The 144,179-nt window shown below is 31.6% G+C and overlaps 1 long non-coding RNA gene across 1 annotated transcript; it reads right to left on the minus strand.

Annotated features, from left to right (window-relative positions):
• Positions 1–451: 451 nt before the first annotated feature.
• Positions 452–101,431, minus strand: LOC149412407 (uncharacterized). The gene is made up of 3 exons (XR_016304575.1): positions 101,233–101,431; positions 4,028–4,169; positions 452–1,160 (listed from the first exon to the last, which is right to left on the minus strand). It is a non-coding gene; the product is annotated as an uncharacterized LOC149412407 (long non-coding RNA).
• Between the last annotated feature and the right edge of the window lie 42,748 nt (positions 101,432–144,179).

Consider the following 144,179-nt stretch of genomic DNA (forward strand, 5'->3'; position numbering starts at 1 on the left):
TCGAATAAGAACTATCAACATTATCTTCATCAGCTCTACCAACTGAGAGAATGGAACCCTTTTGAACTATATCATACTTCAAAAAGGAACTATCAACAATATCTTCATTTTCTCAATGCACATTTTATAGTAATTCTTATTCGAAGTACGATACAGTTTAAATATGACCAAAACAAGAGAGTCCCATTAGGTCAGTTGGCTTAACAACGCCCCGGCAAGGCGAAGGTTCTGGTTTTAAGTATAAGTATCTTTGATTGAATTGTTTGTTTCGAATTTTCAACTTTTAACAACAAATTTAATTTTTAATATTTAAACGGAGGAATGTAAAGTAGAATTTAATCTATTTAAACCAAGAATCAAGCATTTTAAGTGTTTCTATCCTATAGTCTTCTATAAGTTATTAAAAATATTATGAGTAAAACTATGACTTTGACAATAAAACAATATGGGAATGCTATGAGTATTAGAAATAATAAAAAAATCAAAAACATTTTTCGAAATACGACAAACTTTATGAATATTATAAAATAATCACCAACCTTTTTTTAACAAATTAAAAATATATGATGAGTTCTAGTATTATATAAATAGTTCTAGTATTATATAATATAAATAAGATGAAACACGACAAATAAATTACACAGAGAAAATAATAACATCAATTATTTGTAACACGGTAAATCGTAAATAAGACAAAATTCTAAACTTCAAATTAATTTAATAATGGGGTAAACCTTTTGAAAACTATTAGGAATATTAAAACATAGCAAATACTCTACATCAATAACTAGTTAGGAAGTTTGTATGGGTATCACGCAATATGCAATGATAACGTGAACAAATTAACAAAATTTCGAAAGAATATTTTAAAAATACAATTTTAAAACCATAGATAGATTATTATTGAGTTAGTACGTACAAAAGTTAGATAAGCTCACTTATATAGACTAGGTTCTCAAAAAAGTAATTATTGCTATATTATTGAAGTTGATGGTCAATGAGTAAGCGCGAATTTAGCTAACTGGATAATAGGGGATGAGTGATCAGCCAACTAGTGGTGTGGATTTTCTTCGTTCTTGAAGATCTGCAGATCGGATTATTCGGGAGCTTCGTGTAGTTATTAAATGGGTGCGATGTTGGATAAATCGCCAGTCATCAGCCTTGAACAAAAAAAAATAGTTTATACATCATCATCAAACATCATTCTTTATGTGAGTATGCTTCACAAGAGTCCTAACTGCTCCCCACTGTCCGGAGCCGGTGGGATTATGGCATATCCAATATTTTGATGCTGGAGGGAGTGGACAAGGCAAGGAGGCGGAAAGAAGAAAGTTGGAATGTACCGATGTATGAATTTAGGGGAGTTTTGAGTTTCAGTTTTTACACCAAACGTTTCAGTCCTGAATGGTATTCTTTTGCCACAACGATAAAATAATAATCGCAGTATTTTTTGTTCATTTTTTGAGAAAAATGATCATGTTAAAAAAGTGACAGCATGCCAACTTCCTGATCAAATATTAGTCATTCAGAATATAAGGTTTTCTTTTCCTAATATATAACATGACGGAATGCGACAATATCAGTATGTCAATATGAATATCAGTATTTGTATAAACACGTGTTCCGCCGTCCTTATAAAACATTCGCTGTTGCTTTGTTAAGAACTCTTTCAATTCATAAGCCTGCAGTCCCATTTTAAACATGAAAACTATGAATTTGACCAGATTTTCAATAAATCAGTAAGTTTTCTCTGTGTTCAGTTAATGTATTATGATACTATTCATAAAATACAGCTTTATTCAGTTAATCAACATTAAAAAAGAAGTGTTTTTAGGTATTCTAGTCCAAATGAAGCAAGCCAGTTAAACTGGAAGTTTTTTTTAGTTTCGGCAGCTGGGAACTGTTGTGAAAACAGTATTCCTCACAGACTTTATGATAACTCGGGACCTTACTATTCCCGGAAGAATCCATTGTTCCACGATAAAAGAAGAATTTCTCGGAGTAAGAATTTCTTGTCCCGAATTTATTCAAGGCTTTTATTTGGCTCTAGATAGTCTTCCTGATTTTATCAAAGCTGTCTTCTTTGTGTAATGTTTCGCAGTCTTTACTTAGATTTAAAAAAGGTTAATTTATACGAAGCTACAAAATACAAGTGTACTATCAGCGAACGCAAAAGTAATTGACGGCACACGGTTTAAGTTAAACATTTTTATCCATTAATTTCTAAGTAGGTAGGTAGTATTTGTACGGATATTTGCAATGCAATAAATATTACAAAAAAAGTCAATAGTTTTCAATTCTCAATCGGTGCGCTGTTTTTGCACACAGCAACGTATACACCACGGTAATTTGTTGCAACCTTTATTGCATTGCATGTATGTTAAGGTATGAAAGCAGTTCTATACCGTCTATTTTTTTGCATCTAGTTTGCATGCCCAATCGGAGCGCAGCTCTTACATACAGCAACGAATAAACTATTTTAATTTGTTGCAACTTTTGTTGCATTGCATGTGCGTTGTTAAGGTATGCAAGTGGCTCAATACCGTCTAGTTTCAACTGTTCATAATTGAAGGGTTAACGGAAGAAACATGCGTAGTTCACATTTTATACATTTAAAATATTATGTAGTTTACTAGCAAAACATTGCAGAGTGAAAAAAATACTCTCAGTATTGCCCTGATGCATGACTACCATTCAGGATTGAAACGTTTGGTGGCCAGATCTGAATAGCCAGGTGCTTATTAGCCTTACCCTCCCAAATATTTTCAGCCTTACAACATACCCCAAATGGGATTCCATGGTCTAACTGGTTCCAGATTGTTGGAATGAGTTGGGACTCTTGTGCGGTATTAAATAAATAATTCCACCTACATAGGAACTCGTAAAATGAATTTTCACTCTGGTATTCCAAAACTATAAATAATACAACCTACATAGGAACTCGTAGAAAGCATTTTTACTCTGGTTTTACAAAACTATAAGTAATACTACCTACATAGGAACTCGTAGAAAGCATTTTTACTCTGGTTTTACAAAACTATAAATAATACTACCTACATAGGAACTCGTAGAAAGCATTTTTACTCTGGTTTTACAAAACTAGAAATTATTTTTATAAGCAATAATTATTAGCCTGAAACACTTATTCACATTGAAAAAATCTCCTGATAAAAGATTCATGACACCAACGGGACTTTCGATTTCCGGTCGACAGCTCTGACCACTGAGCTATGGCGGCTTATCTCTTATCCGCGAAATAATTCAATATATACTAGTGTTTCATTCAACAATTACTGCTTATTACATTTTTTCACCTGAAAACAACCAACTTTATTTTATATGAGAATGGCATTGTAAGTGCTAACTCTCTCACTAGATGGCGTCGAGACAAATTGTCTACATTTTTTGGTGAAGATACTTGAACTCAAACTCAAATATTAATTATTATTTTTTGGTAAACTAATGTTTAAGACAAGATTTTTTATGCATAGCACAAAGGGTAACAATTATTTTTATAAGCAATAATTATTAGCCTGAAACACTCATCCACATTTAGTTAGTTTACCAAAAAATAATAAAACTATAAATATTACTACCTACATAGGAACTCGTGCAAAGCATTTTTACTCTGGTTTTCAAAAACTATAAATAATACTACCTACATAGGAACTCGTAGAAAGCATTTTTACTCTGGTTTTACAAAACTATAAATATTACTACCTACATAGGAACTCGTGGAAAGCATTTTTACTCTGGTTTTCCAAAACTATAAATAATATTACCGACACAGGAACTCGTAGGAAGAATTATTACTCTGGTTTTACAAAACTATAAATAATATTATCTACGTAGGAACTCGTAGAAAGCATTTTTAATGTGGTTTTCCATAACTATAAATAATACTACCTACATAGGAACTCGTAGAAAGCATTTTACTCAGGTTTTACAAAACTATAATGTAATAATATAATATAGTTCGAATTTTCAGTTATATGACTTATAAATACGAATGCACGTAACTTGTTACCTTTAATTAGTCGCAAGCGAAGCATGTCAGGATACAGCGGTGTCCACTTTCAGGAAACAGCGGTGTCCACTTCTAGGAAACAGCAGTGTCCACTTCTAGAAAACTATATCGATGAAGACATGGAAGCAGGAACCAGCTTTAACTGAAACAAAAATAATAACTGTGTCATAATACGATTAAATAATAAACCACAAGGAAACGCTGAGATTTTTTTATTTCGTTTAATACGATAGAGATCATTTCAGGTCGGGATGTTTTTGTTTGCCATCGTGCAATAATGAAAAACATAGAAATTACAAATAGGCGTATTTCGTAATCCAAATACTTGACCAATCGAGGCTTCAATTTCTAATACAAAACTGTATTTACGAAATGCAAATGGGGTGGAGGAAAGTGTAGGTGAGACAGAATGCTAAACTTTTGCGTTAAATGTAACATTATTTGTTTCCAGTAAAATTAATTTGGAAAGCACTTTTAGTTTTCTTCTTTTTCTATGTTTACAATTGTATTATTAACGTCGAAAGATATGTACATTTTACTAATAATAATTTTTATAAAGAAAAATAAAAAGATATCTAGATTTCAAGTACACACGGTATTGCCGACAACTCAGTTTCATGAAATCTCCACAATACTGCGTATAAAAATTTGTCACATGAGAACGGGTCGCTTCTACGATTCGTTTTTAAGTTCAACAGCTCGGCTGTGGAACGAACTGCCGGCCTCTGTGTTTCCTCCCTCCTACAACATGGGACTCTTCAAGACCCATGTTCACTCCTTCCTCTCCACAAAAAGACCCTCCACACAGCATCCCCAAAGATGACATAGGCCCTGAGGGAAATTATTTTCTTCAGGGCCTCCTGTGTGGAATTAATATAAAAAAAAAAATTATGGTAGAATGAAATAATGGTTGTTGTTTAAATAAATAAATAAAATTTCCTATAAGGTAGATAGGCCAAAAAAAGATTTGATCGTTAAAAATATAGGTAATAAGACAAAAATGTTGTACTGTTGAATTATTTTATGCATTTAACCCCTTGAATCCCTTTGTGCTCTTTAATATACGGCCCATTAATAATACTTTTTTTTGTTCACTTAACGGCACAAACCATTGCGAATACATGAAAGTTGTTCTATTTCTTTACGTATTACTGTAAAATATTTGATGTAAGCAGTGTAATAAAATGGCAAAACAAAGCTTTATACATATTTGCATTGATTCTTCCACATAATTATACTATTTTCTAAAAAGATTTCAACCGCCATTGACCACGTATTTGCAAATGACTTGTTTGCTGTATTTAAATAATTATTTATGTGAGAAGAAACGAGGGAATTAACGGTAACTTTTATTACGCTTATGTAATGGATCGTTTAACGGTGTATTTTTACAGTTTACAAGAGAAAACAATCAATCGGAAAAACCACAACACAAACTTTAAAAAATTTTCACGTTCTGGAATAAAAAAAAAAATATTTGCAGTATATTTGTCCATTTATTATATATATATATATATATATATATATATATATAATACATCATACGTATTCATATATATATAATACATCATAGGTATTCAAATCTGAAAGAGTCCTTCATGTCCTTTCAAAAACAGTATTTTATTATGAGATATGTTCAAACATAGTGAATATATTAATGTCAACCAGGAGTTCATTTCTTAATTAATCATAAATATCACAGATCCTTAGAAGTAATTTGACTACAATATCTAACCACACACCACGAACTTAAGCATTTTTACATGATTTCGATGATCATAGTAAGACAGAACACACGTATGTACGGTTGACATTTTTTATGTGAAGTTTTAGAGATGTTACGCGTGCGCCCATTAACATATAACATATAATCCAAGATTTTGAGCTCCGACAAGATACTTCTTTCTGAACAGCTGAGGTTACGTAAAAATAACGTAGAGGATGACTACACTTCATTAACCTCGTCGGGCATAGGGAAAAAAATGTTTAAATTTTTTTTTTTTTTTGTGTATTACTATTTCAAAAAAATAACAGAAATGTATAAAATAAAAAAAAAATCAATGCATGGTTTCACCAAAATCGTATGTCTCATGTAGAAGACGCGGGATCTCTAGCATGTAAAATTTGTTTTATTTTTTTTATTTGATATTAGTTCACAAATCTAATAAATCAACATTATTGTGAATTTGCAAAACGTTTATTAAAGTTGAGGGACATATTATAAGTATGTTATATTTAAAAAAAGAGCTTTTAATTAGTTATTCTAGTGAATACCTACCATCTTAAGCAAAATAAAGTAATACATTTGAAGGGTGAAAATAATATAAATTTATTTAAATTTTATGGTACAGTTGGTAACAATTTCTTTTATCCTGCAAACATAAAAAACTTTGCATGTTGTACTGTACGCGGGCTGCATTAGAACTACACCCAGGGAAGCGACAACGATTTTTGGTTGGTGGATGCGGGAAAATTGACGTGTGAAGTACATTTTTCTTCCTTAGAGAATCTGGCGGGTGTGGAACAGCAGCTTTGGAATGCAAATGATTGTGGATAAGATGCTCTTCGATTTGAACTCCGAAATCTAAGTTATCAAAAATATCCTTCTTCGGGGTTTTCAATGCTATCTGATCTCGTCTGTATTCTATCCAAGATGCAGCTATGGAAAAATCAAATAAATGCATCAATAATCGGACTGTTCATTTTTTGGTTCGTGCATTTATTCTATACTACTATCCGATCTAACATGTCAACACCGCCCATGTTTGAGTTGTAGGCTTTCACGAGTGCTTGTCTATTAACCATTATATTATATCGACCGTCTTTTTTCGACCACCACCGACATAGATCGGTAAGAATTTTTCTACTCTTTACTAGAAATCAATGTAACTCGGCGCTTGTCAAACCATTTAATAATAGCTATTTGGCCATCATTTCTCACGGACTGGTCAATGGACCCTCGATTTTCTTTTTTCATTTCATTGTCTATTTTTAATTTGCAGTTTTTCGGAATTCCGTTCACCTGAATAGTACCAGTACCTTGACATTCAGCTTGAATGTGAAGTAATTCCAAAAGTCTGATGGAAGTAAAGTAACGGTCCATGTATATGGTAACTCCTGGTGGAATAGTCTCAGAAATGCGTCTTGCCTCCTATATCAAATTTCTTATATTCATCGCCGACAGTGATTGAATCTCTTTTATCTTGATAAAAAAATAAAAAAAACAAATGATAGACCATCAGGAGCAGTTATCACCATATTTTTCAAACCACATGGGTTCGGTTTATTTCTCACAAAGTTCCTTGCTGATGTGTACCTCCAAAACGGTATTATCTGTTCATCAATGGATACCGCTGATGAGCGTGGATTCAGTCTGCATCCATTTTGGATAGTATTAATTAATGGTTGAACTTTCCAAAATTTATTACTTTCCTTTTCTTTTGGTAACGCTAAAGCGTCATCACGTATTTTTAAATTATTTTGGATATTAAAATACCTATTCCTCGTCATGTTATCGGCTACAATTAGAACTCTAGTGTAAGCTGCCCAATATATTCTAATTTTGGGATATAAAGGTTAACACAAAAAATGTTTTCATTTCAGCCAGAGAACAATTCAATGGTCTCCCCCTTTCAGCCAAAAACCGTTGATTTGTATGTATTGTGGGGAATGTAATTATTGAAGTATTCGAATGTAGGCAAATTTACAGCATTGAAAGGCAATTTTTCGTACTCTGGTGCTAGAGGAAGCGGAAATTTTTTTTCAGATTTCTTCCAAAATTCACGCCTGCTGGGGGTCGTGGATTCCGTTATATTATTCCTCAATATTGTTGACTAACCCTTCATAATTAGATACCATCACGTCATCCACAGTAGTTTCATTGAAGTCAGGGTCGTTACTCTCATCATCACTGAGGTCACATTCAGAAATATTTCCATCCAACTCTTAGTTGACAAAATTAAAAAATGCATCAGAATCTAAAAATAGAAAACATCATATGAATAATCATACGAAAATGTGTTATTTGAATTGTTTTCTCAACTAACTTGTAGAAGTTATTATATATTTATGAAAGAAATGCATGAATAATACCAAATACATCTACATGGTTAAGGTCTGAAAAATTTTGACACTAAGACCCGATGTCTCCTCCTGGAGACATACAACTTTGGCCATTTTTCACAGACATAAATGACAAAACATTGAAAATCTATCAATTCGATGTTATAAAATGAACACAATAGAACACAAAAAAGTGCACATAGTAATAGTTGAGCGGCGAATATAGTTAATATAACAAACTTACCAATTTCTGAACCAGCAAAACGTCCTTTCCCCAGACCTGCCATTATTAAACTGTCAAAAAACAGTTGTGTAAACATTTTTTTGATAAATATGTCAATTTAAAACAGTAACTGAAATTTATTCAATATCTTTCAATTGATATTATCCTTGGAATCACACCACTTTTATGGACCTTTTTTATGTCGCCCCCAGGAGACGCGGGGCATGATGAGGTTAAAGAGGAGTAAACTCAACTCGTGACATAATCCACAAAACGGAGGCTGTAACGTGGAGTAACGAAGTTTATAAAGTTTATTCCATACTTTTTATGGAGTTTACACCAACCTTAATCTAAAATAACCTCACTTTACCGAACCTAACCTAAAAAATCCTTACTCAACGTAACCTAACCTAACCTAAACTAACCGAACCTATCCTAACCTAATCTAACCTAACCCAACCTAACCTAACCTAACCCAACCTAACCTGATCTAGCCTAACCTAACTACACTAACCTAACCGAATCTATACAACCTTACACATAACCTAACCTAATTTATACTAACCTAACCTATTCTAACCTTTAGTAATCGACCTTAAAATGCTTTTTTTAATTTTTAGGTATTCCTGATACTACACGAGGCGCTTGAAAAAAAATTAAGTACCATTTAATTCATGCATTTTGGGTAGGCACTATTTTGGTGGCAATTAAAGAAAATTAAATTAGTGTATTTAGGCAAGTTTTTTTTATCGTTTTATAATAATTTTCTAGGTATAAAAACATAACACACCCTTAGCAAACCTGACTTAATTTTCTTGACCTAACCAAACTAATGCTAAATTATACTAACCTAACCTAATCTTTACCAACCGTACCGAACCTGTTATAACTTAACCTAACCTATATTTACCTAACCTAATCTTGCCAAACCTAACCTTATCTAACCTCACCTTAACTAACCAAACCTAACCTTACCTAACCTAACTTAACCTATTCGAACTTAATTAATATAATCTAACCTATACTAACCTCAAACGTTTTATGTTAATAGATGATGACAAATGCCCGTGCGACAAAACATCAAAACATTACGAGTAGGTGCTCTGCCCTCAACCAAAAATAATTTTCGTCTCTAGAACAACCACGTTCTGCTAAAACAGGGGAAAACAAAGTTAATGAAGTATTTACTGTTCTTATTATCATTACAAGATCTGATCAAGTGAACAAGGAAACACACGAGAATTGCAGATAAACAACGTCACTGAATTCCATTATCATTGTGACTTCAATCAGCTGCAAATCATGCATTTGTTTTCATACACAAAATGTAGGAGAGTTAATTATGTTCACGTACAACAACAAAACATTGATAGGTGGAGAGATAAACGTTTAGATTTATATGTTTGGTTTAGATTGAATAGAATTATCTCTTTCTTCAATGATAGAGAAATAAATGCTTAAATGTATATTTTTCGTTTTTAATAACAACATCCTTGTTTGATGGTTTACAAACCAATTATTTACAAATAAATAATTGTTTCTACGTGCTCTTAAATAAAAGAAATAATAGTTATTAAGTGGTAGGTTATGGTTTTGGAAGTTTATAATATATTATATTATAACCGAACACCACGCTAATAATATTTTGAGTCATTTTTTGAGTTAGTATTTCTTGATGGAGATCTACAAAATAGATTTTAAAACAAACAAATATGGCGCCAGTTAGCGTTATCAAGGATATTGAAGTTTCTCCTGGTAAGGAAGAAACAGTTTTCATAAATGTGAGGTATAAAAGCAAAACCGTCAGTTTCCGCACATTGTCCCTTATGACTCGATGATTAACAGTTATTTATACATATTATGTCATACAGTACAACCTACAACCAAAGCAACTCAAAACAGCTTTAAAAACAGTTTCAATAAAAAGACAAATAACTTTGTTTACATCACTTTATTTGTACACAATCCACATGTTTCGTGAACATTGTTCACTTCTTCAGGATCAAACGTATCCTGAAGAAGTGAACAATGTTCACGAAACATGTTGATTGTGTACAAATGAAGTGATGTAAACAAAGTTATTTGTCTTTTTATTAAAATAAATAATGCCATCACAAAGTGAAAACTTTTCCGAAGAAGTTTTATTCGAAAAAAAATAAACTATAAAACAGTGTTCAAATGCATAACTGCCTCTCTTCCACATTCACTGAAGTTCAGAAATATCAATAACGAGTCAGAAAAAAGAAGTTATTCGCAAATCAAATGTGGCCACCGGTGCTGCGTTGTTATAAAAATAAATTCACATTAATGGCCCGGCAAATAATATCAATATTCCTTTTAAAATGTTTTTAAAGTGTCTCCTGTTCACAAAACAGTTCAAGAAAGCATATTGTAATGCTCATATATATGTAGAAACATATAATTCAAAAGAATTATAATACTTAATTAGCTAAGAAATATTCATTTAATGGAACAATTTGTGATTGTCAATTCTTACAACCAGGAGGACCATACGACTGGAATGATTATTAATAATGTGAAAATGAAGAAGTTATTTGAAATTTTAAAGACGATATAGGTATGTAAATATTAAATGCGATGAAAGTGGACGACTATATATTCGAAAATTTTAAAGAGCATTCTTCTTACTTCGCTTGAGGATAAATATTGTAATGCATTTATTATGAAATATTTAAAAGCAAACGAACCATTTTTGCCTATTTTTGCCTTTGCCTTTGATTTATGTAAATGTTTTAAATCGTTGTTTGACAATAGGCAAATTAAGGGTTTTCTTCAATTTTTGTTCGCCGATCTTTGGCGGCTGTAAAGATAAATGAAAATGGTTGACCGTTTTAATGTTAAGAGAAAGAGGAAAAATGGAGTTTAGACACATTTAGGAATACAAAGAGAAAAGCGTATATTAATAATTCATTAATAATATCTTCGAAGTATTCGTTATTCGGTTAAAACATGACTGCAGGCCAAACCAAATGAATTGCTAGGTTTTAAATACTATGTGTCAAACTGCTACCCCTTAATAACCCTCTGATTTTGGGTACGTAGTGACGTTTCTCATAATATTCGAATAACATAAAATTTAAAAGTCGAGTTAGTTAAGTTTGTCTCGGTGTAGATAGGTTGAAATTCGTAAATGAAGTTAGATAATATTATCTGGTCTTGGTGATCACTGTCCATCAAAATGTATCTTTTCAGGTACAGTGAATTGGTAAAATTGAGTGGGTGCAGTTTCTCAACTTGTGATTAGTGAAAATAAGTGTTTTCCAGACGGGTTTAAGACAAAAACAATATATTATGGCTATTAACTTGTTAATCGTCAACTCTTTTTCCTGAAGGTTCAGCGTGAAAATTATTTTTTTTATCTACAAATACATACCTATACCTACCACTACGAAAGCAAGAATCCAGTTTTTTTGATTTGTCTGTAGGTAAATGATGAATTTTATACACACTGAATCCTTCGGTGGTGATGAAAACCCAATATTTTTTACACCAGTATCGTGATAACATTAGAATTATGCCTTACACCTTATTACGCCAATCTGCTAACAAAATACGTTCAAATAATTCTATTTAGTATTCCAACAGGAGAATGAGGTTTGTGTTTATAAGCCATTTGTTGCAATGGTTACCTCTCTGATGAATTAAAACATGACAAAAACAACCAGCGCAGAACATGACCTATGGTGTGAATTAACACTTATTTCGGAAAAAGGTTAAGTTTTATGGAGCATAATTAATACACTCACTCAATTATTCTAACTGAATAGAATCTGTGATATTAATACACTCACTCAAGTAGCCTACCTAAATATAATCCGTTATATTAATAATAATAATAATAATAATTGTTTATTCCAGAATGTGGGGAGGTGAGTGCAATCCCACACATTCCATAAAATATAACTACAATGTTATGTACAGAGATAAGTAGGTACAAATAAAATAAAATATGAAATGTAAGTATGATAAAAAAAATAAAACATTAGAAAAAGTGAAAGGAAATATATAGAGTGAAGAGTGATATCATAGGAAGCTTATTGGTATATCGGAGCGATAATTATGGGGGCCAATATTTTTCTCCAATGTTTTTCGATGCTCGATCCTGAGGTCTGGCGGGTTTCGATGATGAGGACGTTTCTGGAGTTGTTGAGTTGGAGTTACGTCACTGAAGTATGTGATATGTACGTTCTTACTGGTAAATAAACATTTGAAAGTGCTAAAAATAATTTGTTTAACAAACAACACGCAGATTAGGTCAAAAATACATTTTAATGGAAATGTATTAAATGGTTATTGATGTGATAAGGATGTTTCTCGTAGGCCTTTCTACTCTCGAATAGAACTGTGACAAGAAACTCACAGTTAAGCTTAGAATAATCTGAATTGTGATAATATGAACGATGTCTGGTATTGAAGATGATTAAGAATAAGCAATTCAATTTATTATAGAGATACATACTCAGAGATGCATAGAAGGTTTCGTGGAACGTTTATTTGAATATTCCTTAAAAAATACCTGATGCTGCAATAATCCATTATACCGTACAAGCATAAAAACTATGTGAGACAGCGAGAATGTTTAAAACATTCCTACGAATTAATTTCCCAAGCCGCACATAACCAATAAATCAGGAGCCCCGATTTAATAATACTGTGCAGAAAACTGTGAATAAAGTTCGAAAGACCACAGACTAAGGCTGGAACAATGGAACTTCAAACAGTACAACTCCCTTTCACTCTCTAAAAGTAGATACTCAGTGGGATGGCTGGTATATAACTAATGAAAGAAATATCAAGTCCAATTTACTCAACGAACTGAAAGATAGCTGTGAAAATAAGAGGATAAAAAAATATATCTGAAATGCGTTTTTCGCCGACAGTTGTGTTTAGAATATTGATGAAAATTTTAAAACGTTGGTGAAAATGTCTACAATTCTTGTACAACTACACATATTTTTAACAATTATTAACACCATGTGAACTTATTTGTATAATGCACCTTTAATTTTATTTTTCATGCCTGAAAATACATACCAAGCTGTTTTTAACTCTTAAATAAAATAGTGATAGTGTTTTAAAAGTTTTTAATTTGAAAAGCTATTTTCCTGGGTGCGGTTATCAGAAAACGCATTTTTATGGATGAAGTCTGCCACTTAATAAAACATTAACAGTAACAAACAATAAACCATACGATGAAATTTTTTGTCATACTGCAGAGAAAGACTTGTTGACATCCATCCATCAGCTTTTTGTTTACCAAAAATATTTTGTATTGTAATTTAATTATTTTGATGTAATTATCTGTATATTACCAATTAAATGATAAAGGAAAGAAGACAGATGGATTTCAAACAAATATATGGAAAAACAAACATTGCTATTTGATTGAGAATATCTTCAAACGATTCATAATCCGGTAAAAGTCAGGATTTCGGGCCAAAACGAAAAAATTGATAGGTTTTTTGATAAACTTTTACGAATAAATCAAACGAATCAAATATTTTTTTCCCGACGAACTCTTAAAAAATCTACAGGCAAGATAGCAAAAAATTTTAACAGATTAAAAAGAATTTCCTTACAAAGCGCACTGATGAATTTTATAATATACCTCTTTGCTGAAGGCGTTCAGAAAAACGCATTATTTCGCATGAAGCTCGTAACTTAATAAAATGTTCACAGTTACGAACGACATACGAAACAATGCATTACCCTGTGGTTCTGTAAACAAAGACTTTATGATTTTTTCCCGGGTAATTTTAAATTTTAATCACGCCATTTGGATGTGATGTCGTGTTTCTTCAGTTTTAAATTTGAAAGGCTATTTTCCCAGGTGTGGTTATCAGAAAACGCATTTTTATATATACATTATATTTTAGTTAGATTAATTATTGATTAAAAATTATATTTTTTTGCCTATGATTGAATATGTGAATATTCTGATTCATCTGGCAATTAGAAACACATCATTATAAGAAATATGATTCCTTCTTCTGGTGAAGTAGATCAGTTATAAGTGCATCAGATGACAAAAAACCCGTGAAAATTGTCCATAAAACAAGTCTCATAAGTTGAAATCACTGAGACGTGTCACATGAACAAATTACACAAATTGTTAGTATGCAACATAACAATGATCTGCATTAGCAATAAACTCGTAGCACATAAACAATAATATTCAATATTATATATATTCACTTGCGTCTATCAACTAAGAAAATAGTGAATATTATGTTTTGAGTCGTAGCATTTCAGGTTTCATTGAGAACCATTGTAGAAATTCCATGTAAGTAAAATTGTTTTTTATTGAAAATAATACACCTGCACAGTTTTCTTCAAAAATTAATTTAAGGTATCGTGATACAGGCATATATCATTTTAAAGAGCGCACTGCGTGTTGGACTGGTTCTCTCTAGTATGAATCAGTTGCTTGCAGTCCCCTCTTTCCCCCAAGTAGCCCTACGATATTGTGTTCTTAGTGATATTCCTCTTAATACGTGGAACGTGATACAATCTGTATTTAGAACCTTGTGCTATTAACTTACGTTATTTTCATAAAGATTATATTTGCCAACCACCAAAACAAATACAGGAGGTCGGCCATATTATTTACATGATCGGGATTTGATTGATGAGTAAGGCATGTTAAAGCAAAAAAAAATCTAAGGAAATCTAATTTTGGAGATCTCGATATAAAGGGCTATACTAACAAGACTTGTCCACATCCATCCGTCAGTTATTTTGTGTGTAAGCTTTCCGACACCAGTAGTTATGATTTTTCAGTTAATATCTGTTTAAAAACAAATTTTATCCATCAGTACGTCCCTTTACTGTTCTACTATAAAAGCAAGAATCTAATTTAATTTAATTTGTTTGTACATAACCAATGATTTTTTATACAATGGATCCCTCGGTGGTGTCAAAAACCCAATATTTTTATAAGAATGTACACCAGTATCGTTATAAACTTTGTTTATATTATTATTTGTTTTTGAACTCACGACTTATGACTTATTACGCCAACCTGCTAACAATAGGCGTTCAAAGCAATTATTATTTTGTATTCCAGCAGGAGCATGTTTTTAGTGTTCATATGCCATATATTGCAATGCTTGCCTCTCTGATGAATTAAAACATTAGAGAAAAATCCAGCGCATCACATGACATATGGTCATGATTTGCACTTATTCCGGAAGGAGGTGAAGTTTTCTGGTATATAATTAAGACACTCAACCAAATATCATACCTGAATCGAGGCCGCGACATTATGTTACGCCACTGAAGAATGTTGTTCGTATTCATAATCCATGTGTTGCAATGATTGCCTCTCTAGTTAATAAAAAACACGAGAGAAACAGCCACCACAGCATACGACATATGGTGAATATTTTTCTCTTGTTTCGGAAACAGGTGAAGTTTTCTGGAACATAATTAACACACTCGCTCAATTTTCCTACCTGAATCGAATCCGTGACAGAATAGATTTCCTAACGGAATAGAATGGGATTTTCACATGCTATATCTGTACGTATTCAGATTTACACAGGCATTTGCATTCAAAACGAATTTTATAGTGTATTAAGCGTGGTGGCATTTAGGTCTCGTTGAGTAAATACCATTCTGCCTCAAATTAATTAATATAAAATGAAATCATTGCATTACATTACTTTACAGGACATACACCTAAAACATATGAATAATTTATTCAATAGAAGTACCTTGTGGCGTCATTCAAATTTAGTAAAAATTCATTATAAAATCCTGCAATTGTTATATTTACCCACTATGCCCTTCTTGAAATGTCACCATAAACGATATAGTTATTGCAAGATGTCAAAAAGTGACAGTATGCGAAAGTGGAGCTCTACAGAAGTCATTGTAAAATAAAACCTCTGACAGGGAGGATTGATGTATAGTATAACCACAACCGCGGAATACAATTTGTACAGTATATATACAGTTTAGATATTGCATCGTGGGGTAACTAACGCCGAGAATTTCATTGGAATGCAATTTTGCAAACTTTCCATTTCACTGTAGAAAGTTAAAAAACTTAATGACCATGTGAGATAGAAAGAATGATACCCATAAAAGTGTTATAATACACATAGGGTCCAAACCCGACACCGCACATCATCAATCAATCAGGAGCACCAAAGAATAAGTACAGCGAAGATGACTGTGAATTAATAACGAAATTATATTGCGTCATTTTTTTTTTATTAAAAACGTTTTAGTGGAAGTAGCTGGTTGCTGTTGTTAATCAATATTTCACACTTTTATGTATTAATATACATGTTTTTAACAAAAAGCAAATATATTTTTTGAAGAGACATTTCCAAAATAACAACAAAACCAAAATATATATGTAGAGACAATAAGCGTTACCAAGACTACCCAGGAAACACCATTAAGAAGTCGGCTCTATTGGTTTTTGTGTTTTAAATAGTAAATACTTTACATTATTAAATATTTCATTTTCAAAAATTCAAAAAATGCTTTCTTTTATTTCAACTTATAAAGCAGTAAAATATTTTTTTTACTGTAAACTTCTCGTGCCTGTTAAACTATAAAAAATAACCTCACGGCGCTCTATATTCACACGAGTCCCTTTTCATATTATGTATGATTCGTTATCCGGTATATTTAGGATTGCGGGCCAAAACGAATTAATTGATAGGATTTCTGATAGAATTTAACTAATAAATCAAACATATGAATTATTTTTTTCCCGACAAACTCAAAAAAAAGATCTACCAGCAAGATCGCAGAAAACCATAGCAGACCAAAAAGAATTTGGGAACATGGCGCACTGATGAATTTTATAACAAACCACTTTGCTGGACGTGTACAGAAAAACTCGATATTTGATAAAATATTCACAGCTACGAACAACATACGAAAAAATGCATTAACCTGGTTCTGTAAACAAAAACTTTTTGATTTTTTCCGGGTTAAATTAAAATTAATTTAAGTTAATTTAAATTGTTAAATTTTAATCACCATATTTGGATGTCATATAATTTTTCTTCAGTTTTCAATTCGACAAGCTAAAGTATTTTTTCAGTTATCAATTCCAAAAGCGATTTTCCCGGGTGTGGTTATCAGAAAACGCATTTGTACGGCATGAAGTCTGTTACTTAATAAAACATTCACAGTAACAAACAACATACCAAACGATGCAATTTTCTGTCATACTGCAGGGAAAATCTTGGCGACATCCATCCGTCAGTTCTTTTGTGTGTAAGTTGTCCTAAACCAGTAGTTATGAATTTTTATGTTAATAGGTATCAATAAATTACAAAATACGCACTCCTCAACGGAATGATAATTTATGTCAATCATTCTAAAAAAATCGTAAATTTTTTTTAAAATTTTGTCCATCCAAGAACATAATCATATTTTTAATCCTAAATAGTTTGATTAAAAAAAACACCATCACCCACGATGCTATTGCATTGACTTTATTGACTCTATGAAAAAAACATTGTAATATTTATTGACCTTAAAAAGAATTTGTTAGTATATAAAATAATTAGTTAATAAAAAATATGAAATAAATGGAATAATACTATCCTGTATTAACGATGTACTTATATTGAAATTAAAACACTCTGCACCAAACACTCAACACCACTGTAACTTATTATGTTCTTATATTGAAATCAAAACTTCAAAATCCAATATGGTATAATAGGATGGGGGGCGCCTATAAAACTCACACACAACCTCGTTACATTGCGCAAATACTAATAATTAAAATAATATTAAAGAAATCATTTTTGTATTCATCAGAACTCGCATTCAAAGAATTTAAAGTCAGAAAATTAAATACTCTATTCCTGTATCCCTCAACCTTGCAAGTTCACTAAGAGGATATCCTAAACAAAACCTTACCATTCAAAAACACAGCAAATCTAAAACAAAATACATGTTACCAATTTCGATTTGCAAAAAAACTTTAGGTCAACAAAATTACAAATATTAAGGAACAAATTTCTTCAGTAAGTTGTCAGAAAATAAAAGATCACTTAATGATAGATTCAAAAAATTAAAAACACAATTAAAAACATACACCGAAAACCCTATCTTTAAAAAAATAATAATAATAATAAATTAATAAAATCTAAACAAATAATACCTCATCCCATACACACAAGCAATTGCTTATTTTTTTTATTTTTTTTAAATTTTATTTTTTAAAAAAGACAAACATTCCCAGGTTACGAATAACCTGCCAATATTTGAAAATCTCCTACTACCACCACAGTAAGCTGAAAATGTTGGGAGAAAATTAAAAAAAATATATATATATAGGTATATATATATATATATTAATCAATTATTAATCATAATAAAAAAAATGGTATGAAATTGGCTAACTACCCAGTTAGACTCAAGAACAATTCCCCACTTACCAGGAATTGTTATTAGTAAATTGAGATTGTTATGTATTATTTAATTATATCTTATGTTCTATTGTTAAAATACACCGCAAATAACACATGGAATAAATAATGCAGTGAGATAACTAAATAAAGTTCAAAATGTCACAAACGCATGGTAGAAGTGCCGTGTCCATTTTTGAAACTATTGCGTTTCGTTATTTGGTAGAAAGGTAGAAAGTTATTGGCTAAGTGAGGTATTCGGAATAAGCCAAATGAAATAAACATTTGGCCCAAACCGAATCCCTTGCTTAATCAATATTGCTCGTTCACCGAAGAAAACTGCAAAAATACATATTATGAGCAAAATATCAATTTGCTTTAATGTTAATTGAAATTTTGGGCATAATTGGAAAGCTTTTATTGGCATATATTATAACAGGTTATATTTGCGAGCTCTGCTAATGTCTGGTGATCTTAATAATGTAAGATCACCAGACTCACGCCGGTAGGAGAGGAACTCTGCCCTCAAACAGAAATATTTTTCGTTTCTAGAACCATCACGTTATGTGAAAACAGGTGAAAAAAGGTAATGAAATATATACTATTATTATCATCATTACAAGATCGAATCTAATGAACAAGGAAACATTCAAAAATTGCAAGTTAACAATTTCACTGAATTCCAATAATAAATAGTTTCCCCTTATTCAATGATAAAGAGATGAACGTTTAAATTTGTTTTTATGTTTCAATAATAGCATTTTTGTTTGATGGTTTACAAACCATTCTTTTACAAATAAATAATTGTTATAGTAACTTACTTTTTATTGTAAAAAAAGTTATTTGCAATAAACTTAGTTTGAAGATAGTTAAATGCAGGTTTTTCTTTAATTTTTACATGTTTTTAAGAGAGCAGATAATTTACTTACCTGATAAACCATATTCCCTGGATGTGTTAATACGAAAAACGCATTTGTATGGAACGGAGTGACTGACTAAGTATAAAATCACAGTAAGTAACCACATACCACACGATGCATTTCTCTTTTATCCCGGATTAGTAGGCTTGACGGCTTCCGTCAGTCAATTCTGTGAGGAAGCGTTACTTTAAAAATCAGACTCCATAAACTTTTGTTATTTTATTTTATCGATAGGTAATGGCAAACAGAATTATTTATTTATTGGAATATTCCCTAAATGATCCATGAAGCTACAAAATTTCATTTAATTTTGAAAAAAAAATTAATGACTATGTGTGATGGCGAGAATGATTCCTATGAAAGGGTATATAAAACACATAGGACCGAAACCCGACACCGCACATAATCAATTATTCAGGAGCATAAAAAAACTAAGTACAGCGATATGACTGTGAATTATGAACAAAATTATGTTGCGACATATTTATTTGATTAAAAACATTCCAGTTAAAGTAGCTGATCATTGTTGTTAATCTATATCTCTATTATCATGTAGTTACAAACATGTTAATAACAAAAAGCAAATATATTTTTTTTGAAGAGACATTTCCAAAATAACAACAAAACCAAAATATATATGTATAGCCAGTTAGCATTACCAAGAAAACACCACGAAGAGATCGGCTCTATTTGTAACTGTGTTTTAAGGAAAGTATTAATTTGCGTTATTAAATATTTCATTTTCAATGTTGCAAAAAATACCTTCTGAAGCAACATATAAAGCAGTAAAATATTATTTTGTTGGAAACTCCTCGTGCCTGATAAAAATATTTATTTATTTTATTTATTTATTTATTTATATTTTACATGTATATTTACAGAATAAAAATATCCATTAACAAAGATACATTATACAATCATAATTGCCTAATTAGCAGTTTAAATTTAGTAATGCGCAGGTGGAAAATGTCGATGTCAGAGGCTAGTGAGTTAAGAAGGCCTATCATTCTTCCGAGAGGCATTGCTGATGGTAAGTTAGTCCTACATCTCGGAAGAATGAATGGTTTGTGTCTACGCGCTCTTGCGAAGTTATCAGGGACGTAAAATAAAATTTTATTCAAAATTTCTGGATTGTTGATGTGACCGTTCAACAAGTTATAGGCCATCATCAGCAACGTAGCTTTCTGCCTGTTGACAAGACTATCGATATCTAGCATTCCGGAAAGGAAGGCTGATGGGTATAAAATAGGGATAGTACCCGAAGTCTCTAAGATAAAGATAACGTAGAAACTTCTTTTGTACTTTCTCTACCATAGAAGTGTACGTTGCATCCCCTGGTCCCCATATTATTGAGCCACTTTCCAAAATACTACGTATTAGGCTAAAAAATAGCAAGCGAACCACGGCAGAGCTGCAGAAATGCCTGGAGTTACATAGCACAAATCCAAGCATTCTCAAAGCCCTGCTGCATATCGTTTCAATATGAACGTGAAATGTTAAGTGTGGGTCAAAGGTTATTCCCAAATCTTTCTGTTCAGAAATATGTTTAAGAGAACATTGGGACATCCTATAGTTGAAATAAATCACAGTGTTTGCTCTAGTATAGCACATTATGGCGCATTTCTTAAAATTAAAACCTAATTTGTTAATTTCACTCCATACCACGATAGCATTTATGTCTCTCTGGAGCTGTGCGCAGTTTTCTCAAGTCCGGATTCTAAAAAATAGCTTCAAGTCATCTGCAAATAACAAAAATTTCGCAAACTTTATAGCATGATGAATGTCATTAATAAAAAGGGAAAAAAGTAAAGGACCAAGATTAGACCCTTGAGGAACCCCAGAGTTTGTGGGAAAGTATGACGAGTTAGAAATATCATACGTTACGTATTGCTGTCTACTTGATAAATAGCTTACAAATAAATTTAAAAATTTTACCGAGAATCCAAAACGGTCTAATTTATTTAAGAGTATCAGCGGGTCTACGGTATCAAAAGCCTTTGCGGAGTCGTTGTATGAGACGTCAACTTGGTTGTTACCGTCAAGAGCTTGAGATAAATATTCCGTAAAGACCATCAGATTTGACACAGTCGATCTGCCAGATCTAAAACCGTGTTGTTCGTCTATTAAATAAGGTTCTACTTGGGCGTAGATATATTTATGAATTATTAGTTCGAACAATTTTGCCGGATAGGAGAGGATTGCTACTGGTCTGTAGTTAGAGACCAAATATTTATCCCCATCCTTATACAGTGGTGTAACTTTAGAGATCTTCCATAAATTAGGAAATGTTCCCGTGCTAAGTGAAAAATTAAAAATGTAAAGTAGGGGTATTAATAAAGGCTCTATACAACCCTTTAATAAAAATTACGGAATAAAATCAGGTCCAAATGACGTTTTCGCTTTGAGTTTTTTAACTGCAGCTAACATATCAGATTTTGTGATGTTAGGAATATCAACATTCTGCGCTGCTGATGATGTATAATTCTCCGGTTTAAATGAACTTAAATCCGTAACTTGCTGACTGTAAACCGATTTAAAATAGTCCGCAAATGCTTCGGGAATATCAATTCCCGAGTGTAATTGTCCATTCCAAGTGACATGGTCGACAAACCCACCATCACTTCTTTTGGATGAGACATATTTCCAGAACGACCTGGGATCAGATTTGATGTTTTTTTCAATGATATTAATGTAATTTGTATGGGCCAATTGCATACTGCGTTTAACTTTAGCTCTAAGACAACAAAACATTTCACGTTCTCTTACTAGTCCAGTTTTCTTCCATTTTCTAAAATGTCTGAACTTTCGCTTTATATCACTAATAATTTCATTGGAAAACCATTGAGGATACTTTCTTTCATTCTTCGGAATGCGTTTCCTTTTGAAGCACATATCGAAGTAATTATAAATAGTAGAATAGAAATAGTCTACGACTAAATTAACGTCATAAAAATTCATCAAAAGTTGCCAATCGTGCGATTGTAAGTGATTATAAATCTGTTTAAAATTGCCATTTTCGGATTTCCACCCGCGCATTTTACTCATAAATTTATTATTATCATTAACTGGTTCATTTTTACATTTTTTTTCATATATAGAAACTCTACGTCCAGTGATGGATGGTAAGGATTTTCGCTAACTAGCGAAGAAATAGACTTGCACACATTCAAATCAAAGTTACTCACAATTAAGTCTAATGAACGTCCTTTCGAATTTAACACAAAGTTTTTGTTTGACATTTGAAACAAATCCAATACATACGAAAATTCAGAAGTAGTGTTTTTGAAATTTAAACACGAGTAGAAATTAAAATCACCCATTAGCAGTATTTTTTTTGTTATTTAGTAATTTGTGATTTGAGATAATATTTTCAAATAGGCTTGTATACCTTTCAACAGGTGATGCCGGTGGAATGTAAACAATACATGTGTATATTTTCAATCCATTTAAATTAATTTTCAGCCAAATATTTTCTCCGTCAGTCTCGAGATGTTGAAGTCTCTCGGCACGAGGTCCATCGTTATTCCGCCGCAAGGCGACCAGTACTCCTCCTCCTCTTGTCTGTCCTGTGTGACGGTCTCTTCTGTGTACTTCATAGCGCTCATCAAAAAGCTGTGCATTATATACACTACTGTTCAGCCAGGTTTCTGTAATTACAATGATGTCGGTCTCTTGCCTTAGCACGCTCATTAGGAAGTCCTGCAATTTCGACCTGAGTCCACGGGCATTCTGGTAGTAGAGAGACGAATGGGTGACATCATCATCGCCATCTAGTCACTTTCGGGCGCTCGGTTCCTTATCTTGGTGAGATGCAGTTTGCGGCGTCGCAGTAGTTTCTCGCGGTTTAAAGTACCTGTAGTGTCGTACCGGCACTCCTCGGGGCCACAAGTCTTCCTGCAGGAGCTTTTCATACAATTCCTCCTTTATTCCGATTCGGAATGCAGCGTATTCCTGAGAGTGTGCGACGAATTTTTGAATTTAACAACCCGTAAATTTAAAATATTCACCTCTAAATGCTCACGTATGTGATCCACTGTAGTATCCTTTTCAATCCTAGATATAATTATATTCCTGATCCCTGGAACTACTTTCACATTGGAGGTAATCTGAGAGTTACCGACGATCAGGTTCCTCGCTGTCTGTTGACGTTTTTTGCGTTTGATAACCACCCATTCTTTTTTATTAGAAAGAGCTGATTCCGATTCGAGCTCTGTAGCTGGATTCAATTCTAATTCCGATAATTCCGTTTCCTTTGCGAGGGCGCCACTTGCAGAGGTAGCCGCGAGTTGGCTTTGAATTATTTTGGTAGCCGCTCTAGTCCGTATACGTTCTTTGGTCACTGCGTCGGTCGGCGGGTCAGCGGGAGCGTTGCGGGGGGCTGCGTGCGGCGGGGGGAATAACCTCACGAAGCTCTATATTCACACATGTTCTTTTTATATTATATATGATTCGTAATCTCGTAACTTCAGAATTAATGGCTTAAACGAATGAATTGATAGGATTTCTGATAAACTTTAAGTAATAAATAAATCGAATGAAATATTTTTTTTCCCGACAAACTATAAAAAAATATTTAACAGCAAGATCGCAGAAAATTTTACCAGACTAAAAAGAATTTCGTAACATGTCACACTGATGAATTTTATTAAATTCGACTTTGCCGAAGGAGTTCAGAAAAACGCATTCTTTTGCAAGAAGCTCGGAACTTAATAAAATGTTCACAGCACGAAAGACACACAAAAAATGCTTTACCCCGTGGTTCTGTATGCGAAGACTTAATGATTTTTTTCCGAGGGATTTTAAATTTTAATCATTTCTCTTGGATGTGACAGAGTATTTCTTCAGTTATTAATTCCAAAAGCGATTTTACCGGGTGTTGATATCAGAAAACGCATTTGTATGGCATGAAGTCTGTCACTTAATAAAACATTCACAGTAACAAACAACATACCATACGATGCAATTTTCTGTCATACTGCATGGAAAACCTTGTCAAAATATTTTGTTTGCCAGTTGTCAATGTATTATTAATTATAGAGGAATATCACGTTTATAATATTTTGTCATTTCTTTTAGTTAGTATTTTTTCATAGAGATCTAAAAAATATATTCTTAAACAAATGAGGGGAATTAAAACAAAACCGCTAGTTTCTGCACTTCTACCCTTTTGACTCGATGATTAACAGCTATGTACACATATTATTTTACTCCATACACAGTACAATCTACAACCAAAGCAAATAGCACTTAAGCAAGTTTGTCATTTATTTTTTTTCTCTGAAAAAATGCATTATTGTGGCATGGAGGTAAATGAATAGTACACAGTAAATAACCACCTACGAAATGGTGCTATTATCAATCATTCTGCAAACGAAGGCTTATCTGCTTCCTTCTGCTAGTTCTTGGCGGACTGATCTGATTTAATTCCTTAATAACGGAAAGTTCATAAATGTGAACTTGAGAAAAATAAATATTTTAACAAAACATATGCCGAAAAAATTTATAACACATAAATGTGTTGCAATGTAATTGAATATATGGAGTTATCGGGATGTTTCCCATATGCCGAAATTCCAACTCATCCATCCCGCGATTGACAAGTAGTTCACAAATAGTTGAATTATTAATCATTCACAATGATAACGTGATTGAAAAATCGCATTTTACGGCATGGGGTTGCCCCATGTACTTTAAAAAATCACAGTAAGTAACCACATACCGTATAATGCAATTCTCTTTCAAAATTAATTTGAATTTTCCAAGTCCATCTATCAGTTCTTGGTAGATATACATCATGATGAAACAGGTTTCGTAGCCCTTGTTTATTTAATTCGCCAACAGCTTTACTTTAAATCAATGTGGTAACTTGAATACTTCACACAATTTTGTTTATCTGAAAAAAATGCATTATTGTGGGATGGAGGTACTGACTTTATTAAAAAAATCACAGTTAGTACCCACATACCACATGATGCAATTCTCTGACACACTGCTTACAAAACTTTGTCACTCTTCATTTTTCAGTTCTTGGCGTACATGTTTAATATAACCACAACCGCCAAATACAATTTTTATAGTATATAAACAACTTACCCTCTGGGCGGCACTTGGTTGGGCTTCGCCCAGTTTAACTGATACTAACAACAGTTTCATTTAATGAGTAGATATTAGGTCATTCACAGAGAAAGGGTGAGTATATATTGTAAATAGATTATTACAATATAGCGCCCCTGAGGTGATATCTCACAAAAGCGGCGCTACACAAATAGTCCAATCAATAAATAAATATAATGTTTACATTTTTTTGATTACATTTGCATTGATATACAACGGAAATAGATAAAATAATGTAATCTTATTAAACTTTATTTCATTAAAACACAAATAACTTTGTTTAAATCACTTTATTATATACAACCACTACATGTTTCACCTCATCAGGAGTAAGTATACTCCGAAATAAAAAATTAAATATAGATTACAATTGGAAAGAGGGGGGAGGGGTTAGAATGGGCGGGGTTTATCAGAATTAGGAATTACAATATCTTTAGACGGGAAAGACCAGTTGAGTGGGAAAATATTTAAAAGAAGGTTTATTAGTTTTTTTCCTTATTTATTATATCTGATTTTATATTGAAATGTTTTTTTATTTCTAAAATTTCAAAATTATTAATTCTTACCCCTCTTCCGTACTTCCACTTCTTCTTTCCAATTGTAATCTATATTTAATTTTTGACTTCAATGTATACTTACTCCTGATGAGGTGAACTTCGTTCATTTAACATGTAGAGGTTGTATGTAATTAAGTGATGTAAACAAAGTTATTTATGTTTTAATAAAATAAATAATGCCAACACAAAGTGATAAGCTTCCAGAAGAAATATTGTTAAACGCTTGTTAAAGGTCAAGTAATTTTGCGTATTGTTAGCTGCATATTTAAATATTTGCGCCAGTCATTTGGTTTGTTCTTATACCGCCAGAGGGGCAGAGTGGTCGAATTTTGCCTAGAGACCCCCTACTCGGGATTTACCCGAAATATACGATTTGGATTCGACCAATCAGAGGGCCTAGACCGTCCAGACGCTAGCGTAATAATATTATAGATTCGACATACTAACTTGGAGGCTTCTAGGGAAGAGGAAGTAATATATTAACTGTTTCATGATTTCCGTACCTAGATGGCCAGTTAGCGTTACCCAGGAAACACCACGTGGAGGTCGGCCATATTATTTATATGTTAGGATGTGATTGTTAAGTAATGAATATTTAAGTGAAAACAAATTATATCAAATAGCATGGTTGCATTTTAGGTATTACTGAATACCTACAGCAGCAGCATTTTTACTTGCAAATAAACTAAACATATAAATAATTGTTTCCCACCTATCTAAAAAAATTATATTTCACAAACAAAAGAGGATTTCATAATATTGTGTTACAAGCTCATGAATTTTTATAACTTGCCACTTTTCTGGAGGCGTTTATGAAAAACACATTTGATAACAATACGGTTAAGTAAAAAAAAATCTATTTCGTGAGTTGAACGCAATATTTTGAAGATTTACAAATTATTAAAAAAATACATTCTCTAGAATTATACTCAACATCAACCGAATGATTACTTCTGTCAACGTGCTGAGGTTAAAGTTATAAACAATGTCCGGTGGGGTGAAGCATCCCAACAACGTAACACACTGAGATGCAATCACCCGACATAACTAACCAGGCTGCAGTCCAATAAGACCGTCATAAGAATTATTAACAAGAATTTAAGGCAATACATTGAGATAGAGAAACTATGGAAACCAAAATCATATCGCCGTCAAATTTGTTTGTTTACATGTTTTGCGGATTCTGTATTTACTTTGAGCATTCCATGAATAATACATATGAAAAACTGCAACATTCCAGTATATTGTGTTAGTTAGTTTGTGTTGCAGTCAAATCATTATTTATGATGGGATTATATTTAGATTTGAAATGATACATGTATACATTTGAGAAATTATTATAAGAATTAAGAAAGTAGGGACTTAGCAACTGATACTAATAGCTTATTAATTACAAAGTTACTTATTGACAATAAAATTAGGTCATTAATAATGCATATTACCTGTGAGGTTTTTCCCTAATAAATATTGAAATGAGCTACAAAACCAAGGTAATTAGCTTACTGGAATTACCAAATATTTAGAAATTCCACAATCTTAAACGACTTAGTAACAAATAAAATTATTTGTTCCCCCATATGTTGTGTATATAAACCGTAGACTAAGAATTTTGTGTACCAGTCTGAAGATGGCTTTGACGAGCTGAAACCGGTTACGGTCAAAATAAAATTAAGTGGAATAAAGTTTTTTTATTTGTTTTATTATAATAAGTTATTTTTTTATTCGTATGGTGGCGAGAATGTTTATAATGGGAATATATATAAATATACATACATACATTTCCGCTCCCGGTTGTGACAACATAGATGTGTACAATATCTGATTTAACCCTTAACTCATATAATAAATACAAGCCTTATAAAAATTGTATATCCTGATAATAAAAAAAGAACAATAATAACACCGATATATAAAGCAGACTGCCCAAAACACCCACAAAATTACCGCCCTATATCGCTTTTATCAAATTTATATAAAATATTCGAAAAAATTGTAAAAAATCTTGTCCTTCCTAGATCATCATAATATTATAAATCTTAAACAAATTGATTTATAAAAAAAACACCACCACCCACGATGCTATTGCAAAAATAACAAATTATCTAGACTCTATGAAAAATATATTGGAATATTTATTGACCTTAAAAAGCATTTGATAATATATAACATACTTATTTAGTAAAAAAAATAAAATCAACTGGAATAAATGGAATGATAATATCCTGGATTATAAGCTTTTTGGAAAAAAGACCACAACAATTAAAATTATTAAATGAACTAAGTGATTCCGAAAGTGATAACTTCTCGATACCACAAAGCACAGTTTTAAGACCACTATTGTTCATATTATATGTAAATGATATATTTGAAGTTGCTAAAAACTTAAAAATTGTCTCATATGCAGATGACACAATGCTTCTTCTAAAAGCAAACACATGGACTGAACAATTAAACAAAAAGCGTAACACCGACATCAATGAATTGAAAACATGGTTTGACAATAACCTTCTAACGTTAAACTGTAAAAAAACACACTACGTACAATTTTTCATAAAAAACCCAAAAAAGCCGCTTGAAATAAACACTAAGCTTCACTCTGCACCAGACACTCAACACCACTGTACTTTCTATGTACTAATATTGAAATTAAAACTTCAACATCCAATATGGTATAATAGGTTGGGGGGCGCCGGTAAAACTCACACACAACCTTGCGCAGTAACTTATAATTAAAATAATATTAAAGAAATCATTTTTATATTCATCTGAACTCATATTCAAGGAATTTAAAGACAGAAAATAAAATACTCTATTCCTGTATCACTCAACCTTACAAGTTCAAAAGAGGATATCCTAAGCAAAACTGTACCATTAAAAAACACATCAAATCTAAGACAAAATACATTTTACCAATTCTGATTTGTAATATAACTTTGTGTCAACAAAACTACAAATATTTAGAGTATTTTTTTTTAAATAAATTGTTAGAATATATAAGATCACTTAATGATAGATTCAGAAAATTAAAAACACAATTAAAAATATACTGAAAACCTTATCTTTAAACAAATAATAATAATGATATATAAAAAAATCTAAACAAATAGAACCTAATCCCATACACACAAGCAATTACTTACTATGGGAGAACATTAAAAAATATATAGAATAATAATAATAATTTTTTTAAATATTTATGTTGAGGTAAGAGTAGGATTTATAGGCCCTGTTAGGAGTTCTACCGAGCCGAACCCTCTGATATGAAAATATCTGGAGTCGGTGAATTATTTTCCCATTGGATCTCTGGTGATTTGAAGTGTTGTTCTTGTATTGTATTGTATTTATTTTGCTTAAATAATGCACATGCATAATTTTGATTGACAAGATGATCATTTGTAGAAAACTGTGTAAGGGTTTAGTTTTACCTATGGGGAAGATTTAACACGGACATAAATTCGGAAAAGAAAAAAAAAATATAATGAAATTGACTCGAGAATAATTCTTCACTAACCGCGAATTGTAACTAGGTAATTAAGATTTTTATGTGTTATTTTATTATATTGTACACAATAAAAAACCAATAAATCAGGAGCATAGAATAAATAATGCAGTGAAGGGAACTGAATAAAGTTCAAAATATAACAAACGCAAGATAGAACTGCCGCCCGTCTCCATTCTTGAAACTGTTGCGTTTCGTTAATTGGTAGAAAGGTAGAAAGTAATTGGCTAAGTGAGGTGGTTGGAATAAGCCAAATGAAATAAACATTTGGCCCAAACCGAACCCCTTGCCTAATCAATAATGCTCGTTCACCGAAGAAAACTGCAAAAATACATAGGATGAGCAAAATATCAAATTAATTTAACGTTAATTGAACTTGTTGGCATAACTCGGAAAGCTTTTATTGGCATAATTTAAAACAGGTTATTGTTAAGGACGCGAGCTCTGGTAAAGGAATTGATCTCCAGACTCACGCCAGTACGAGAGGTGCTCTGCCCTCAAACAGAAATATTGTTATGTGAAAACGGGTGAAAAAGGTAATGAAATATTTTCTATTATTATCCTCATTACAAGATCAGATCTAATGAACAAGGAAATACGCGAGTCTTGCAGGTGAACAATTTCACTGAATTCCAATTGAAAATAGTTTCTCCTTATTCAATGATAGACATATGAACGTTTAAATTTGTTTTTATGTTTCAAAAATACCAGCTTTGTTTAATGGTTTATAAACCATTCTTTGACAAATAAATAATTGTTATAGTAATTTATTGTTTCAAGTAAAAAAAAGTTATTTGCAATAAACGTAGTTTGAAGATAGTTAAATGCAGGTTTTCCTTTAATTTTTACATGTTTCTAAGACAGCAGATAAAGTACTTACCTCAATCAAAACTGTCAGATGAGTAAAAGATTTGATAATCCATGTTCCCATTTTGTGTTAATCCGAAAAACGCATTTGTATGGAACGGGGTGACTGACTAAGTATAAAATCACAGTAAGTAACCACATACCGTATGATGCAATTCTCTTTCACAATTAATTTGAGTTTTCGGAGTCCATCTATCAGTTCTTGGTGGATATACATCTTGATGGAACAGATTTCGTAGCCCTTGTATATTTAATTCGCCAACAGCTTTACTTTAAATCACAGTGGTAACTTGAATACAACACACGATTTTGTTTATCTGAAAAAAAAGCATTATTGTGAGATGGAGGTACTGACTTTATTAAAAAAAATCACAGTTAGTACCCACATACCACATGATGCAATTCTCTGTCACAGTGCATACAAAGCCTTGCCAAATTTCATCTGTCGGTTCTTGGCGTAAATGTTTCATGATGAAACAGATTTCGTAGCACTTTTTCAGTACAAATTAAATAATCACATGTTTTTAATTATGGACACATAAACTCAACACCAGACATCACCCACAATTAGGGATTGCAACGAAGAATAACGTACATAATATGCCGACATGTTCAAGGAATATTTATATGAATGTTCCCTGAATGATATATGGAGCTGCAAAATTCAAAAGGGAAAAGTGAAAAAAAACTTTATTACCATGTGAGATGGCGAGAATGATTCCTCTGAAATGGTATATAATACTCATAGGGCCCAAAACCGACACCCACATCATTAATAAATCAGAAGCACAGAAGAATAAATACAGCGAAGATGACTGTGAATTATGAACAAAATTAAGGTGCGACAATTTATTTAATTGAAAACGTAGCAGTAATAGTAAAAATTAACAATTGAGTTTGCAAATTTCTTCCAAATGTTCTGATTTATACCAATACGGCACAACTGAATACCTACAGCAGCAGAATTTTTACTTGCAAATAAACTAACCATATAAATTTTTGTTTCCCACCTTAGTAAAAAAAATATATTCTACAAGAAAATATAAACTATATTAATAAGAAAATATGAACGCAATATTTTGAACATGAAAACTTAAGTAACAAAACACACACTCTAAAATTATACGTAACATCACATTGAGATGCAATCACCGGACATAACTCATAAGACTGCAGTGAATTAGACAGTCATAATAATTATGAACTACAAAATTTAAGGCCAAAGATGTCTATAGAGAAACCCACAATTATTAAATATTTCCCTTGGAAACCTAAATCATATCGTCGTCAAATTTGTTTAGTTTCATAATTTACGGATTCTGTATTTATTTAGAGCATTCCTCGATTAATACCTTTGTGAAACTGAAACTTATTTTAAATATATACAAATATATGTTAAATATATTAAAGGCTTTCGATCCTGCACATAACCAATAAATCAGGAAAACAGAATAATTAATATTACAGTGATATTACAGGGAACTGAATAAACATTCAAAATGTCACAAAAGCAACATAGAGCTGCAATGACGGTTTTTGTAATTTTTATAGTGTAGAAAAGTAGAAACTTATTGGCTAAGTGAGGGGGTCGGAGTGAGTCAAATGAAATAAACATTTGGCTCAAACCGAACCCCGTACTTAATCAATAATGCTCGTTCACCGAAGAAAAATGCAAAAATACATACTATGAGCAGAACATCAATTTAATTTAATATTTATTGAACTTGTTGACAAAACTCATAAGCTAACATTGGCGTAATTTATAACAGGATATTGTTAAGGACGCGAGCTCTGCTAATGGAATTGATCTCCAGGCTCACGCCAGTACGAAAGGTGTTCTGCCCTCAATCAGAAATATTTTTCGTCACTAGAACCATCAAGTTATGTAAAACAAGTGAAGAAAAGGCAATCAAATATTTACTATTATTATCATCATTACAAAATCTGATCTTATGAACAAGAAAACACGCAAGAATTGAAGATGAACAACGACACCAAATTCCATACGGCATTTAATTTCATACACGAAATGCAAGAAAGTTAATTTTATAAACACAAAATAATTTGATAGGCGGAGAGATAATCGTTTAGTTTCACATGTTTGGCTTAGTTAAAAGTATTTTTAGAAATAGATATATAGAGAAATAAACATTGGAAAAAAAATCCTTTTTATTGTTTATATCTCAACTTATTTTACATATTTGTTTGATGGTTTACAAATCTTTTACAAATAAAATATTGTTATTATATGTTGTTAAAAAAAATGTTAACCAATGTCAAAAACATTTTCTACAATTAAAGTAGCCTGTTAGTTAAATATGGTTTTTTTTTAATTTTTAAAGAATTTTAAGAGAATATATAATTTACTTACGTCAATCAAATCTGTAACATGGTGCTGCATCAGTAAAATATTTGATAAGCCATGTTACCCGGTTGTGTTTGTCCGAAAAACGCATTATTAGTGGCAAGACATACCGCAAGATGCATTTCTCTTTTAATCTCTGATAAAATGGCCTAAACTTTTTTTATTAAATTTGACCGGAAAATAATGTCTATATCTGTCACCGTGCAAACGTGAACGTTACGAACAATTGATTTATCCGAAAAATCCTTTATTATAGGATGGACCGACTGTTTTATTATAACATTCACAATAAGTAACCACATACGAGCAAGATAGCCGATAATTTTACCAGGCTAAAAATAATTTCGTAACATTTTATAGCGCACTGATAAATTTTGAAATATATCACTTTGCTGGAGGCGTTCAAAAAAACGCTTTCTTTTGCATGAAGCCCGTAACTTAATAAAATTGTCACAGTTACGTACGACATACAAAAAAATGCATTTCCCCGTGTTTCTCTATATGAAAACTTAATGATGATTTTTCCGGATAATCTCAATATATTCAATTTTAGAGAAATAAACATAACACTAGGCATCACTTACAACTAGAAATTGCATCGTGGAGTAACTAACGCTGAGAATTTCATTGAATATTTTTTCCAAATTTGCAAACAATACATTTCACTGTTGAAAATAAAAAAAACTTAATGACTATGTGAGATGGCGAGAATGATTCCTATGAAAGGGTTATATAACACATAGGGCCCAAACCCGACACCGCACATCATCAATAAATTAGGAGCACCGAAGAATAAATACAGCGAAGATGACAGAGAATAAGGAACAGAATAAAGATGGTCCAATTTATTTAACTGAAAACGTTTAAGTTTAAGATTGATTTTTTCAGTTAATAACTGTAATTGTTTAAAAAAAAATTTCTTCCATTAGTACCTACGTACTTATACTGCTCTACTATAAAAGCAAGAATCTAATGTAATTTATTTTGTCTGTACGAAACAGATAAATTTTAAATACTAGTACAGTGGATCCGTCGGTGGTATCAAAAACCCAATATTTTGATAATAATGTACACCAGTATCGTGATAAACTTTGTTTCTATTATAATTGGTTTTTGAATCATGCCTTATGACTTATTACGCCAACCTGCCAACAATAGGCGTTCAAAGCAATTATTATTTCGTATTCCAGCAGGAGCATGTTTTAAGTGTTCATAAGCCAAATGTTAAAATGGTTGCCTGTTTGATGAATTAAAACATAAGATAAATATCCAGCGGATCACATGACCTATGGGCATGATTTGCACTTATTCCGAAAAGAGGTGAAGTTTCCTGGTACATAATTAAGACACTCAACCAAATATGTTACGCCACTGAAGAGTGTTGTTGGTGTTCATAAGCCTTGTGTCGTAATGGTTGCCTTTCTAGTTAATAAAATACACGAGAGAAACAGCCATCACAGCACACGACTTATGGTGAAGATTTTTCTCTTGTTTCGGAAACAGGTGAAGTTTTCTGGAACATAATTAACACACTCGCTCAAATTTTCTACCTGAATCAAATCCGTAACAGAATAGATTACCGTCGTGAATAGAATGCGATTGTCACTTGCTATATCTGTACATATTCACAATTGAATTTTGAGTAATGCATACCAAACTAAACGTATTTTACAGTGTATTAAGGGTAGTTACATTTAGGTCTCGTTGAGAAAATATCATTCTGAATCAAATTAATTAAAATAAAACGAAATCCATTGGACACACAAAATAATAATTCCAAATAATTTATTCAATAGATGTACCTTGTGGCGTAATTCAAATTTAGTAAAAATTCAGTATAAAATCCTGCAATTGTTATATTTACCCACTTTGCCCTTCCTAAAATGTTATCATGACCAGTATAGTTATTCCAAGATGTCAAAAAGTGATAGTATGCTTAAATGGAGCTCTACAGAAGTCCGTGTAAAATAAAAGCCCAGAAAGGGAGGATTGATGTATAATATAACCATAACCGCGGAATAGAACTTTTACAGTATATAAACAGTTTATGATAATAACTTGGAGGCTTTTCAGAAAAAGAAAGTAGATTGTTAACTATTTCATGATTTCCGTACCTAGATGGCCAGTTAGCGTTACCCAGGAAACACCACGTGGAGGTCGGCCATATTATTTATATGTTCAGGATATGATTGTTAAGTAATGAATATTCATATGAAAACAAATTATATAAAATAGCATGGTTGCATTTCAGGTATCACTGAATACCTACAGCAGCAGCATTTTTACTTGAAAATAAACTAAACATATAAATAGTTGTTTCCCACCTAACTGAAAAAAATCTTGTTACAGAAAATGAAAAAAATTGTCGTTAAAACAGAACTTTATATTTTACATAGCTTAAGAGGATTTCATTATATTGTGTTACGAGCTGATGAATTTTATATCTTGCCATTTTTCTGGAGGCGTTCATAAAAAAACACAAAAACACCAAGCCTTAGATGCAACAATTTTGCTTGTTGACGAAGCCACTGAGGTTGAAATGGGCCTCATCACTCAAGATGATTTGCATTTGATTCACTCAAGAGAATTTTAATTATTTAAATGCGATTTTGAAGCTTGTATCGTTTTATTTTTATTAATGACGTAGTTTCTACTTGTCAAATGTTAAAAAATGACAACTTCAAAAGTGAATGAAAAATGGAAAAAATCTTTATAACATGTGAGATGGCGAGAATTAATCCTATGAAAGAGTATATTATACACATAGGGCCCAAACCCGACACCGCACATCATTAATAAATCAGGAGCACCGAATAATAAGTACAGCGAAGATGACTGCGAATTAAGAACAAAATTAAGATGCGACAATTTATTTAATTGAAAACGTAACAGTTACAATAACAATTAACAATTAAGTTTGAAAATTTCTTCAAAATGTTTTGATTAATACCAACAGAAAAATATTATTCCGGAACCTTCATGCGCGAAACATTCAACTAGATATTGCATCGTGGAGTAACTAACGCCGAGAATTTCATTGAATTGCAATTTTGCAAACATTCCATTTCACTGTAGAAAGTAAAAAAACTTAATGACCATGTGAGATGGCGAGAATGATTCCTATGAAAGGGTTAATAATACACATAGGGCCCAAACCCGACACCGCACATCATCAATAAATCAGGAGCACCGAAGAATAAGTACAGCGAAGATGATTGTGAATTAAGAACAAAATTATATTGCGTCAATTTATTATATTTTAAACGTTCCAGTTGAAATAGCTGGTCGTTGTGTTTAATCAATATTCTCACATTATTATGTATTTACATATATATTTATATTTAAAAGCAAATATATTTTTTGAAGATACATTTCCAAAAGCAGAACATAGCCAAATTATGTATGTAGAGCCAATTAGCGTTACCCATGAACTACCCAGGAAACACCACGAAGAGGTCAACTCTATGGGTTTCTGTGTTTAAAATAGTAAATTCTTTGCATTATAATTTTTTTTTAAGTTTCGAAAATTGCTTCCTTTTAAATCAACTTATAAAGCATTAAAATATTGTTTTGTTGTAAACTTTTCGTGCATGTTAAAAATAAAACTCACCTCAAGGCGCTCTATATTCACACAAGTCTCTATTCATATTATGTATGATTCGTTTTCCGGTATATTTAGGATTGCTGGCCAAAACGAAACGTATGAACTAATTTTTTTGCGACAAACTCAAAAAAAGGCCTATCAGCAATACGCAGAAAACTAAAGTACTGATGAATTTCATAATATACCACTTTGCTGGACATGTACAGAAAAACGCATTCTTTTGCATGATGCTCGATATTTTTTTAAATATTCACAGTTACGAACGACATATGAAGAAATGCATTACCTTGGGTTCTGTGAACAAAGACTTTATGATTTTTTCCGGGTAATTTTAAATTTTAATCACTTTATTTGGATGGGATTAAGGGTTTTTCTTCAGTTTTCAATTCGAAAAGCTATTTTCCCTGGTGTGGTTATCAGGAAACTCATTTGTATGGCATGGAGTCTGTCACTTAATAAAACATTCACAGTAACAAACAACATACCATACGATGCAATTTTCCATCATACTGCAGGGAAAAGCTTGGCGACATCCATTCGTCAGTTTTTTGTGTGTAAGTTCTCCGAAACCAGTAGTTATGAATTTTTCAGTTAATACCTATAATTTTTTACAATTATTCTGATGAAAAATATCACCTTGATCACAATCAATCCGTCAAAACAAAATGAAAAATACATGTTATTGTGATAAAAAAATCTTTATAATTTGTTTGCCTACGATTGAATATGTGCATATTCTGATTTTGCTGGCGATTAGAAAAACATCGTTTGAGAAATGTGATTCCTTCTTCGGATGAAGAAGATGAGTTCTAAGTGCATCAAATGAAAAAAAAATCGTGAAAATTGCCCATAAAACAAGTCACATAAACTGACATCATTGAGACGTGTTGTTAAAATATGTAATTTTCACAATTATCGCATTTGCCAACCAATACATATATATAGTATTCCAACAGAAGGATGTTGTAAGTGTTCACGAGCTTTATTCGCGACGGTTGCCTAACTAATATATATGTATATTCCATACAATAACATCTCTCAAACATATCATTTCCCATTGAATTGCGGTGGAAAGATTCTCGATGTGGATTATATATTATGAGGTATGAGGTATAAATTATGAGGATTTGAGACATTTCACGATTGAACTTCAAGATTTTGAAAAACGTGATGTTAAATTTTTGACATGGAAAGTGTCTTCGTATTACCATTGAACTTAACCGAAAGGATTAAATATAAAGGATTATACATAGTATATATTTCCGCTCCCAGTTATGACAACATATATGTAAATATATTAAAAATAATGAAACAATAGCTGATTTACCCCTTAACTCATAAAATCATTTATTTAATACAAGCCTTTTGAAAATTGTATTTCTTTTTTTATTTATTTATACTGGGTTTTACAGATGATCACACTTACGTGAGAACAATCCACTTATAAAAACTCAGTTATTGTACAATTACAAAAATCTACAATTAAATAAAGATACAATAAATTAAATACAGATACATACAATTAAATACAGATACATGCAATTAGAAAACAAAAACATCAAAAAATAAAAATAAAATACACAATCATATACAAGCTCGCTCAAGTAACACATTACATTATTACAAGTGGTAAGAGGCATAAGAAATACGAGAGGTATGCATAGAGAGAAAATTGACACAATGAATTAGCTAATATTTTTTAATAGCGCCAGAACTTTTTTTCTGAATCCGTACAAATTATCGACGAAAATATCTATTTCAGCACACTCTACCTTGTTATATAGTCGACACATCTGGGTCAGAAGGCTAAAGTAGGCGATATTATTTATAAATGTATTCAGGTAAAAAATATTATGGCGCCTTAAACAATGCGAATTGGGGACATTTATTTTAATATTGCTAAGACATAATGTAGTATCAAGTTGACCGTGAATAATTTTATGTAAACATATGAGATCAGTCAATTGCCTTCTAGTTTTAAGTGTATCAATCTTGAAGTAATCACGACGTACGTAATATGATCTTAGATGGTCATGTAATCCACATTTGAAGGATAACATTCTTAGCATTTTTTTTTAATGGATTCTACAATATTTTCATATTTGCAGTAATGTGGATTCCAAATAGAGCTTCCATATTCAAGTTTACTTCTAATTAAGGCATTGTAAAGAGTTAGAATTGATTGAGGATCTTGGAAAGGTTTACATATTCTATGAATAAATCCCATCATTTTTAATGATTTGCACTTAATGTCGTTAATGTGTACATCAAATATGAATTTAGAATCAAGAGTGATTCCTAGATCTCTTATCGAAGATACTTTTTTGAGAATAATATTATTAATAACATAGGAAAAATCCTTTATAATTCTATTTCTAGTGAAGTTTAAAATGTAACATTTTTCAACATTTAAGTGCATATCATTGACAGTACACCAGTTATTAAGTGTGTGGAGGTCGTTTTGAAGCAGTTGATGATCGGAAACAGACTTGATTTTACGAAAAATTTTAAGATCATCGGCGAAAAAAGCATAATCACAATTTAATTTCGAGCCAAGGTCATTTATGAATATAAGAAAAAGCAGGGGGCCAAGATTTGAAACCTGTGGTACACCGGAAGTTACAATTATAGGGGATGATTTGTATCCATTAATAAGAACTAATTGAGTTCTGTTATACAAATATGATTTCACCCAGCGAAGTATATCTCCATGTATTCCTATTTGTTCAAGTTTTTTTAATAAGATGGAGTGATTAACTTTATCAAAAGCTTTTTGGAAATCAGTATAAATTGCATCTACTTGTAATCTTTCATTAAAAGAATTACAAACATAATTACAAAATTCCAAAAGATTTGAGTTAATAGATCTTTGAGGAACAAACCCATGTTGCCTAGTGCAGAGAAGGGGCTTAAAATGCGAAAAAATATTTTTATATATCAAAGATTCAAAAACCTTAGCAAAACAGGATAATATACTGATTGGTCTATAATTTTTACTAAAGATAATGATCCTGATAATAACAAAAAAACAATAATAACACCGATATATAAAGCAGACTGCCCAAACCACCCACAAAATTACCGCCCTATATCCTTTTTATCAAATATGTACAAAATATTCGATTTTTTTTTTAAATCTCGTCCTTCCTAGAATATCATCATATTATAAATACTTAACAGTTTGATTTAAAAAGAAAAACACCATCACTCACGATGCTTTTGCAAAAATAACAAATTATATATATACCGCCCTAGACTCCTTGAAAAATACATTGGAATATTTATTGACCTTAAAAAGCATTTCTTAGTGTATAACATAAATAGTTAATAAAAAAATTAAAATTAATTTGAATAAATGGAATGGTACTATCCTGAATTATAAGCTTTTTGGAAAATAGACAACAACTAAAATTATTAAATGAACTAAGTGATTCTGAAAGTAAAAAGTTTTCGATACCACAAGGCACAGTTTTAGGACCACTTTTGTTCATATTATATGTAAATGATATATTTTAAGTTGTTAAACACGGTAAAATTGTCTCATATGCAGATGACTCAATGCTTCTTCTAAAAGCAAACACATGGACTGAACAATTAAACAAAAAGCATAACACCGACATCAATGAATTGAAAACATGGTTTGGCAATAACCTTCTAACGTTAAACTGTAAAACAACACACTACGTACTATTTTTCATAAAAAACCAAATACGCCGAATGAAATAAACATTAAACTTCACTCTGCACCAATCACTCAACACCAATGTAACTTATAATGTTCTAATATTGAAATCAAAACATCAAAATCCAATATGGTAAAATAGGATGGGGGGCGCCTATAAAACTCACACACAACCTCTTTACATTGCCTAAAAACTAAAAATTAATAAAATATTAAAGAAATCATTTTTATATTCATCTGAACTCATACTTAAAGAATTTAAAGACGGAAAATATTCTTTTCCTGTATCACTCAACCTTACAAGTTAACAAAGAGGATATCCTAAACAAAACGGTACCATTCAAAAACACAGCAAATCTACGACAGAATACATGTTACCAATTCCGATTTGCAAAAAAAATTTGGGTCAACAAAACAACAAATATATAGGAACAAATTTCTTCAATAAATTGTCATAAAATTTAAAATCACTTAATGATACATTCAAAGAATTAAAAAACAAAATTAAAAATACCTACTGAAAAACTTATCTTTTAAATATAATAATGATAATAAATAAAAAAAAATCTAAACAAATAATACCTCATCCCATACACAAAAGCAATTGCTTATTATAGGAGAACATTAAAAAAAAAATATATATATATATATATAATTATAATAATAATTAATAATAATAAAAAAATGAGTATGAAATTGACTAACTTCCAAGTTAGACGCGAGAACAATTCTCCACTAACCGGAAATTGTAATTAGTTAATTAAGATTGTTATGTATTATTTTATTGTATTGTATCTTCTATTATTAAAATAAAAAAAATATATTTACACGATACCGCAAAAAAACCAATAACTCAGGAACATAGAATTAATAATGCAGTAAAGGGAACTGAATTAAGTTCAAAATGTGACAAACGCATGGTAAAACTGCCGTGTCCATTCTTGAAACTGTTCCGTTTCGATATTTGGTAGAAAGGTAGAAAGTTTTGGCTTAGTGAAGTGGTCGGAATAAGTCAAAAGAAATGAAATAAACATTTGGCCAAACCGAACCCCTTGCTTAATCAATAATGCTCGTTCACCGAAGAAAACTGCAAAAACAAATTCTATGAGCAAAATATCGCTGATCGTTCATTGAACTTGTGGGCACAACTCAACTCAATAATTTAAAGCAAGTTATTGTTAAAAAAGCGAACTCTGCTAATGGAATTGATCTCAAGGCTCACGCCAGTACGAGAGGTGCTCTGCCCTTAAACAGAAATATTTTTAGTTTCTAGAACCATCACGCTATGTGAAAACAGGTGAAAAAGGGTAATGAAATATTTTCTATTATTATCATCATTACAAGATCAGATCAGGTAAAAAAAGTTTTTTGCAATAAACGTAGTTTGAAGATACTTAAATGCAGGTTTTTCTTTTATTGTTACATCTTTTTAAGAGAGCAGATTATTTACTTACCTCAATCAAATCTGTCAGATGAGAAAAGATTTAATAAACCATGTTCGCTGGTTGTGTTAATCCGAAAAACGCATTTGTATGGAACGGAGTGACTAAATAAGTATAAAGTAGCACTTTGTCATTTAATATGTTTCTATAAAAAAGTGCATTTGTGTTGCATGGAGGTCAATGAAAAGTACAAAGTAAATAACCACATTAGAAATGATGCTATTCTCTTTTTGAAGATACTTAAATGTAGGTTTTTCTTTTATTGTTACATGTTTTTAAGAGAGCAGATTATTTACTTACCTCAATCAAATCTGTCAGATGAGAAAAGATTTAATAAACCATGTTCGCTGGTTGTGTTAATCCGAAAAACGCATTTGTATGGAACGGAGTGACTGACTTAGTATAAAATCACAGTAAGTAACCACATACCACACGATGCATTTCTCTTTTATCCCGAATTAGTAGGCTTGACGGCTTCCGTCAGTCAATTTTGTGAGGAAGCGTTCCTTTATAAAACAGACTCTATAAACTTTTGTTATTTTATTTTATCGTTGGGTAATGGCAAACATAATTATTTATTTATTTTAATGTTATTTATTGGAATATTCCCTGAATGGTACATGAAGCTGCAACATTTCATAAAAATTAAAAAAAATAATTTAATGACCATGTGAGATGGCGAGAATGATTCCTATGAAAGGGTGTATAATAAACATAGGGCCCAAACCCGACACCGCACATAATCAATTATTCAGGAGCAAAGAAAAAAAGGTACAGCGAAGATGACTGAATTATGAACAAAATTATGTTACGACATTTTTATTTGATTAAAAACATTCAAGTTAAAGTAGCTGATCGTTGCTGTTAATCAATATGCTAACCTTATCGTGTATATACAAACATGTTCATAACAAAAAGCAAATATATTTTTTTGAAGAGACATTTCCAAAATAACAACATAACTAAAATATATATGTAGAGGCAGATAGCATTACCAAGGAAAAACCTCGAAGAGATCGGCTCTATTCGTACCTGTGTTTTAAGGAAAGTATTAATTTGCGTTATTATATATTATATTTTCAATTTTGCAACGCATTCTTCCTTCTTAATCAACATATAAAGCAGTAAAATATAGTTTTGTTGGAAACTTCTCGTGCCTGATAAAAATAAAAATAACCTTACGACGCTCTATATTCACAATTGCGTTCCAAAACGAATTAATTGATGGAATTTCTTATATACTTTAAGTAATAAATAAATCGGATGAAATATTTTGTTCCCGACAAACTGTAAAAAAAATATTTACCAGCAAGATCGCAGAAAATTTTACCAGACCAAAAATAATTTCGTAACATGCGCACGCAACATGATGAATTTTATAATATACGACTTTTCTGAAGGCTTTCAGAAAAACGCATTCTATTGCAAGAAGCTCGAAACTTAATAAAATGTTCACAGCCTGAAAGACATACAAAAAATATTTTACCCCGTGGTTCTGTAAACGAAGACTTTGTGATTTTTTTCCGAAGAATATTAAATTTTAATCATTTCTCTTGGATATGACAAAGTATTTCTTCAGTTATCAATTCCAAAAGCGATTTTCCCGGGTGTTGATATCAGAAAACGCATTCGTATGGCATGAAGTCTGTCACTTAATAAAACGTTCACAGTAACAAACAACATACCATACGGTGCAATTTTCTGTCATACTGCAGGGAAAACTTTGTCAAAATACATCCGTCAGTTTTTTTATTTGTCAGTTGTCAATGTTTAATAAATTATAGAGGATTATCACGCTAAAAATATTTTGTCATTTTTTTGATTTAGTAGAGATTTCATAGAGTTCATAATTATCTGAAAAATATATTCCAAAACAAATGAGGGGAATTAAAGTAAAACCGCTAGTTTCTGCACTTTTACCCTTTTGACTCGATGGTTAACAATTATGTATACATATTATTTCACTCTATACACAGTACAATATACAACCAAAGCAAATAGCACTTAAGCAATAAAATACAAAAGAATTATCGCTTTAATAAATATATATATAACGAAACCATATTTGACTGTTGATTCTTACAACCAGAAGGACCGCTCGACTGGAGAGATTATTCTTAAAGTTTTTTTTTCTCAGAAATGATCCGAAGAATGTACAGAATATAGAAATACGTTTTTATAAATTGAAACCATGAAAATATGTAAATATTAAACGTGACAAAAGTGGACAATAGGATATTAGGAAATTTCACAAAGCATTCTTCTCACTTATGTTTGTCACAAATAATTAAATTATAAATCATTCACATTCATAACCCAATTGCTACGCACGCAAAATCGCATTTTGAGGCATGCGTCTACGTACTTTAAAAAAAATCACAGAGTTAGTAACCACATACCGTATGATGCAATTCTTTTTCACAATTAATTTGAGTCCATCTATCAGTTCGTGGTGGATATACATCATGATGGAACAAATTTCGTAACTCTTGTTTATTTAATTTGCCAACAGTTTCACTTTCAATCAAAGTGGTAACGTGAATTATACACACTATTTTGTTGATCTGAAAAAATTGCATTGTTGTGGGATGGAGGTACTGTTTTTATTAAAAAAATTACAGTTAGTACCCACATACCACATGATGCAATTCTCTGTCACACTGCATACAAAGTCTTGCCAAATTTCATCTGTCGGTTCTTGGCGTAAATGTTTCATGATGAAACAGATTTAGTAGCACTTTGTCATTTTTTTAATTTTTTTTTTATATATACTCCACACAGGAGGCCCTGAAGAAAATAATTTCCCTCAGGGCCTATGTCATATTTGGGGATGCTGTGTGGAGGGTCTTTTTGTGGAGAGGAAGGAGTGAACATGGGTCTTGAAGAGTCCCATGTTGTAGGAGGGAGGAAACACAGAGGCCGGCAGTTCGTTCCACAGCCGAGCTGTTGAACTTAAGAACGAATCGTAGAAGCGACCCGTTCTCATGTGACAAGTGTCAACTGTGTACAAATGTTGGGCGCGCGTTTGGCGTGTATCACGACTACGCACCGGTGCCGAAGGGATCAATGACGCTAGTTCCTCAGAGCATCTTCCATTGTAATACCGATAGAACAAAGACAGCATACCTACCTGACGCCTGTGCTCTAAAGATTGCAGTCCGTTTGTTAAGATTGGGGAATCTATCAAACGGACCGCCCGTTTCTGCACAGAGTCGAGGGTTTTTTTCAGGTATTTCGGGGCTCCAGACCAGAGATGGCTGCCAAATTCGACAGTAGGGCGCACTTGCGATTTGTACAGGGTGAGCAGTTGTGTACTATTAAAGTATCTGCGGGCCCTATACAGTACGCTCAGCTTCTGAGAGGCCAACTTTACTCTGGCTTCGATGGAGCCCCCGTACCTGAGCTGGTCACTTATAGTTACACCAAGCATATCAATGGAAGGCCTGTTCGGAAGATTGTTTCCGTTGAAGGAGACTAGATTATCATTTGGATCCCTTTTAGAAGTAATCAGACAGGATTGGGTCTTTGAAACATTATATTCGACGAGATTATTTTTACCCCAGGAGGAAATACTCTTGAGATAGTCGTCCATTCTCTGCTTCAAAGCCCTCCGAGCCGTTGGAGTTTGTGTGCCCTTTGGGGGCTTATCAAACAAAAAGCTATCATGAACTGTACTGTCATCCGCGTAACAATGTTTAATTAATAAATTAATATGTTTCTATAAAAAAGTGCATTTGTGTTGCATGGAGGTCAATGAAAAGTACACAGTAAATAACCACCTTAGAAATGATGCTATTCTCGGTCATACTGCAAACGAAATTTAATCTGCTTCCTTCTGCTAGTTCTTGGCGGACTGATCTGATTAAATTCCTTAATAACGGAAAGTTCGTTAATGTGAACTTGAAAAAAATAAATATTTAATCAAAACATACTCTAAAAAAAATTATAAAACATAAATGTGTTGCAATGTTATTGAATATATGGAGTTATTGAGATGTTCCTCATATGACCAAATTCCAACTCACACATCCCACGATTGACAAGTAACTCAACGTTCAGCATTGAATGATCTGAAGAATATGAACGATGTCCGATGTTGAGGATAATCTCAATCTTTTTAATTATAGAGACATAAATTCAACACCAGACATCACCCACAATTAGACGATTTCCTGGAATACTCATTTGAATATTACGTGAGTGATATATGAAGCTCGAACATTCCATTTCACCGTAGAAATGTGAAAATAAAACTTTATGACCATGTGAAGTGGCGAGAATGTTTCCTATGAAAGGGTATATAATACACATAGAGCCCAAACCCGACACCGCACATAATTAATAATTCAGGAGCACAGAAGAATAAGGAGAGCGAAGATAACTGTGAATTTAGGAAAAATTAAGATGCGACAATTTATTAAATTCAAAATGTAGAAGTTATAGTAACAATTAACAATTAACAAATTTCCTCCAAATGTTTATACCAATACGCAAAGAGTAAAATATTATTCCGTTACCTTCATGCGCGAAACGTAATGCGTGATTTATTTTATTATTGTACTTTGTGAACCGTACGAATAGAGTAAATTTAATTTTTTTTTATTTTCTGAAATTCTCAGAACGACTTAGGACTTTCTTAACGAAACTCAAAGGTTTTTGGAATTTCAATATAAAAATTATATTTATTATATAAGTACATTTTTGTTTGTTTGTTACAATATATGATCAAATCAAGCATTAGCTTGTGGCTGGAAGAGGAGTGTACATTGTTTTATTACAATAAGTACCTAAGTAATTAAAAATAAAATGATTTTTAACTTATTTGAAGTGACTTATTCTTAAGATTAATTCAATTGGAAACATTTTTATATTTTGTAAGTTTGTTTTTAAAATATTTTTTCACAGTGTTTATTATTTAAATGTTATCATTAATGTTTCTAATTTCTTCAGGTAGTCGATTGAAAAAAATTCTTGCCCGGTAAGTGTAATAATTTTGTGCAAAGGAAGTGTTTAATTTTGGGCATGGAAAAATATATTTAATTCGATTACGGTTTAGTTCAGTTAGAAATTGATACTTGTCTTTTTCTTTTATGATTTGAATTAATGCATTTTTAGTATAAAGATCTTTGAATGAAGGCACTTGAAATTCTTCGAATAATCGATCCGTTGGGTAATCGGAAGGTTTTCGTAATATTATTTTAATTTTTAACCTTTGTACCACTTCTATTGGAGTAAGGTTAGTTTTGTATGTGGATCCCCAACTAATGATACCATATTGTAGAGTTGATTGGACCGAGGCATATTATTATATTTAATAAAATATTGCAATTATTCTTCTTAATTTGCCCATCCTTAAATGTCTAACCTCAGACAGGTAGGATTGATATAAACTATGACCACAACTGCGGAACACAATTTGTACAGTATATATATATATATTATTTTAAAAAACAATCAAAAACTAAAAATTAAAACTACTCTTACATTATTTGCCAATGTGTTTCTCGCCGTATTTAATTAGCAAGTCGAGTCTTAATCTAAATGTCCTGTTAGTTTTTATTAGATCTGAACAAACTAAATTTATTCAGCAACACCCAAAAATTCAAGAGAGACAAAGGTTATTCTGCGAATATCTGCATTGTGTTTTGCAAAATAGATTCTCTGTAACTGTAAAACTTACTTACCTGAATCAAATCCGTAACGCAGCACCATGTTTAGGATTAACCAGTAAAGGATTTGATTAGCCATGTTCCCGGGTTGTGTTTATCCGAAAAACGCATCATTACGGTATGGAGTTCCTGACTTAATATTAAATTCACAAAAAGTAACCACATACCAAAAGATGAATTCTCTTTTATCCCGGATGAGGAGATTTGACGGCTTCCATCCGTCAATTTTTTGAGGAAACTTTCCTTGATACGTTCCGGATTTAGAAGACTTGTCAACATCCAACCGTTAATTTCATTTTTGTGTAAATTTTTTGGAGCCAGTAGTTATGATTTTTAATTATTACCTATAATTATTTCAAATTCATCACAAGAAATACATTACCTTGATCACAAGCAGTAATCCGTTTTCTAGAAGAATTTGTTTTTCTACCATCAAAACACGATTAAAAATACATTACAGTATGGTTAGATTATTGATTAAAAATTATAATTTTTTGCCTTGGATTCAATATGTGATTTATCTGGCAATCAGAAACACATAATTATAAGAAATATGATTTCCTCTTCTGGTGAGTAGATCAGTTATAAGTGCATCAGATGACAAAAAAAACCAGTGAAAATTGTCCACGAAACAAGTCTCATAAGTTGAAATAATTGAGACGTGTCACATGAACAAATTACACAAATTGTTAGTATGCAACATAACAATGATCTGTATTAGCAATAAACTCGTAGCACATAAACAATAATATTCAATATTATATATATTCACTTGCGTCTATTAACTAAGAAAGAAGTTAATACTATATTTTTCAAATTTTTTTCAAAATTCTATGTAAATAAAATTGTTTTTTATTGAAAATAATAAAACTGAATAGTTTTCTTAAAAAAATATTAACGGTATCGTGTTACAGGCATATATCATTTTAAAGAGTGCACTGCGAGTTACATTGGTTTGTTCTAGTTTGAATCAGTTGCTTGCAGTCCCCTCTTTCCCCCAAGTAGCCCTACGATATTGCGTGCTTAGTAATATTCCTCTAAATACCTCTAACGTGATACAATCTGTATTTAGAACCTTGAACCTTTTCATCCATCAGTACTTACCTATACTTTACAACTATCAAAGCAAGAATCTGAATTAATTTAATTTGTCTGTATGTAACCGATGAATTTTATATACAGCAAATCCATCGGTGGTGTCAAAAACCAAATATTTCCTAAAAAATGTACACTAGTATCGTGAAATACATTATTTCTATTATCTTTTGGTTTTGAATTAAGCCTTATGACTTATTACGCAAAACTACTTACAAGAGGCGTTCAAAGCAATTATTATTTCTTATTCCAGGAGCAGCATGTTGGTAGTGTTCATAAGCCAAATGTTGAAATTGTTGCCTCTGGTGAATTAAAACATTACAATAACATTCAGCGCAGCACATGACTCTATGGTGAAGATTTGCGCTTATTCCGGAAATATGAAGTTTTCTATTTGATTATTTATATTATTTATTAATTTTTTTAAAAAAACATGACATATTACATATTACAGTGATCATTGGCTGTCCAACTAAGAGATTACCTGTTTTAGGACAGTCAAAAATAGTTGGATATTAAATGCGATTCTTGTTTAGTCTAGTGTATTGACTTTAACTTAGTTATTGCAATTTATAAATAATATGAAAAGTTTTCTTGGTTGATATAAGAAGTTGCTAAATATATATTTTACATAATATAAACATAGAGAATAGACTAAAAAAATATTCAAATATGATAATTCAAAAATAGCAATATAGTAAAAATTATTGACATGTGATTTTATCAAATTGAAATTTTACTTTTTATTTAGATGAAATTAATAAGCTAGAGAATCGAAAATAGATAAAAGAAAGAAAGGAGATTAGAAGAAAATAGAGAATAAAAATAAGCCAAAAAAATACAAATAGGGAATTCAAAAATATGCAAAAGAAAAAAGTATATGCATAAATTAATATAAAATAAAAAAAAAGAAGCATGATGCATGTAAGCTTTTCAACTTTCCGTGAAATCTTACTTTTAATTTGGTGAAATTAATGCGCCAGAGAATCCAAAATATATAAATAAGAAAAGAAATTGAAAGGAAGAGTAGAAATAGATAGAAGAATAAAAAATAAGTTAATATTAAAAAAAGAAAAAAAAATGTCTGCTTTTTCTCCATTCCATGAAATTTTGTTGAATTAATGCTTGAGAGAATCAATATATATATAAAAATTAAAATTAAAAAGAGAGTTGAGAAACTAAAAAAAGGAAAAACAAAATAAAAAGATGTAAAGAAAGGTTATAAGCAGATTTTGAATTTTACAATGGTAAACACATAAATTTACTGTATAAAATATATAAAATAAAATTTCTGGAACATAATTAAGACTCTCACCCAAATATCCTACCTGAATCGAGGCCGTGGCATTATGTTACGCCACTGAAGAGTGTTGTTGGTGTTCATAAGCCTTGTGTTGTAATGGTTGCCTATCTAGTTAATAAAATACACGAGATAAACAACCAGTACATCACACGACCTATGGTGAAGATTTTTTTCTTGTTTTAGAAACAAGTTTTCTGGAACATAATTAACACACTCGCTCAAATTTCTTACCTTAATCGAATCCGTGATAGAATAGATTACCTTCATGAATATAATAGGATTGTCACTTGCTATATCTTTACATATTCAGATGTGACTTTCGAGTAAGGCATACCAAACAAAACGTATTTTATGGTGTATTAAGCATGGTGGCATTTAGGTCTCGTTGAGTTAATACCATAGTGCCTCAAATGAATTAAAATAAAATGAAATCCATTATATTACATTACAAGACAAACACCTAAAACATACCCTTCCTAAAAAAGTCATCATGACCAGTATAGTTATTAAGAGATGCCAAAAAGTGACAGTTTGCTTAAATGGAGCTCTACAAAAGTCATATATAGTATAACCACAACCAAACCAAAGATTGATGTATAGTATAACCACAACCGCGGAATATAATTTTTACAGAATATATACAGTTCACAATGCTAACTCGGAGGCATTTCAGAAAAAAAAGTAAATGGTTAACTATTTCATGATTTTCATACCTAGATGGCCAGTTAGCGTTACCCAGGAAACACCACGTGGAGGTCGGCCATATTATTTATATGTTCAGAATATGATGTTAAATAATGAATTTTAAAGTGAAAAATCATTCAACAAAATAACATGGTTGCATTTCATGCATCACTGAATACCTACAATTCCGCAGAATTTTTACTTGCAAATAAACTAAACATATGAATAATTGTTTCCCACCTAACTAAAAAATTTATATTTCAGAATCTAAAGAGGATTTTATCATATTGTATTACAAGCTCATGAATTTTTATAACCTGCCACTTTTCTGGAGGCGTTCATGAAAAACACATTTGATTATAATACGGTAAAGTAAAAAAGAATCTGTTTTGTGATTTGAACGCAATATTTTGAAGATTAACAAATTATGGACTGAACAACTGAACAAAAATCGTAACACCGAGATCAATGATTTGAAAACATGGTTTGACAATAACCTTATAACGTTAGTTTCTAAAAAAACACGCACCGTACGATTTTTCATTAAAACCAAATACACCGCATGAAATAAAAATTAAACTTCACTCTGCACCAAACACTCAACACCACTGTCACTTACTATGTACTTATATTGAAATCAGAACTTCAAAATCCAATATTGGGGCGCCTATAAAACTCACACAAAACCTTGCGCAGTAACTAATAATTAAAATAATATCAAAGAAATCATTTTGATATTCATCTGAACTCATATTCAACGATAATAAATGAGAATAACACATCTGCCCTGATGATGGACACTGCAATGCTGTCCAAAACGTTGGCTAAAGAAGGAGTTAGCGCAACACGGCATAACACTCCAAAAAACAAATATCAAAAACACTTTTGGCCGTGAAAATCTTAAATCATATTCATATTCAATGAATTTAAAGTCAGAAAATAAAATACTCTATTCCTGTATCACTCAACCTAACAATTTCTACGAATAGGATATCCTAAACAAAACAGTTTTTTTTTAAAACACAGCAAATCTAATAAATATATGTTCAAAATGTCACAAACGCAAGATTTAACTGATGTGTCCATTCTTGATACTGTTGCGTTTCGTTATTTGGTAGAAAGGAAGAAAGTTATTGGCTAAGTGAGGTATTCGGAATAAGCCAAATGAAATAAACATTTGGCCCAAACCGAACCCCTTGCTTAATCAATCATGCTCGTTCACAGAAGAAAACTGCAAGAATACATACTATGAGCAAAATATCAATTTCATTAAACGTTCATTGAACTTGTGGGCATAATTAGGAAAGCTTTTATTGGCATAATTAATAACAGGTTATTGAGATGTTGAGATGAACGTTTAAATTTGTTTTTAGGTTTCAAAAATACCATCTTTGTTCAATGGTTTACAAACGATTCTCTGACAAATAAATAATTGTTATAGTAATTTACTGTTTCAAAAAAGTTATTTGTAATAAACGTAGTTTGAAAATAGTAAAATACAGGTTTTCCTTTACTTAACATGTTTCTAAGAGAGCAGATAAAGTACTTACCTAAATCAAATCTGTCAGATGAGTAAAAGATTTGATAATCCATGTTCCCTTTTGGTGTCAATCCGAAAAACGCATTTGTATGGAACGGAGTGACTGACTTAGTATAAAATCACAGTAAGTAACCACATACCACACGATGCATTTCTCTTTTATCCCGTATTATTATTATTTTATTAATTAGAATATTCCCTGAATGATACATGAAGCTGCAACATTTCATTTTAATTTTGAAAAAAAAAACTTTATGACCATGTGAGATGGCGAAAATTAATCCTATGAAAAGGTATATAATACACATAGGTCCTAAACCCGCCACCACACATAATTTTCCACACAATTATTCAAGAGCACAGAAAAATAAGAACAGCGAATGTGACCGTGAATTATGGACAAAATTATGTTGCGATATATTAATTTCATTAAAAACATTCCAGTTAAAATAGCTGATCGTTGTTGGTAATCAATATGCTCACTTTTTCGTTTATTTACAAACATGTTCATAACAAAAAGCAAATATATTTTTTTGAAGAGACATTTCCAAAATAACAACAAAACCAAAATATATATTCACACAAGTCTCTTTTTATATAATATATCATTCGTAATCCAGTAACTTCAGAATTGCTGGCCAAAACGAAAGAATTGATAGGGTTTCTGTACTTTTAGTAACAAATAAATCGGATGAAATTTTTTTTTTTCGACAAACTCTCAAGAAAATATTTATCAGCAAGATCAAAGAAAATTTTACCAGACTAAAAAGAATTTCGTAACATGCGCACATAACATGATGAATTTTATAATATGCGACTTTTCTGAAGGCGTTCAGAAAAACGCATTCTATTGCAAGAAACTCGAAACTTAATAAAATGTTCACAGCACGAAAGACATACAAAAAATGCTTCACCCCGTGGTTCTGTATTGTAAAAATTTTTGACTTTTTTCCAAGGAATGTTAAATTTTAATCATTTCTCTTGGATGTGACAAAGTATTTCTTCCATTATTAATTCCAAAAGCGATTTTCCTGGGTGTTGATATCAGAAAACGCATTTGTATGGCATGAAGACTGTCACTTAATAAAACATTCACAGTAACAAACAACATACCATACGATGCAATTTTCTGTCATACTGCAGGGAAAACCTTGTCAAAATATGTTGTTTGACGGTTGTCAATGTTTTATTAATTGTAGAGGAACATCACAAAAAATAATTTTTTTGAGTTAATTTTTTTTCATAGATATCTAAAAAATATTTTCTAAAACAAATGAGGGGAAATAAAACAATACCCCTAGTTTTGACTCAATGATTACCAGTTATGTAGACATATTATTTAACTCTTTACACAGTACAATCTACAACCAAAGCAAATAGCATTTAAGCAAGAAAATACAAAAAAATAATCGCTTAGAGAAATATGTACCTGTAGATAACGAAACCACTTTTGATTGTCGATGCTTACAACAAGAAGGACCGCTCGACTGGAGAGATAATTCTTAAGGTTTTTTTTCTCCGAAATGATCCGAAAAATGTACAGAAGTAAGAAATATGTTATTATAAATTGAAACCATGAAAATATGTTATTATTTAATGCGACAAAAGTGGATAATAGGATATTAGGAAATTTCACAAAGCATTCTTCTCACTTATGTTTGTCACAAATAGTTGGATTATATATCAATCACAATGATAACCCAATTGCTACGCACGCAAAATCGCATTATACGGCATGGGGCTACGTATTTCAAAAAAATTTACAGTAAGCAACCACATACCGTATGATTAATACCTTTTTGAAACTTATTTTAAATATATACAAAAATATGTTATATATATTAAAGGCTTTCGATCCTGAACATAACTTATAAATCAAATAAAAGTATAAACAGAATAATAAATATTACAGTGAAAGGAACTGAATAAGGATTCAAAATGTTACAAAAGCAACATAGAGCTGCAATGACGGTTTTTGTAATTTTTATAGTGTAGAAAAGTTGAAACTTATTGGCTAAGTGAGGGGGTCGGAGTGTGTCAAATGAAATAAACATTTGGCTCAAACCGAACCCCGTACTTAATCAATAATGCTCGTTCACAGAAGAATAATGCAAAAATACATACTAACATTGGCGTAATTTATAACAGGATATTGTTAAGGACGCGAGCTCTGCTAATGGAATTGATCTCCAGGTTCACGCCAGTACGAAAGGTGCTCTGTCCTCAATCAGAAATATTTTTCGTCACTAGAACCATCAAGTTATGTTAAACAAGTGAAGAAAAGGTAATCAAATATTTACTATTATTATCATCATTACAAAATCTGATCTTATGAACAAGAAAACACGCAAGAATCGAAGATGAACAACGACACCAAATTCCATTATGGCATTTAATTTCATACACGAAATGCTAGAAAGTTAATTTTACAAAAACAAAATAATTTGATAGGCAGAGAGATAATCGTTTAGTTTTACATGTTTGGCTTAGATTTTAATTTATTTTTAGAAATAGATATATAGAGAAATAAACATTGGAAAAAAATTCGTTTTTATTGTTTATATCTCAACTTATCTTTCATCTTTGTTTGATGGTTTACAAACCAATCTTTTACAAATAAAATATTGTTTTTATATGTTGTTAAAAAAAATGTAAGCCAATGTCAAAAAACGTTATCTACAATTAAAGAAGCCTGACGATAGTTAAATACAGTTTTTTTAATTTTTACATAATTTTAAGAGAACAGATAATTTATTTACGTCAATCAAATCCTTAACATGGTGCTGCATCAGTAAAATATTTGATAAGCCATGTTACCCGGTTGTGTTTGTCCGAAATACGCACTTTTAGCTCATGGATATACATTAGACATACCACACGATGAATTTTTCTTTTAATCTCTGATAAAATGGCCTAAACTTTTTTTATTAAATTTGACCTAAAAGGAATGTCTATATCTGTCACCGTGCTAACGTGAACGTTACGAACAATTGATTTATCCGAAAAATCCTTTATTATAGGATGGACTGACTGTCTTATTATAACATTCACAATAAGTAACCAGATAGCTGAAAATTTTACCAGGCTAAAAAGAATTTCGTAACATTTTATGGCGCACTGATAAATTATGAAATATACCACTTTGCTGGAGGCGTTCAAAAAAACGCATTTTTTTGCATGAAGCCCGAACTTAATAAAATGTTCACAGTTACGTACGACATACAAAAAAATGCATTACTCTGTGTTTCTGTATATGAAAACTTAATGATGATTTTTCCGGATAATCTCAATATATTTCATTTTAGAGAAATAAACCTAACACCAGGCATCACCCACAACTAGAGATTGCATCGTGGAGAAACTAACGCCGAGAATTTCATTGAATATTTTTTCCAAATTTGCAAACATTCCATTTCACTGTAGAAAATAAAGAAATATTATTTATTTTCATATATGTTTATATTTAAAAGCAAGTATATTTTTTGAAGAGACATTTTCAAAAGCAGAACATAGCCAAATTATATATGTAGAGCCAATTAGCGTTACCCATGAACTACCCAGGAAACACCACGAAGAGGAGCTCTATTGATGTCTGTGTTTTAAATAGTAAATTCTTTGCATTATAAATTTTTTTTTTTAGGTTTCGAAAATCGCTTCCTTTTAAATCAACTTATAAAGCAGTAAAATATTTTTTTTTTTTTTTTTTTTTTTTTTTTTTTTTTTTTTTTTTTTTTTTTTTTTTTTTTTTTTTTTTTATAAATTTAATTTAGATTAAATTTGATAATATTATTATTAAGTTCTGCAAGTGTTTTAGTTTTTTATTATTGTGACAGCTGTTTCGGCTTACAAGGCCATTTTCAAACTGTGGTTAGTCCACATTGAGACGACGTTTTTATACTATTTCAAATGTAAATTTTGAAGGTGCATACATTGATTTATTACTGGTTACACCGATGACATGATCTATTGTTGGTTAAACCAATCTATGTTTTCCCCTCAGTAAATGGTAATGGGTTCTTAATTATTTACTAATGACTTTATTGCTATGAATTATTTGGGTGCATTATACTGCTTGGGTTTTGTGAAAATACTAAGAAGTGGTGAGTAAATTATTTTCCGTACTTTATTAATTAGTGTTAAATTTGGGTCATTCGTTCGTTTATTGATTTCTAATTGTTCAAGTAAATTTAATCTAATGCCCTTTTTTTCTATATGCAATGGTTTAGGACCCTTGTTGTTAAGTGGGGTATGATTATTCACCAAGAGATGTTCTGCGAATTTTGAGGATGTGTTTTTATTATTATAACATCGTATATGTTCGTTGAATCTAGTTGAGAATGCCCTCCCCGTTTGTCCGATGTAAGTGGCGTTACAATCGGCGTGGTCACATTTTAATTCATATATGCCACTGTTATTGAGTATAGGGATTTTACTTTTAGAGTTTTTAAGGCTTGTTCCTAAATTATTGTTTGTTCGAAAAGCTATATTTAAACCACATTTTTTAATTTCTTTTGCAATTTTTTCAGATATTGGGCCGAGGAATTCGAGACATGCAAATTTTTCTATATTTTTGTTATTTACCGGATATATTAAATTGATTTTATTTTTATATTTCTTATTTTTTATTATTTTTTCAATGTTATTTGCCTCATAGCCGTTATTAATCGCGATCGTTTTTATCGTTTCCTTTTCTTTTACATAAGCTTTATTGTCTAAGGGAATGTTAATGAGTCTATGTACCATTGAATGGTACGCTGATAATTTATGAGACCAAGGATGATTTGAATTTGAATTTATTGTTGTATCTGTAAAAGTTGGTTTTCTAAATATTTCAAAGGTATGTTTATTATTACTTTTACCAATTGTCAGATCTAAAAAGTTTATTTTACCTTCAATCTCATGTTCAACTGTGAAGCAGATTTTATTATTAACGGTGTTGGCCCAATTAGTAAAGATATCTAACTGTCGGTTGGTACCATTCCAACATATAAGGATGTCGTCTACGTATCGGACATAATATACTATATGTTTAGCTAAGGGAGATTTAAGAATTATATTTTCAATATAATCCATAAATATCTCCGCTAGAAGTGGACTTAATGGTGACCCCATGGGGAGACCATCATGTTGTTGGTAATATATATCATTGAAAAGGAAATAATTTGTATCTACGCAGATTTTTATGAGCTGGAATAACTCTTTTCTTATTACCGGATTGATATTGCATTTTTCCAAGATATTTTCAATTATTATTAGGCATTCTTTAATGGGGATGTTGGTAAATAGGGATTTTACGTCTAGAGAAATGAATTTACAGTTATGCGGGAGATTAAATTTTTTTATTTTATTAACTAGTTCTATCGAGTTTTTGACACTGTAACGTGGTGAAAAATTTGTTAATTTTTTGAAGATGAAGTTAAGTCTTTTAGCCAGGTTTGATGTAGGGGCGTTAATAAAAGATACTACGGGCCTTATTGGATTATTCGCTTTATGGAGCTTAGGTTGGCCATACAGAGCTGGGGCTCTTGGGTTCATGACCCTTACGTTTTTCTTTGACCATTCGGTGGGAAATATGGCATTGCAATTATTTATAAGGATGTTGACGTTATTGACAATTTTATTGGTTGGATCCTTAGTTAAAATTTTAAAATCTTCTGGTAACAAGAAGTCTTCCACCTTACTGATGTAATCAATTCTATCTAAAATAACGATTGAGTTACCTTTGTCAGCTTTGGTTATAGTTAGATTATTATTTTTAATTTTATCTCTAATTTCTTTCAATGTTCGGGTTTCTGTACTGACAGCATATTTATTTTTATTGTTTATCGATTTTAGTGTTTTTTCTAAAATAACTGCCGTGACGTGTTTTGTTAAATTATTATTTTCCACTTTACGTAGAGAAATTTCAGTGTCGATAGCTAATGATTCTATTTGTTTGGGTGTTACTTCGCTAGGGATTTTATATTTAAAGCCTTTATCTAATAAATTATTTTCATCCGTTTCAAATGCAGTGTTTGACAAATTCACAGTTTTTTTATAAAATTCTATATTTTTCTTGGTGGGAATCTTAGTTATTTTCGAACTTTTATTTTTGTTATCAATCAAATTTTGAAGTTTATTTTGTTGTGTTTTAAATTTTTCAAATATAATTCCGTTAATATGTTCACGTGTATCAAAATCTAGGGTATCAAATTCCCATGCGTGAAGTTTAAATGTTAATTCTGAATGGATCACCTTTATGTAGTGAAGCAATGTGTCCCGTTTCCGACAGCACTCCTTTGTTTCTTCCTTCAGCCATATCCTCTGTGCTCTCACCACAGTGGCTATGGCTGCCGTAGATGTACCACTTCTTAGTATTTTCACAAAACCCAAGCAGTATAATGCACCCAAATAATTCATAGCAATAAAGTCATTAGTAAATAATTAAGAACCCATTACCATTTACTGAGGGGAAAACATAGATTGGTTTAACCAACAATAGATCATGTCATCGGTGTAACCAGTAATAAATCAATGTATGCACCTTCAAAATTTACATTTGAAATAGTATAAAAACGTCGTCTCAATGTGGACTAACCACAGTTTGAAAATGGCCTTGTAAGCCGAAACAGCTGTCACAATAATAAAAAACTAAAACACTTGCAGAACTTAATAATAATATTATCAAATTTAATCTAAATTAAATTTATAAAAAAATTAAATGGAGTTCTACGAATTAAACACAAAAACAATAAATAAAAAAAAAAATACAGTAAAATATTGTTTTGTTGTAAACTTTTCGTGCATGTTAAAAATAAAACTAACCTCAAGGCGCTCTATATTCACACAAGTCTCTATTCATATTACGTATGATTCGTTTTCCGGTATATTTAGGATTGCTGGCCAAAACGAAACGTATGAATTAATTTTTTTGCGACAAACAAAAAAAAAGGCCTACCAGCAATACGCAGAAAACTAAAGCACTGATGAATTTCATAATATACCACTTTGCTGGACATGTACAGAAAAACGCATTCTTTTGCACGAAGCTCGTTATTTTTTTAAATATTCACAGCTACGAACGACATATGAAAAAATGCATTACCCTGGGTTCTGTAAATAAAACATTCACAGTAACAAACAACATACCATAAGATGCAATTTTCTGTCATACTGCAGGGAAAAGCTTGGCGACATCCATCCGTCAGTTTTTTTGTGTGTAAGTTGTCCAAAACCAACAGTTATGAATTTTACAGTTAATACCTATAATTGTATACAATTATTCTCATGATAAACATAACCTTGATAACAATCAATCCATCAAAACATAACGAAAACACATGTTATTGTGATAAAAAAATCTTTATAATTTTTTTGCCTAAGATTGAATATGTGCATATTCTGATTTTGCTGGCGATTAGAAAAACACCGTTAGATAAATGTGATTCCTTCTTCTGGTGTAGTAGGTGAGTTCTAAGTTTATCAGATTTAAAAAACCCGTGAAAATTGTCCATAAAACAAGTCACATAAATTGACATCATTGAGACGTGTCACATGAACAAATTACACAAATTGTTAGTATGCAACATAATAAAGATCTGCATTAGCAATAAACTTCTAGAACGAAAACAATAATATTAAATATAATATACATTCACTTGTGTGCTTTAACTAATTAACAAAGATAATATAATGTTTTGAGATAAAGCATTTCAAAAAACATTGAGAACTTCTGTAGAAATTCCCTGTAAGTAAAATCAATTTTAAATAAAAATAATAAACCTGCATAGTTTTTTTTCAAAAATGGTAAAAATTCAAATTGTGTTACGGACATATTGTGTTACAGGTTCACTTCGGTTAGAAAGAGTTGCTCGTAGTCCCCTCTTACACCGAAGTTGCCCTACGATAATCCGTGCCGTGATTGTTTTCCTGTAATGTGATTAAATATGTTTATAGAACCTTGTGTCGTTAAAATATGTAATTTTCACAATGATCGCATTTGCCTACCAATACAAATATATAGTATTCCAACAGAAGGATATTGTAAGTGTTCACGAGCTTTATTTGCGACGGTTGCCTAACTAATATATGTATATTCCATACATCTCTCAAACATATCATTTCCCATTGAATTGCGGTGGAAAGATTCTCGATGTGGATTATAGATTATGAGTTTTCCACCACCGCACATTTTACGATTGAACTTCAAGATTTTGAAAAACGTGATGTTAAATTTTTGACCTGGAAAGTGTCTTCGTATTACCATTGACCTTGACCGAAAGGATTATACATAAATATATATTTCCGCTCCCGGTTATGACAACATAGATGTAAACATATAAAAAATAATGAAACAATAGCTGATTTACCCCTTAACTCATATGATCATATATTTAATACAAACCTTATGAAAATTGTATTTACTGATAATAACAAAAAAACAATAATAACACCGATATATAAAGCAGACTGCCCAAACCATCCACAAAATTACCGCCCTATATCCTTTTTATCAAATATATATAAAATATTCGAATTTTTTTTTTAAAATCTCGTCCTTCCTAAAATATCATCATATTATAAATACTTTACAGTTTGATTTAAAAAGAAAAACACCATCACTCACGATGCTTTTGCAAAAATAACAAATTTTATATATACCGCCCTAGACTCCTTGAAAAATACATTGTAATATTTATTGACCTTAAAAAGCATTTCTTAGTGTATAACATAAATAGTTAATAAAAAAATAATATTAATTTGAATAAATGGAATGGTACTATCCTGAATTATAAGCTTTTTGGAAAATAGACAACAAGTAAAATTATTAAATGAACTAAGTGATTCAGAAAGTAATAACTTTTCGATACCACAAGGCACAGTTTTAGGACCACTTTTGTTCATATTATATGTAAATGATATATTTGAAGTTGATAAACACGGTAAAATTGTCTCATATGCAGATGACTCAATGCTTCTTCTAAAAGCAAACACATGGACTGAACAATTAAACAAAAAGCATAACACCGACATCAATTAATTGAAAACATGGTTTGACAATAACCTTCTAACGTTAAACTGTAAAAAAACACACTACGTACTATTTTTCATAAAAAAACAAATACGCCGAATGAAATAAACATTATACTTCACTCTGCCCCAATCACTCAACACCAATGTAATTTATTATGTTCTTATATTGAAATCAAAACTTCAAAATCCAATATGGTAAAATAGGATGGGGGGCGCCTATAAAACTCACACACAACCTCTTTACATTGCCTAAAAACTAAAAATTAATAAAATATTAAAGAAATCATTTTTATATTCATCTGAACTCATACTCAAAGAATTTAAAGACGGAAAATTAAATACTCTTTTCCTGTATCACTCAACCTTACAATTTCACAAAGAGGATATCCTAAACAAAACCGTACCATTCAAAAACACAGCAAATCTAAGACAAAATACATGTTACCAATTCCGATTTGTAAAAAATTAGGTATACAAAACTACTAATGTTGAGGAACAAATTTCTTCAATAAATTGTCAGAAAATTAAAGATTGCTTAATGATACATTAAAAGAATTAAAAAATAAAATTAAAAATACCTACCGCATCTTTTAAAAAATAATAATCAAAATAAATATTTTTTTTTTTAAATAGCTCCTAATCCCATACACACAAGCAATAACTTATTATGGGAGAACATTTAAATGTATATATGTATCATTATAAAAATAATTAATAATAATAAAAAAATGAGTATGAAATTGACTAACTACCCAGTTAGACTCGAGAACAATTCTCCACTAACCGGGAATTGTAATTAGTTAATTAAGATTATGTATTATTTTATTGTATTGTATGTTCTATTATAAAAATAAAATAAAAAATTTACACGACACCGCAAATATCCAATAAATCAGGAGCATAGAATAAATAATGCAGTGAAGGGAACTGAATGAAGTTCGAAATGCGACAAACGCATTATAGAACTGCCGTGTCCATTCTTGAAACTGTTGCGTTTCGTTATTTGGTAGAAAGGTAGAAAGTTATTGGCTAAGTGAAGTGGTCGGAATAAGTCAAAAGAATGAAATAAACATTTGGTCCAAACCGAACCCCTTGCTTAATCAATAATGCTCGTTCACTGAAGGAAACTGCAAAAATACATACTATGAGCAAAATATCAATTTAATTTAACTTTCATTGAACTTGAGGGCACAACTCCGAAATCTAATATTGGCATAATTTTAAGCAGGTTATTGTTAAAAAAGCGAGCTCTGCTAAAATAATTGATCTCAAGGCTCACGCCAGTACGAGAGGTGCTCTGCCCTCAAACAGAAATATTTTTAGTATCTAGAACCATCACGTTATGTAAAAACATTTTTATCACAAAAAGTTAATGAAATATTTCCTATTATTATCATCATTACAATATCAGATCAGGTAAAAAAGTTATTTGCAATAAACGTAATTTGAAGATAGTTAAATGCAGGTTATTCTTTTATTCTTACATGTTTTTAAGAGAGCAGATAATTAACTTACCTATATCAAATCTGTTAGATGAGAAAAGATTTGATAAACCATGTTCCCTGGTTGTGTTAATCCGAAAAACGCATTTGTATGGAACGGAGTGACTGACTTAGTATAAAATCACAGTAAGTAACCACATACCACACGATGCATTTCTCTTTTATCCCGGATTAGTAGGCTTGACGGCTTCCGTCCGCCAATTCTGTGAGGAAGCGTTCCTTTATAAAACAGACTCTATAAACTTTTGATATTTTATTTTATCGTTAGGTAATGGAAAACAGAATTATTTATTTATTATTATGTTATTTATTGGAATATTCCCTGAATGGTACATGAAGCTGCAATATTTCATTTTAATTTTGAAAAAAAAATTTAATGACCATGTGTGATGGCGAGAATGATTCCTATGAAACGGTGTATAATACACATAGGGCCTAAACCCGACACCGCACATAGTCAATTATTCAGGGGCACAGAAAAAAAAGGTACAGCGAAAAAAAAGGTATTATTGAGATGACTGTGAATTATGAACAAAATTATGTTGCGACATATTTATTTGATAAAAAACATTTCAGTTAAAGTAGCTGATCGTTGTTGTTAATCAATATGCTAACTTTATCGTGTATTTACAAACATGTTCATAACGAAAGGCAAATATAATTTTTTGAAGAGACATTTCCAAAATATATCTGTAGAGCCATTTTGCATTACCAAGGAAACACCACGAAGAAATCGGCTCTATTCGTACCTGCGTTTTAAGTAATGCATTAATTTGCGTTATTATATATTTTATTTTCAATTTTGCAAAAAATGCTTCCTTCTTAATCAACATATAAAGTAGTAAAATATGGTTTTGTTGGAAACTTCTCGTGCCTGATAAAAATAAAAATAATCTCACGACGGTCTATATTCACACAAGTCTCTTTTCATATTATATATGATTCGTAATCTAGTAACTTCAGGATTGCGGACCAAAACGAATGAATTGATAGGATTTCCGATATACTTTTAGTAATAGATAAATCGGATAAAATATTTTATTTCCCGACAAACTCTAAAAAAAATATTTATAAGCAAGATCGCAGAAAATTTTATTGACTAAAAAGAATTTCGTAACATGTCACACTGATGAATTTTATTAAATACGACTTTGCTAAAGGCGTTCAGAAAAACGCATTCTATTGCAAGAAGCTCGGATCTTAATAGAATGTTCACAGCACGAAAGACATACAAAAAATGCTTTACCCCGTGGTTCTGTATACGAAAACTTTATGATTTTTTTCCGAGGAATATTAAATTTTAATCATTTCTCTTGGATATGACAATGTTTTTCTTCAGTTATCAATTTCATTTTGATTTTCCCGGGTGTTGATATCAGAAAACGCATTTGTATGGCATGAAGTCTGTCACTTAATAAAACATTCACAGGAACAAACAACATACCATACGATGAAATTTTCTGTCATACTGCAGGGAAAACCTTGTCAAAATACATCCGTCAGTTTTTTTGCTTGTCAGTTGTCAATGTTTCATAAATTATAGAGGAACATCATGCTAAAGATATTTTATCAATTGTTTGATTGAGTAGAGAGTTCATAGAGTTCATAGTGATCTAAAAAATATATTCTAAAACAAATGAGTGGAATTAAAGTAAAACCGCTTGTTTCTACACTTCTACCCTTTTGAATCGATGATTAACAGCTATGTATACATATTATTTCATTCTATGCACAGTTCAATCTACAACCAAAGCAAATACCACTTAAGCAAGAAAATAAAAAAAATTATAGCTTAGAGAAATATGCATATAACGAAACCACATTTGACTATTGATTCTTACAACCAGAAGGACCGCTCGACTGGAGAGATTATAAGTTTTTTTTTCAGAAATGATACAAAGAATGTACAGAAGTTAGAAATAAGTAATTAGAAATTGAAATGCGACAAAAGTGGATAATAGGATATTAGGAAATTTCATAAAGCATTCTTCTCACTTATGTTTGTCACAAATAGTTGAATTTTATATATTTTTCACAATGACAACCGCGAAATCGCATTATACGGCATGGGACTACGTACTTAAAAAAAAATCACTTTAAGTAACCACATACCGTATGATGCAATTCTCTTTCACAATTAATTTGAGTTTTCGAAGTCCATCTATCAGTTCCTGGTGGATATACATAATGATGGAACAGATTTCGTAGCTCTTGTTCATTTAATTCGCCAACATCTTCACTTAAAATCAAAGTGGTAACTTGAATACTACACCCAATTTTGTTTATCTGAAAAATTTCATCTGTCGTTTCTTGGCGTAAATGTTTCATTATGAAACAGATTAAGTAGTACTTTGTCATTTAATTTCTTTCTCTGAAAAAGTGCATTTGTGAAACATGGAGATAAATTAATAGTACACAGTAAATAACTACATTAGAAATGATGCTTTTCTCTCTCATACTACAAACGAAGTCTAATCTGCTTCCTTCTGCTAGTTCTTGGCGGACTGATCTGATTAAATTCCTTAATAACGGAAAGTTCATAAATGCGAACTTGAGAAAAATAAATATTTAATCAAAAAATACTCAAAAAAAATTTAAAATACATAAATGTGTTGCAATTTTATTGAATATATGGAGTTATCGGGATGTTCCTCATATGCCCAAATTCCAACTCACACATCCCACGATTGACAACTAACGTTCAGCATTGAATGATCTGAAGGATATGAACGATGTCCGATGTTGAGGATAATCTCAATCTTTTTGATTATAGAGACATAAACTCAACACCAGACATCACCCACAATTAGACGATTTCCTGGAATACTCATTTGAATATTACGTGAGTGATATATGAAGCTCGAACATTCCATTTCACCGTAGAAATGTGAAAATAAAAATTTATGACCATGTGAAGTGGCGAGAATGTTTCCTATGAATGGGTATATAATACACATGGGGCCAAAACCCGACACCGCACATAATCAATAACTCAGGAGCACAGAAGAATAAGGAGAGCGAAGATAACTGTGAATTAAGGACAAAATTAAGATGCGACAATTTATTAAATTGAAAACGTAGAAGTTATAGTAACAATTAACAAATTTCCTCCAAATTTTGATACCTATACGCAAAACAGTTAAATATTATTCTGTAACCTTCATGCGCGAAACATAATGCGTGATTTATTTTATTATTGTACTTTGTGAACCGTACGAATAGAGTTAATTTTATTTTTACTATTTTCCGAAATGCTCAGAACGACTTACCGCAGTTCAAAGGTTTTTGGAATTTAAATATTAAAAAAATATATATTTAATAAAATATTGCAATTTTTCTACTTAATTTGCCCCTCCTTAAATGTCAAACCTCAGACAGGTAGAATTGATGTCAACTATACCCACAACCGCGGAATACAATTCGTACAGTATATATACAATTCGACATACTAACTTGGAGGCTTTTTAGGAAAAGGAGGTAATTTGTTAACTGTTTCATGATTTCCGCACCTAGATGACCAGTTAGCGTTACACGGGAAACACTACGTGGAGGTCGGCCATATTATTTATATGTTCAGGATATGATTGTTAAGTAATGAATAATAAAATGAAAACAAATTATATAAAGTAGCATGGTTGCATTTCAGGGTTTCAATTAATACCTACAGCAGCAGCATTTTTACTTGCAAAGAAACTAAACATATAAATAGATGTTTCCCACCGAAAATAAAAATTTGGCGTAAAAACAGCCCTTTATATTTTACCCGGCGAATAATAAAGAAAATAAAATTTAATTTTTAACTTTAATAAAATTGTAAAAAAACTCCATCTTCGTTGCATCGCAAAATGAAATTTCTTACAGAAGATCCATACTTGGAAAAGACAGAAAATTATTTGATCGCAACAAAGAACTTTGCTGCAATGCCGAGATATTTTTTAATCTTTTTGTGTCTATCTGTTTTGCGTTTTTCATTTAAAAGTGGTAACTATTGTCTTCAATGATCAATGACTTATTTTCAAAGCTCAGTCAGTTGATGAATCAATAAAACTCTCTTTTCATGACCCAATCCTCCTTTTAAAAGAAATTCTTTTAAAAAACAATCAAAAAGTAAAAATTAAAATTTCTCTTACATTATTTGCCAGTGTGTGTCTTGCCGTATTTAATTAGCAAGTCGAATTTTAATCTAAATGTCCTGTCAGTTTTTAATGGATATGACCTTATATAATTTATTCAGCAACACCCAAAAATTCAAGAGAGACAAAGATTATTCTGCGAATATCTGCATTGTGTTTTGAAAAATAGATTCTCTGTAACTGTAAAAATTACTTACCTGAATCAAATTCGTAACGCAGCACCATGTTAAGGATTAACCAGTGAAGAATTTGATTAGCCATGTTCCCGGGTTGTGTTTATCCAAAAAACGCATCATTACGGTATGGAGTTCCTGACTAAATATTACATTCACAGTAAGTAACCACATACCATAAGATGCAATTCTCTTTTATCCCGGATGAAGAGATTCGACGGCTTCCATCCGTCAATTTTTCGAGGAAACTTTCCTTGATACGTTCCGGATTAGAAGACTTGTCAACATCCATCCGTTAATTTCATTTGTGTGTAAGTTTTTTGGAGTCAGTAGTTACGATTTTTTCAGTAAATACCTATAATTGTTTAAAATTCATCAAAAGAAAAAAATTACCTTGATCACAAGCAGTAATCCGTTTTCTAGAGGATTTTGTTTCTCTAGCATCAAAACATGTATCAAAATACATTATATTGTGGTTAGATTATCGATTATAAATTATAATTTTTTGCCTAAGATTAAATATTTGATACATCTGGCAATTAAAAACACATCATTATAAGAAATATGATTTCCTCTTCTGGTGAAGTAGATCAGTTATAAGTGCATCAGATGACAAAAAAACCCGTGAAAATTGTCCATGAAACAAGTCTCATAAGTTGAAATCACTGAGACGTGTCACACGAACAAATTACACAAATCGTTAGTATGCAACATAACAATGATCTGTATTAGCAATAAACTCGTAGCACAAAAACAATAATATTCAATAGTATATATATTCACTTAAGTACTCTATACAAGAAAAAAGTGAATACTATGTTTTTAGTCGTAGCATTTCAGGTTACATTGAGAACCATTTTAGAAATTCCATAAACTGTATTTAGAACCTTGTGCTATTAACTTATGTTATTAAAATAAAGATTATATCTGCCAACCATCAAATCAAATACAAGATGTCGGCCATATTACTTACATGGTTGGGATTTGATTGTTAAATAAGGTATGTTTAAGCAAAAAAAAATCTAAGTTTGGGACTATTTTTGGTCACATTGACAAGGTACCTACCATTTTGCCGAAAGATAAGACAAACCACTACCTCACTAGCAAATAAACCAAACATAATCGTTTTGTACTCAATTTTTCACAGAATATAAATAATTTTGCAAAAAACATTATTGTACCTAAAACTGACATCATAATGTTGCAGTGGAAGACTTGTCCACATCCTTCCGTCAGTTATTTTGTGTGTAAGTTTTCCGACACCAGTTAGATTTTTTCAGTTAATATCTGTAATGGTTTAAAAATAAATTTAATCCATCAGTACTTACCTGTATGTACTTTACTACATAAAAGCAAGAATCTAATTTTATTTAATTTGTCTGTACGTAACTGATGAGATTTTGATACAATGGATCACTCGGTGGTGTCAAAACCCAATATTTTGATAAAAATTTTACACCTGTATGACTTATTACGCCAACCTGCTAACAAGAGGCGTTCAAAGAAATTATTATTTCGTATTCCAGCAAAACCATGTTTTTTGTGTTAGTAAGCCATATGTTGCAATGGTTACATTTCTGATGAATTTAAACATTAGAGATATGTCCAGCGCATCACATAACTTGTGGTCATGATTTGCACTTTTTCCGGAAAGAGTTGAAGTTTTTTGGTACATAATTAAGACACTCAACCAAATATCCTACCTGAATCAAGGCCCTGACATTATGTTACACCACTGAAAAAAGTTTTTCGATTTTATAATCCACGTTTTTACTGTATACATACTAACTTGAAGGCTTTTCAGAAAAATAAAGTAAATATTGAACTATTTTATGATTTCCGTACCTAGATGGCCAGTAAGCGTTACCCAGTTGTTTTAATTTCAAAAACTCATAATTATTGTATGGAGTTCCTGATTTTATATAAAATTAACACACTCGCTCAAATCTCCTACCTGAATCCAATCTGTGACAGAATAGATTACATTCGTGAATATAATGCGATTGTCACATGCTATATCTGTACATATTCAGATGTGACTTTCGAGTAAGGCATACCGAACAAAACGTATTTTACATTGTATTAAGCGTGGTGGCATTTAGGTCTCGTTGAGTAAATACCATTCTGCCTCAAATGAATTAAAATAAAATGAAATCCATTACAATATATTACATTACAGGACATACATCTAAAACATATAAATAATTTATTCAATAGTAGTACTTTGTGGCGTCAATCAAATTACGTAAAAACTCATTATTAAATCCTGCAATTGTCCTATTCACCCACTTTGCCATTCCTAAAATGTCATCATGACCAGTATAGTTATTGCAAGATGTCAAAAAGTGACAGTATGCTTAAATAGAGTTCTACAGAAGTCCGTGTAAAATAAAACCCCAGAAAGGGAGGATTGATGTATAATATAACCGCTTTTCTTGATCTGATTTAATTCCTTAATAACAGTGAGTTCATAAATGTGATCGTGTAAGGTGTCAAAAGTGACAGTATTCAAAAGTGGAGTTCTACAGAAGAAAGTGTAAAATTAAACCTCAGACAGGAAGGATTGATGTATAATATAACCACAACCGCGGAATATAATTTGTACAGAATATATACAGTTTGCAATACTAATTTGAAGGCATTTCAGAAAAAGAAAGTAAATTGTTAACTATTTCATGATTTTCGTACCTAGATGGCCAGTTAGCGTGACCCAGGAAACACCACGTGGAGGTTGGCCATATTATTTATATGTTCAGGATATGATTGTTAAGTAATGAACATTTAAGTGATAATGAATTATACAAAATAACATGGTTGCATTTCAAGTATCACTGAATACCTTCAATTCTGCAGAATTTTTACTTTCAAATAACTGAATATATAAATAATTGTTTCCCACCTAACTAAAAAAAAATATTCTTGCAGAAGATAAAAAAATGGCGTTAAAACAGCCTTCTATGTTTCACTTAACTAGAGAGGATTTCATAATATTGTAGTATGAGTGGATGAATTTTTGTGAATGAATGAGGCGTTCATAAAAACATATAAATGAAATAAAATATTCACTGCGACTCACAAATGACACACAAAATATAACATTTGTCTTACCATCTGCAAACGATAACATAGTGAATTTACTTTTTGGTATGGTAATTTAATTTTAATATCTTCAACTTTTTCAAGTAATTTTGAATAGTAAACCAACGGTTTAAAGTAATATTGATGAAATCTTCAATTTTTTTTTTAAATATGAGTTTTTGGTATCTTATTTATATTTTCAAAATGTTTCAGTTAGCTGATAATAATAGATAAAATAAAAAAATTCTGTTGTGTGAGTTGAACGCAATAATTTGAAGATGGAAAAGTTAGTAAAAAATACATTCTCTAAAATTGTTCTCAACATCAGCTGATGTGAATGTTATAAATCATGTCCGGTGGGGTGAAGCATCTTAACAACGTAACACACTGAGATGCAATCACCGGACATAACTCACAAGGCTGCAGTCTTATAAGACCGTCATAGGAATTATAAACAAGAATTAAAGGCAATACATTTCCATATATATAGCAACTATGGAAACCAATATCACATCGCCGTCAAATTAGTTTGTTTTCATGTTTTGCGGATTCAATATTTATTTTATGCATTCCTAGAATACTACATATGAGAAACTGCAACATTCCAGTTTAACGTTGAAAAACAAATATTTTTTTCGATTCGTGTGGTGGTGAGAATGTTTTTATGGAAATTTATATATTTATAATTTATATATATATTAATTTCCCTCTAACTATTATCCTCTAACCGGGAAATGTAATTAGTTAATTAAGATTGTTTTGTATTATTTTACTGTATTGTATCTTCTATTATTAATATAAAAAAAAAATATTTACACGACAGCGCAAAAAACCAATAAATCCGGAGCATAGAATAAATAATGCAGTGAAGGGAACTTAATTAAGTTCAAAATGTCACAAACGCAAGATTCAACTGATGTGTCCATTCTTAAAACTGTTGCGTTTTGTTATTTGGTAGAAAGGTAGAAAGTTATTGGCTAAGTGAGGCGGTCGGAATCAGCCAAATGAAATAAACATTTGGCCCAAACCGAACCCCGTACTTAATCAATAATGCTCGTTCACCGAAGAAAACAGCAAAAATACATAAACCATACATATGTGATGAAATATATACTATTATTATAATAATTATAAGATCTGATACTACGAACAAGGAAATACGCGAGAATAGCAGGTGAAGAACTTCACTGAATTCCAATTAAAAGTAGTATCTCCTTCTTCAATGATAGAGGAACGTCGATTTTTTTTCAATTTCAATACTAGCATCTTTGTTTGATGGTTTAAAAACCATTCTCTTACAAATAAATAATTGTTTTTTCATGTCGTTCTAAGATTAGGAGGCTTGACGGCTTCCGCCCGTCAATTCTGTGAGGATGCGTTCCTTTCCAGACTCCAAAAACTTTTGTTATTTTATTTTATTATTAATGGCAATTAATAATAAAATAAAATAACAATTAATAGAATTATTTTTTTTAATTTAATTATTGGAATAATCCCTGAACGATAAATGAAGCTGCTACATTTCATTTCACTGTATAGCATTAAAAAACTCTATGACTATGTGAGATGGCGAGAATGATTCCTATGAAAGGGTAAATAATACACATAGGGCCCAAACCCGACACCGCACATCATCAATTAATCAGGAGCACCGAAGAATATGTACAGAGAAGATGACTGGGAATTATGAAAAAAATGATGTTGCGACAATTTGTTTGATTGAAAATTTTCCAGTTGAAGTAGCTGGTCGTTGTTGTTAATCAATATTCTCACTTATAGTGTATATAGACATTTCAAAAATAATAACAAAACCAAAATATGTATTTGGAGTCAATTAGCGTTACCCAGGAATTACCCACGAAACATCACGAAGAGGACGGCTCTATTCGTATCTGTTTTAAATAAAGTATTACTTTGCATTATTAAATATTTCATTTTCAAAGTTTCAAAAAATGCTTCGTTTTCAATTGACATATAAAGCAGATAAAAATAACCTCACGGCGCTCTATATTAACACAAGTCTCTATTCATATTATTTATTATTCGTAATCCGGTACGGCTACGAACGACATACAAAAAATTTATTTACCCCGTGGTTTCGTATACGAAGACTTTACGATTTTTTTCCGGGTAATATTTAATTTTAATCACCTCCTTTGAGTAAAACGGATGAAACGTTATAGTATTTGCAGTCATACATTTCATACGTTTCAGTACCCTTCTCATGACTTCAAATGTTTAGAATAAAAAGAAATTAAAATTTAATTTTAACAATATTAAAATTGTGAATTTATGTTTTGATATGAGAAAAAAACCTACTCCGTCGAAAAGGAGGTATCGAACAATAAAGAAGGTACTCATACTCAGAAAAATACTCGTTTGGTGAAGAAAACTGGAAAATAAAAAAAATTAAGCTATGTACTTATAAAATCCTCGCTGTATTTAATTGGCAAGTTGAGTTACAATTACAATACAATATATACTATTATTTTATACTGAATATGACCTAACAGAATTTATATAGCAACACGAAACTGAAAAATAGATACTCGTTAACCATACTTACTTACTTCAACAATAAAATCTGTAACATTGTGCTGCACCACTAAAGGATTCGGTAAACCGTGTTCCCCGCTTTTGTTTATCCGAAAAACGCATTATTATGGTATGGAGTTCCTGATTTAATATAAAATTCACAGTAAGTGGCCACATACCACACGATGCATTTCGCTTTTTTCCCGGCTTAGAAGGCTTGACGGCTTCCATCCGTCAATTTTTTGAGCACACGTTCCTTGATATAACAGACTTTTGTTATTTGATTTGACCGCCGCGGAATATTTATATTTGTCAATGTGCTTAAACGAAAAATATACTTGTTAACTTTAAAATTTACTTGCTTCAATTCAATCCGTAACATAGCGCTGCACAGGTAAAGGATTTGATAAGTCATGCAAAAATGCTGTTCTCTTTGATTCTTCTTAATAAAACTTTCAGAATTTACATTTTATGTGGGGATTCAATTTTATATTAATTTACAAATTTAGAGAACAATAATATAATTTAATCACCTACGTTGGGTGATTAAATTATGATTATGATGATACATTATACAATCCTAATAGTAAGATGTTACGAAAGAGTGTGTTAATCCAAACAATGCATTTTTATGTCATGGATTTATTTGATTAATGGGCTAGGGGTAGTCAACAGTTTAGAAAACGTTGTTTTTTATAAATAAAAAATTTACAGTAATTTAAATTATTTTATAATTCAAATTAAACCAAGTAATGACATGATGTTTTTACATAGTACTCGTTTAGTATGCTTTCAATAAACTATATAAATTTCATTCCAATCCGTTTAGTTGTTCTTTAATTACAGTGGTTATTGACTTTGAAATCATAGTCCCGCAAATATGTCGATTACTTCTTCAATCAACAATAATTATAAGTGTTTTTCTAAATATTTATTATTCGCGAGTTACTAACCTCTTACGCCCTCGCAATGCATTTATAGTTACTAACCACATAAGAATTCTTGTCGACTTCCATCTCTCAGTTTAAGGAAGATTTAATTTATGTTTTTAACCAACTCTATACACATTTGTTAGATTTGTCACAGATAGTTGAATTATTTATCCTTTAAAATGATAACGTTATTGCAAAATCGCATTATACGGCATGGGGCTACATACTTTAAAAAAATCACAGTAAGTAACCACATACAGTATGATGCAATTCTCTTTCACATTTAATTTGAAGCCTTTTTGAAGTCCATCTATCAGTTCTTGGTGGATATACATCATGATGGAACTTGTTTATTTAATTCGACAACAGCTTTACTTTAAATCAAAGTGGTATTTTGAATACTACACACGATTTTGTTTATCTGAAAAAAATGCATTACTGCGGGATGGAGTTACTGACTTTATTAAAAAAATCACAGTTAGTAACTACATACCACATAATGCAATTCTCTGTCACACTGCCTACGAAGCCTTGTCAATCTTCATTTGTCAGTTCTTGGTGTACATGTTTCATGATAAAAAGATTCCTTAGCACTTTGTTATTTATTCGACAATAGCTTAACCTTCAATCCTTTAAAGGGAAAATATCAATTCTACACACGATTTTGTTTCTCTGAAAATATGCAATATTGTGGGATGGAGGTAAATAAAGAGTAAACAATAAATAACAACCTAACAAATTATGCTATTCTTGGTCATGCTGCAAACGAAGGCTTTTCTGCTTTTTCTGCTAGTTTTTTCTGATCTGATTTAATTCTTTAATAACAGTAAGTTCGTAAATGTGATCGTGCAAGGTGTCAAAAGTGGAGTTCTAAAGAAGTAAGTGTAAAATAAAACCTCAGACAGGTAGGATTGATTAATAATATAACCACAACCGCGGAATACAATTTGTACAGTATATATATATATATATATATACAGTTCGCAATACTAACTTGAAGGCTTTTCAGGAAAAGAAAGTAAATTGTTTACTATTTCATGATTTCCGTACCTAGATGGCCAGTTAGCGTTACCCAGGAAACACCACGTGGAGGTCGGCCATATTATTTATATGTTCAGGATATGATTGTTAAGTGATGAATATTAAAGTAAAAACAAATTATATAAAATAGCATGGTTACATTTCAGGTATCTCTGAATACCTACAGAAGCAGCATTTTTGCTGGCAATTAAACTAAACATATAAATAATTGTTTCCCACCTAAATAAAAAAAATCAAAAATAATAGTAAATATGTTATAAATATATACAATTAAGTGGTATTAAATAAATATATTCTAACAGAAAATAAAAACTCGGCGTAAGAACAGCCCTTTGTATTTCAACTAACTAAAAAGGATTTCATAATATTGTGTTACGAGCTGATGAATTTTATAACTTGCCACCTTTCTGGAGGCTTTCATGAAAAACAAATTATTTTGGGTAAAGCTGGTAACTTAATGAAATATTCGATGCGACACAAAAATGACATACGAAAAATAACAGTTGTCTAATAATCTGAAAACGATGACTTTAGTGAATTTACTTTGTGTATAATAATTTAATTTTAACATCTTCATTTGTTGTACCGGGCAAAACGCTTCATTTGGCAGTCCTTTATAAGTAGTTTTGAAAAGCATACCAACGGTATACGGTAAAATTACTTTAGATTTTTTAATTTTTTTTAGATTTTCAAGATGTTTCACCTAGCTGATAACAATTTGTTAAAGTTAAAAATCATTGCTGTTTGTGAGTTGAGCGCAATATTTTGAAGATGAAAACTTTAATAAAAAAATTCACACTCTTAAATTATACTTAACATCACATTGAGATGTAATCACCGGACATAACTCACAATGCTGCAGTCAATTAGACAGTCATAGGGATTATAAACTACAAAATTTAAGGCAATACATGTCCATAGAGAAACTTACAATTATTAAATAATTCTCTTGGAAACCAAAATCATATCGTCGTCAAATTTGTTTATTTTCATGATTTGCGGATTCATTATTTATCTAGAGCATTCCTTGATTAATGCCTTTGTGAAACTAAAACATTACAGTTCAACATTTAAAAGAAGATATTTTAGAACAAAACTAAAATATATATATATAGAGCCAGTCAACACTGCGAAGAGTTCGGCTCTATTCGTTCGTTGATGATTAAAAAATTATTACTTTTCAAAATTAAATATTTCATTTTCAAAAAATGATTTGTTTTAAATATAATGCAGTTAAAATGGTTTTATTAGAAACTTCTCGTGCATGATAATTATAATAATAATAAAATCATGATTTGTATAGCGTCGTTTTTGTGCACGGCGCTCTATATACACACTAGTGATTGCACATATTTTAATTTTAATTTAAGAAATTATAAATTCGACAACCGACGATTTGCATGAATAAAACACTGAAATAGCTTTTAAATTTCTTCGTTAATTTAAGATTTCTTAAAGACTAAACGTAAATTATTGAAGATTAAAAATTAACTCCAAAATACAAACTCAACAACCCTTTGTTATTAGTATATTCTACTAATTATTATTTTGTCCACGTGCTAATGTGAGTGTTATTAACGATGTCCAGTGGGGTGATCAGCTCAAGAACGTAACACATTGATATGCAATCACATCTTCAGACATAATCCACAAGGCTGCAGTGCAATGACAGGTATTATGAATATGAATGTGAGGCCATATTTGTCCATGACGCAACTCATAAATATGCAACATTTCTGCGACGTTATCCTTTGGAAACCAAAATTAAGTTCTCCAATAATGTAATATTAATATCTGTAATAGGGTTTACATTTATTACTTAACAAAATCGAATGGGTGGAATGGTAAGAACGTTATTCGTGAACCCATTAACTCACATGTCCCACGATTAGAGCTGCGACAGATACTTACCATTCGACTTCGAATAATCCGAATAACTTGAATGATGTCTGATGTTGAGGATGATCTCAATCATTTTCATTATAGAGACACAAACGCAACACCAAACATAACCCACAAAGTTTAGACTGCAACGTGGAATAACGTACGCCGTTAACATCATGGAATATTTATTTCAATGGAGCTGCAACATTTTATTTCACAATAGAAAGGTTAAAACTTTACGACTATGTGAGATGCCAAGAATGTAACTTATGAAAAGGTATTTAATGCACATAAAGCCCAAACCTGACATCACACATAATCAATAAATGAAGAACACAGAAGATTTATAAGAATTTTAACTTTTTTAAATGAAATTGTTACTCTTAAAGTATATGGTAATGGTTTGTTGTCATTCAAATATTTTGTACAAATTTTCTTCAAAAGTTTCGATTTATTCTAACATGCAATCAGTAAAATATTATTATTTCAGACCCTTCATGCGTGAAACATTATACGTGAGTAAATATATTATTGTACTATGTGGACCGTACGAAAAAAGTGAATTTTATTTTATATGTTCTCTGAAGAACTTACCGAATCTCCAATCTTTTAGGAATTTAATAATTAACAAAATATATTTTAAAATAAAATAAACAGAAACTGTTCACGCAATATTTATGCGATTGCATGGGATTGCTAAGAATGCATTCTCAAATACTTGGTGGATAGGAAAACACATAATTGTGCTGGAATGTTATTGAATGGAGTGGTCGGGATATTCTTCATGTTACTAAATTTCAACTCACACATTCCACGACTGTCAAGTTACTCACAGTTCAGCATTGAATAATATTAATGACATGAACGATGTCTGATGTTGAGGATAATCTCAATCTATTTAATTATAGAGACATAAACTCAACACCGGACATCACCCACAATTAAAGATTGCAACGAGGAATAACCTATGCTGACAATTTAATGGAATATTTATTTTAATATTCCCTGAATGAGACATGAAGCTCCAACATTCCATTTCACTGCAGAAAATAAAATTTGATGACTATGTGAGGTGGCGAGAATGAAACCTATGAAAGGATATATAATACACATAGGACCCAAACCCGACACCGCACATACTCAATTATTCAGGAGCACAGAATAACGAGTACAGCGAATATAACTCTGAATTAAGATGCAACTAAATATTTCATAAAAAAATCACTATAAGTTACCACATACCACATGATAAAATTCTCTGTCATTCTGCAAATGGATGCTTGTCAACTTTCATTTACCAGTTTTTGGCGGATATGGTTCACGATGGAACAGATTCTGTAGTCTTTGTTTATTTAATTCTCCGACAGTTTTACTTTAAATCCGTCAAATAAGTTATTTGAAAAATGCATTTATGTGGGATGGAGGTACTGACTTTATTAAAAATCACAGTTAGTACCCACATACCACACGATGAAATTCTCTGTCATTCTGCAAATGGATGCTTGTCAACTTTCATTTAACATTTCTTGGCGGATATGGTTCACGATGGAACAGATTTTGTAGTCTTTGTTTATTTAATTCGCCTATAGTTTTTCTTTAAATTCGTCAAAGAAGTTATTTGAAAAATGCATTTATGTGGGATGGAGGTACTGACTTTATTAAAAATCACAGTTGGTACCCACATACCACATGATGCAATTCTCTGTCATTCTGCAAATGGATGTTTGTCGACTTTCATTTACCAGTTCTTGGCGGATATGGTTCACGATGGAACAGATTCTGTAGTCTTTGTTTATTTAATTCGCCGACAGTTTTACTTTAAATCCGTCAAATAAGTTATTTGAAAAATGCATTTATGTGGGATGGAGGTACTGACTTTATTAAAAATCACAGTTAGTACCCACATACCACACGATGAAATTCTCTGTCATTCTGCAAATGGATGCTTGTCAACTTTCATTTAACATTTCTTGGCGGATATGGTTCACGATGGAACAGATTTTGTAGTCTTTGTTTATTTAATTCGCCGACAGTTTTACTTTAAATCCGTCAAATAAGTTATTTGAAAAATGCATTTATGTGGGATGGAGGTACTGACTTTATTAAAAATCACAGTTAGTACCCACATACCACACGATGAAATTCTCTGTCATTCTGCAAATGGATGCTTGTCAACTTTCATTTACCAGTTCTTGGCGGATATGGTCCATGATGGAACAGATTCTGTAGTCCTTGTTTATTTAATTCGCCGACAGTTTTACTTTAAATCCGTCAAAGAAGTTATTTGAAAAATGCATTTTTGTGGGATGGAGGTACTGACTTTATTAAAAATCACAGTTAGTACCCACATACCACATGATGCAATTCTCTGTATCACACTGCATACGAAGTCTTGTCAAATTTCATCTGTCAGTTCTTGGCGTACATGGATCATGATAGAACAGATTACGTTTCACTTCATTGTCATTTAATTCGACAATACCTTAGCCATGTTGATATTCATAAGTCATCTCTTGGCGGTTATTTTTCATGATAAAATCAAAACTAAATTTCACATGTTATTGAATCAACTAAAAGCTGGATATTTATATTTTTCAATAGGCTAAAGTGAATTTAACAGATGCTTGTGATTGTCTAAAAACCACTATCACAGTTGTAAGTAAGGTTCATAATTAAACATTTACAGTTACTTATCTCATATCACATGATGCAATTCTCAAATTTTTTAATATGGAACTTTGTCGGTAAGTTTGTTTGTACGTACATAGTCCAAGTGCACATTCACATGAACGCTTTCTTAATTTGAAAAATATCTGTTTCTAATCGGTTTTTAGCCTTTTTTAGAAAACACCGCTAGAAGATCGGCCATATCATTTATTTGTCAAAGTTTTGATTGGTTAAGTTATAAGTAAGGTAGGTATCTTATCAAGTTTTGCAATGGCAATAAACTCCGAACATGGATCACTATAATATACAAAATATATTAAGCACTCACTTGTAACAAGTATACAATTTTTTTTATACATGCAATGATAATATTTTAAGTCGTTACATTTCATGTATTATTGAAAACCATTCTGCCTACAGGCATGAAGTATTTTATTTGAAGATCCTTGAAACCCAAAACAGATTTATAATTATTTACAATCAACGAAAAACTTTCAATAATGAATTCTGTATATTGTGTAACAGGGAAATAATTTTAAAGGGCCCACCTTTGATTAAACTTATTTACACAGATAGTATCGCGAGGACGTGTTAAACGGGTTCGATCTAGTTTAAAACAATTGATTGCAGTCTCCTCTTACCCCGTAGTAACCCTACAATACTACGTTGTCACAGAAGTTGGACAAGGTTCTAAATATTTATTTTTTCTCGTCACAACAGAAGTGATTTAACCGCTCAGGTTTGTTTAATCCTTTTAGAAGGTTTATCTTGTTAAGAGATTGCTGAAAAGTGTTCAACATCTGTGTTTTACTTAGGACCGGTTGTTTCGGAGAATTCGAACAATTTATCATATTTTAACGATTATTTTCAAGTTCTGCGTAAGATTTAGTTGTTAATGAATATTTGGTGCTTATGGTAGATAATTTTTTTTTAGTTTTAGACTTCACGCCGTATTCACAATTTTAGAGTTCCACAAAGAAGAGATTAAAACAAAAACAAAAAATTAGAGCCATTTAGCTTTACCCAGGAAACACCACGTGGAGGTCGGCTCTGTTCGTTCGTTGATATATATTAGTAAATATACTTTACAGAATTTTTTATCATCATCTTTATATTTGTTTAAAACTTTCGTTTTATATCCACATTCTGGAATAAACAATTATTATTATTATTATTATATCAACATAATATGAAACAAAAAAATATTGTTTATTAGAACCTTTACATGCCCATTACTTCAAAGCAACTTACCAAAGTTGAATTTAATATTTTTTGTCTTCAACGAACGAACGTTTCCCATAATATTTTTATTTTAATTAATTTTTAACTTAAAAATTTTAATTGACTTAAAATTAAAATACCATACATTTTAAAATATTTCCATTTTAGATATAATTTGAGATTAAACATTGAAATGACAGAATTTAGATTATTTTTCAATTTATTAATAAGAATGTAATATTTTTACTTGCACTTAATAGTTTCAGAAACAAATAATTTTAAAATAGCATGTAAGCATTTACAATCAGTTACAGTAAAATAAATTACATTTATTTGAATAGAAGATATAAATTTAAAATAAGATTACAAAAAATGACGTATTTACTGATGTTTAATTTTTTCCTGTAAAAGTGATAATTTTGAATGATGAATTGTTTTATATTTTTCTAACCATTTATTTTCATCAAACAGAATAACAAAGGAAAATAGCATTTACATTAACTATCAAGCTACAAAATATCATGTTTCGCTACGTCTATAAAATTTATAGTGGCGACCCCTCCTACTACAAAGATGTAATACATAGTACCTTTTGGAAGACATATGCAGTGATAATGGTTCTATGATACATCAGCACATTGACAATTCAACACACCTTTAAAAAGTGAAATAAAGACATTAGAAAATGATAAAAAAAAAATTAAACCTAACCTAACGTAACCTAACCTACCTAACCAAGTTAATAAATTTTTTGTTTCATCACATCCCATGACTTTATATATCTTTTTAAAGATGTGATGAATCATTTTGATGATTTATCTGGTCACCGTGATAACAACACAATTATTAAATTATTATGAAGAATTCATATGCAAAAATATTAATTTTAATATTCAAAATTGTTTGTAAAAAATTATATTATATTATGTTGTATATTTGTTTGTCCTGTTTCCTCAACTATTGAATATGATTAAGTATTTTTTATACCTTAGAAGTTAATTTTAAGTTAAAAAAAATTGATGAATTATGGGAAAATAAATATTTTACTACGAAAAAATATTTATGAGTGAAAAAAAATGTAGGAATTTCGAAAAAAGTTAATTTCGTTTTTTACTTCTACCATCATGTAGAATCAGCTCCCGAGATTAGCGCATTTTACCCCCGGACACCTTGTGTTGCATTGAATAAAAAAAAATTCTTTTATACTACTGTTTGCATGAGTTTTAGGGATAGGATAATAGATTGGTCAGTGATTATGATTATTCTCTCTATCAGATCAACGGAATTTGCTTCACGGTATTAATTTCTACAAGCGACCAGTATGTGATCACCAGCTTCCATGTGCTTCAATTAATTCCTGTATTGGCCTGACCGCACAGTTCACGGTTTCTAGAGGCGACCATGTAAGTGATCACAAGACCCACGCTCTAGGGCCACAGACTGACACGTCGACTTGCGACGGGGAGATTTGGTCGCCCGCGTTGCTGAACTCCAGTCGGGGCACTAGTCCCCACGGCTGGCAGCCCCGGGTTCACCAGCTTCCAAGTGTTTCATTCTCTTCTGCCTGACCGCACAGTTTGCCCACCCTTTTGAGATGGAGGCATGATATTTGCTACCAGAGAATTGTACCGTAACATCGCTGTTTGGTAGGAATAAGATAATGCACTAAATACCACCAAAGATATCCTATTCCTTTCCTCTGAGCATTAATTTACATAGAACTTAAATATTAAATTCAAAATAACCTTCGGTCAGATAAAATATTTTACAATAAATAATAAAAAAGACACCATAAAGAGATAAGGAAACAGAAGAAACCCCAAGTCTGGATATAAGTAAGGACTACTACTATAATATAATCGTACTTTTATAATACTTTATAATTTTATTTTTCTTTTCATAATTTGAATAACGTGTTACGTCAACAAAGTGAATAATATGACACGTATAAATTGTCACGACTACGGACACATTAAAACACAAAACAATTTGAGATCATTTTCTAATAAGCACACATCCCTTAAAACGAAAACAAATCAATTTTTAATTCTGACGCTAAATAGATTTCAAGTAGGTTAATAGTTTCTATCACATTTATAAATAATTGGTCACTAAATTATCGGGTGGTTGTGTTATCAATAAAATAAATCTAATTATCTATCCATCTTTTCCTAATCTTCTTTTGTCTTCTTTATCATTTCTTCTGCTTCATCGTCTTCTTCTTTTTTCTTAGACGTCTCTATTTTTCTTGTATTCTTCTTTTTCTAATACATATCCGTTTTTTTATTCTTCTTTGTCGTCTTCTTCTTTTTTCTCATACATGTCTATTGTTTTTATTTGTCTACTACATATCCCTTTTTTGTTTTTCTTCTTCTTCTGCATCGCCTTCCTTTTCTGTAAATGTGAACATTGTTTTGTACTTTTTAATTTTCTTTTTCTGATTTATCAGTTTTATTGTACATCATATTCTTCTTATTTGTATTTCTCTTCGTTTTTTTCTTCTTCTCTGTCTTCTTCTTCTTTGTCTTCTTCTTCTTTGTCTTCTTCTTCTTTGTCGTCTTCTTCTTTTATTTGTTTTCTTTCTCAATGGAGTCTTCTTCTACATTATCATTTTGCTTACCTAACCTAACAAATCTATCATGTTTATGACATTTATCCAATGACATTATAAATATACAAGTCACGTTATATTTATACAAATCGAACGTAAATCGTGGTGCCGCTTATGAAAATATACCCTTTTTACATATAGATATATAGAAAAGCATAGCCATTCAAAGTATAAATAAATGAATAGGCTGCTAAAGTATATCCACTGGACCAAGTGCAGTGAAACCACGCGCGTTAACTCAGTAACGTATCTTGACTCTATCAATTCATTTAAGCATCTTTTAAACAAAACAAATACTCATTTGAAATAAATAATTATTAATTCGTAAAATAATATTATTATTTTGTCGCTTATTATAATTAAATTTAATAACTAAAACATCATCTAGGAATTGAACCCAGGAGCAATGCCCCGGAAAGACAGAGGTCCTGGGTTCAATTCTTAGAAGCGACCGAATCTTTTTCAAATTTACGTTTGAGTGTCCTAATATTGTCTTCCATGATTAAAATAATTATTCTATCTACCACTTTAGTAAATGTTGTTTATGAAATGAAAAACTGGAGAGAAATATACATTCTCCAAAAAAACAAGAGATTTAATCCATACCCATCGTCATTCAAGTGGTAACTTCCTTTTTAATTTAACAATTAAAGTATCATTTTGTAGAAACCCCCAAAAATGTGAATAAATCATTTCAAAGGCAAAAATTCACGCAAAATAGATTCAGAATCGAAACGTTGCTTTAAATGGCTTTAGCCATGTTTGGCGGCCAGATCTGAATAACAAAGTAGAAATTTACCTACCTTCTCCTGAAATCTAGGGGAATTGCTTTTGCTCAAAAGTAATTATTGCTGTCATTGTCTGTACTGACAAAAAAAATTAAGATAAAAAAATCACTATTATTTCTTCGTTAAATTGGTTGTATCGTTTATATTCATTTCACAATAAGTCGAGTTAATTAAAATGCAGATGCAAGTGAAATTATTAAACTGCTTATTTAGTTAGTTTCAAATGTATCCACACTTCTCGACGAAGAAATAGCCGAGAAGAGAAGTAAAATACGACGCACTGTCACTAGGTTGTTCTTCATACACTTACACACTTATCTGTATGAAGTAAAACTTGATGTTATTCGACATTTACAGTTTTCAAGCAACAGAAAACCGTGTAATTTTTTTTTTTTTTTGAATAATTGAATTTTTTTTCTTTTATTTGGGTTTTGTTCGAGTATGATTTGTACATCTTACTAAATAACAGAAAGTCATTTTATTGCGAGTTTTTAGAGAAGGTATCTCATTGTATATACCAATATAAAGTAAATATAACCGTTCCCATTAATTAAAACTGACAGTAAAACATGGCGAAAGCCGAAATAATATTATAAAGAGAAAATTAAAAAATCGCCCTCTGAAAAGAGAAATTTAAAAAAAAATTATATTTATTTTAAAATGTCTTTCAAAATATAAAAACTTTTTTATAACTTATTATCATAAACTGCTGTAAAGTCAAATAAATGAGTATATATCCGCAAGTATGTAAGTGATTGCCACTAAACGTTTAGAGAATGCTTTGTCATCGAAAACGAGTCTATCTGCCGAGTTAAAGTTCGAATTTATATGTCCGCATGTGTGTAAGTGGTTGCCACTAAAAGTTTAGAGAACGAATTGTCATCGAAAACGAGTTTATCTGCCGAGTTTCAGCTTGAACTTATAAGTCCGCAAGTGTGTAAGTGACTGCCACTAAAAGCTTAGAGAATGCATTGTCATCGACAACGTGTCAATCTGCCGAGTTTGAGCTCGAACGTATATGTCCGTCTATTTGCCGAGTTTCAGCCAGAACGTATATGTCCGCATGTGTGTAAATGATTACCACATTAAACTCCAACGGCTCGGAGGTCTTTGAAGCAGAGAATGGACGGTTATCTCGAGAGTATTTCCTCCTGGGGTAAAAGTAATCTCGTCGAATTTAATGTTTCAAAGACCCAATCCTGTCTGATTACGTCTAAAAGGGATCTAAATGCTAATCTAGTCTCCTTCAACGGAAGCAATCTTCCGAACAGGCCTTCCATTGATATGCTTGGTGTAACTATAAGTGACCAGCTCAGGTATGGGGGCTCCATCGAAGCCAGAGTAAAGCTGGCCTCTCAGAAGCTGGGCGTACTGTACAGGGCCCGCAGATACTTTAATAGTACACAACTGCTGACCCTGTACAAATCGCAAGTGCGCCCTACTGTCGAATTTGGCAGCCATCTCTGGTCCGGAGCCCCTAAATACCTGAAAAAAACCCTTGACTCTGTGCAAAAACGGGCGGTCCGTTTGATAGATTCCCCAATCTTAACAAACGGACTGCAATCTTTAGAGCACAGGCGTCAGGTAGGTATGCTGTCCTTGTTCTATCGGTATTACAATGGAAGATGCTCTGAGGAACTAGTGTCATTGATCCCTTCGGCACCGGTGCGTAGTCGGGATACACGCCAAACGCGTGCCCAACATTTGTACACGGTTGACACTTGTCACATTAGAACGGGTCGCTTCTACGATTCGTTCTTAAGTTCAACAGTTCGGCTGTGGAACGAACTGCCGGCCTCTGTGTTTCCTCCCTCCTACAACATAGGACTCTTCAAGACCCATGTTCACTCCTTCCTCTCCACAAAAAGACCCTCCACACAGCATCCCCAAAGATGACATGGCCCTGAGGGAAATTATTTTCTTCAGGGCCTCCTGTGTGGAGTTAATATAAAAAAAAAATTAAACTATAGAGAATAATCCATAAGGTCTTTGATAGGTGGAAAAGTGGAATAAACAATAAACATCGATACGAAAATCACAGTACTCTTATCGTCTGTAGAAGAAATTATTATTTTTTTTTGTTAAAATAGAGGAAGAAAGCCGTGATCTAGGTCTACTGGGAAAAAAAACTAATGGTGGTCGGCAGGACAAACATCTTTGTAAAAACAAATGATGCTCTCACACTAGGAAACGATGAATGACTTACCTTGACTCGTGTATATGTAAGCAAAGAAGGAGGCTGTGAAACTGTGATTTGAATTAGAAAAACGATATGCGCAAAACGTAGAGGCAAGGCAAAGACCACCGAGGTGGAAATCATCCGCGTGCAATTTTTTTGTTAGAAACGATAGCTTAAATAAGAATAATATTGCGAAACAAGTATAAGCTTGGAAACAATTTGCCGCATTAACAAGACCACGGCTTTAGCGTACACAGGATGATTCCACTAATGCGATGAAAATAAATGACTAGGACCATCCCTCGGGAGACGATGGACCAAGAGAAGACCTTTAATAATTAATGAAAACCTTCGAGGGTTCACACGTGAAAAATTGCCACAAGGTCAAACATTTTAGAAGATAAATAACACAAAAGTGCCACACACACTTTTATTTTATTACAACGTGTTTATTCATTGGGACGCATTCATATAATTACTGTAACACCGTTTAAGCTATTATTAAAACATGGAACACATTTTTTAGTTCCTAAGTTGGTGAAATTCGTGTTGTTTGAAGTCGATAAACGACTTACATTTTAAAGTTTTAAGGTTAAATGGAATTAAATTGTCATTGTTAATCCATCCAGGAATACAAATGACATTCTTAGAAAATTGGTTGAATCAATTTTTGCTAAGGCGCAGAGTTTGATAAATGGAAAAAAAGATTCACCATAAATGATGTTAAAATTCGATTGAACAATAAGAAGTATATCGCCATACAATATACCCCTTATACAGTACACAAACTCCTGGGTGGGACCCAAACGCGATGTCGACTCAGATAACGACCGGTCGAAGGAATTCCCTTACCATAAAGATGTGGTGAAAAGAAGGTGAGCCGGTCCAGAAAGATAGATACTACTTTATTTTCCTGATGCACAACATAAATATATGAAAAAAATAAGAAAAGAAGTATTAAGAAACATACACATAAAAACCATTCAGGTTTTATGGTCTTGACTCATTATTCAGAATGAATAGAAACATTGATCTTCATGAGTAACGGTGGCTACATTCAATTAAAAACTCAGAAATTGAGGTAATACGAGTATATAACGGGAAATAATGCTTTCATAAGTATTCGGCTTCAAGGAAATCAAATGAATTTCTTTGAAAATTAGTCAAAACGCTTTTTGCTAAGGCACAACTTTAAACAACATGAAAAAAGATTTATGATAAACGACGAGTAAGTTCGAATGAATAATTAATTATTAAGAGAATATCGCAATGCAATTGTTGTTACCGGGCCAACGACCATCAAAAGGGTAACATAAATGGATGTTTTGCTGCGCATGCAAGCAAGCCAGTCTAGAAAGATAGGTATTATTTTATTTTACTGATGCAAAATTGATGAACAGAAGATGAAGAAGCTTATATTGAACATAATCATCGATCACAAAATAAGAAAGAACAACACATGCTTTTTATTTTATTACTGGTTTTGTTTATAGTCAAATATGGTTAATAATGGTATAACCATATTTGACCGATTTCAAAAATGTGCTCAGTATTCGGATTGATTATTCAAAATAATTGTTAAAATTTGTCATACTGCCAACTTCCCAAAAACTGCATACACAGAATTGCAAAGGGATGATTACTGGTCATTTTTACGAGAAACCATTTTCTTAAGGTAGAAACAGTAATCGTATAATATAATAAAATGTATGACACACGTATTATGAGGTTTGAATACTGCGGTAGTCTTGGGCAATATTATATGTAATTATGTATCATATCATGATAAAAAAGCCATAAAGTTTTATGGTATCAACACGAAAAACTTAGTCATAGTTAAAAAACCATAGAAAAGGAGCTCAGTAGTCAGAATGATTTTTTCACCAACAAAAACACTCGTTATATTTCCAACTTTTCAAGAACAAAGTTTATTTTCAACACTCCCCACATAGTGCAAATACTACTGTACTTAAAGCATTTCTAAGCAAAGCATTCGGGGAAATTGAAAAGGCATCAGAATACTTTCTTTGAGCAAATAAAATTAAAAAATACTTTCGCCTGAAGCACGTCAAAAGTATAAATGAAAATATTGGGTTTCATGAGTAACAGTGGCTAACTTCAATTAATTCGAAAGTTTTGTGATTATATAACACGAAAAAAATGTCTTTGATAAGTAATGATGGCTAGAATCGACTGAAAACTCCGATGCACATCACGATATAAATAACGTCTAACGATCCAGCAAACCGCATTGCTACGAAAGGAGGCCAGCCAATCCTGAAAAATATGTGATACTTTATTATCCCGACGCACAACCCATAGTAAAAAGCGCTACTCGAAAATCGATAGCCTAATTCATTAAAAATTTTAGAAAAGCATCGCGGTACTTAAGCGATACTTACTTACGCCTTATGACACAGTTTGCCACGTTGATAAAGCTTTGAAGCCCAACTGCCGGAAAACATTTCTAGAATAGCGAATTCGTAATGAGAACAAGGAAATTGGTTATGTGAAAATGTTGAAAGGAAATCACTTTGTCCACCAGGAGGAATTCACAGGAAGAAAAAGTTTGATTTGATTATTTATGTTTTCAACAAAAATCTAATATTTATTTGTTATTTACCAAAAAAATTTCATAGTGTGAGGAGTTTCCGTAAGAAACGATTTTTTTTTACATTTTACATGACGAAGTAAGGCGCGTTTTGATAATTTCATTTATTTTTACACCAAGAAAAACACATTTTATATTGTTTACTTTACGAGAACAACGTTCATTTTCAACACATCCTACGTTGTACGAATACTACAGTACTCCAAGCAGTTCTAAACACAGCATTCGGGTAAATTTAAAAGGCATAAGAACACTTTTTTTGTGCAAATAAAATTTAAAAAAATCCTTTTGCCAGAAGTACGACGAAAGATTAAATGGAAATATTAAGAAACTATGAGAAACGGTAGCTTACCTGAGTCAATAACTCAGAATTTATGTGAATATTACCACGATTGTCATGCTGTCGACTCACATAAAATCATCGATTCTCGATATTTGTTAATAGACTACGAAGAGCATAAAAATCTTTGTCTTTTCAAAACTTTATTTTTTCAAAAAAAGTTTTAATCAACGAATGGCCAGAATCGACCGAAAACTTCGATACACCTGATGAAATTACGGCTAGCCTATTATTACAGCAATATACCTCAAGCAAGGTAACATTGTTAGAAAATTGGTTGAATAGATTTTTGCTAAGGCGCAGAGTTTGATAAATGGGAAAAAAGATTCACCATAAATGATGTTAAAATTCGATTGAACAATAAGAAGTATATCGCCATATAATATACCGCTCATACAGTATACGTACTCTTAGGTGGGACCCAAACGCGATGTCAAATCAGTTACCGACCGGTCAAAAGAATTCCCTTACCATTAAAATTTGGTGAAAAGAAGGTGAGCCGGTCCAAAAAGATAGATACTACTTTGTTTTCCTGATGCACAACATAAAAATATGAAAAAAATTAAGAAAAGAAGTATTAAGAAATATACACATTAAAACCATTCAGGTTTTATAGTCTTGACTCATTATTCAGAATAAATGGAAACATTGGTCTTCATGAATCACGGTGGCTACATTCAATTAAAAACTCTGAAATTGTGAGAATACGAGTATATAACGGGAAATAATGCTTTCATAAGTATTCGGCTTCAAGGAAATCAAATGAATTTCTTTGAAAATTAGTCAAAACGCTTTTTGCTAAGGCACAACTTTAAACAACATGAAAAAAGATTCATGATAAACGAAGAGTAAGTTCGAATGAATAATTAATTACTAGGAGAATATCGCAATGCAATCGTTGTTACCGGGCCAACGACCATCAAAAGGATTACATAGATGGATGTTTTGCTGCGCATGCAAGCAAGCCAGTCTAGAAAGATAGGTATTATTTTATTTTACTGATGCAAGGTTGATGAACAGAAGATGAAGAAGCTTATATGGAACACAATTATCGATCACGAAACACGAAAGAACAACACATGCTTTTTATTTTATTATTGGTAATGTTTATAGTCAAATATGGTTAATAATGGTATAACCATATTTGACTGATTTCAAAAATGTGCTCAGTATTCGGATTGATTATTCAAAATAATTGTTAAAATTTGTCATACTGCCAACTTCCCAAAAACAGCATACACAGAATTGCAAAGGGATGATTTCTGGTAATTTTTACGAGAAACCATTTTCTTAAGGTAGAAACAGTAATCGTATAATATAATAAAATGTATGACACACGTATTATGAGGTTTGAATACTGCGGTAGTCTAGGGCAATATTATATGTAATTTTGTATCATAACATGATAAAAAAGCCATAAAGTTTTATGGTATCAAAACGAAAAACTAAGTCATAGTTAAAAAACCATAGAAAAGGGGCTCAGTAGTCAGAATGATTTTTAAACCAACAAAAACACTCGTTATATTTCCAAATTTTCAAGAACAAAGTGTATTTTCAACACTCCCAACATAGTGCGATAACTAATGTACTTAAAGCATTTCTTAGCAAAGCATTCGGGCAAATTGAAAAGGCATCAGAAAACTTTCTTTGAGCAAATAAAATTAAAAAATACTTTCGCCTGAAGAACGTCGAAAGTATAAATGAAAATATTGGGTTTCATGAGTAACAGTGGCTAACTTCAATTAATTCGGAAGTTTTGCGATTATATAACACGAAAAAAATGTCTTTGATAAGTAACGATGGCTAGAATCGACTGAAAACTTCAATGCACATCACGATATAAATAACGGCTACTGATCCAACAAACCGCGTTGCCACGAAAGGAGACCAGCCAGTCCTGAAAAATATGTTATACTTTATTATCTTACCTTACCTTAATCAATAACTCAGAAGTTGTGTGAATATGACCACGATTGTCATGCTGTCGACTCAGATAAAATCATCGATTCTCAAAAAGTTGTTAAAAGACTCCAAATAGCATAATAATCTCTGCCTTTTCATAACTTGTTTTTTTCAAAAAAAATTTTGAGCAACGAATGGCCAGAATCGGCTGAAAACTTTGATACACCTGATGAAATTACGGCTAGCATATTACTACAGCAATATACCTCAAGCAAAGAAAGAATTAAAAAGACTTTTGCATGAAGAACGTGGTAATTTGAAATTAATATATTTGTTTTCATGAGTAACGGTGGCTAACTTCAATTAATAACTCAGAATTTTTGTGAATATATGAGGGCAAAAAATGGCTTTGATAAGTAACGATCGCGATGGCTAGAATCGACTGAAAACTCCGATGCACATCACGATATAAATAAGGGTTAACAATCTAGCAAACCGCATTGCCACGTAGGGAGGCAAGCCAGTCCTGAAATGTATGTTATACTTTTATCCTTATGTAAATGCCATGTACAAACATGGACCCTTAGAGCCAGCAAAAGAAAGCGGAGAGACGCCCGCCAAATGTGGTGCTGGAGAAAAATGTTCAGAATTCCACGGGCAATCAGACGCAAAAATATGTATAACCTGGAAGAGCTAGGCATCAACAATACGCTTTCATTATATGCGTACAACATAAATTAAGATACTTTGGATACATTGCTCGTCTAACTGAAAACTCCAACCTGGAGAAACTCATAGTCACTTGTAAAGTGGAAAGGAGGAGAAGCGGTGAATGGTCACCAATACCCCGGAGTGACAAGTATCACTATGAACATCTGCACCGAGGTAACTCCTTTCTCATTTTATTTTGTTTGAATACTGCGGTGTTGTAGGTCAACATCTTTATAAAAGTTTTAAAGTTTTACGGTATCGACAAAAAAACTTCAAAAAGTCAAAACGAGGTTTTGTATTTAAAAAACACACTCCGTATTCATGGATGAGAAACAGCGTTATCTTGTTCTTACTTCAACTGTTTATACTTGTCAAGAAAAATCCGATCTTAAAACGAGCAATCATATTTAGAGCAGAGAAATGCATTCCGGTGTTCTGATTTCAGCTCTTCATGTTTTAAACATCTGATGGATGGAAAAGTGAAATAGCAAATAAATGGAAATACGCATAAAACACTTCCACTATAGCCTCTTCTGTAGAAGAAATAACGCATTTCATTGTTAAAATAGAAGAAAAAAGCCGTAATCTAAGTCTGCTGATCAACAAAGAAGAAAAAACTAATGGTGGTCATCTCTGATCATCTCTGTAAAAACAAATCAAATGATGCTGTCATAAACTTCGAAACTGTGAACGCCCAATGTGGAACTCATCCGCATGCAATGTTTTTGTGAGAAACGTCGACTAAAAATTGGAATAATATCTCGATACAAGTATTTGTTTGCGGCACAATTGGCCGTGAAAGCAAGACAACGAACTGCTTTAGCGTGCACAGAGTTATTCCTCCAATGCGATGAAAAGAAATTGCAAGGACCATCCCCATCCCCATTCCCAATAAGACGATTGATCAAAAAAAAACTTTTTATAATGGCTAAGACCTTTTATGGGTGAATACAACACTACACCCATTGCAGTGTGAAAGAGTTCTCATAAAATTAAAAAGCAAGTCGAAAGTATAAATGAAAATATTGGGTTTCATGAGTAACGGTGGCTAACTTCAGTTAATTCAGAAGTTGTGTGAATATATAACACGGAATTTTTTTTTTGATAAATTACGTACGCTAGGATCGACTGAAAACTCCAATGCACATCAAGATATATATAACGGCTAGCGATCTAGCAAACCGCATTGCCACGAAAGGAGGCCAGCCGGTACTGAAAATATGTGATACTTTATTATCCCGACGCACAACTGATAATAAAAAGCGCTACTCGAGAATCGATAGGCTAATTCATTAAAAAACTTAGAAAAGCCTCGCGGTACTTAGGCGATACTTAGGTACTTACGCCTTATGACATAGTTTGCCACGTTGAGAAAGCTTGGAAGCCCAACTGCCGGAAAACATTTCTAGAGGAGCGAATTCGTAATGAGAACGAGGAAATTGATCATATGAAAATGTCGAAAGGAAATCACTTTTGTCCACCAGGAGGAATTCACAGGAAGAAACAGTTTGATTTGATTATTTATGTTTTCAACAAAAATCTAATATTTATTTGTTATTTACCAAAAACTTTTCATAGTGTGAGAAGTTTCCATAAAAAACGATTTTTTTACATTTTACATGACGAAGTAAGACGCGTTTTTATAATTTCATTAATTTTTACACCAAGAAAAATACTTGTTATATTATTTACTTTACGAGAACAACGATCATTTTCAACACATCCTACGTTGTAAAAATACTATAGTACTCAAAGCATATCTAAACACAGCATTCGGGTAAATTTAAAAGGCATCAAAACACTTTTTTGAGCAAATAAAATTAAAAAAAATCCTTTTGCCAGAAGCACGACGAATGATTTAATGGAAATATTAGGAAACCATGAGAAACGGTGGCTTACCTGAGTCAATAACTCAGAAGTTGTATGCATATTACCATGATTGTCATGCTGTTGACTCACATAAAATCATCGATTCTCAAAAAGTTGTTAAAAGACTCAGTAAAATAATCTCTGCCTTTTCAAAACTTGTTATTTTCAAAAAAAAATTTAAGCAACGAATGGCCAGAATCGACTGAAAACTTCGATACCCCTGATGAAATTACGGCTAGCATATTATTACAGCAATATACCTCAAGCAAGGTGACACTCTTAGAAAATCGGTTGAATCAATTTTTGCTTAGGCGCAGAGTTTGATAAATGAAAAAAAAAGATTAACCATAAATGATGTTAAAATTCTATTGAACAATAAGAAGTATATCGCCATACAATTTACCCCTTATACAGTACACAAACTCCTGGGTGGGACCCAAACGCGATGTAACTCAGTTACCGACCGGTCAAAATACCCCTCAATAATGGCCTTGCCCAGGGCTCAGTGCTGGCCCCATCGCTATTTAACATCTACACTCGAGACCTCCCTCACACTGAAGGCAGAAAATTTGCTTACGCAGATGACATCGCCGTCACAGCTCAAGCCAAAACCCTTAAAGCAGCAGAAGATATCCTCAATTCTGACCTAAAGGCTTTGGAAGAATATTTCCTCAATTGGCGACTAAAGCCAAATGGGTCGAAAACAATTGCGACAGCTTTTCATCTTAGCAATTCACAAGCGGATGCCAAACTCTGTGTTCAGTTTGATGGAAAAAATATTTACCATGACCCCCACCCCTGCTATCTCGGAGTTACTTTGGACAGGAGCTTGAACTACCGGCAACACATGGAAACAGTGGGTAAAAAAACCAGGACAAGGCTTAACTTAGTTAATAAGCTAGCTGGAACTAGCTGGGGATGCGACGCCAACACGCTCAGAACAGCATCAATTGCCCTGGTTTTCTCGACAGCTGAATACTGTGCTCCAGTATGGGCTAGAAGCGCCCACACTTCCATGGTAGACGTTCAGCTTAATGCCACAATGCGAACCATCAGCGAGACTTTAAAATCTACTCCTCTCCCTTGGCTCCCCGTACTTGTAAACATAACCCCGCCAAACATCAGGCGAGAAATTGCAACACTGAGGGAATACAAGAAGGCGCTGCAAAAAAGCGCAATACCTCTACACGAAGATGTCGTCTCCCACCCGGCATGCCGCTTGAAGTCCCGAAAGCCCTTCTGGGCGGAAGGAGAGAGGCTCCTCCGACTACCTCTCACCCCAGAAGATAGGTGGAAACTTGAGTGGCAAACGGCCAACGTGGGAAATGCCCATCTCATACAGGACCCCACCGAGAGACAGCCTGGGTTCTCACTGCCTCGCAAAACCTGGTCCGCCATCAATAGGTTAAGGTGCTCCCATAGCCGCTGTGCCCACATGATGCACAGATGGGGCCTTAAAGAGTCGGCGATGTGTGAATGTGGTGCGGTGCAGACTACCGAACATGTGGTCAACGAATGCCCGCTCCATTCATTCCCCGGCGGGATCAATGAGGTTCACATGGCGACGCCTGAGGCCCTAAAATGGCTCGCAGATCTAGATGTCCCCCTCTGACCCCCCACCATACGAAAGAAGAAGAACCGACCGGTCAAAGGAATTCCCTTACCATAAAAATGTGGTGAGAAGAAGGTGAGCCGGTCCAGAAAGATAGATACTACTTTATTTCCCAGATGCACAATATAAAAATATGAAAAAATTAGGAAAAGAAGTATTAAGAAACATACACATTAAAGCCATTCAGGTTTTATGGTCTTGACTCATTATTCAGAATAAATGGAAACATTGGTCTTCATGAGTAACGGTGGCTACGTTCAATTTAAAACGGGTATATAACGGAAAATAATGCTTTCATAAGTATTCGTGTTCAAATGACTGTAATAATGGAAAACAAATGAATTTCTTCGACAATTAGTCAAAACGCTTTTTGCTAAGGCACAACTTTAAACAACATGAAAAAGATTCATGATAAACGACGAGTAAGTTCGAATGAATAATTAATTATTAAGAGAATATCGCAATGCAATTGTTGTTACCGGGCCAACGACTATCAAAAGGATTACATAAATGGATGTTTTGCTGCGCATGCAAGCAAGCCAGTCTAGAAAGATTTTTATTATTTTTTTTACTGATGCAAGATTGATGAACAGAAGATGAAGATGCTTATATAGAACATAATCATCGATCACAAAACACGAAAAAACAACTCATGCTTTTTATTTTATTATTGGTAATGTTTATACTCAAATATGGTTAATAATGGTATAACCATATTTGACTGATTTCAAAAATGTGCTCAGTATTCGGATTGATTATTCAAAATAATTGTTAAAATTTGTCATACTGCCAACTTCCCAAAAACTGCATACACAAAAATGCAAAGGGATGATTTTTGGTCATTTTTACGAGAAACCATTAACCTTCCACTTTCTTATGGTAGAAACAGTAATCGTATAATATAATTAAATGTATGACACAAGTTTTATGAGGTTTGAATACTGCGGCAGTCTTGGGCAATATTATATGTAATTATGTATCATATCATGATAAAATATCCATAATGTTTTATGGTATCAACACGAAAAACTTATTCATAGTTAAGAAACCATAGAAAAGGGGCTCAGTAGTCAGAATGATTTTTACACCAACAAAAACTCTCGTTATATTTCCAACTTTTCAAGAACAAAGTTTATTTTCAACACTCCTCACATAGTGCGAATACTACTGTACTTAAAGCATTTATAAGCAAAGCATTCGGGCAAATTGAAAAGGCATCAGAATACTTTCTTTGAGCAAATAAAATTAAAAAATACTTTCGCCTGAAGCACGTCGAAAATATAAATGAAAACATTGGGTTTCATGAGTAACAGTGGCTAACTTCAATTAATTCGGAAGTTTTTCGATTATATAACACGAAAAAAATGTCTTTGATAAGTAACGATGGCTAGAATCGACTTAAAACTTCAATGCACATCACCATTTAAATAACGGCAAGTGATCCAGCAAACCGCATTGCCACGAAATGAGGCCAGCCAATCCTGAAAAATATGCGATACTTTATTATCCCGACGCACAACCGATAGTAAAAAGCGCTACTCGAGAATCGATAGCAAAATTCATTAAAAAACTTAGAAAAGCATCGCGGTACTTACGCGATACTTTCTTACGCCTTATGACACAGTTTTTTACGTTGAGAAAGCTTGGAAGCCCAACTGCCGGAAAACATTTCTAGAGGAGCGAATTCGTAATGAGAACGAGGAAATTGGTTATATGAAAATGTTGAAAGGAAATCACTTTATCAACCAGGAGGAATTCACAGGAAGAAAAAGTTTGATTTTATTATCAATGTTATCTGTTATTTATTTGTTATTTACCAAAAAATTTTCATAGTGTCAGAAGTTTCCGTAAAAATCGATTTTTTTACATTTTATATGCGTTTTTATAATTTCATTAATTTTTACATCAAGAAAAATACTTGTTAAATTGTTTACTTTACGAAAACAACGTTCATTTTTAACACATCCTACGTTATTTGAATACTACAGTACTCAAAACAGTTTTAAGCACAGCATTCGGGTAAATTGAAAAGGCATCAGAACCCTTTATTGAGCAAATAAAATTAAAAAAAATACTTTTGCCAGAAGCACGACAAAATATTCAATGGAAATATTGGGAAACTATGAGAAACTGTGGCTTACCTGAGTCAATAACTCAGAAGTTGTGTGAATATTACCACGATTGTCATGCTGTCGACTCAAATAAAATCATCGATTCTCAAAAAGTTGTTAAAAGACTCCAAATAGCATAATAATCTCTGCCTTTTCAAAACTTGTTTTTTTCAAAAAAAGTTTTAAGCAACGAATGGCCAGAATCGACCGAAAACTTCGATACACTTGATGAAATTACGGCTAGCATATTACTACAGCAATATACCTCAAGCAAAGAAATAATTAAAAAAGACTTTGCATGAAGAACGTGGTAATATTAAATTAAAATGTTGGTTTTCATGAGTAACAATGGCTCACTTCAATTAATAACTCAGAAGTTTTGTGAATATATAAGGGAAAAAATTGCTTTGATAAGTAACGATCGCAATGGCTAGAACCGACTGAAAACTCCGATGCACATCACGATATAAATAACGGCTAGCAATCCAGCAAATCGCATTGCTACGTAGGGAGGCAAGCCAGTCTTAAAAGATATGTTATACTTTTATCCTGATGTAGATGCTATGTACAAACATGGACACTTAGAGACAGCAAAAGAAAGCGGATAGACGCCCCCAAAATGTGGTGAAAAAGGTCCAGTATTCCATAGGCAATCAGACGCAAAAACATGTATATCCTGGAAGAGCTAGGCTTTAACAATACATTTTCATTATATGCGTACAACATAAATTAAGATGCTTTGGACACATTGCTCGTCTAACTTAAAACTCCAACCTGGAGATACTCATAGTCGCTGGCAAAGTGGAAAGCAGTAGAAGCGGTGAAAGGTCTCCAATGCCCCGGAGTGACAAGTATCACTATAAACATCTGCACCGAGGTAATTCCTTTCCCATTTCCAAAGTTATGTAAATATATAACCCGAAAAATGGAGGCCAGCCAATCCTGAAAAATATGTGATACTTTATTATCCAGACGCACAACCGATAGTAAAAAGCGCTACTCGAGAATGGATAGCCAAATTCATTAAAAAACTAATAAAAGCATCGCGGTACTTACGCGATACTTACTTACGCCTTATGACACAGTTTTTCACGTTGAGAGAGCTTTAAAGCCCAACTGCCGGAAAACATTTCTAGAGGAGCGAATTCGTAATGAGAATGAGGAAATTGGTTATATGAAAATGTTGAAAGCAAATCACTTTTGCTTACTAGGGGCCGTCTGTTTCAACAGAATGCTAAATCGTGAGCTAAGCTAAAAATTTAACTGTCAGTTAAAGTAACAAGGATGTTAAATCGGACCGCGCGCTGTTTCAAGTGCCTTTATGCAAAAGTAACAGTTTCTAGCATGGCCAGTCTAAAAAGCAGAATATTCCTCGAAATTACGTGGAAAAACGCACGGCATTATTTTTTGGTACGGCCACACCGAAGATTAAATAATATGATCTCTGGTTAAGTGACCTGTCAAAATACAGAAGTTTGTTGTGCGTCATTATAACCTCTTCTGACTTCTTGTTTGGTATTGTGTTCGAATTTTTTATTTCAGAATTTAATTTTTACTTACATGATTAAGATCGATTTATAGTTTTAGGAATAATTTCTTGAGAGTATTGGAGGGGCTAGTTTCCTTTGATTAATCCAACCAAACTTTGTAAAAAAAGTTATATATTTATTACATAGTTTCTTTTCAATTATAATATGTATATTGAAACATTTTATACAGGGTTTAATATAATAATAAGTTTTATACCAAAGTTTATGAAAAAAGATATACTTTTATTACATTGTTTTGTTCCTAGAAAAATATTTCTGTGGGTATTTAAAAATAAATGACGACCTGTTATAATATATACGATATTACACGGAAAAAATATAATTTACTTTCCAGTAGTCGTAATATCTCCCTCAATTTGATCCGTCACAAATTTTGCAAGCTCTTTCGACATGCGATACCGTGCCAAAAATTCGGAATCATCCCAAATGACCATATTATTAACACGGGGTCGAAATGTTTTTGGCTTTCACTGTAAAACATATTGCATGACGAATTCATCTTCACTAGTGTCATCTTCGATAATATTAATCATGATTAATAATCGTTTCGTAACAACACTCAACAGAAAAACCTTACGTATAGAACTGTCAAATATGTCAAAATGGCGGAGTAACTCGAGAATCGCGAATAACTCGCGAGTAACTCTCGGATTTCGGGAAGTTAAAACAAAAGTTAAAAGTGACGTAAAACCAGGAGTTAAATTGATTGAAAAACGCATTTTGGTGAAATTTAACTTTAGCATTTAATTTTATTCTTACTTTTACTATAGCTAGCGTTGAAACAGACGGCCCTAGGAGGAATTTGCAGGAAGAAATAGTTTGACTTTATTATTTATGTTATCAACAAAAATCTGTTATTTACGACGAAATTTTCATAGTGTGAGAGGTTTTCGTAAAAAAAATGGTTTACATCTTACATGACGTAGTTAGACACGCGTTTTTATAATTTCATTAATTTTTGTTTTCAAATCAAACACAACGTAACATGAAATTTTAATATTTGATTTATGTGTATAGATGGCTAAATTTAGCTTTAAACTCGGATGAGTAAAGCAAAAAAGGAACGTAGCATACATAGTTAGTTGGATAGAGTCCTAGCTTTTACATTTCATTCACACACAGTTTTCTCCTTCGAGAGAAGAAATAGTGTGTGATTTGTTAATCTATGGTTATAAAATCAAATCATTGTTATTTAGACCAAACTCTACATACAATTCTGTACATCATCTTTGACAAAGTTGGAGGCGAATTTATAATTTAGCATTCCATTATAAAAAAGGTTTCAATTTCCCATAGCCATCGTGTTTACAACACACACAACTTGGACATTTAAAATTTTTAAGGCTTATGAATGTGAGGATAGGAAATACATGTGTAGAGGAAGGTAAGAAATCAGTTATCTCACTATTTCAATATTTGTGTTTTTCAGTGTGTTACTAAGAGTTTTTACTATGACACTGGAACTTTCCGTATTGCTCTGAACCCGTGACTATAAGATTTGTGAATTTATGACAGTATAAATTATTAAAAAAATGAGAACCCTACAGAAAAATCACACAAATAGATATAAAAAGTAACGTAACTAATAGAACTGAGTTTGTAGATACACATTTGCGGTTTGGTTACTCCCAAATTCATCATACTACAAAAGAAAGGATAGAGCGGTGGAAGCAAGATGGGTGGAAGGGGCAATTTGAATGAGGGATTGTGGAGAGGGGAAAATAGAGGAAGGGAAGATAGGGAATAGAATAGGATGTCGTTTAGTTGGCCTGCTGGGAAGATGACCCAGTGTTTCCCGGAGGCACCACGGGGAGGTCTAAACGCACCGCCTCCAAGGAAGGGAAAGGGAGCATTACGGTAAGTGTAGATGGTAGGGTGAGACAATTTTGTTGTTAATAGGTGAATGGAAGAAAGTGATGAGTTAAATTGAAGGGCATTATTTAAAAAAAAAAAGTTCTATTTTTAGTCCTGTTTATTTTTATAAGATGTATTTCAAATTGGCATTTTTACATTTATTACAGTGAAACAAAATAAGAATATACATGGAAGTATTAATTTCGATTTGAAAGAAAACCGATGACGTCAATTTGTATCCCAGCTGGCGCGGCGTTTTATTCCAGGGTGGGATTTGGTCTCCCACACAAATAATCTTCTTCAATGGCTGCGCTCTCAATCATTTCCAATAATCCATCTGGAGATTTGGAAGTCCGGGTGAACAGTTGTGAAATAACCTAGTTCAATTACCAGGACCCTGTTTTCTTGAAGTATCAACATTTTTTTAGCACTGTTCACAGTGTTCACAGATCTTCATGAAATATCTTTTGTTTAGCATTCTTATCATTTCAAAATTTTATGTCATATTTCCTGTTTTTTACAATTTTGAAAAAAGCCAATTCACCTGGCTGCTAACAAACTGTTTCATTTCCTAGAGCATTGTTTCACCATCATAAATAGATGCAATTTTACACAGAGGACTTTCCATTCATTCAATAGTGATTTATTATTTTGAGTTGATAGAACTTCCATGGATGACATCGTTTACTTGTTAATCATATGCTGAAATAGTTACCTGAATTTGGGAGCACTGTTGAAAAAGGTCGCGTAAATAACGTAATAAAACATTGATTGAAGACGATTGACATGAACAATGAACGATCAATGAATTACAACAAAGAGTACAAAAAGTAATGCAATTTCACTGAAAAACTCACCTCTGGAACATTGAGGGTGCTTCCTGCTTTCTGAACATCTGCTTTTGGCTGGAAATCCAAGGCAGCTCTCATATATACTTGGCACTTGTTTAATGTTTCAATTTTATAATTACACTTCAGATCGGTCCAATTAAGTTATCTCAAGGAGTATTCAACAAGCAATCTCAAGAAGTTTCATCCGAACACATTAAAAATAGAGTTCAACCCCTTATAAAATGTACGTGTTGTTTGAGTAATTGTAACAAAACATCAATATATTGTTAATTCATTTGTTTAGATTTACCGAAACAATTTTTTGATGCGCACTATAACCATTTTATAATGGTTATTGATAGCTTCTTAACTATTTAAAAAAAAAGGTTAATTTTTTTTTTTAATTTTATATAATAATACCATTAGGGTTTTAAAATGTGAAGTATAAAAAAAGTTAGATTTATCAGAAATTTAACAAAAAGTCGTTGTTCCTCATTCACGTGACATAGTTTTCAATTGTTATATATACAAGAAAATCACATGTTCCCGAACTTCTGTAATGATTAATTCAAGGTGAATTTCAGCAATTCCATTCATCTGGTCGAAGAAATACAGAAGGTCTTCTGTAAACCTTACCACGCAGTTGTTTATGGTTTCAACCATATCAGCCGCCATAATTTCCATGATCCTTCCTTCATTTCCAGGAAGCACGATGGCCGAATAAACGTCCAAGGGAAAGGCGTAGCGAATAAAAAAGTGATCCATGACTCTAAATAACTGACTAAATCCTTACCGAGCCAGATATAAAATAACGGTCAATTATTTGAGTAAGCTGTAGGAACTTCAATATACCAAGCGAGATTATTTAGGGGATGACTTGCTGAAGAAAACTCCAATAGGTAACAAAATAGTAAAGTGTCTTTTACTAGATCTCATTATTAACTGTTTAAATAATTCACAGGTTAAAGCGGTACGATTTGATTTTTCGAAAGATTTATTATTATTTAAAAAAAAACACTTTATTTTATTCAAAGAAAAAGATTAATTATTGTAATATTTATTTAAATGTCATTTGAAAATCAATGATAGTAAAGTTCGCGAACTATTATCTGAAAATTTATTTAATTAATAAAATTATTGATACTAAATGTTCATTAACTTAGTTTGTAAAATCTATGTCTTTTTCAAGATATTTTCAGTATTTCAGTGCAAACATTAATTTTAAACCTTTTAAAGTCGCATAAGTAAGCATCCTCTTACCTTATCCATTTTTTCATCCTTAAATTATTAAAATTATAATAATCTTATATCATTAAAAAAATATATTTAAACAAGCGTTTCCCCCAAAAAATCAATTATTAAGTCTCAAAATAAACCAAAGATTTTTTTCGTGAAAATTTTTTTTTAAATAAAATGAACACAGCTTATCCCCGTGTTCGAAAACTATTTCGATAAACTTGTTAATACAAGAAATATATTTCATAAATTAATTTCAGATTTAAAAAAAATATCTAATATTTTAAAATTTATCAAAAGGGGTCGAAATAAATGTTGGCAAAAATGAATTATTTTACTATTCATTAATGAAAAAAAATAGTTTCTCCGGCAAAAGAATGCTTATTAATTTGAGTTTAACGGTTAAAAATTAATAGGAAACTTACATTCAATTATACTGTGAAACTTTTCATCAAAATAAATGCGCACATTAAGTTAACACTCTTGATTACTTTACGCGTAGATTATATTTAAACGCTATTTAAGAAAACACAATCACTTTAGTTGATTTAAAAATTTACACAAAATATTATTAATCAATTTTCAGTACAAAGAAAATTGTGCCGCACACTTTTTAGTAGAAGTTAGAAAATGAGCTATTAATAAAAAAATAATTAAACGCGATTGAGCAAATTGATTGAAGACAATTTTCCTAAGTCCGCTGCTAATTTATTCCGGGAGCGCGACAGCTTCTGAAGGTTAATATCGACCGACTGATGAAGGCTGGTGGAAGGGGGAACCTTATATACCCTTACGTGGCGGTAAGCGGAGGAGCGGTGAGGAGTAATTTTTAACACTGTTCGGACGTTGAGTTCGCAAAATAATATGTCCGAGTTTTAACACATGACTATTTAAATATTTCATAGGTAGACATTTAATTGCAACTGTAGTAATATTTTCACATTTTTGGAAGTGGAAATGTGGTTTTGATTGATTCTGTAGGATTTATAATACTAAATGGATATTAAGTATGTATTTACTTACATTTGTGAGAAAACTTACCTTATGTTGCAAGTACCTAGAGCTATTTTTGTAAAATAATCTGTGAGAGTTTTGATATGTTTGTGGTTTTCTATAACTCAAACTTATCGAATGTGTTTAACCATCATGTTTATTCCATGATAATATGTAACCTGCAATAATTTTTTCTAATAATCTTAGTTTTTCTTCTATTTGCTCGTAGAAAAGGGATTATCAGCTGGTAATCGAATTATCTTAAAATAACTCTGGAATATTGAAGAAGAGTATTATTATACTATATTATAATAAATGTTAGTGAAGCGAGAAGTATATATAGAGACCGAGTTATGTAGCGGACATCTTCTCTGCCGACCTCTGCGGAAAAACGCTTGATTATTAGATATTTGGATAGGGGAAATCCTTCGGAAAAGTAGGGGTTTCAGCTTTGGCCTAACGTTGATATCTCCGAATGTGGAAATGATAAGAAAATTCAACTTTGTTTTGGATTCACATGATAACTAATAACATAGTTGCGTTTTTGAGATTATTTAAACAATATTACCTTTGTTGACCCAAATTCTTTACTGCCAAATTAAAACCGTTCAATTCCGAAATGAATCTTATCTTGTTTAAAATAAATAATTTGCGTTGCATTATGCGGAAAGAGTATATATTTTCTCAAAAGTTAATTAGTTTATAACAGGTTTTCAAAGTTGTGACCCAGAGCTGTTTATATTTGCTTTAAAAAATAATTTTACCCTAAATTAACAGAAATTAATACTACGTGCCCTGAAAGAACTTAATAATCATTAAATTATACTGAAATGTAAGTTTTTGAAACTTAACGTGATATCTACTATCATTACTTTCTAATTAGACGTTTACTTAGTTTATTATAATTTTTAATAATATTTCCTGAAAATACTATGCTTTCTAGTCTATCTGCATTAGGTCATTCAATTAGGAATTGCAACGTTACTAATAATAGTTTATTATGTTTTCAAAATGCACGTTCTTCGGATAACTAAGGAGTGTTCCTTATTGTTTAAAGGAACTATCTAGCATGCTTTAGTTAAAGGCACGTCACCATGAACATTATAATATTATTTTAACGGTTTTTTCTTACAATTAAATCTTTTTACAGCGAGAAAATACGATTTAATAATCTTGCTAGAAGTTTACGCCTTACTCCAAAGGAGAGAAGTGGGTTAACTAATATAATTTTCTTACAGATAAAATCGTGTAGCAATATATAAAATAATTTAAAAATTCACAATTTGATTACATTTTGACGACGTACTTTTTTGCTGTTAGTCAATATTATAAAAAGTACAAATTAAAATTTCATTAATTTAATTATGTTAAGTTTTTCTGTAAGGTTCATAATATTTAGGTGATACAACAAAAATTGACGTTAAAAAAACAATTATTGTTGAACTCCAATCAAATAAAAATATACAGTAAATTACATTACAAGAGATATTATTATAAAACGATAACATTTATGAATTGTTTTAGATATCCATTAGATTTTTTCATGTGAGATAGTTTATGTATTTAAAATGCTTTTCTAAACCAATTTTTGTCTTTGCTCCTATTTTTTAATCTTTAACTTGTTTGTCGCTACTTGATGGATGGCAGCAACATGCTTGTCACCTTTACGAGGACGTCTTAAAGCCAAGCCCACTATTGTTAGTTTTCGTGTTTAAAACAATGAAACATTTAGATTTGCAATGCAGGTGTAAAATATTGTTCGTCAAATTATTAACGTATTGTTCAGAAAGAAAATATTTCAAATATTCATAATTATTTCCACTAACATTTTATTAATCTGTCAAAGTTAGAAATTCATATGTTTTTAATATTTTATTTGTAAAATATTTACGTAACGCCTTCTGAGAATTTTGTTAAGCAATATTACACGTTCTTTTAAAATTGCTGTTGGCATGATAATATAAAAAGTACCTTTTTTATGACAATATGCCTCAGCAAATTTGAATTCTTTTTATAAATTTGCTTATGTGTGAAAAGTTAAGAATAACATTCACGACGTTCTAAGAATAATTGGCTCATATATTTATTCTTAATTTAAACTGCTGAATTTATAAAACTATTTCTGAATTTTTGCTTATTTAGGTATTTTCTCATTGAATAGTAAGAGTGCGAGTAAAATGTTTTAAACGATAACGGGTTATGAGTAATCTCGTGATGTGAGGTCTTCGACTAAACATACTCCAACCTACCACTCAGACTAAGATACAACAACGCATTTGTTAGTCATAATAATTTTTGAACAATGCATCGGACCACTTCTAATAAAAGCGACTTGTAAATATTATCACGAAGCAAGGGGTTATTTGAAACCTCAATAAGAATATATCTCACTTCATAAAACTGCTGCTAACATAAACAATATTTAGTTTTACTCTTGTTTCGTATTATAATATTCGTGTGATAGCAAACATGGCTTCAATTCCACGGTCTCAGCGGCGGTTGCAGAATTATGAGATAAGATGTGAAGCATTGTTATTACAATGTTGATGGATTCCAATATTATATTTCAATTCAATACGACGATCGTATTTTTAATATAACATGAAACGTTGATGAGTCATCATACCTAGTAACGGAGGGCTGTTGGAAGGCAATTTATGTTAGAAAGAATCATAATATTATCTAGGATTATTTATTGATATTTAATTAGAAATTTACGGCCAAACGAATGGACTTTTTAACTCGATGTTCCAAGACTTATTATGTTTTTAAATTTGCTCTGCTTCATATTTAATTTTGTGTGAAAAATTGTTAATGTCCACTGCCGTACTAAATCTAATTTAAATTATAAACCACAATTTTATATGTACCTTCTAACCCTTAGTTAGGCAACGTAGTATGAGCTTCTCACCTGGAATCGCCATTCCTAAACGAGCGAAAATTGCTTCTGGGCATACCATTTTTTTTTGATCAGACGGTGTTTCTACTGAAAATGGTAAACCACAGTCAGCGGTGTTGAAATATCTTCTGCGAACGGTTTTTTGTATTGTTATTTTCTATGCAGATGTCTACGAAACTGCTATTCAGATTTTCAAAAATCAAATATTTACCTGCTTGTATATAATGATAGATTTTCACAAAGTGATATATATACATAGCCACAAATACACAAAAGTAAAATAACAAGGAAGGTTTATCAAGTATAAAAGACCCATTGTCATCTTATTTTAATGTAACTGAGATCACAAGATTTTTTTTTTTCTGTTTCCCTACTAAAGTTTTTGCCTAGGAATAATGCATAAGTAACTTTTCATTTTTTTTATTTGGTCGGTATTATGGTTTTTTAATTCTAATTTGCGTATTTAAAAAAAAAATTTAGTGCACGAAGAGATGTAGGTAGGTACTTAGAAATAAAGCACATTTTTGTGTTTTATTAAAAACGATATTTTTATTTGAGAACTAAAATGTGAAAGACATTATTCTCCTCGTTAATTTTTTTTTAAAGTGAATAGGCTTTTTAATTAAGTCTAATAGAATTTTACTATCACCACCCTGTATTTAAATATAATCATAACATATTAACCCACAAGTTAATTAACTTAAAACTATCCACAACCAAAAAAAATTATATAAATTTCTCATTATGAAAACACTCCTTTTTAAATATTTTTTTTTCAAATACAATTAACATTTCATAAAATTTTGGGTTCTGCTTTTGGAATAATTTCAGTTTTCCATTTTTGTGCATTATAAAATTATGAAGAGTTTATGGGTTTATGTAATTTAAAATTTTAGGATGGGACCAACGATATTTTTGGGGCCGAAATAAATATTTTTCGTACCTGTTTTCGAACGCATTTTTTGACATGCTTAAAAAAACTTACTTTTAATGTCTGATTTTACAAAAAATATATCCATCTACATTGAATAACTGTATCAATACTAGAAAATTTGGGTCTGTATAAGGGTTAATTTTTTAATATTAAGTTATGTATTGGATAAAGGTATGAAAAAAATATTACATTCAACGAAAATAAAATTAAGTGTGTAAATGCTATCTAATCCTTTAATTTTTTATTAATAAAGGCACAAAAATGTGACATTAATAAATATCAAAGGCATAATTTCTATTTTTTATATACCTACTTATAACAAGATTGAAATAAATACTTGATATTAATTAGAGGCAGAAGAATTCATCGAACGTGAATACTGAGAATATTTCTTACACGGGTTTTCAAATAGTGCCGGTGTTGTGTTAGTCGGAATTTAAACCTGACACTACACTTTTCGTTAGCGGTCCGTGTAAGAAGTCAACCGCTATGTCAGCAAAATATTATATTATTATTCTGGCTTTATTTGAGAACGAACTTTGGATAGCTGAAATGCAATTCATAAACGTTGTTAAATCTATCGAATAAGCGAAAGTATGTTAGAGCAAGCGTAATAAAAAAAAATTATGTGAAAATGAAATACTTTGTATACACCACTTTAAATCAATATTAATCTACATGTTTCAAAGCCAATGGATTATTCGTCGGAATAATGAAAATAAACGAAAAATATGATTATATTTAAACGTGTAGATATAATAAAGTTCTTTATTTTTGAACCAATTTATTTTAATTTGTTAATCATATATTTTTATACATGAGCTGTACTGAGGGACCAAAACTTAAACCGAACAAAAAATACAAATTACTCTGTGATGAAATAATAAAGTGGAATAAAATATTTATATGTTCACGACTATTTAATAAAATATTTTCGTAATTTTTTTAAAATTAGTTTTTCGTACTTTTATATGCTGTATTAATTAATTGTTAGTATATTGAGTACAAAACACGTTAATTAGTGCAATTGTAATGGAGAATGTAGAAAAAAGCTTGTTGATTTTTTCCTTTGGTACATACTGGATGTGTTTATTTAAAAGTTATGAGAAACAAAATAACAAATATTCTACGACATTCCTGAATGTTTAAAATAAAATTAAATCTAATAAATAATATAAAGTAAGAAAAAATAATACGAATAAATATAAATGAAACATGAAACAGAACGAGACACAGAAAAATACAAAAGTAACTCAACGGGGAATATAATCCTGGATCTCTGTCTTATATACCACATTATTGTGTTGTCTCGTAAGGCTGAGATCTTGGGTTTGATTCTTAGTTGAGACCTTACCCTGTTTTCTGTGTTTTATTCAGATCATATTTCATTTATATTTATTAGTATTATCTTCTTTTCCTACAAACATATATTTATAATCATACATACACATATTTTTTGTTTTAGTCCCTGCCGTAAGTAAAAAAAATTAATAGTTTTTAACCAGACGCAGTACGTCCATACATGCTGTAGATGCTCCGCATCTCTTGCATTTTAGAGTGAAAAGATTTGGACTTCTAGCCGTAAACAGCAATACTGCAATTTAAATATTTTAATTTTTATACAGCGACTTTTATGTGATTTTTTTACAAAAATGGCGCTGTAAAAATCATACAAATATTATTATTATAAGACATCGTGCATATAAGCTTTACATACTCTTAATAATATTTGTCTTAACTCTAACATTGACATTTTTTCGGATCAATGCCCAAATTTATTCGTGGCATAGTGTCAATAATTTAAACTATTCAATGCGCATATATACGGACACACACACACAAACTTTCCCACATACATGAAACACGTCACACCTTTAAACTACACATGTCACCTTGTAATTAAGGAATATACATACCACTTAGCAGACATAACAAGGAAACATATCATAGATACCAAACATGAAATATCTAATTCTTGTATATGGTTTAATCATTTTAAATTATGTACCTACTGTTTGTTTCTGTAATATAAAATTAAATTAAATAAAAATAATATTATCGTTTTGTTTCTGTGTACGCTCAACGAAAGACAAGATACAAAAAGTGCTGGCTAGTTTAAATACACATATATTCTCAAATACTGTGGAACGCGTAAAACACACTGTGGTGTGGAAGCTATCTGTAAACCGTATCCAAGAATGCTAGAATGCACGTTCTTTCCGCGCATGCGCACTGAGACCCGCAAGCCAATATCTTCGTCAACTTTATACGATATTAATGACAGCAGTTAACGTACAAAAACCATATTTAATGCTCATATGTATAATGCACAGAATAGTAAACTCTATTAACCCTTTCGTCCCGGAAAGAAAAAAATCACATTGGATCCGAAGCGGGGTCACTCAATCCCCCAATTTGTTTTGCTTATTAAAAGGTGTTAATGACATAATTCGATGAAATTTGTTTTGGTTATAATTAGAGGGAAGTATATATTACATATTTCAGTAGTTGTTATCAAAATCGTTTCATAAATAAAGTCATAATTAATGTTCTAATGAATTTAGACCATAACGCATATGTTTTCAAAGAAAACAGAGAAGGCGGGTACGTAGCAAGCATCGCGCCTCGTTTCCGAATCTCGACTGCCGATAGGCGATTAAGCGTCGACGTGGGTGGCTAGTTTCTTGCATAGGGTGGTCTGTAAATGATGGATATATTTTTTAAGTTTTAAAAACCTAGCACTACTAAACTAGGTGCGGATGTTATTTCGAATATTATGTGAATATTTAGATGTAAGTGAAGATTATAATTCCTAATTTATTATTTTATATAGTATATTTACATTTAGGGTTAAATCGTAGTGTTTGCCTTACCAAAAATAATGGGTTCGTTTGTATGTCGAGGGGTTCGAGATAAAACGAATTTTTGGAAAATAGTGAAAAATAAGGTATTTTTAAAACTTAAACGTGAAGTAAATTATTTTTCTATTGTAACCTCAGATATTCCTGTTGATTTTTCTATGTGAAAACACCACAACAGTCCCAACTGCTCCTTATCATCTGGAACCAGTGAGACTATGGCATTCCCAAATGGGGTATGTTGGAGTAATAAAACTTCTAACTTTTAGGTGTACTAAAGTGAAAATATTTCAATTATTAGTAGACCCAAAAGTCACGAGCCGCTACTGTTATGTTGTAAGGCTAAAAGTAGTGGAGAGGGTAAGGAGATGGGGAAGAGGAAGGTGGGGAAATACCTGGCTATTCAGATCTGGTCACCAAACAAGGTCAAAGTCATTTCAAGCAACATTCGAAATGAATTCTGGTCAGTAAATTGTGAAAAATCACAAAGTAATCTATTAAATTTTACTTACGCACACCGGGATTTGAACCCGCGGCCTCCGGTTTACTAGTCTAGAGCCTTACCCCTCGACAACGGATGCTGTAATATTTATGAAAGAAAAAATATATTATATCAAGTTGCAGGGCGGTAGATGCTTTCAGTATTGGCCTAGTAAAAGACCACCATGTAGAATCCAAACGTTGCTTGAAATGACTTAAGTCTATATGGTTATTAGATTTGCATATGCATGTACTTCAACCTTTGTCTTTCCCATATCCTCCCCCTCCCTATCCCAACTAACTTCAGCCTCACAAAATACCCCAATTGGGGATGCCATAATTCCACTGGCTAGGACGGCTCTTGTGCGGTTTTCACACAAATGAATTAAAACGATAGAATTTTCTGATCTTATTTAAAACATTGGTAAATATGCCGTAATAAACTGCAATAAATACATGCCGACTGATTACATAAATTCTAATATTGTAAGTACAGAATAAATATTTTACAACCCTGAAATAGATATTAATTTATAAACACCATTTCATAAGTGTAAATGTACTGCTTACCAGTCTGAAGATGCCCATAGCAGGGCGAAACTAGTCCGCTTTTACAGAGAATTATTTACCACGAAAATTTAGAGAATTAGCAACTAAAACCCAATATACAATTTAACAGAAGTTTGCGATAGACTTTTTAACCATATAGTACTTAGTTTTTATTCAAGTTCCTTCAAATTACTTAAAAATGTTAACAAAATGTGTCTCTTTCTGATCGATTTATTTTCCATGTGAGAAACAGAGACAGACCTAATTTTAATAATGTTTCTAAACATGAGAAATTTACCGGATGTACGCCAGACAGGCCGATCTTAGTCCAGCAAGCGAGCATTTTAGCATCGCAAAAGGAAATACCAGAAGTGCAGTGTACGCGACCGGGAGTTAGCCCTTTCCATAAAATGCAACTTTTACGGTCCAATACGCTCGTCTTTTACGCTCGCTGGATCGTTCTCGGTGGAGAGCGGAGAGTGGGGATGAGGACGGGGGAATTTTAGCCGATGCTACGAAGCTGAGGTGCGGGGCAGGGGACAGGAATTTTGCCGGAATTTTGTACAAACTATTTAATATCTAAGAAACTAGAAATAATATATAATTTTTTTAAATGCAGATCGATAACCAAATAGTTTTTTTAGGAATACCTAAATTATAGAGTATGTGGTGTAAAAAACAACTTAGATATAGCATAAAACTCTCGTTAGTGTATGTGTGTTCCCCCCGTCCGGTACGGGAGTGTTAATAATCCATTGGAATTTATCCGCGCGCTGATTTTACAGTTTGCGACAATCGAATTCTTATTGAATGTTATTAACTTGCGATTTACTTTTTAATCATAATTTAAATAAATAAAAATGAATACCCAAAATTAGAAGGATACTTTACCAACGTGTTCTAAATGATAATAGTGAATTGTGTTATTTTATAATTGAATATGGAGCTTAACGGATTTATGGAGATAATTTAAGACGGTACCTAAGTGTATCTTGTTTTTGAGCTAGCGTCTAGATGTGCCGATTTGATGTCCAGCATTCCTTCTACAAAAGGGTTTGAACCCCCTAAGCCCTCTCCTCGTATTCGTTGTTAGCTGCAACTAATATCAATTTGTCACACAGAAAAAAAAATGTTCTAAGTAGAAATAATAAAATTATAAAAAAATCGGTAAATCACTAAATTTAATTCCCAAGTGAACAAATCAACTATTACGACGATGGTAACGGTATGGTCTGATGGTCTGATGCTCTGTAGTGAACACGCTTCCACAGCGTGAGGGTTAACTGTGCGATCTAAAATTTAAGTTTAGACTCATAGAATTGAAAACCTCCAGTATGTGAAAGCAATGCAAAACAATAACCGAGCACTAAAAAATTATTCAAATTTAGCGCATACATATTTTTAGTTTAATGTGGGACTCAATCTATTGCTTTATCGTTAGTTGTATATATGTTTAAAAAAACAAAAACACAGATATGTGGTACCTCGTTATGCACTAACATTGTTGGGTGTAACTAAGTTTAGAAATAAAAACATATTTTTGTGCCACTCTAAATAAAATGATCTGCACTAACAATAAAAATCTCAACAAATAAAATATGCTTAAAAAGAGACAAAACTTTGTTTTCATGGAAATAAATATTTAATTGTATGTTGAACAAAACACCTAGTATGAAAAAATACCATTTTACTTATCGTGTGACTTCTTCTTATTTATTACATAATATTTTTGTCTTTTTTAAATAACATGAAATATCATTTCAAAAACGTAAACCTACAAAACTATGTATATTTCTTGGAAACTGTATTAAATTATTTACAAAAACAAAAATTTTTGATGAAAAATGTTGTGTGACATTTCTAATTGTTTTTTAAAATAGTGCTCACATCTCCCTGCATAAGTTCTTATAAACACCTAAGCTATTGTTTACATTTTGCTAACAGCCGCTAGCTTGGCAATAACCTTGGAAACAATCAATTTTTATTTTATTTTTTATTTTTTTATTTAATATTTGTATGTTTTTTACAATAAATATACAATTATACATATTATACAGTGTTATCAAGGTAAATAATAATAGCTTTTCCTCACCATAAAGATACGAGGCTCTTGTGTTTGGTGAGTGAATCCTAGATCAATTATATGGAATCATAAATTTTAATTTAATAGAGTGACTATTGTCTTAGCAAGATAACATACAAAGGTTTGTCAAATATAATTTAAGTTTATTATAAATTATGTTTTTTCGGTATTTAATCGATGAGTTTACAGCTAATTGTAAATCGTAAAATATCTTATTGTCATTAAAAATATACACTTATAATTGAAGTACACGCAAAGTCATACAGTGGTTACATACATAGATAGGTACTTCATTTAATTAAATACTAAAATAAATCTTTTGTAACTACTTCTTATCACTAAAAATTAAATTGCATCGCAACAAGTAGGTACCTGCCAATCGTAGAAAATTAAAGTTGAGTACGTAAAACCAATATTGATTGATTATTAAAATTATCAAAGAAAAAGTTTCTGATCGTTTGAAAAAAAAAATAATTTAATTAATTTTTTTGGAAATTAAAAAAAAAACAATAGTCTATCGTTGTAAAGTTGAGAGAAAACACACAATTGTACTGTGCGTCCCTGTCAGGTTCGACTGATTGGATGCGGTTCTCTGTGAACAGAAGGAACTGTTCTTAACAGTGTCGGCTCATGACGTTCTAGTGTGCTACGCCAAAAAGATCGTGAAAAATATCACATTATTGATGCGGCTGAAAATGTTTACTAAGGTTTTTTCTGAATATCGTTTTGTGAGAAGATTATTAGTTTTTTTTTCAATTAGGTTTGGCGCTACCTGTTTTCTGAAAATTTGAAAACCAAATAAGAATTTCTATGAATATTATTAAATATATATTTAAACTCTAAGACATCCAACAAAATCTGTTTTGCGAAAATAATATAATTCTTAACATTATGGAAAAAAAATTATTAGAAACTTAATTTTTTTAGTTTTTAGTAATTTTTTTGCTCCTACATATAGGCAATTTTATTTGCACCAAGAAAGATATTTTCTCATTCTAAAATAAAATAATGATTTTACAAAATATCTACGTATCTCACAACAAATATTAAAAAAAGCGGTAAAAATAGAGGATACAACGCCAACACCGAGATTTTACAGGTGTGTGAGCTTTAGTTGTGTGTCTGAACAAACCGCGTTGTACAAGTTTGTTCTCGGCCTAAAGTACAAAAAAAGAGATTTTAAAAAAAAATATTTTTTATGTTAATACTGTAAAATAGTCCCAACTCTCAGCTAACCGCCAGTTAACTTTAACCATTTAACCAGTGAAACTTTGGCATTTTCAATTTTGATATGTTGTGATGCTGAAAGGAGTAGGAAGTGGACGGTGATGGGAAAGGTGAAGTTGGAGAAGTACCTGTCTATTCATATCTCGTCACCAAACACTGCAAACAAGCAACGTTTTAATTTTGAATTCTGGTTTTTCACCAAGGCAATGTTTAAAGTATCTTCAACGTCTACCATTCTGGAACTTACCTCAGCCATTCAAGTAATTAAATATGAAATAACGCAATTTAATTTAAAATAAAATAAAATATAAAATTAAATTTTTAAAAAAATATCAGCCAAGATGTGGAAAAAAATTGTTTTATGTTTATATACGGAGAACATATGAAGCACTTGTCCGCAGCATCCTGGAATACAGCTCCATTATTTGGCCACTTCTGAACAAAACCATATCTTAGAAATAGAAAAGGTACAAAAAAGGTTTATGCATTACCTGTATATGAGGGAATATACATACTATCCATTCCTGTATCCATCCTTGTTCTTAACAGGAATGCTCGATTTCATTAAATTAGAAGCCCGCAGAAAAATATTTTTAGGCAAACACTTTTTTAAGTCAATCTCTGGTACAATACACAATCCGCCTATGTTGAAAGAGGTTAACTTTTATGTCCCTAACAATTATACTCGAAGGAGATCCCACGCACTCTTATATGCTCCGAAAGCGAGGACTTCTGCCTATCAGAACGCGCCAATAAACAGAGCAACTCACGATTCTGCATTAGCCATCGACATTTTCAATGTCACCTACAGACAATTCAGTAACTATCTTTTAACACATGTCACAAAATAGTAAAACTGCCTCTGTAAACTTTTTAATTTGTAATCTTCTCCATGATATATTGGTGTATAACCGTTTTATGGAGAACATGAAAAAATAAATAAATAATTATTTTTGATTTTGAATTTGAAATGTGAAATCGACAAAAATAACGTAAAATAATTAAGTCCCATAGGCGGAGTGGTTAGAGGCGGTCTACCGATTAGACAGATACCCTGGGTTTGATTACCAGTTGAGACCGTTTATTTTTTTTATTTTTCTGTGTTAAGATTTAGTATTTTAATCTTCTTCTTCAATGATAAATAACATAATCTTTCGTACGTCGGCATTCAAACCCGCGACCTTCGGATTCATAGTACGATCTTACTCCTCGGCCAATGAGGCAGTTTTCACTACTTACAAAAAGATTGTGAAAGATTTTTAATGATTACATTTGTAAAAATTAAAACAAAATGAGTCAGATTAAATGCGTTTATTTTGTTATTTAAGAAATAAAAAATACAAAGATAAAATAATTGGTAAACGGTTAACAAGGTTTTAGAAATTATTACAAAAATCTGTGTTACGAAACAAAAAAAAAATATTAAGAACTTTAAAGGTCATATTGTACATCAAAAATTATGAAAAAAATTAAATTCAAAGTGAGATTGATGAGAATTTTTAAAATAAATTTAAGTGTCTTTGAACTGACAAATAGTAAAGAAAAAGCTATGTAAGATTACGATTTCTTCAATCTGTCATCTAGCAAGTAACATTTAGTCACTTGCCATCACAGCTTAGAAGGCAACTATAAGTGGACAACTACTATGAACTATGGGTATGAACTACCTTTATCCCGCTATGCTGTCCATCCATGATGTTTTAAATATTTTATTGTATTATCAGAATTTAAATGCGCGACATAGATCTGAGTGAAAAAGTTTCGACTCACTCAATAATACAATACTACAGGTATTTTAATCAACATTGAAAAATAGGATGTTCTGTAAAGCACCAATGGATTAAATAAAATATTTATTCAGAGGATACAATACTTTCCATAATATCTGTTTGTTAAAAATATTTAATGATTAAAATTTTATTTTTCTGATAGAAGCTACATAATATTTTTAGTAGAAAAATACGAGGAACAACACTTCACAGAAAATAACAGTTAAAACTAAGGAAAAAAAAAACTCGTCCGTCCATATTTTTCATCGCTCCAACGTTTTTCTGTAAGAAAATAATACTTGATTGAAATTGTCGGAGGTTATAGAAGAAAAGTTATAAAAGATATTTCAATGGAGATTTTTTTAAATAGCTAGCAGTCCGGTGCATCAGAAAGCGTGTGTACACAGCTTAAACCTCGTTCACAGGTGATGTTTGCTTCATGAGAACGTTTTATGTGAATGACATACGAGCCATGTGGAGTGAGATACCTGCATCTGCTTTTCTTACTTCATACAATCTGGGTCTCTTAAAGACCCGCATTATTAAATCATTTTCTACAGCCCCTACTTCAATCCGCTTAAAAACGTTGCCTAACCGGTTGGTGATATAACTTCCCCGCCTTTACACTGTACAGACAGGGGCACTTTTGTGAGGTGTCTCATAAAAAAATTATAGCATGCCACTAGAAATTAATGCATGCGCTACTTTTAAAAATAACTCTTTAAGTGGATAAATTATTGCATTTATATCTTTGTGAATTTAAAAATATGATTAACGCGTCGTTTTAATTTTAATTTATTTTTTATTATTAAAAAAAAAAAAATTATTTATTCGTATTATTATTTTTAACCAACTAAATAAATTAATATTCATTACTATTTGTCGTCATTATTATAAAAAAAGTATCCCCAAAAACGGCGATTACGCAGTGGTGGGTGCAAGAAAAAGCCTTTGCCTAAAAATCTTATAGTACTTGGTGTCGCGAAGCTGCGACTCCACTATATATTTTAGAGGTGGTGTGATATGCCACACGCCCAAAGGACCAGTCCCAAACTACTCCGAATGATAGGTTATGGGACGATTTATGCATCCGACAAACCCGATGGACAGTGCAATAATCAAAGGTATAAATCTGGGCTTCTGGAGCACAAGATAAGCCCAGATTGGAAAGCAGGAAAGATGGACTCACCCGTTGATGACTATCACACGTCTCCAGGAGTTTTGGTTGATTTCACTTCACAAAATATATGTATAATCGCCCTGTCTGATATTAATTATCACTCCGAACTCTGATAAGCAACTGACACCATTTGTCAGATTTTACATGTGTCGCAACAATATTTTTACTATGGTGACATTTTTGGGATGGGTAAAAGGGTAGGTAGGACATTTGCAGGATTTTGTATTGATATTACACTTGTCCATTAAGCCTGTGGATGCATACCTAACAATCCCCTATATATTGCGCGAACAGTACTAATTATTTTACTAATTGCGCTACGTCAGTTTATTGAAAACTCGCCAAATTATTGAAACAAATTGAAAGCTGCGGGTTCAGTTCTCACCGGTGGCATATATTTTTAAATAGATGTTTCTGGCTAATAATTATTGCTTAAAAATGATACGTTGTACTTATTAATTTTATTTATTTATATTATACTTATTATATGATTCAATGAATTGTGTTTTACAAATAAACATTTAATGCGGATTTTAAAACCATTTTAAGACAGAAATAAGTGTTCGGTAAATACACTACAAAACAAAATTAAGGCTTTCCTTTAAAATATTCTACAAAATGTCATTATTAGTAAGAGAACAATAGTCTGTTGGGGGTAGTGGCTGACAAAAAATTAGAGAAAGTTTTGTTAAAGCTAATATGGCACTAATAAGATACAATGGAATTAAGAAGGTTTGTTTGATAGAGTGTGGCGAACAAGCCATCTATCACCCCCGGGTCATTGCGCAAGGCTTGACCCCGCTCCCGCCGGGACCCGTTTCTGCTTAGCGTAATATGAACACCGATAAAACAGTGTGAGATTTGAATACAAACTAACCGTTGGCTGTACTGTACGTTGGTAGTAAATAATAATGTGTGTGCATTCACAGTGTGTCGGAAACTTTCTACCGTCTCTACGTTCGCGCTGCTCTGATAAATCTCTGCGGAAATCACATCCCGAGCGCACATTAGTTTGAATAATACGTCCTCGGCTACCGCGCTGAAAATAACGCAACTCAGTAAGGAAATGAATGAAACAAATACCTGTCGAGAGATTAAATTACCGCACTTCAAATATTTTCTACCCCGTTACTACTCAGTTAGTTGCGTTTCACTTCTAAAAACGAACTTCAGAAACAAAAGTTGATACAAACAATTCACAGTTTTATATCTTAGGCCCTTTGTAAACTGATCAGAAAAATGTGTACATCTGTTAATTCTAAATACCATAAAAATTATGAATATGATAAAGTATTGGATTACCTTGGAGTTCCATCCACACGACCCACTAAGTCTCTACCAACTAGCATATAAGTTTATAAATATTTTAAAATAGGTGGAAAGGCCAAATTACACTATTATAGTCATAATTGATTTCAAGTTATTTATTTTGCCCTTTTGATAGCTTCATTATTTATTCGATAGTTAGGATGGGCACTGTGCATTGTGCGGACATTGTGTGAAGGAACTAATGAATCAAATATTTATATTCAAACGATAGATAGTTTTCTTTTGTGAACGCGCATGCTTTCTATTTTAAAAATATAAGTTCTTTTGAGTACTTAATAGGGTGTATCGATTTTTAACTTTTTTTTTGTTTTCAAATTCCAAGTTGAGAAAAAGTTGCTACTAGGTACCACAACTTACCACAAAAAGTTTTGGATTTTTTTAAAAATGTTTAGGTCTCCCGCACAAGGCTTAAAGTTTTAATTTTTTTCAAAAAATATAAAAAAAAATTTAAATTTAAAAAAATAAAATCGTAACTTTTGTGTTCTGAACTCATTTTATGCCTTCTGTAAGAAAATTAAAATTAATTCCGGTAGTTTAAACTTTAAAAAAAACATGGTTCATATATGTAGGTACACAAAATTACAAAATTTCATCAAAATTAACAAACTTTAGGGATTGTGCGGGAAGCCTAAAATCCATTTTTTATAAAAAAAAATCGTTTCTTACTTATTTTTATGCCCTAATATTACTGTTTTTTAACTTGGAATAAACACAAAAGTTACGATTTTATTTTAAAAAAATTGGATATTTTTTGAAAAAAATTAAAACTATTGGCCTTGTGCGGGAGACCTAAACATTTTTTTAAAAATCCAAAACTTTTTGTGGTAAGTTGTGGTACTTAGTAGCAACTTTTTCTCAACTTGGAATTTGAAAACAAAAAAAAAGTTAAAAATCGATACACCCTAGTACTTAATTATGTTTCAAAATATATATTACAATTACTATAGTAAACAAATAATAACATTTTTTAAATGATACAAAAGAGACAAATTAACTTTGTTTCAATACATAAACCTAAATTTATCTAATGAAATTGTGAGCAGGTTGTGCAACTTACCTAAATGTTTGTGTTTTTTTTTAAATCCTGCCTTATGAAGTTCTTTATTTCTCCAACAGGAGACAGTGAGGAAATTCGGCGCAGGTCAGGTGATGAAACTTTCCACACGCAGGACATTGCGCCCAGTCCACGCCAGGTCCCGGTTTTTCAATAATATTCAGGTCGCAAACGCAGCAAACATCAGTATCACGATCGAGAGACACACCTCTTCGTCTTTGAGTTATTCTTGCTGGACGGATTATAGGTGAGAAGTATCTTTCTGCTTCGACTGGATTGTTGGCTTCAATATTAGAACCAAACTCTGCATTAAAATTTACTATTGTGATAGTGGAGTCTCTTACAATATGTGTCTTCTTCTGCATCTGCAGAATATCTTGGATATCTTCTGCTGACAAGTGGGTCTTTAGATATAACGAGTTTGTTCCATCATTCATCTGCAAAATATTTATAATTGATTGTAAATTTGAAAAACAGTAAAAAGAACACAAATTAAATATCAAATTGTAATATTTAATTAATAACTTTAACTAGTTGATGTGTACCAACGTTGCTCGGGGACTTATATACGGCTTGGGGTAATGTTTTGAGGTTACGAGACATTTTTAAGATATTAAATTCAATAATAAATTATGTTGATGTTTCTCTTAAGTTTTAGCCAGCGTCAACAATGTAAGCACCTCAATATATTATGTTTTCGACTTAATTACTTGATTTTCTCTACTTTATATAAACATGATATGCATGTATTATTTATATATAAACCTTCCGGCAGAACTTCTCTAAATGAAAGTGAAAACGCTATCAAAATCTGTTGCGTAGTTTAGAAGAATAAAGTGCACAAACAGGTAGACGCCGAAATAGCGACTTTATTTTATACTACTTACATTTAATATAAGCGATTTTTAAACAAAAATTTTAACAGAAAAATCAGAAAAAGACACGTTTGCATATAGGAGTTGAACCCAAGACTTTCGCCTTGCTGAGCTTATCCGACGCTGTTTCCTTCGGTCATAAGAACTACCAACATTATCTTAATTTTCTAAACGCACATTTTTATTGGATGCTATTTTTAAATACGTAACGCAAATATATATTCGCTAACATAATCGCCTATATAATCACTTTAAAAACTTATTTTTCAAAAATCGCCAATATTGTCTTCAATGATTAAATAATGATGCTTGAACTTTGGTATAGCATAAATAAATAAAAAATACATTTTTAAGGAGATACAGTATCTGTGATCATAAAAACATTGCCTGGATGATTTGCAATATTTATTGAAATTTTCATATCTTTGGCACAACAGATTGAGAAAATACAATATTTTAAAACAAAAATTTAGGCTACTTTTGGAATATTTCAGTGCTAAACTTATTTTAGATCAAAATTGGAACAACGTTTTTACTCGAAGCAGTCGAAATGTGCGTTTCGAAAAAAGTTTTTTCAAAATATTTAAAAAAAAATTAAACCTCAAACCTTTGTATTAGAGACTTTGTCCGCATCGAGAGAGAAAGTTCTTAAAATCTGGACTGCTCTTGTTGGATTCCTCACTTCTAATTCAGTGGATGGACCAGCTGGAAGTTGAACCCCTTGGTCAGTTGCCATTTTTTTGAGTTCGGGTGTTTTTTGTAGCTCAACAGACGTATCATCAGATGCCTCATCTTCTCTCTCTATTTTAATTTGGCGTGGTAACCTGAACTACAAGAAGAAAACAATTATTACAAAAAAACTAATTACTTTGGGACACAGCGAAATAGGAATGTAATTTTTTTAAATTATTGAAAACAGTATTATCGATTCGTTTTAAAAAGAAAATTAAAAAAGAAAAATGAATAATAGCTGAATATTAAATATTAAGAATCGCTAATAATTTCTCAAATTTTACAATTTGAGTTTTTAAGTTATTCCAAAAATATAAATATATATTTTTTTAATTTAAAATAGTTTATTCCCCGTTAAACCACAATATATCATCGGTAACATACATTAATGTCATATTTAGTATCTCAATTTAAAAATGAATATTTCCATCGAATTTACAAATTCTAATTATTTACGTAACGAAACCAGAATTCAGATGGAAGAATTTTAACTAACATGTTATGTTTATTTAAAATGATTAAATCTCTTATTGGCAGCCCTGAATTATTGGCATTTATTTACATTAATGTACCTGCCAGACCAACTCCAAGCAAAGACACTTTTAAAGGTAATAAAAACTTCAATACTAACAACTATATTTATTTACCAATTCCAAGTATTCATCACCTTGTTAACTTATTGATATATTTAGTTTTAATAATTTTGTGGGTTTAAAAGGCAACTAATTTCAGACATATTCTCTAATTATTAACTTTTATAATTTATTGTATTTTTTTTAAATCATGTCACTAAGTTTTAATTCGTTATTAATACACTTATTATGGAATACATGCATGGACAAACATACTTGATTTAAATATTGTTATTTGAAAAATAAAAACTTTCTGTTAACACTCTTCCAATATATCATGTAAAATATATATCATGTAAAAGCCCATCAGAGCGTTTAAATTAATAAATTAAAGGAGACAGTTTAAAAGCAAATAAGCTCTTTGACGAACACGAAAACGAAATAAAATTAATACCCAGACGGCGTGCGCAAGTAAAAATTTGCTTATCTCATTTTTTTATATGAATACAGTTCAAAAGTTCTGTTCCCAACCGCCTGAAGATAGTGGGGAGTAGAAAGAGGTGGAAAATAGGGAGGTGTGGAAGTACATAGCTATTTAAATCTGGTCACCAATAACGGCCAAAGCCATTTCAAGCAAAGTTTCAATTATGAATGTTTGTCTTACACCAGGGCGATACTAAAAGTATCTTCCACCCCGGAACGTTCCGCAAACCTGAAATTAATTTAAATGATTTATTTGTAAAATAACACAAATGAAATCAAAAAGTGTACGCCAGGGCTTAAACCCACGACTTCTAGATTGCTAGTCGAGAGGCTGCTAATGATTTTGGTTTGTTTACAATTTAATATATAATAAGGTTTCTATCATGGGTATAAAATACTCTACACCAGACAGAATTAAAACATTGCTAGAAATTACTTTCGACGTGTTTGGTGACAATATTTGAATAACCAGGTACCTTCTTCCCAACTTTAATCTTCCTCATCTTCAGCCTCACAACATACTTAAATTGAGGATGCCATATTCTCACAGGCTGCAAGCGTTTTGTGATTGTTTGTTTGTAATATCCTACGCATATTCTATTTCATTAAAAATTAAGAATTATACCGAAGAAGAGAGGCAAAAAAAAATAACCTGTTGATTGATTGATACCGACCGATTAGTTCTTAAAAAGTCTAGCAGGCAATTTTTAAAATGCACAATTATTCTATTTTTTTTAATATCGGCATGCTTAAAAAACACTTACTCGTATTACGATCCTGAATCGAATAAAAAAAATATATTTAAAAAAATACGAAACTTACCATTTTTATTATTCTTAGAAAAAATCACTACGCCACTGAAAAAATATAGTGTCTGAACACTGATAAAAGGTGACTCACTCCACACCACTGAAGAATGTGCAAAAAATGCACCCGTCGATACGTCTGGCCGCTGATGTGCTAATTTAGCAGTGACGCGAATTTGCCTGCATAAATTCAACATCACTAAGCCACCGGCGCGATTTGCACGTGACCCGCGTCTTCTTTTCTTACTCTCGAAGTTTTTGTATAATTAAACTCTACACAAGGCACCCTTCTTAATGCAGACATATTTTAATTTACCTCTATTATTAATAATATATTTATCAAGTTATTCTTAATTAATTCGAGATGATTTAAAACAGTCTCTTTATGGAAATACTACTCGAAGTCTCCGGAGTTGCCGGAGCTTTACATGGAGTTTTTTTTTTAATGTAATGTTCACAATGAGACACAAGTAGTGACGTTTCATTTGTTTCGAAGGTCAGGTATGTAAATTTTTATTAACCTCGGAATAAAACGTTAAATTTGTATTCAAACCAAATCCACGCCGTCCACCCGCCCGCTCGTGGCTACTCAACTTTATAAAATAGATAATATTATTGCTTGGCTTTAAAAACGTGTCTTTATAAACATGTTCTACAGTGTAATTTTTGTGAAGCTGCTTGGCCTTCGGAAGTTGGATAGTGCCATAATTTGGTGTTTTTTTCGGAAAACATAATTAAAATTATACAGCGGAAATAGCATAGAAATAAAAAAATTTTTTTCGTTAAATATATAATTTGTAACAGGCAAGAACAATCACCTTTAAAAATAACAGCTTAAACATTTTTGCCCTCGGGCAAAATCGCCAATGGGTGTAAACAAAGTGTAAAAAATAAGTAAATAGCTTCTTGCTGTTTTTTCGGCTGGAAACAAAAAGCCTTTGCGGTTTTTAGTATTATTATTAAAGGTACGAGTACAATACAAAGACCAATATGTTTATGATCCATGGTTATTCGCTACAAGCATTCACACATACTCACGGCGAGCACCGGCCGCCCTAATGGAGCATAAATCTTAACATATGCATGCTTAAATAAATATTGAGAATAAGATAATAAATAAGCGATAGCCACGTTTCAATAGGAGCAATCTCGAACCGGACGCAGGTCTGCCACAAAACTTCAAAAAATATGTTGTTGACAGTAAGATGAAAAAATTGCATATAAATTAGCTCCTTACCTCCAGACCCAGTAGCGGGTTCTCATCCCAGCATTGACAAATATGAAATAATACAAATAAATTTAGATGAGTTATTTAATAGAAAAATAATTATGATAATACTTTTTTAGCATGGCACTATTATCCCGTGAACATTTTTTTGGTCATGGTTAAATCAATATCCGGGACTTTCTCATTAACTACTGCATTATTTTGAAGCAGCAATAGATCAAATATTCTTGACTCAACTTTTTTATCAATTTGTTATCCCACTCGTTATCACTTAGTATCATTTGTTTCCACTTGGTATCATTTGTTATTACTCGGTATCCCACTTGTTATCAACTTGTTTGAATTGAATTGAATCGTTTTATGTAAACCTAACCTAAAGGTAATAAATCAATATAAATAAGTATTAAAAAATGTAAATATATACACATCTAAAATTATTATATGGGCTTTGAAATATTTATAATCTGTACCGGGAATGTGATTGAGTTTATTAGTATACGTTTATGTTATGTATGTTGTTACATTATTTTAGTACCCATTTCTTACAATATTGCAAGGTGTTCAAAAATTTACAACCAGCTCTGTACCTTCCTTCTATTATTACCCACCCAATAAGAACATTTATTTCTATTTCTATTCAAGTGTTTAAATTTTGGTTTTTATTTTTAAAGTTTGTAATTATCTTTAGTATTCTAAAGATTTTTTTGTTATTTTATTTATTTCAGTTAAATTTATGTATTGTACTTAATTATGTTCTTCCTTATAAACCATAATGACACCACTCCCCAATTCTAACACGAGAAATAATTTCTCAATTGAGTTGGGCGTTTTCGTTAAAAAATTATCCTTTTATAAGCCTTGAAATATCTATATTTATAAATTATTGTAATGTGTTTGTATATTTATATAAAAAAGTTATAAGCAATGTGTTAATAAACAGAGCAATAAATTAGTAAGTATGCATATATCTAAAAAACATTTATAAAAATAATTTTACAAAATAAATTACAGCTACATGGTAGGAAATAATAGCGAAATATCAATACGATTTGAAACCATCAGCTATCGAATCAATGCTCTAGTGCACATCCAAAGGTAAACAATTTCAGCAAAGAATTCACCTCTACTACGTCAAAATAAATATTATAATAATAGTTTCTTGCAATACATTTCATATTTTAAAATAACAGATAAATAATAATAATAATAAAAACACACAGATGATAATAATAATAATAATATATAACAGACCGAGCGATTAGTCATAATAGACCCGATATAGTTTTACATGACAAAATTAAAAAAAAATAACTTATATCATTGATGTCGCTATTCCAAATTCCTGTAATATTCAAAAATCTGTTAGTGAAAAAATAAGAAAATACACAGATTTAGGAAATGAAATAAAAAGAATTTGGCATTCTCAGACTATAAAAATATTACCATTCGTTATTTCGGCTACTGGCATTATACCTAGCTCTCTAATTAAAAATTTAGGCGTATTAGATCTATCAAAAAAATTATATATAAAGATGCAAAAGTCGGTCATTTTGAATACATGTAGGATAACAAAAGATTTTTTAAATATTTATGTTGAGGGATCAGTAGGATTTATAGGCCCTGTTAGAAGTTCTACCGAGCCGAACCCTCTGATATGAAAATATCTGGAGTCGGTGAATTATTTTCCCATTTGATCTCTGGTGAGTTGACGTGTTGTTCTTGTATTGTTTTGTATTTATTTTGCTTATATAATGCACTTACATAATGTTGATTGACTAGATGATCATTTGTGGAAAAGTGAGTGGAAGGGTTAAGTTTTTCCTTTGGGGAAGATTTTACCCGGACAACTAAGTCGGAAGTTAAAGTGATAAAAAAAATATTGGATGACTTGTATAGCGCCGTTTTTGTGCAAAATCACCTCAAGGGTGCTGTACAAACTTATAATACACCTCTACAGTGATCTATGTTACTACTTAACTATTTATGGAGAAAATATACAGTACAATACTTACCTGGTAGGTCACTTGAGATTAACACTTAATTAACATTATCTAATTGTTTATTGGCGAAATTTAGATACAAGATTTAGGACTTTATTGAAAAATTGAATATAACTGGACTTTCCCTGAGGAATGGTATATTTAATTTAAGGGTACGACAGCTTAAAAAGGTAAGTTTTCAGTTTAGACCTGAATTCTGTTGGACTTGTTATGGATCTTAGTTCCGGAAGGAGTTTATTCCAAGCCTTCGGCCCAGATACTCCGAAAGCGCGATCACCAAACTTAGTATTTGGCTTGCGCTTAGGTTCTATCAGTCTGCCTACAGCTGATGATGTTGCTGATCTAAGCGTTGACTGCCTCAGACCAGTGTTTTCCGGGACGCATAGTTCAGAGATGTAGGTTGGGGCCATTTCATTGATGGATTTAAACACCATCCAGCACAGTTTGTACTGGATTCTTTCAGGGCACTTGAGCCAGTGAAGGTTACGAAGGTGTTCTGAAATGTGCGAATATTTTGAAACCCCGGTTATGAGCCGTGCTGCTGCATTAAACACTGATTGAAGTTTGTAAATTTGATATTTTGGAAGGCTGGCATAAATGCCGTTGCAGTAATCGAGACGTGAGACTACGTAAGAGTTGACAAGTAGTTTTGTTGCTTTTGTAGGAAGGTTTCTTCGGACAGACTTGAGTTGTCTTAGGTGAAAAAAACCGGTGCTTACAGTCCTATTTATTTGACTTTTAAACGAAAAGTCTGAATCTAAATTGACACCGAGAAGTTTGACTGATGTTTTTGGGATGATATCGCTGCCGGAAATAGTAATAGGTGAATTGTCTATGAAATGTTGACGTTTGTTTGTGGCTGCCCAGAGAAACTCAGTCTTAGATGGATTGAGCTTCAGCTTGTTTGAAGACATCCAACGAGTTATTGCTTCTAGACATTCAGTTATACGGATCTTGATACTATTGATTTCACTTGGAGCGCAGTAAAAATAAACTTGCCGATCGTCAGCGTAGCAGTGAGACAAGAGATCAAATGATTCGATTATTTTGGCGACATCATTTGTAAAAAGGATGAAGCGAAGTGGACCCAAAACGGATCCCTGGGGTACCCTTGAAGAAAGTGTTGCGAAGTTGGAGAGTTTATTTCCAACCCTCACGGCTTGTAAGCGATTGGATAAATAGGATACCAGCCAATTTTTTATGTCGGAATTCAAACCAAATGTTTCCTCTAATCTCCTTATGAGGAATTCATGATCAATCGTGTCAAACGCTGCACTCATGTCTAGGAGTGAGATAAGTGATAACTTACCTGACTCTACGGCAAGAGTTATGTCTGATAGCATACGAAGTAGTCCGGTTTCAGTTGAGTGGAACTTTCTGTACGCAGATTGACGTTTTGCGAATAATTTATTTGAATTCAAGTGACTGGTTATTTGTGCGGCAGCAATTTTCTCCAGGATTTTTGAAATAAATGGTAGATTTGAAACGGGTCGATAATAGGCATTGAGGAATGTGAAAATGTCTGTAAGTAGCCATTTATGGAGGATATTTGAACATTTCCCGTCCCCAGAGGGCAATCAGAGGGGACTCCATCCAGGCGACGACGGCAGTGATGACAGTGTTATTTGATTGGAAAAGTCTTCGCCATAAGCTTCCCATATAGTGGCGGAAGAGCGCTTCAAAATAGTGCTATCGTCCTTTCAAAAACAAATCCGTAGCACTGCAATATCTCGGTAGGCGGAATAGTTGGCGATAAGCATCATTATAAGAGACTTAGTTTCTGCCATTGGAGTGCAGTATAATTCACCCACAGTTCCGTCGTGTACAGCAAAGTGCAGAATGCGTTGAATAGTATCCTTTTGACGCTTGTACTGTAAAAGTGAATACGCCTTGACAGCATACCTGCTCTAACGGATATTGCTCTTCTTTTTCTTTCCATATCTTCGATGTCTTTCAGGTGGTCTGTGAAAATCTGCCCCAGATATTTGACGCTACGACTAACATCCATTTTCCTTCCGTCCAGCCATACTGAAAGTGTTTGCATGATTTCGTTTTTACATTTAAAAACCATAACTATTGATTTGGACGTAACTATTATAAAAAAAAGGTTATGATTTTTCGCAAAATCTTTACGTGACGGTGTTAAAAGAACCATATTATCTACGTAATTAATATTATTTACACATACTCCTTGAAAATGGCAACTTATTTTATGTTATTAAGTCTTTTAATTAGTTCATCAGTGTATATATTAAAAAATGCTGGAGGCGTACTTCCTCCTTGCCTTACGCCACTTTTCAAATAAAATGGGTTGGAAAACTTACCAGAACTTTTCACCACGTTTGATTGCTGCGTGTGCCAAATTGAAAGTAACACTATTATATCTTCCAAAACTGCACTTTTCCTAAGTTTTCCCCAAATTTTATTGTGACAAACACGATCAAACGCTTTGTTTAGATCTAGAAAGCAGGGACAGATTGGTGAAAAACGTACTAAAGCCATCTTATATTTCAATATTGATGAACTAATTATACCAAAAACGTTTCTCAATTTTGAATTCGTCACATAGGCGTATGATATTATATGGGTATTGTCTAAAAATAAAAAATAAATATTTGTTGCTCTCAACTTTTGTAAAAAAGATAATTTAACCTATATTTTTATTAATGCAATATGAATAAAATATGTAATATTACATAATGCATTTCTTATGGGAATTAGAATGCTTGTGATTCCAATCTCCCAGTTAACAAAAAGACTCAAACCGCAGGAGTTCAGATGAACCGGCGGCAAATGCAATATTTATGATGGGTGCTGCGCAACGTACATACGTCTCAATCGCCCGTTAAATGGATAGGTCCACCGAAGTAATGTTCTGGACCGATCACCGATATCATTGTATGAGCGGAGCGCCATCCAACGCGTGCGGCGTCCCGTGTAATACGGCCATTATGCTCTCAATACCCCCTTGTTTTGTGCCTGGAGTGCCAATACAAACCATCAACAAATCTCTTCATACGATCAACGTACAAAAGCGACAAACTCACAGAAAGTAACGAGGATGCCCCGACAAATTAAAAGAAATGCCCTTTTTCAAGTACATGGCTTGTGACTTCTCATGAGGTTCAGTTATTGGAAAAAAATTGTATCTGATCTATGACTGAAGTCAGCTATTTTATTGTGCCATTAGCTGTATCCCACCACGCGTTTCTGCGGCTCAGTGTGTGTGCAAATGGAGAAAAAATATCGCGTCTTGCTTTTACGTCCAACAGATGGAGCTGGTTTAAAACATATTTTTAGCTGTCACCGGTAACATCTGAATTATATAGGTATATAAAATATCATGCGTATTCGATCGCAGCGTTGTGTTAAAATTTCAAAACAATCGGTGAAGAATTTTCGGAGATTTAAGGTTTTTAACACAAGAACATTTACATTTATATTTATATTGAATAACGATGAAAAAGAGTGTATCAGAAGTACGATTGATTTTATTGTACCTTCAATGTTGAAAAACGCTTCTTTGATTTGACCGCAGACAGATTTCGTTACTCCCCCAAATGTTAAAAAACTCTATTTCTGGCTTACCATAGAAGTTAGAGGTTTTATTGTAATTTCGATGCTGAAAAACGAATTTTCGATTGACCGCAGAAAACTCCACCAAACTAAAAAAAAACCTTTCAGTAAGAAGTTTTATTTAACACTGTTTTGTGAGAAATGTTTAAAAAAACAAGTTTCACGACTTTAAAAAAAAACAATAAATATACTTTAAGGTTTCTAATAATCTAACAATATTTGAAAATATTATCACAGAATGTGGAAAATGTTGCTCGTGTTGTGAAATAGTACTTGGCCAGCCAAAGAATTGAATTCATTTGAACCAAACTCATTTGAACCAGACACGATGCTAACTCACCCAATGACTGGTTGGAGATGTTATATGTTGTTTATAGTCTATTATTGAAAGTAAAGACAATGTTGGTTTTGGTGGGTGAATAACTATCAACTGAAGACTCTCATTATGCAATGCCACAAACACATAAATACGTTTTTATTATCAAGGGCAGAACCTTTTGACTTTTATGCCTTCAAAGTTTGAGATCTTTGTACGAAACTGATGCGCAACGATCGGATATAAGGTGGTTCAATAAATTGCGCCATTTTGTTTGGAAATCTTGTAAAAAAGCGTCTTAAGTTTTGACCACTGGTAAGTTATTCCAAAAACTGCAATCCTTATGAATATCCTATTTGAAAGCAGTGAAAGCAACCAGAAATCAGAACACGGAAGAGGTTTGAAAAAAGAAAAGGTGCACTGAGGGCGAATGGCCAGCGACTACATCCACTGTAAAACATTAAATTTATGTAGGAGGTACTAATCCCAGCCTGTGATGTTGCACTAAGTCAATGATTATGAACTTAAGAAGTGTTCCAAAAGCATAGTCATATAAAAAATATATATTTTTGTAATTTTCCCTTTTGCAGCACTGTTCTTGCTGGACGTTGGAATAGGTCTTTCGGGCCGGAATAAATGGTTAGTGCAAGGTTCGGACATATGATGTGTCCTCATGGTTGTTAGTACTAGATTTCCGTAAATGCAAATCGTAAATCCATGCAGGAGAACATTGATAAATTTATTGAAACGCCCGTTATCTGTGGTGTGGAAACAATGGGTATAAAAGATCTATTTTGTTCAAAGAATATAAATTTTTCCTTCATTTAAGTTCTCAACAAATTTATACATTTAATATTATTATAAACATTGAAATGTCATCAATATCAAGTACTTTAGAAAGCTGAAGCAAGTTTAATGTTGCAAATTATGAAGTTAGATATAAACAAAAAATCTGTGGAATTTAGGTAAAGAGGTGTATTATATAACAATTTATTTATTTTTCAAGAGAGAAAATTTTTTGATATTTCAAATTTCACCACCTTTATTTAATTTCTAAAATAAGAAGTGATAATTAAATGGTTAAATTATAACATAATATTCATACTTTATTTATTTGAACATTAAATAAAAAAGGAAAAAAAATAAATGTATAGTTAGAAGAGAAACATTAAAATATTAAAAGCAGTGAAAACTAATTTTATGATTTTTTTTTGTTAATATTAATGATTATATTATGTTAATTGATTGATTGTTAAATAAAGAAAAAAAAAGAAAAGATTCACTCTTATTTAGAGTATATCTAATTTTTATTAGGTCCACAATGTGCGGAGTTCTATGATTGTACATTTCAAAAACTATCACATTATATGAAAATAGATCAGTTTTATAGTTTTGGCTTCTTATTAAGAAAATTTTAAAAAATAATAAAACATTACCTGAAAAAAATGATTGTTTTGAAACTTTGACAGCTGTTGTAGTTAATAATTATTATTATTGAAAAAAATTATCAACCGTAGAAACGTTACACGTCAAGAATTGGCAGAATTACGGAATAGAGAAGACGTTTAAAATTATATAGGTAAAACGGTATAAGTCAATTAGTACTCCTTATTTCATTATTTATTTTATTTTATTTGAAAGGCGATTTAGTCCTCTTATACCTCTATTCCTACTAATACATACTTCGAATTTCGACGACATAATATAAATGATTTTTTTTTTGAAACATAGGAATAAATATTTTTTCCAAGTTGTATCTCTTTACCAAATCTTTCTTAGAGCTTTTAAAGTATATCTGCGTACTTATAAAAACTTTTGTAAAACAGTATTTTAGAAAACATGAACAGTGCTCCGAATCATTTCATCCTAACACACTATTATTTTGTATAGATATCTTCGTCACATAATTATATATGTATCGAAAAATATTTGAATCTTCGACTTGCACAACCCGCTCTGGAATTTTTTGGAAATCTGTGATTGCCACGAAAAACCGTTTGAAACTCTTTGAATATGAAAGAAAATGTTTAAGTAATCAATAATAATCCACATGTTTCAAATCCAATATTTTAGCAATCTGAAGAAGCTATTGGCTTTAAAACATGTAGATTATAATTGATTAAACGTGTTTTATAAAAGTATATCATTTTCATATAATTAAAATGACGCCACAAAGTGATTTGCTATTGAAGACGTATTAATAATTTATTTATTTCATTCAATTTTGGTGAATGTATCAAAACAAACAGTAGTTTCCAGAGCAGGTTTTGCAAGTCGACGACTCATTTATTTGCTTGCCTACCAATTTCATCGTGGTCCATGTAATCACTTACTGTTTGTTTTTTTTTCTTCTACAGTTGATTTTAAAACCATAGATGAAAGTAAGTTACCCGCCTCACTAGACGATTTACGTTCTGAAATGTGTGGTGAAATTATTCATAAAATCTTATTATTTACGTAATGGGTGAACATTCGTTGAATAACGAACACCTCTGCCACTAATTGTTCGCTGGGTTTGGAGTGAAGTTTGTAGGGGTCTAAGAGGTGGATGCGTCTGCCATGGTGGATCTCCTGTGAGAGTCCTTTTCACATCCATCACCCAGGCCCAGAAGAAAATAATTTCCCTCAGGGCCTATGTCATCTTTGGGGATGCTGTGTGGAGGGTCTTTTTGTGGAGAGGAAGGAGTGAACATGGGTCTTGAAGAGTCTCATGTTGTAGGAGGGAGGAAACACAGAGGCCGGCAGCTCGTTCCACAGCTAAGCTGTTTAACTTAAGAACGAATCGTAGAAGCGACCCGTTCTCATGTGACAAATGTCAACCGTGTACAAATGTTAAGCGCGCATTTGGCGTGTATCCCGACTACGCACCGGTGCCGAAGGGATCAATGACGCTAGTTCCTCAGAGCATCTTCCATTGTAATACCGATAGAACAAAGACAGCATACCTACCTGACGCCTGTGCTCTAAAGATTGCAGTCCGTTTGTTAAGATTGGGGAATCTATCAAACGGACCGCCCGTTTTTGCACAGAGTCAAGGGTTTTTTTCAGTTATTTTGGGGCTCCGGACCAGAGATGGCTGCCAAATTCGACAGTAGGGCGCACTTGCGACTAGTACAGGGTCAGCAGTTGTGTACTATTAAAGTATCTGCGGGCCCTGTACAGTACGCCCAGCTTCTGAGAGGCCAGATTTACTCTGGCTTCGATGGAGCCCCCGTACCTGAGCTGGTCACTTATAGTTACACCAAGCATATCAATGGAAGGCCTGTTCGGAAGATTGCATGAATATGACGGGATTTAAGGGAAATAATTTTCCTTAGGGTTTACTGCGTGAAGTTAACGTAAAAAAGGTTTGTGTCAATCCTTTTTTAAAGTAATGTTCCATCCATCATATGTGCATATCTATTTTTTTATAATAATTATAACTCAAAAAATATAGCTTAAAAGTTTGCGTCTAAAATCATGAATATACGAATCCTGGACACTTTTATTAATATTTTATATGCAAAATCAAATAAAATATTTCACATTAATACTATATATTTAGAGTGGGTACTACCTATAAATATACTTATTTGGTGAGTATTTACTTTGTTTAATGAAAAAAACATATAATCAGTGTATTTTTGTCTCAAATTCAAAATAAAATTTTACATGAAAAAATTCATTACTCTAACATCTTTACGCGCCTATGAATATTATAACATATATATTAATTCAACAAATCAGAATACCAAGCATATTTGTAAGAAATTAAATTTGATGTTTCTCATAATTTGCACCGTGAATGTGAACTGTGAACTTACTATGATAAACAGTGCTAATAAATCACTCCACCGTCAAAAGTGCAGACGTAATATTTATCAAATTACATATTATAATTGTATTTCTTAGAACGACTTGTATGCAAGTTGGTGTAAAATGGTTTTTAAATATTATGCTGTCGCCATTTTGTCGCCACCGGTAAAAACAGCAACGATCCACATTTTCATAACCACTGGAGCGTTCTGCTATACAATCAATTTCAGCCTTGAGCGCTCGAAATTTTTTAAGTGTTTGCTTGGAAATTTCCTGCCCTCTTTAAAAAAATTATATCTCTGAATGAGAATACTTAGACAAATCAACTGCTTATAGTACTAGAGATCTATTGAATGCACCTACATTTATATTATCGTTTATCGTACATTTTTAGGATTCATGAAAATAATATTTAAAAATATTATTTATTATAATGTATCTATTTTTATTATGATGTTAAGCATTGTCGACTTTCCGCCACGGTCGTATGCATCAAACCGCACGATCTAGTTGCGTCATCATTTCACCTAATTTCGGAAAAAAAAGATGATAAATTGTTATCAACAAGGAGTTCATCTGCTGAGTTTCAGTTCGATAGAATAAAGGAAAGTATGCCCATTTCCACTTGCAGAACACAAATAAAATTCAAATACCTAGTTGTATTTAAAAATTTCCATTGTTTTAAGTCCAATACAAAATATTTCTCCACAGATGCATTTTTACGTTCTAATCACGAGGATAAATAATCTTGATTTTTTTTACTTATGCTTTCATGTAGAATCCTAACGTTTTTTTTACCCGTAATATCATGTAGAATCACCTCCCGAAGTTAGTGCACCCGGACACTTTTTATATGAACATAAAAATTAAAGTTGTAATTTTCTCCTTAGAATTCAGTCTTTTGACTCTTGCCCACTGCGGGATAGAAAAAATCCACCTCCCCCCTCTGCCCGGCTCAGAAAGGGTCAGACCTTTCAATGGCCCCACCCCCTGCGGGTAAGTTACTGTGACTATAATTTTAATGCACGATTGGACTCCAGTATGGCGGATTCACAATTTAACGAGGTCGGATGCGATAAAGGGAGAAACATTTAATTCGTTCATGTTCGCAAATAAGATCCTTTTCACAAGAATTTCTATCTTCTCTAGCCAACTGCAACGTTAAGATAGTGGAAGTTTAAATTGTGGACTGTGGAAACAATGATCTAAAAATATAACTTGATGTATCAAGCAAAATAGAGACGTATGGCTGTTACTCAGTTTTTTAATAAACCATTAAATATTTTATGGCCGTGTAAGGCAGAGATTCTAGGTTTGATTCCCATTAGATTTATTATATGATTTAGATTTATAAGAAATATCTTTAAAAAAATTATACTTTATTAACCATTATGGTCGACAATTATATTACATGTGACGAGACTGACAAGTAGATACTAGTACATACTAGATCATACATATATATAGACCATTATCAGAATATAGATGAAAATAGGGTTACAAAAGTTAACAAAATTAACTATTTAAATCTCATCTACCAACGAACTTTCAAATTGAAAATTGGAGCTTAAATATATCAATCATATATATTACGTCAGCCGCCGAATGGGTGTGCGGGACGTTCCGTCGCTTCTCCCATCAAGAAAAGCAGTGTTCGGCATTAGAAAACGCGATGTTCGGCACCCGTAGTTTAGATACAGATAGCTAAAAACTGGTCAGTCTTTGGGATAAGTCAAAATTATATAATTCTGTTAATCTGTTGAGCTAGGGCTCATCAGCAAAATGTCCAAAAGGTTTCCAATAAATGTAATATCAATCCATGCACCGCCTTTTATTTATGTACATTGAGATACCTTCCTAAAAAAGAAACTATCATGATACTGACACGCGACCTTGGTTGCGAACTTTCACACCTGAGATTATTGAGTATAAACATTCTAGATGATTAATTCTAACCTAGATTGGCGCGTTCTACCGAACAAAGTTTATACAATTATTAATATTTGTACCCTGGGTCAAACCCACTTAACTTTATTATTTATTCGAAATATGTAGGTATTTTTATTTCGATTAAATTGTTTGACAGACTCTCAGATGAATTAATACAACTAAGAAATTGTTACTGAGATAACGTTCAATATATTACTCATGGTCCAGGAAATATATTTTAGCGGGCCGTTCATATAACTATTGTATGAGTACACTCTTATTCTTATTTTTATTCTTGGAATCGTATAGTATAACGTTACTTTCATGTTTTTAATGTTTTTGAAATAAAGATGTTGCAATTTTTCAAGTTTACTAACATTCGATAGGTAAATTTCTCCTTTTGAAATGCAATGATTCTGAGGCAAATATATTTTTTAATACACAAATGAAAAAATATCTTTGTTTTAAACCACTTTATTACATTTATAGACGTCGACCGGTTTCGGTTGAACTCAACTTAGTTTATATTTGTACTGTCCTGATGAAGGTTGAGTTCAACCGAAACCGGTCGACGTCTATAAATGTAATAAAGTGGTTTAAAACAAAGATATTTTTTCATTTGTGTAATAATGTCAAGCCACAAAGTGTTTGCTTCCTTCGATAATATTTTTTAATAATACTTTCAATTTCACAAATTCTACAATAATTATAATATTCCTTGATTTTATTCATACCGGGTATAAAAAATTCATTATTTTAGAGGTCAGCACTATCATATTTGTTAATTTGCGAATATAAGGTGACTTTAGTTCAGCCTATTGCGTTGTAATCAATACATCGTTTTGTCGACTTGCACTATCAACACTCGAAACCTTATACTGCTGCGTACGGTCGCAAGAACTGACAGTGTTATTTGTTATCCCAAAGAAAGTGGTTGTTGTGTTGAAATTAGTACCTATTTAGTCATGGGTGACAAAGTGAGACAAACTATAGATGATGCGGAAAATATTAAAGTTGAGGAGCATTGTGAGAAAAACAGTGAAGAGGAAATTCCTTTTTTTACTTCTGGTAAATTAATTTTATATTTTAATTTATGTTTTGTTTTTCAAAAGAATGTGGTTGACTCATGGTTTTTAGGTTTTCTATTATGGATAGTATAAAGAATAGATAGTATAACCTAGTATGGATAGTGTAAAGTAATTATAAATATCTTTAATGACATGACGTTAACATTGTTAGTGTTCTAGTTCGTACAGAGACTTTCAGAATTATTTTCATTATTGCTTTTTAAGTTTTAATGATTTTTTTTAATTTTTTTATTTGGTACATAATTTTTTACCTGTCAAGTTTTCCAGTAATGTTGGCCTCACTGGGTGGCTTGCCCATGCTGAGTGCTTCATTTTATAATATGAAAATATAATCTACATAATACATTTAAAGAGAAAATAATACATTTAAAATTATAATCTTGTGTGTTTGTGAGTGATGTGTGTTTATATTGGTTTTATGTGTTACGTGAAAGTTTTATTTTTATTTTATGCCATGACATTTTGGTAATGTTGTCTTTTTTTTTCTTTAATCCATTTTTTAATTTTGTGTGTGAATTTATTTTTATTTTCCTCAATTATAATTTTAAGATTCACACTGTTGAAAGCTTTTATAGCATGGTATTGGTAGTGTCTTTGTCCAAAGCTTGAATTAACTGTCGGAGTTTTTATGTTTTCTTTGTACAAACTAACTTTGTCTAACTGGTCTGTTAGTTTTATTTTGTGTATGTTAAAATTATTTTTTTTTTGTCAAAAATGTAGTTTAGTAGTGTTTTAACGTATAATTGGCTTATATCTAGTACGTCATAGCTGTTGAATATTTGGTCTGTATCAGTCAGTGTATGTTTTTTTAGTATTACCTTTAAGATCGTTTTCTGTGCGGTTTCTATGTAATTGAGAGCCAAGTTTGTTGCTCCTCCCCAAGCAATAATTCCATATTCTATTATTGATTGTCAAAGTGCAAAATTTATTGTTTTCAATTATTTTATCTTATATATGTTTCTTATGTTTAGGAAAATGTGTATTGTTTTGAGAAGTTTATTTGTGATTTGTTTGATGTAAGGTATCCACCTACGGTTATGGTATAATGTATGATTGATTTAAAGATATTGTCATTTGCACTTTCCCATTCGATAATACCGTATTCTAAGAATGATTAACAAAGAGTCATGTATTACAAATACATCTATTTAAAATTCTATTTTGTTTTCCTGATTAAATGTATGAAATGGAATCTTGGAGATGGAAATTAACCCACTTTTTGTCATTCGATCGAGCTCAAACTAGATTTTATTGACTTGATCAAAAATCACAAAAGTTAAAAAACCAATTCCTGGGGAGGAAAGTTCAATCATCAGTCAAATATATATTTTTTAAATTGGATTTAGCTGTCCAAAGAGATGTCGCAGGTCGAAAATTGAAAATAAATGTTTATAGTTTTAAAAAATTAATTTTCATTAAGTTGACGTTTTAATTATACCGTAAGTTCGTAAATGAAACACAAAAACCGTTGACCTCATTTGACCTCTATTTTGTAGAAATCATCCAACCTTCAATATTAAATGATATTATGGTTATATTTTCATTTCATTGTAGACAACCAAACCAAATATTAAAAATTAAAAATATTCATGTGTGTTAATGGCGTTTAGCATTTTTCACATTAAAAACATAAAAACATATATTTTTAATCCGTGGTTTAGATGATGTATGTTCGGAGGTAAAGAAAATTTCTCTGAAACCTTTCAAAAAATATTGTAAAACATAAAAAACTTTGAAATATATATTTTTTAAATTTGCTGATACCATCACATCCACGAAATGTAAACTTATTGAGAAAACAATCAAGATTTTGAATATGACACGATAAATAATCCTTCTTTATTGTAATTTAAAAATGAATCCAATTTCTCCCAATTTTAACACTGTGATTTAATATTGTTATTATTTCTGCTAACACCAAAACATCGGAATACGTCAGTTTGCCAATTTGTGGGTTGGGTGGTTTCTGCATGGCATGGTCCAATTAGGGTGTATTGTTAGGCTGAATTTGGTGGATATGGGAAGCAAATGGGATTGTGGAAGGTTGACAATGTGATGTGAATGGACGTTAGTAAAACCCCATTTATGCACAACCTTTATGAATGTCGTCTTTACGAAAATACTGGCCAGAGTGACTTATACACCCTGAATCTGAATGTTGTTTAGATAGTTTAAGCCGTATTTGGTGACCAGATCTGAATAGCCAGGCACTTACTAACTATCCTGGGGAAAAAATCAATTGTAGTACTTACTGATATATTTTTTTCAATTCTTTAAAAATTATTTTATTTTAAATTTCCAATTTATTTGTTTCGAAAATAAATCTCAAAAGGTTTTTTTTCTTGCTCTCTGAGTAATGTCTACGAAAAAGCTAATTCATATTTTCAAAAATCGATATTTTACCTGCTTTATGTGCAATTTAAAATTATAATATTAAAATTGAAAATAAAACATTTTTTAACTTATTTCCACTTGTTTATTAAATTAATAAACTTTAATAAAATTTAATATTTAACTAATAAACAAGTGGAAATAAGTTAAAAATGTTTTATTTTCTATTTTAATACTATATAATTCCACCACGTATAACAGTGTAATAAATAAACTCATTAAAATTATAAATTTTTACAAAGCGAAACATACCTTTATTTAAATAAAATTGAAATAACTAGGTAGGTATATAAAGTAAAATAGTTATAATTATATTATTTCAATGTATCTGAGACCACCAAAAGAAACTGTATTTCTGATTCCTTATCAAAATTTGTGTATATTTGCATTTGTATACGAATCGACAGTAGGTTTTTAATATACCTACGTATATTTTTGCTATTTGTTTTAGTGTTGTTATGCCGTATTGCGCTAACTCCTTCTTTAGCCAACGTTTCGGACAACGTTACAGTGTCCACTATCAATTACACATCTGGCATGATGATGGACACTGTAACGTTGTCCAAAACGTTGTCTAAAGAAAGAGTTAGCGCAACACGGCATAACACCTCAAAAACAAATAACAAACATACTTTTTTCCGCAAAAATCTTAAATCATATTTACCTACGTATATATTTTGAAATTCATTTTATTTTATTTTTAACTACAACTTTATTGTAAAATTAAAATGTTTGGGTTCAGAAAGTGTTTCTCGTGGGATAAAATTCTAAATTTTTGCCTTACACACTGTCTATTGGTTAATTGAATTACATTATGATATGTATTGCTATGTTGGCAGTCCTGATGGGTCGCTTGGGAGATATGAATAAATGTGCAAGAGTGTCAATAAACGTCATAGGTCTGAGTCAATAGTCTATTATTCTTTAATAATCCCCGATATAACACATATAAATACTATCATAAAATATTGTACCCGAGTCATTATTCACTTCAAACTGTAAAACGAGAAATATAGATATTTGTCATTATGAACGACAATGCTACTTAATTTTTTTAACATTAAATTTCTCCGGGAAAAAATGTAAAAAACTTAGTTATTTCTCCAAATCTAGAACGGAATCCATTTTTTTAAATCGTGTACCTAAAAAATCAATATCAGGTTTCATTTATTTCATAATATTATTTTGTTGGCCATTATTGTTAAATGTAAGGCTTTGATGCAATCAAAGAACTTCTATTTTTCGTGTGATTTATTCAAAATAAAATAATACGTTACAAAAATATATCCTAGCTATTTATCACCATTAAATATATTTTTTGATACTTACAGATTCGTCGTCATCAGCGAAAGCCTTCACAGAGGAGCAAATGTCATATTTTGAAGAAGTCCTACGGGACTCCAGTTCATTTGAATCACCTTCTTCCCCATTTGATGACATGTCTTTAACCCCCGCCCCGTCTATATATGGTTCCTTTACCGGCAGTCCCGTTTTCATGTCCAGCTCGAGCGAAGATATTACAAATCCAAACTTAATAAGCATTAAAATTTCCACTCCACCATCTGTACAGTCTACGCGGAACATTAAGAAGCCACGAAAAATTACAAAACAAAGAGAAACTAATAAGATTAGAAAAGCTCTACTAAATCAAGGAAAAGGATACCTTTCTTCTCGCGGAAAGATGATCCCTGCAAAAATAATGAAACCGCCTTGCCCATTTAATTGTGGCCTGAAATGCTCTCAAAAACTTTCTGAAGACTTGCGTAAAAATATACACCAATACTTTTGGAGCCTCGGAGACCACAGTTTGCAATGGAAGTTCATTGGAAGATCCTGCATACGTAAGAACAAAAAGAGAAACACCACTTCAAAAATATCCAAACGAAAATATGTGATCAAATATTATTTTCCACAAATATCCCCTATTCATGAATCGTCACCACATAACATCAAAGTCTGTAAAGTAATGTTCAGGCAGACCTTATGCATAAGTAACCAGTTTATTCATACAGCTATCGAAAAGTATTATTCAGCCGACGGGTCCATTATTAAAGATAATAGAGGAACAAAATCTAATCGCAAGTGAAAAAAACTAAACAAATTACAGATCATTTATTTTTGTGTTTGACGGCATTTATTTATTTGTTAAATTTATGATGGGTTGTTTCATATAATTTAAACAATTCATCAAATTTCAAAGTTTATTTGCTAGTCATGTGAATGTCCTATTCAAGTTCTGTTTTTATATCATTATAGGCTATTTACTTGACAGAACCGTTATAATAACAGAACTTGGAAAAAACTATTCATAGAACTTGAAAATTAACTTTGAAATTTGACGTTCAAATTCTCCGAAACAACCCGTCCATTATGTAAATTAAAATTAATAATGTCATTATTCAGTTCTGCAAGTTTTTAGTATTTTTGTTATTTTGACAGCTGTTTCGACATTTAAGGCCATTTTTATTTTAAAAATCATAAACATTGAAATATTATATATATGGCCTAACTAAGTGGCAAAAATGAAATAATAATATTAAAATAATAATAACATAATTCAATTTGATTTACAATGCATTAAAAAAATCGTTACATCTTACAATTTCTACTCCAGTTTATTCTCATGTCAAATCCTTTGCCTCCTTAAATAGCCTTTATGTTGAATTCTAAACATTTAAGTCGGACAAACAAACAACTTATATTACATTAATAAGGTACCATAAACATTTTAAATGGTGTGAGTCACTAGTGATAATTCGAAGTTTTATTGTTTTGCTAATATGTTTTTGTTACTTCGTACAACTTACATTATTTTTTAAATTTTCTAACATAAAAAAATATTTTTTTACGGTTATATCATTTTTGTTTTGTTTTATTTGTTAATCTTTCTTTTATTTATTAACACAGAACTTATTATTTGAATTATATATTTAATTTGTATTTTTTTGTTACTTATTGTAATGCTATGCGTGATACTACTTATATCCAGTTATGTTTAGACACTGTAAGCAAATGTATCCACGTAATAGCCCATTAGGGTGATGAAAAATAGTAATTAGATAAAAAAATCAAATAACATGGAGAAATCTTTAACGCAGTATCAAGATATTAAGAATAACCCAAAAAGATTATAGTGATATTTGTCAGTCATGTAAAAATCAGCCTTATTATAAAATGTTAACATTGAAGGTTATGTTGCCGTGCTTGACGGAATGAAACGTGGAAATCAGAGTTTGTCGCGGTTCGTTCAACTGTCAAAAAATATAAGCTTTAAAAAAACACTTGTCGTTAATATTGTTAAAAATGTATTTCAAAACATATGTGTTAATTTTCTACTTGGTTTTATAATATATCTTATAAAATGTTTCTAATCAAAAATAATTGTGTATTGTTTGTAGACTAAACAAGAGATGATATATTATTGTAATAAAGTAACAATATAAAATATTTTGTAAAGTTATTTCTGAATTGTATTATTCAGTAAAAACTAAAGCATGAGAGATAAAAAATTGATACAAAAGTTAAGTTAATCATTCAGTTACTCTAATGATTTATCAAAGTCAATTTGTTTTCATATTTCTCCACACAAGAAGACATGTGTGAAGAAATTCTCTCAGGGCCTATGTCATCTTTGGGAATGCTGTGGGGAGGTGGGGGGGTATTTTTAGTGATATAAATGACAGGAAGTACTGGGAAAGAAAAATGTACGATGGGTGGGTAGGAATCTGGGTGTCAATATGTCCAAAAGTGACGGACGTATGAATCCGTCCCTCCCACTGCAGTGCAAACATCACCCCTTGAACCCGGGCCCATCTGCCAAGTCACCAAACGTAGCAAACAACTTGAACCAATGGATCATGGGGCGGCGGTACACATAGCAAATTGAAGATTAGAATAAAGATTAATAGTGAAAGCAATTGTTGAAACAGTTTAATAATAATATAGAAAGTTGTCGTTGTCAACAGTATTTTCTTTTACTTTTTAAAATAAAAACGAAAATTCATTTATTTTTGACATTCAAATTAAAGACAACAAATAATGTCGAAAAAATTTTCAGAGGTTTTAAAAATAGAACTTTGATGAAAGATTGCAAAGATTAATTTAGTTTCTTATAATGATTTCTATATTATTTTATTATAGAGTGTTTACATAAAAAAAATTTTTGGTAAAGAAAGATATTTCTTTTGTTATACGGTGTTAGAAATAGAAAAAAAAATAAAGCTAATTAAATTCCTTTAATATGTTGTTTCTTAAATATATTTTTTTTATAAGGCATAATAATTAATAAATATCTAAAAGTTTATTAAAAGATTTATTTTATTTTTAAAGTGAATATAAAAAGTGTTTGTAATTCAAATATATTCGATAGAAAAATAAAAGCAGATCGAGGTTCGATTTTAAAATGTCCTTACTGTTATGTTAATTAATTAAAACAGAACATGTTTTTATAAAGTTTTAACAATAATAAAAATTACATGGATTTGAAATTTGTTAATTTATTTTAATCCCGCTACAATATTTCGTAAGCCGTTTTTTAATATTTTTTTTACTTTGTAGATGTTAAAATTTTACTGAAATAAAATTAAAAATTA

The sequence above is a fragment of the Hesperophylax consimilis genome, chromosome 23 (genome assembly GCF_061612785.1).
Source record: "Hesperophylax consimilis isolate HC1 chromosome 23, BYU_Hcon_1.0, whole genome shotgun sequence".
Classification (NCBI taxonomy): domain Eukaryota; kingdom Metazoa; phylum Arthropoda; class Insecta; order Trichoptera; family Limnephilidae; genus Hesperophylax; species Hesperophylax consimilis.